This window comes from Lepidochelys olivacea, assembly GCF_965140295.1.
Source record: "Lepidochelys olivacea isolate rLepOli2 genome assembly, chromosome: 5".
Taxonomy (NCBI): Eukaryota; Metazoa; Chordata; order Testudines; family Cheloniidae; genus Lepidochelys; species Lepidochelys olivacea.
Window position 1 is genome coordinate 98,706,817 of NC_140415.1, and position 144,179 is coordinate 98,850,995.

At 41.7% G+C, this 144,179-nt stretch overlaps 1 protein-coding gene across 1 annotated transcript; it reads right to left on the minus strand.

Annotated features, from left to right (window-relative positions):
- Positions 1–6,017: 6,017 nt before the first annotated feature.
- Positions 6,018–102,933, minus strand: TMC1 (transmembrane channel like 1; the record flags this gene model as incomplete). Its single annotated transcript, XM_084628140.1, has 20 exons — positions 6,018–6,292; positions 7,399–7,522; positions 7,630–7,708; positions 15,326–15,451; positions 17,197–17,436; positions 21,419–21,486; positions 26,042–26,170; positions 27,726–27,878; positions 28,607–28,786; positions 34,231–34,425; positions 36,570–36,714; positions 40,287–40,429; positions 45,306–45,404; positions 47,183–47,289; positions 54,811–54,892; positions 55,845–55,935; positions 68,091–68,231; positions 81,214–81,595; positions 83,220–83,285; positions 102,789–102,933. 20 exons carry the CDS (start codon positions 102,931–102,933, stop codon positions 6,018–6,020), a joined length of 2,970 nt encoding a protein of 989 aa, XP_084484266.1.
- Between the last annotated feature and the right edge of the window lie 41,246 nt (positions 102,934–144,179).

Sequence of the window (144,179 nt, forward strand, 5' to 3'; positions counted from 1 at the left end):
AGAGACTAACCAATTTATTTGAGCATAAGCTTTCGTGATGAAGTGAGCTGTAGCTCACGAAAGCTTATGCTCAAATAAATTGGTTAGTCTCTAAGGTGCCACAAGTCCTCCTTTTCTTTTATTTAGAGAGTTATTTAAACTGGCCCAAATCCTCTCTCCTGCACAAAGTCCATGTAAACAAACTTGGCACAGAGTTCTATGGGGATCCAGGAGGACGAAGTCCTTCTCCCAAGCTGTGGAGTGCAGGCAGAGCTGCTCTGCAACTGCTAGATGAGGACATAGGTTGTAATAATCCCATCTGCTACAGTCAGCTCCCCTCCCCTAGTCCATCTTGCACAGAATCGCATCTATGGGCTTACTACAGAGAGTGTAGTGCTAGCAACAGGGAATATAATAACCCTTTATGTAAACTCCCTGCATAAGAATTGCCTCAGTTCTGCTGGCTGTGGTTAACATCAGGCTTAGATGGGTTCTTGGGGTAACCTTTGACTATTCAGGACTATATTGTGCCTGGCTTTGTACTGGTGTGCAGTTGCGCATTCAGAGGCTGAGCACAGACTCACTGGGGCATGGAGGAATGGCTCACGGCTTGGACTACCAGGGATACTAACCTCCCCAAGGGGATCAGGGAGAGGGAGGGTGACTCTATCTCTCTGCTCTGGTCTGCAGAGCAGGGTTGGCTCAGTTGAGAGCACAAGCTGCATCTTTTCAAAGGAAGGTGGAGCTACTCCTCCAACATGGGCAGTTCTGGATTCCGAGTGAAGTTCTGAGGCAGCCAGAATTCCTTCCGGTGTCCCTCTCATGGTGCAGCCCCTTCACAGACCCCAAAACGCAGCAAGTGGCTTAAACCCCACAGGCTGGGCCTTAAGCTGCAGAATGGTCCTGAGTTATACACAACAGAATATTGTAGGGAACATCTGATATTTAGTATATAGTGTAGCAATGAATCCTAATATTCATGTTTCTCATAAGCTAATGCGGTGGAAGTATGACACTGAATCAGTGTTCTTCTCTTACAAACCTGAGGACTCAGTCATGGCTTAGACATCAGCCCTGAGCAAGAGGCAGTCTCAGAAGCAGCCCAAGAAGCAATGACTCTGAGAGTTACCATCTGCTCTGCAATTTCCCCCTGCTGCACTGGGCAAAGTACCCCTGTTCTTCAGTGCCGGTGTACTATGGGCGGCATGCCTGCACCTCATCCCACCCTATCCACTCCTGCAACTCACATGGGATGCAGAATGTATGCTCTCCTCGAGGCTGCTCTCATCCCCTACATGTTATGGCTTGTTCCTGCTACCTGGATTATGGGTACTGGGGCATAGAATCATAGAATATCAGGGTTGGAAGGGACCTCAGGTCCAACCCCCTGCTCAAAGCAAGACCAATCCCCGATTTTTGCCCCAGATCCCAAATGGCCTCCTCAAGGATTGAACTCACAACCCTGGGTTTAGCAGGCCAATGCTCAAACCACTGAGCTATCCCTCCCCATCCCTAGCTGTGCAAGCCAGCTCACAATCTGACCCTATGGCCAGATCTACACTATAAACTTACATTGGTATAACTACCTCGCTCAGACATGTGAAAAATCCACATCCCTGAGCGATGCAGTTATACTGACCTAACTGCCAGTGTTGACACCACTATGTTAACTGGAAGGCTTCTCTGGCAGACATAGTTACCACCTCTCACAGAGGTGAATTAACTACGCTGATGGGAGAAGCTCTCCCATAGGCTTAATAGAGTCTTCACTGAAGCACTGTAGCAGCATTGTAAAGTATATGTTTCTTAATATAGTTACAGATATTATTGGCAAATGCATGATTTTTTTTCCTACTCAGTGGACATTAACTAGACTAAGGAATGCACCTATAAACACTGGTGAGGGGTCCACAGAAATAGCTGGAGAAAATAAAATATTCATAGAAATGTTAAAATGTGTTTGCTCAGGGATCTTTTTACAGCCTTCAGTCCAGTTAGCAGAGATCAGGCTTACAGCCCAGGAAATAATATTAACCCACTACTACTGCCAGATGGACTAGGTACCTCTACACCCCATTCTTGTCCATCACCAGCAAACTGAAGTAGCAGATAAAAACAATAATGCCTTGCATTCTTATAGAACGTTACATCCCAAATTGTTCTTTAGACTCAGGATCATCTTTCTTACTGTATCCTAAGGAAATACTATCTATCATGGGTACTCTTGTGGGCGTCATTACCTTAGTATCCAAACATCTGTCTTTCATGTACCTATTGACCCAATATCCCTGTTAAGTGGGGCTACTACTGTTACTCTGGCATTTGCTGTATGATTATGTGTGGTTAATTGAAACAGTGGTTAGACTTCAGGTATTCTGGACAATAAATTCAGGTGGCCCCCATGCACTGATACTTAACTGACAATGCAGGTGTGATCCACTTTCGAAGTTTAACTCTGACCGTGCTGAGTTCAACACCTGGTCTTGGCACAAGTGAGGGGAAAATCCAGGTGGGAGACTAGAACAAAGAACTTGGCATTGGAGGCAGAATGCAAATAACTTCAGCCTCTGAAGCACGCGGAAGAGAGAAGCAGAGACTATTTGAAAGCAAACTGATTCCCAATTTCCCGGAGGTGGGGTGCCTACGTTAATCTAAGCCAATTTAAACTTCAGGTAAAACAGATATCCATGTAGTCTATGTTCTTTCTTGTTCTTCTTTGTTTGTGTTGTAGTGATTAAACAATATCTTGCTTTGAAAAGGCTGTGTTGCTGTTGTAGCTGTTGGTCATGCTCCAGAAGGGGTATCTTGCAAGGCAGCCAGCTCCAGTGGTACTGAAGGCTTGCAAAAGTGTGTGTGGGTGATGGCAGGAGAAGCAACCAAAATGGGCAAAATTTAGTGAGGCCACTCATCCGGTCTTTTTGGCTGGCTTGTCCCCCATCCAGTACTGGGACAAAACTGGACATGCATTTGGCCGGTATTAAATGAGAGAATGCCATTTTGAAGAGCATGCTGCCTCATCCCCGCAATCTTTCATGCAGGGGTCATGCTGATGGTGGCGGAGCAGGGCAGTCTTGAAAACTGAGTCGCCCGTGTGGTGTGACCTCACATACACAGTAAGTGCTGTTCCCAGAAGTGCCAGAATGTCTGGAATTTCACAAACATGTGAGTGACCACCATAGACAAATCTCAGTGGTGTTTCAACCCTGTGCACCAGCTCACCACACCACTCACTTCCATCAGGGAAGGGCTCCACCTTAAGCTACCGTTAAGCCAGTCAGGATCCAAGGGGGTGGGAGAGGAGGACTAGGCCCCCTGCCCCTCCCCCTTTGTTGTGTCCCTGCTGAGTTCAAGTTCTAAAAAGTGCTGAGCATGCCCCCCACTAAAAAAAAAAAGCATGGGGGGAGGCAAAGGCCTTTGGTGTCCCTCCCCTTCACCAGCACCCATAGCTGGATCCAGCCAGGCCTGCTTAATAATCATGCTTAGGACATGGTGCTGTTGCCCAGGGATCTGGTCAGAGAGAAGGAGAATTGCAGGGTCCACACTAGGACAGTAAAGGCAAGAAGCCTGTCAGTTGGACGGGTGCTCTCTGGGAGACTTGAGAGGGGTCAGCGGTGCAGCTAGCCCTGGACTGTGACTGTTGTGACTAGTTTATGGGAAAACTGAAGAACAGAAAATAAAGGACTTGTCCAAGGTCATCCAGAATGTCTGTGGGGAAAGAGGGAATTGCAAATGGATCTTCCTAGGCCAGGTTAGCTCCTGGACCACCCTTTCTGGGAATTGGTCCTGCTTTGAGCAGGGGGTTGGACTAGATGACCTTCTGGGGTCCCTTCCAACCCTGATATTCTATGATTCTATGATTCTTCCACAACAATAATCACTCCCGTAGGAAAACCCATCAAAGGAGATTTACTCAGATGAATTTGGAAATCTGAGTGTCAGCCATAATTGAACTTCATTACATTTTTCCTTAAACTATTCACAAAATGCTAATCCAGAACTGCATGAGTACAGCAATATAAATGCACAGATACAGTGTCCATTCCAACACCTCAGTCTTCATGAGGGGGGAAAGGAGCCAGTTTGTAGGCAGGTGAGAGAATGAGGGAAACCCAAAGTAGGAAGACCAAAGGGTTTGGCTGGCTAAAGGGGTTGATAATTATGATAGACTTTCACCTCTAAGGTCACTATTCGCCAATGGTATGAGGGCCATCCAATGGCTGTTGAAGTCAATGGAGTTATGCTGAATTACACCAGCTGAGGATCTGGCCCTTGGTTTCAATATTGCAGAACAAATTCAGCCCTGGGTCAAGGGGGCACGGCTCACAGATTTTGAGGCCAGAAGGTACCATTATGATCATCTAGTCTGACTTCCTGATTTAGTTACACCATAATTAAGGGTAGCCTAAATTGTTTCATGATGTCACAGATTTGCCCCAGGCTTTGCCTTATGAAACCTGGTTAACATTCCTTCTACACTACAAAACAGAGCTGCATTGACTAACCTTTTTTTACATTTTTGTTTTATAGATATCGTGGGTCAAATTCTGGCCAATGTGGCAAAGCTGTGTAACTACTGCCAAACAGGTGTATGTAAATACTTGGGCAGTGACTACCTGTTTGTTCTGTGTTTGGATAGCACCTATCAAAATGGGGTCCTGGTCCATGTCTGGGGCTCCCAGATACTACCACAAGACAAATAAATAATAATAATTAAGTAGTAATAGCAAGTGCCCATTACTTGTCCCTAAGACCCCCCATGTAAAGCACCCCAACCTTGGAAAGCATTTTGGAGGCGGATACTGAAGGACAGGGCTATGTGGTTTCTTTTTGCATATGAAATGCTTTTTAAAAAAATGATGTAACTGGGCAGCTTGCCAATGGGCTGAAATGTTTAGGGCTAAGCCATCCCTGCTTACAGAGTCAGCTGAATCTGGGCTGAATAAGGTGGTTCCCAGGATTAAAAAAAAGAGCAAGGAGTTGCTCTAAGAGAGTGGGGGATGGGGAAATTGTAACTCCAGGGAGCCAGCAGATGTTTGTAGGTCCCTGATTTAGCAGTGGAAAAAACAGCTGTAGAAGCAGGAGTAAGTGGGAGAAAGGCCTTCAGGGTGGAAGGCCTGTGAGGGACTCCATCCAAGCAAAGGAGATCCTGTAAAGGCCAGCTGGGATGAAGACTCTGTGAGTTTGTGTTTTGTGTTATTTCAGACTAATCAGGAGAGAGATACTGAACTGCTTGGGGCCTAGAGGGCCAGTATGTGTCAGAGAACTAAATAATCGGGAGTCCTTGTGGAGTTGTTTTGAACCACCTTTGAACTGTGAGTTTTTAAAGGGTCCGAAAGAGATTAAAACAGGAAAGGTGCTTGGGGAGGTGGCTGTATGATATTGCATATGGTAAGAATTATTACTGTACTGACAGGAAAAATAGGGATTTTAATAAAATTAAAAGCTCAGCTGCATAATGCCTCTGAACTGGGAAGCACATACTTCAAACACTAGGCTGCACAGTATCTCTGGGTATTTAAAGGTCATGCTTTGGCTATTGAAAGGTAGCCATATATTTCCAGTCTAAACTAATCAGGTGAATCTCACTTCTCTGTAAATGGCCAGCACAAGCTGTATGCACTGCTTAAGTAAAACTAACTCAGATATAATTTCCAAACAATTATATTGACAATTGCCTGTGGTTTTAAAAATAAATGAAGTAACAATGAGATGCTACAGAAACACACTGAGAAACTTATGCAAGAATAAACTAACATTTTCATTCTTATCATAAATATTTATATACTTAGAAACACTTTGACACTCATGACAACATATATCCTTCCAAGACATTCAAATGAACAATAAGACTAATGCAGTGGTTTCTGTTAGATATTGGTACTGAAGCCCCCAATCCTGAAAATACTTAGGCACACTGAGCAACTTCATGCACAGGAGGAGTCGCATTGAAATCAATGGGACACCTCGTTTGTTGGCTGGATCAGGGCCATTGTTTTTGCCAGGATTGTACCATTTAATCCTGTAGCTCACTTTTACTATTATCTATAGTTAGGAGTGCCCCTCGGCATTCTTGGGTGTCCTCCAGGAAAACCTTCAAAGCGTGGATTTCTGGGGGAGTAGCCGGGCATGCCATATCCTCTTGGCACTGGTGGTCGAGTCACAGCTATGTGTGAGGGCGGAGCAAGGCTTCCTCCTCTGCCATGCAAGGAATAATGAGCATTTGGGCCAGGTCCGTGCTGCTGGGAGGGGCTTGCTTCCTGTTGATGGCTGGTCTTTTTCTTAGACTCTTTGTCACCTCGTCCTTTCTGGGCACCTAAAATGTATTTAGAAAACCAAACTGAGTCATAGAACAGAGATTACCTGTTAGAGCAGTGCTGCGGCATGTCAGCCGCAGACTGTAGGAGCACCAGCAGGCTCTGCCAACCCCATCTCTTAGAGGGAGGTTATGGGGAGTGGTCCAGCAGCTCTCCCCTGAAGTTTTCCAGTCAGCCCTTCCCATCCTCCAAGACCTGAGGTAAGGAATGTAGAAGCCCCCACCTCTACAGAAGGCAGCACCAAGTAAGTGGAGGCAGTTTCTAGGGCTACTGGAGGAGTGAGGGCAGTGTGAGAGAGATGGTAAAACTCAGCAATTTCATTATAAAACCGGCCAATTTCGGCAGGATGCGCTTGGAATTCCCCACATAGCTCTGCTGAAATGCCTCATTCCTGACCTACAACCTCCCTAACATTCCAGCCCTGACTTCTCCTGCTGCCAATCATGCCAAATGGTGTGCTTGTTTTGCGGCATGGACAATGAGGACAGTAGTGCCTGAGTGCAGAGGGGAGAGCACACCACTCCCTCTTTAAGGCAGGTAGGGCTGCCACATACGCAGCCCGGGACCATGCCTAGGCTGACTGAGCCAGAATTCTTCCTGAAGATTCCTACTACATCATGGCCTTGCTGCGCCCCCCAGCCCCCACCCCCCTTGCAGGAGCCTGGACTTAAAAGCCACAACCTGGCCCTCAATATTCCAATATAAAAATTACTATAGTATTCTGCAGTAAAACTTCAGTCTAGCAAAACACTTATGCACATGCTTAGTTTTTAAGTGTGCAAATAGTCCCACTAACATTAAGAACCTGCTTAAGAGCTTTGCTGGATTGGGGCCTAACAGTCCAAAGTAATACAGCTTGCAGTTTGTTACTACTGTAGGGTTCTGGATTGTTACTGAATGAGACTAATATTTCTTATAAGGGAAGGAGAAAGACCAATGCCATAAAGATTAACCTGGTGACTGCAAGCTTCTGTACTGTGGTTAATTTGCACTGTTTAATTTTCATGACTGTCCCTCTCAGGGTGTCAATGTACAGTAAGTAAAGAAGTTGAGACAGTGTAGAGGGATGGTAGCAAATATACAGACATCTTCAGAGCAGTCGCACCTTGATCTGCTGCAGAGTCTTGTTTGCTTCCTTGCTGCTTGGGTTTAGCCTCAAGGGAGTTTTCTTCCATCTCCCGTGATTGCTGTGCTTTTTGTTTGTTTCTCTTTTTGTTTTCCTCAGCTTGCTGGTCAAAGGGGAGAGAGGGAAACATACCTTAATTACTTAAACCATTTCTCTACTGTTTCACAACAATAAAAAGTAACAGTTCTACCCTCTTTATGGCATCCTTACACTTTGTAGCTTCTTTTTGAGATCCAAGTTAGCTTCCTTGTAGGATTTGGATGTAGCATTGAGATAATAGATACTCAATCTAAATTTTAAAGGAAAAAGAATATATTTTGTTAGGTAACAATTATAAAATCTAACACAATTCTTAATAAAGCCACATAACAATAAATAGGTTGTCCTTATCCTCTATAGTGTGTTAACATGAAGAGTGGCTTTTATTCCACTATCCTGTCTTATTAACACTAACGTTTTGACAGTTCAGTTATGTGCTTCTTCACAGGAGAAAGAAAATACATCTCTACCTGAGATCCCAGAACAACCCAACTGAAAAATTCACTTTCCCTATCTAAGGGTATGTCTACACTACGAAATTAGGTCGAATTTATAGAAGTCGTTTTTTTAGAAATCGGTTTTATATATTCGAGTGTGTGTGTCCCCACAGAAAATGCTCTAAGTGCATTAAGTGCATTAACTCGGCGGAGCGCTTCCACAGTACCGAGGCAAGCGTCGACTTCCGGAGCGTTGCACTGTGGGTAGCTATCCCACAGTTCCCGCAGTCTCCGCTGCCCATTGGAATTCTGGGTTGAGATCCCAATGCCTGATGGGGCTAAAACATTGTCACAGGTGGTTCTGGGTACATATCGTCAGGCCCCCGTTCCCTCCCTCCCCCCGTGAAAGCAAGGGCAGACAATCATTTCGCGCCTTTTTTCCTGAGTTACCTGTGCAGACGCCATACCACGGCAAGCATGGAGCCCGCTCAGGTAACCGTCACCCTATGTCTCCTGGGTGCTGGTAGACGCGGTACGGCATTGCTACACAGTAGCAGCAACCCCTTGCCTTGTGGCAGCAGACGGTACAGTACGACTGGTAGCCGTCATTGTCATGTCTGAGGTGCTCCTGGTCGCCTCTGTGAGGTCGATCAGGAGCGCCTGGGCAGACATGGGCGCAGGGACTAAATTTGGAGTGACTTGACCAGGTCATTCTCTTTAGTCCTGCAGTCAGTCCTATTGAACCGTCTTATGGTGAGCGGGCAGGCGATACGGACTGCTAGCAGTCGTACTGTACCATCTTCTGCCGAGCAGCCATGAGATGTGGATGGCATGCAGTCCTTCTGCACCATCTGCTGCCAGCCAAAGATGTAAAAGATAGATGGAGTGGATCAAAACAAGAAATAGACCAGATTTGTTTTGTACTCATTTGCTTCCCCCCCTCCCCTGTCTAGGGGACTCATTCTTCTAGATCACACTGCAGTCACTTACAGAGAAGGTGCAGCGAGGTAAATCTAGCCATGTATCAATCAGAGGCCAGGCTAACCTTCTTGTTCCAATAAGGACAATAACTTAGGTGCACCATTTCTTATTGGAACCCTCCGTGAAGTCCTGCCTGAAATACTCCTTGATGTAAAGCCACCCCCTTTGTTGATTTTAGCTCCCTGAAGCCAACCCTGTAAGCGCCCCTCCCAGCGTCAGAGCAATGGCAAACAATCGGGCATCTGAGAGTGCTGTCCAGAGCACTCACAATGGTGCACTCTGATGGGGCTAAAACATTGTCGCGGGTGGTTCTGGGTACGTGTCGTCAGGCCCCCGTTCCCTCCCTCCCTCCGTGAAAGCAAGGGCAGACAATCGTTTCGCGCCTTTTTTCATGAGTTACCTGTGCAGACACCATACCACGGCAAGCATGGAGCCAGCTCAGGTAACCGTCACCCTATGTCTCCTGGGTGCTGGCAGACGCGGTACGGCTTTGCTGCACAGTAGCAGCAACCCATTGCCTTCTGGCAGCAGACGGTGCAATACGACTGGTAGTCATCCTCGTCATGTCCGAGGTGCTCCTGGCCACGTCGGCTGGGAGCGCCTGGGCAGACATGGGCGCAGGGACTAAATTTGGAGTGACTTGACCAGGTCATTCTCTTTAGTCCTGCAGTCCTATTGAACCGTCTTATGGTGAGCGGGCAGGCGATACGGACTGCTAGCAGTCGTACTGTACCATCTTCTGCCAGGCAGGCAAGAGATGAGGATTGCTAGCAGTCGTATTGTACCATCTTATGCCAGGCAGGCAAGAGATGAAGATGGCTAGCAGTCGTACTGTACCATCTTCTGCCAAGCAGCCATGAGATGTGGATGGCATGCAGTCCTTCCGCACGTCTGCTGCCAGCCAAAGATGTAAAAGATAGATGGAGCGGGTCAGAACAAGAAATAGACCAGATTTGTTTTATACTCATTTGCCTCCTCCCCTGTCTAGATCACACTGCAGTCACTCACAGAGAAGGTGCAGCGAGGTAAATCTAGCCATGTATCAATCAGAGGCCAGGCTAACCTCCTTGTTCCAATAACAACGATAACTTAGGTGCACCATTTCTTATTGGAACCCTCCGTGCAGTCCTGCCTGAAATACTCCTTGATGTACAGGCACACCCTTTGTTGATTTTAGCTCCCTGAAGCCAACCCTGTAAGCCGTGTCGTCAGTCGCCACTCACTCCGTCAGAGCAACGGCAGACAATCGTTCCGCGCCTTTTTTCTGTGCGGACGCCATACCAAGGCAAGCATGGAGGCCGCTGAGCTCATTTTGGCAATTAGGAGCACATTAACCACCACACGCATTATCCAGCAGTATATGCAGCACCAGAACATGGCAACGCGATACCGGGCGAGGAGGCGACGTCAGCGCGGTCCCGTGAGTGATCAGGACATGGACACAGATTTCTCTGAAAGCATGGGCCCTGACAATGCATGCATCATGGTGCTAATGGGGCAGGTTCATGCTGTGGAACGCCGATTCTGGGCTCGGGAAACAAGCACAGACTGGTGGGACCGCATAGTGTTGCAGGTCTGGGACGATTCCCAGTGGCTGCGAAACTTTCGCATGCGTAAGGGCACTTTCATGGAACTTTGTGACTTGCTTTCCCCTGCCCTGAAGCGCATGAATACCAGGATGAGAGCAGCCCTCACAGTTGAGAAGCGAGTGGCGATAGCCCTGTGGAAGCTTGCAACGCCAGACAGCTACCGGTCAGTTGGGAATCAATTTGGAGTGGGCAAATCTACTGTGGGGGCTGCTGTTATGCAAGTAGCTCACGCAATCAAAGATCTGCTGATATCAAGGGTAGTGACCCTGGGAAATGTGCAGGTCATAGTGGATGGCTTTGCTGCAATGGGATTCCCTAACTGTGGTGGGGCTATAGACGGAACCCATATCCCTATCTTGGCACCGGAGCACCAAGCCGCCGAGTACATAAACCGCAAGGGGTACTTTTCGATAGTGCTGCAAGCTCTGGTGGATCACAAGGGACGTTTCACCAACATCAACGTGGGATGGCCGGGAAAGGTGCATGATGCTCGCATCTTCAGGAACTCTGGTCTGTTTCAAAAGCTGCAGGAAGGGACTTTATTCCCAGACCAGAAAATAACTGTTGGGGATGTTGAAATGCCTATATGTATCCTTGGGGACCCAGCCTACCCCTTAATGCCATGGCTCATGAAGCCGTACACAGGCAGCCTGGACAGTAGTCAGGAGCTATTCAACTACAGGCTGAGCAAGTGCAGAATGGTGGTAGAATGTGCATTTGGACGTTTAAAGGCGCGCTGGCGCAGTTTACTGACTCGCTTAGACCTCAGCGAAACCAATATTCCCACTGTTATTACTGCTTGCTGTGTGCTCCACAATATCTGTGAGAGTAAGGGGGAGACGTTTATGGCGGGGTGGGAGGCTGAGGCAAATCGCCTAGCTGCTGGTTACGCGCAGCCAGACACCAGGGCGGTTAGAAGAGCACAGGAGGGCGCGGTACGCATCAGAGAAGCTTTGAAAACCAGTTTCATGACTGGCCAGGCTACGGTGTGAAAGTTCTGTTTGTTTCTCCTTGATGAAACCCCCCGTCCCTTGGTTCACTCTACTTCCCTGTAAGCTAACCACCCTCCCCTCCTCCCTTTAATCACCGCTTGCAGAGGCAATAAAGTCATTGCTGCTTCACAGTCATGCATTCGTTATTCATTCATCACACAAATAGGGAGATGACTACCAAGGTAGCCCAGGAGGGGTGGTGGAGGAGGGAAGGAAAATGCCACACAGCACTTTAAGCACAGCACTTTAAAAGTTTACAACTTTAAAATTTATTGAATGACAGCCTTCTTTTTTTTGGGCAATCCTCTGTGGTGGAGTGGCTGGTTGGCTGGAGGCCCCCCCACCGCGTTCTTGGGCGTCTGGGTGTGGAGGCTATGGAACTTGGGGAGGAGGGCGGTTGGTTACAGAGGGGCAGCAGTGGCAGTCTGTGCTCCAGCTGCCTTTGCTGCAGCTCAATCATACACTGGAGCATACTGGTTTGGTCCTGCAGCAGCCTCAGCATTGAATCCTGCCTCCTCTCATAACGCTGCCGCCACATTTGAGCTTCAGCCCTGTCTTCAGCCCGCCACTTACTCTCTTCAGCCCGCCACTTACTCTCTTCAGCCCTCCACCTCTCCTCCCGGTCATTTTGTGCTTTCCTGCACTCTGACATTATTTGCCTCCACGCATTCGTCTGTGCTCTGTCAGTGTGGGAGGACAGCATGAGCTCGGAGAACATTTCATCGCGAGTGCTTTTTTTTTTTCTTTCTAAGCTTCACTAGCCTCTGGGAAGGAGAAGATCCTGTGATCATTGAAACACATGCAGCTGGTGGAGAAAAAAAAAGGGACAGCGGTATTTAAAAAGACACATTTTATAGAACAATGGGTACACTCTTTCAGGGTAAACCTTGCTGTTAACATTACATACATAGCACATGTGCTTTCGTTACAAGGTCGCATTTTGCCTCCTCCCACCGCGTGACTACCCCCTCAACCTTCCCCCCTCCCTGTGGCTAACAGCGGGGAACATTTCTGTTTAGCCACAAGCAAACAGCCCAGCAGGAATGGGCTCCTCTGAGTGTCCCCTGAAGAAAAGCACTCTATTTCAACCAGGTGACCATGAATTATATCTCACTCTCCTGAGGATAACACAGAGAGATAAAGAACGGATTTTGGTTGAATGCCAGCAAACATACACTGCAATGCTTTGTTCTACAGTGATTCCCGAGTATGTGTTACTGGCCTGGAGTGGTAAAGTGTCCTACCATGAAGGACGAAATAAGGCTGCCCTCCCCAGAAACCTTTTGCAAAGGCTTTAGGACTACATCTAGGAGAACCGCAAATGCCAGGGCAAAGTAATCCTTTCACATGCTTGCTTTTAAACCATGTATAGCATTTTAAAAGGTACACTCACCAGAGGTCCCTTCTCCACCTGCTGGGTCCAGGAGGCAGCCTTGGGTGGGTTCGGGGGTACTGGCTCCAGGTCTACGGTGAGAAACAGTTCCTGGCTGTCGGGAAAACCGGTTTCTCTGCTTGCTTGCTGTGAGCTATCTAAAACCTCCTCATCATCATCATCTTCTTCATCCCCAAAACCTGCTTCCGTATTGCCTCCATCTCCATTGAAGGAGTCAAACAACACGGCTGGGGTAGTGGTGGCTGAACCCCCTAAAATGGCATGCAGCTCATCATAGAAGCGGCATGTTTGGGGCTCTGACCCAGAGCGGCTGTTCGCCTCTCTGGTTTTCTGGTAGGCTTGCCTCAGCTCCTTCAGTTTCACGCGGCACTGCTTCGGGTCCCTGTTATGGCCTCTGTCCTTCATGCCCTGGGAGATTTTCACAAAGGTTTTGGCATTTCGAAAACTGGAACGGAGTTCTGATAGCACGGATTCCTCTCCCCAAACAGCGATCAGATCCCGTACCTCCCGTTCGGTCCATGCTGGAGCTCTTTTGCGATTCTGGGACTCCATCATGGTCACCTGTGCTGATGAGCTCTGCATGGTCACCTGCAGCTTGCCACGCTGGCCAAACAGGAAATGAGATTCAAAAGTTTGCGGTTCTTTTCCTGTCTACCTGGCCAGTGCATCTGAGTTGAGAGTGCTGTCCAGAGCGGTCAGAATGGAGCACTCTGGGATAGCTCCCGGAGGCCAATACCATCGAATTGTGTCCACAGTACCCCAAATTCGAGCCAGGAACGTCGATTTAAGCGCTAATCCACTTGTCAGGGGTGGAGTAAGGAAATCGATTTTAAGAGCCCTTTAAGTCGAAATAAAGGGCTTCGCTGTGTGGACGGGTGCAGGTTTAAATCGATTTAACGCTGCTAAATTCGACCTAAAGTCCTAGTGTAGACCAGGGCTAAGAAGCCTCCTTTCAGTGACGGTAGTTAAGGAGGCAGTTCCATCCAGCTGTTCTTCCATAACATGGGTGTTCTGCAAAATTGACTTGTAAAAGATGTATAATATGTTTTTCAAATGACCAAAAGTTGTTTATAAAATCCTTTAAACTTGCACAACAATAGGCAAATTCAAGTGCTGTGGTGACAGCAAAGACAAAAAGCAAAAACATGGAAAACTGGTTGATTTTTTGTTCTAAATCATAATCTTCCAGATCACAAAATCACAAATACATGGCATAATTTTCTTTGTTAAATAACTGCAAGAAATTAGCACACTTTCACCCCCTACTCTCACCTAATGAAACTCTAACTGGATATCCAGCCATGTGATGTTTTTATAATGACATTAACAGTGTGTCATGCTCCTGGTTGAAATAAGTGATTAATCTTCTCCCTATTTTGTTGTCTCTGGTTTGCCTTGTGTTGTCTTTTGCCTTTGTTTTGGGCCACAGTCACCTAATGCAAAATATGAGTTGCTCTCCTTGAAATCAACGGGAGCTACCCATATTCTTCATTGAGAGTCTTTCTGTATGTAGTATGATTGTCACCAAGTCTTTGCCACATTTCATCTCAAAATTGCATTCTGCCTGTGTAAGTTCCTTCTGCAGTTTCTATTACACTTACTGTTTTTCACTTACTGTTCTAAAATATTTGGCAGTATAACTGTGCTCTGTTAAATCATGACTGAATTTCACCCAAGAGGTAGCTGCATTTTTGTGTGTACTAAGTGATCCTATAAAGTGATCCTTTGTAAAGTCCCTTGGGATTAAAGATATCAGGATTATTATTCTTTTTCAGGACTGATTTATGGACAAATGTCCATTCGTAGTCCAAAGCCTCAGAAAAGTTGACTTTGGACAGGGAACTTCTAGTACAAGGAGGTAGCAATCATGGCTTGCTGCACACCTCTTACACGGGGGTTTTAGCCAAAGAATCTAGATTGGAAGCCCTCTATGTGGCTTCTCTGCTACATGCCCCCAACTCTTACCTCACACCTAGTTTAGCAAAATGATGGTAGTTCTGCTGCTTTTCAAGCCTCTTTATTATTATACTAAAACCCAAGATGCCCAGAAACAGGCTTAAAGAAAGCTCTTTATCAGGGGAATAGCACTTCTGAGAGTTCTCTACTAAACATGCTAGGTTTTATGATGTGCAGTTCTGCCCAAAAGACTGATTAAATTTGCTGTGGTTTGGACCCCATATAGTTTTTTTGCTTCTTAATTATTTTTGTTGTTTTGGTAACAAAACAAAACAAAAATTAAGCCATTGAACAAGAGAGAGAGATTGGGAAGCCTGCCCTTTGTGCAACTACACATTAATTATGATCAAGAAAAAGGGTCATGAATACTTCAAGGCCCTAAACACAAGGCAATCAGTGTTGTACTTGACTGTGTTTCCAGTGGACTATGGTGGTGGAGGCTTGACATGAAAGGAATTGGGTAGAGATTCACATAGGAAAGCTTTATCTACAGTATCAGAGTTAAGATACTGTACTTACACCATAAGCAATATGAAGGGCAGGATCAGTCCAGGGTTAGAAGCATAATTAAATACTTTTCCAAACCAGGAAGGGAAGTCATTCTCCAAGGTTTCTGAAATGACCTCAAACATTCTGGTTTTCCCACTGTTAAAAACAAAAATTAACCCTGTATCATAAACCCTGCCAATGCCAGTGTAGCATTGTGTATCAACATACAACATATTATCAGACCAGAGATGGGCCCAACAATAAGTTATTGTCATTCACATTATTTAAATGCTCTTTACTGAACCGATTTTAAGAAAAACATTACTTTTTATACATGTTAACATATTAAAGCAGCACAGAAAAAGTTAACAGTGGTAGCTTGTTCATGCAACTTCATTCCTTGGGGAGTGGGGCAGAGGAAATCTTACTGAAGCTGTTCTAGTTTATCTAATCCTGAATTACACAAGGTCCAGGATTGCAGTTACAGAGACCAGTCCCCAGATGTCACCCTTTATGTCTTCTATGATCTGATTTACTAAATGAAAATTGTCAATCAGTATCACCTGCTTTGTATCAGTTCTGTGAAATCCAGCCAGTTTCGTGTCTCAGCAGATTTGCTATTATTTCATACATTTCTCCCATATAATGATGGTGATGTGACACACTACTGGAAAACATCTCCTGAATGATTTGCCTATACCCAAAGGAACTTTTAGAGCTAAGGCATCAAGACTTCTGTGCCTTTAGAAGATGCACTGGGATCACTTTACTAATGAATTTTTCAAGCCCTTCACTGGAAACCAGATCTCCATTTTACTGCTCTTCTCCTTTTACTCCATTAACACATTTTTGCAAGCAGATATCAAAGACTCAAACATTTTAAAATCTAAATGTCGTGTCTAACTATTGCTTGCTTACTAGTGTAATATGTCACACTAAATAGCAAACAGAGATGTTGAAGATTTCTCCCCTGGTATTTCACTTCTGCAATGCACAGGGTGAAGAATAGGGTGTGGGATCAGTTGGTTCTTGGATGAGCAGATGTCTTCTTAGCTATATCCCCCTCTGCCGCTACCTACCTGCAGGGGAATGTAGGCCATCTTTTTCAAAACCAACTAGTGATTCTGGATGCCTAACCTGAGACACCTTAAAGACTGGTGAAGAGTTGGTGTTCAGCACCTTCTGAAAATTCCCTTTCAGGTGTTTCAAGCTGGCTACCCGAAAACTGAGGTGCTCACAATCACTAGTCCCTTTTGAAAATGTAGGCCACGTTATCTGGGATACTGTTTATTCTTATTTCAATATGCATGGATTTACACACATAATTGCTGTCAACCCTTTCTTTCCATCATTCCTGAGAATGTCAGAGGATGACTCACAGCACCAGAAATATATTATAACAGTGCTACTGAATCTAACTCCCTGAAGTACTGCAGAGAGTCTCAGAAATTTGAGATGGAAAAGCCCTATTCAGTCATCTAGTCTTCCCCTCTGCTATTGCTAGATCCCTTTCTGCAGTACTATTCTAAATGTTCTGTCTCCCAAGCAATGAGTCTATTCTACACTCTAACAGATCATCTCAAGCAGGTAGAGAATGTATCTCTAACAGAATGGTTCTCTATTCCTTACATATAATTTCAGACTTGATCACACTAGTAAGAAACTTTTTTAAAAAAAGAATTACTGTCTTACCAGTTAGTGAATACCTTTTAAATAGTTAATCATTTCTCTCACATTTAATTCATCTTCAGAGATTATGGTCCTATGCACAAGTAAAATTAGCATAGTTTATAAAGTGCCACCACTTAGTAAGGAAGTTCGTGTTAGTTATGTCATTCACTGTACTTTAGTCATACCATGAGATAACCTATTTGTTAAGATGGATATAAAATGAGAAGGACCTGAATGGGCCGCAGTCAAAGGATGGTGGGATAGAGACAATAGTGTACACAGCAGGCAGAGTAGAGAGGAAGAGAATAAAGAGCAGCATGGCCATGTAGAAGTTATTGGATCTAGAGGCTTTGAAGACCCTCTCGTGAGGGACATTGCAGCACATCACAGCCCAGCATTGCAGATACATCGAGGTGTGGAGACGGAACACATTGATAGCTGGCAAGCATGGAGCGTAAAAAGAACCCATCCTAGAAACAAAGAAGAAAGTGCTCTGTAAAACTCTGCAGCCTTAGATACACCATAACTCTTCACCCACCCTGGACTTTCCTATCCTCTTGTTTTGCAGCCACACACAATGCACTCCGTTTTGTAGCTTATGAAACCTTGTTTAACTCTTTTTATTGGTCTTGGCTCTGTTTCTTCCATTGACTTCATGGCATATGGCTAAAATACTCTAAATCAACTCTTTCCAAGTCTCAAGACTTCCCCCACCTCCCACCCCTGCTTTTCTTTCTCCAAATGAATTTTAAGCACCCAGTCAGAAAACTGTTATTGATTTCCCCCTTTCACTTTCTTCTTCTTTAAATGGTTCTTTCGTTTTCAAATACACTCAGATAGATTTCAGAGTAACAGCCGTGTTAGTCTGTATTCGCAAAAAGAAAAGGAGTACTTGTGGCACCTTAGAGACTAACCAGAGGTGAGCTGTAGCTCACGAAAGCTTATGCTCAAATAAATTGGTTAGTCTCTAAGGTGCCACAAGTATTCCTTTTCTTTTTTCAGATAGATTGTCACTCATTTATAGAACAGATAATCCCGAACATTATACGCCATAATCTCTTGCAGGCTTGATGAGTATCTTGTTTTATCATAATCCAGCATGGTCTTAATTTAATTTGCTATTGTCTTATTAATATTTTTGCTGTCTCCTGAGCTGACATTTATTTCACTTATTCTGTTATGATGGTGTGACCGAGAGCACTCCTGTATTCACAGATTATTGTAATAATCTTTGTGGAAAATATGCCTTGTGGGGTATCATTTAAAAACTAATAACATACCGATCATTAATATTCTTGTGTAATGTACCTATGGAATGTGTAGTAAGAGGTATGAACATAAACTGAAATTATTATTACAAAGTGTTTACCAGTTTCACAAAGACAAAGGACAAACTGACGCATCTAGCCTGGTATCATCAAAGTTGATTAGCAATCACTGGTCAAGTGGCCATTCTTTGGCAACAAAGGAGACAGCAACAGATTGATCTGTATTTTAGCAAACAATAACAAGGAACCTCTTTCACTCCATGTCTCTTTCCTCACAGCTGGAATGAACTTCATCTAGGGGTGACCCTCAGGAAAATGCATTTCAAAGGGTGATTGGACTATAAACGTGGGGGGGCAAAAACACCACAGGTTCTCTCTCTTTTTTTGCCTAACGCAAAGGAACCATCCCTTTGACTTTAGGGGAGAGATTCTGACCTGAGAATTTGGTCAGCCCAGTAGCTGGGAACATGTATTAAGGATTTTACCTTGAACCAAATAAAGCTTGTAAAGTTTTGGCTACTAGGAAGCATTTTATCTTTATTATTCTGGTAACTATTTCTGACTTTAATATCTTATACTTGTACTCATTTAAAACCTCTCTCTCTTTGTAGTTGCACCCAAATGTGACACACAGTTATTTAGTGCCTGATTCTAATTAAGTACCTATTGATTCTGATAAATGTTGTTAGTTGTTTATAGTTACATGTTTATGACTTTAAAACACTGGGCACTCGTGTTCTTTGGCCTGAGCTCACTCTTCCTGCCCCTCTGATTTGAGGATCTAATCCTATTTACCAGTGTGGCTAAGTGGATGGGACCCAGAAGATTTGATTCTATTTCCAGCTCTGCCATTGGTCCACCAGAGGACCTTGACCTCTTCTCTATGCCTCAGTTTCCCCATGTTTAAAATTGGGATAATGGTCTTTCCCTTTATGGAGTGCACTTGGAGATCTGTGGATGAAAAATGCTATATAAGAGCTAGGTATTACTATTATATTGTAATTTTACCCCCTTCTTCTTTTCATCTGTTCTTAATGGAAAGAGACCATACAGACTCTGCTAGTCCTTGGCTGAAGGCACATACTACACCTTGTGCCCCTGATCATACTCTCACTGAAATCAGTTGCAAAACTTTCACTGACTCCAGTCAGTTGAGGATCAAGCTAATTTGTGCCCATTATCATCATTTTTAGGTACAACATTTGAAGCAATGCAGAGTAAATTTTGCAGATGGCTCACTGATATGCAAATTCACATGAGAAGGTTTACATTCCATTCACTTTACAGAACAGGAAGCCTTTCTATAAAGAGAGAAATGAATCTCCCTGCATACACATGCAAATTTACACACACGCAGGCCTTTCAAATCCTCTCCAGATACAGGCTAGACACAGCCACACCAAAAGCTCTCCTGTCACTACAGTTCAAGTGAGTACATGTGTGTGCAGCTCGAAATAATTCTAGAAATATACAATAACTAATTATATATTTTATTAAAAATTTTACTAAAATAGTTATTCATTATTTTATTGCTGTAATTTTTACTGTCTCTCTTAATTTCACTTGAGATGATCATATGTTTATTATAAATGATAAATCACTAAAAAACATAACCGCTCAAGTTCACTGCTTGATATAGGCAACATTAGCTAACATGTTATGGTCTCGCTCCTACAGTATGTAGCAGGCAGGTGGACTGCTAGGTCCATGTGGATCCCACATTGGGGACCATGCTATATTAGAAAGTGTATATTGTGACAGAGTATAGAAGTGTATAGTATCTGTATGTGAATCAGGTATTAAACATGAAATGTTCTGAAAGTAATCAAAAAGAAACCCAGTCTGATTCCGAAACCAACCTCCTAACTTCTCCTAACCAAAGGCTGACTTTCAATCCCTTCCCATCTTCCCTGCCCCCCAAAAAGTGCTAATTATGGTGGTGGAAAGAGAGTGCCATTCATGCTGCATAAACTTGGGAGTGCATTTTATACTCCAGCTGTATCCTCTTGATGAACAGTGGAGTGAGTGCAGCAGAAATGTTACGTATGAGCAACTGGGGTGTCAGTTGCTGCTGTCTTTATGATCACACAACAATATACTGTTTTACAAGCTAATTTGTTTGCTTAACCTTGAGTGCCAGGTAGACACTGGCCCTGTGGATTTTCAATGTACCTAGGGCCAGATTAACTAACAGGCCCATATTTCTGTTTCTCTGTGATATATGTGATGAACAGACTGGCTGCAGCATGAGGCTGCTGCTCCAGGCCTAGATTAGATGCACAGGAGGCTGGATACACATGAGTTCCGCTGTGAGTACCAGGGGCTGCTCCAGTTCTCTTGGTGGCCAGGAAAGGGGGACATCCCCAGCTGTTGTCTGGGTACCCAGAGGAAGACTAACTCCCCCTAATGCACTAGAGACTTGGGCCCTATGAGCCTAATGCTGCTCTCACTTGCACCCATATAGAGACTGAAGTCCAATTAAGTTATATCAGAGTAAAAGCACTGTAGAGCATAGTCGGTCCCTGTCTTTACAAGTGAGGGTTGAGAGGCATGCCCAGCAGTATATGTCAGTATAGGTCCCAATAATGGAGCGAGGGATCATTCCTGAGTGATGTAAATCACTCCACAAAAGGACTTAGCGTGCTGCCCCACAGTGGTCCCAGCACTTACTAGCTCAGTTCATGAAGACCAGCAATGGGTCTCAAACTCAGGTCTGTCATAGCACAGCTGAGCACTACCACTAAGTGATCCATTAGTTCACACTGGCAGATTTATTTAGGTATTTATTTATCTCTGCTCCGACAATGCACAGCAGCTATAAACCTAACTTTACAGCTGCTGTGTGTCATCAGAGCAGTGCAAAAGATAGCAGGGAATATTGCTGAATCTAGTCCCATAACCTTAGCCTGGGACTGACACACCACTGTTACCCTAATTCTTTGCTGATTTAACTCCACTGATTTCAAGGTATCCAGTTTGATACCTATTGAGCTACAGTGGCATAAAGCTGGAGTAATACAGTGGTGAATCAAGCCCAGCATTTCAGAAGTGGCAAATATGTGAATTTCTGTGTTTCATGCTTGATTTCACAGGCAACGTGAAAAAATCCACCCAGCCCTGCTGGCTAAGCTGACCTAGTATACAACAGTCTGTTAATACCATACATGTTCTCTGCCACACCTACCAGATCATGCCTTGGTTAAAGATCAGTCCCAGCACATTTCCACTTATATCAAACTCTGAATAGGAAGGCTGAAAGAAAAGGCACAAATGCTTCCATTAGGCTTGCAGATAATGTTTTAAACTGACACAGAGGAGTAGATTAAAACTGTCATCTACAACAGCAACAACATATTGGCAATGTCTTCTCAAGACTCTTCTGTTGCATATTAACAATGATTCATGAAACAAATGAATATGACTCAAGACTAATGTGTTGCCTTCAGTACAGCCTGCAATATTTCATTATAAATCTTATTGAGCTCTTTGAAGAGGTGAAGGTAGTACTGGAAAGTACAAAGAGTTCCATTCTTATTGGATATGCTTTGAACTTTTAAAACAATGATTCATAGGTTCTAGAAGGAACAACTGAGATCATCTAGTCTGACCTCTTGCATAACATAGGCCGTAGGATTTCCCTGAATTAATTCCTATTTAAATTAGAGGATATCTCTTTAGAAAATATATTCTATCCTGTCCAGCAATGGAGAATCCACCACAACCCTGGGTAAATTGTTCCAATTAACACTTGCTAATTACCCTCACTGTTAAAAATGTGTACCTTATTTCTGGCCTGAATTTGTCTAGCTTCAATTGATCTTCTTATCTGTTTGACTGTTAGGCTGAAGAGCCCTCTATAATCAGCTTTTCCCACCATGTAAGCAATTAGACTGTGATCAAGTCACCATTAATTTTCTCTTTGATAAACTAAATAGATTGCACTCCTTAAGCCTATTGCTAGAGGGTGTGTTTTCCAATCCTTTCATCATTCTCATGGCTCTTCTCTGAACTCTTTCCAATTTATTAACAATCTTCTTGAATTGTGTACTCCAGAACTGGACATAGTATTCCAGGAATGGTCACCTTTGGGCACTTATCTATGTATAAGTAAATGTGTGTGTGTGTGTGTGTGTGTGTGTGTGTGTGTTAGAGCTAGTCAGAATATATTGGGGGGAGGGGGGGAAACCAGGGGAAGGTTTCTCTGGAAAAGGTTGCACAGGCAACCTTAGGAAATACTATAACTTGTGTACTTGACTTTGCAACCTTTATGTTCTCTTAACGTAGCTTTTTTGTATGAAATATACATGTCTATATAGTACTGTGATATGTATGCTGTTTATATAGCTTTTGCGCTAAAGTAAAAGAATACTGCCAGCCAATACAAATTCTCACTATTTTATGGATAAATAAAGTGGATTTTAGTTTACTTCATACAATTTCAACAAAACTCTCAGTTTACTACTAGTGATCATGGAAGAGGCAGAATGAACACAGCTTGATTTTTTTTCCCCCAAATTAAATCGTGTCAACAGGGTTGATAGTGGGAGAATCTGAGGCAGATTCACTAGTAAATTCTGACTGCTTTGTGTGCTCCAACAGCATCTATAAACCTGTCTTAATTGGCTTGGATTTTGGCTGCTTTACATTACTAGGGCAGCACAAGGTATCTAGATTGCACCGGTGAATCTGGACCCTTCACTTTTGACTTGTAAACTGAGCAAATCTCTTAAATGTGATCTTGTATTATCTACAAGCTAGTTCATTTAGCTTCATCAACCAGTAAATGTATTAGTGGCACTTGAATAATAGTAACAAAAATAAGGAATCCGCTTACTCCCAAGTAAACATTCCATTCAGCTTTCATTAACATTTTATCTGAGCCTCCCATTTGCTGACTAGGATCACTGACAATGCATATTCCCAGGCACGCAATCAAGAGTGTGTGACTATCCTGTCAAAGTGTAGCTGTGCATGGCAGGCCTGCTCAAGTGTAAAAGGTATGAGACAAGGTATTGCTCTTTTAGTCCACACTTAATTAGAGCTCTTGAGCATCCAGCTTATGCTTTATTGATGTATTTGTTATTCTTTTAACATACAAGAAGGTAGTAGCTAAAAGCAATGGGGAAGCAAAAATTAGGCAGTGGTATGAAATACTAACTGGAGAAACTGAAAAGCTAAATGGCTGAATAGATCTCCTGCTTCAAATGTAAAAACTAGAAACTAAGACCAGCCTATTTAATACTTTAAATCTAAGTGAGTAAAGCAGTGTCTATACTATTCTGAGGGCTAAATGACATCTTTTATGAGTCAGGGAAAGAGGGAGGAGGAGCATGCCCAAAGTAGCTGGGTCAAGAGGCATGATCTCTTAGTCGGGTGCAATGGCTCCGGGGCACTAGGTGGAGCACAATGAGCAACAGGACTTGTTTCAAGTTGAGGGCCCATTCAGCAATGTACTGAAGCACACACCATTTTTAAGTGTGAGTAGCCCGTTGACTTTAGTAAGATTATTCCCATGCTAAAAGTCATAGTTTGGCCTAAGCCTCTATCACCTCATTGACACTTGTTCTTAAACAGTACCTGTAACATCTTTCCCAGGAATCCGGGACAGTATTATATTTTGGGGTAATGATGATGATCTAACAAGTGACATTTCTTACTGTTTGCATTTGGCCAGGCTTTAGAAACCACCAGGAAGCAAATTGGCATTTTTTTTTTCATCTTTTTTCTAAAGCCAACAACATTCCCTGCAGAGAATAATAAAGGAGTTTCTGCCACTCTGGTTCAGGGACTGTGATTATCATCGATGCAGTAAGATTTATAGTACATGTGCTCCCATGGCCTTTGGTACAAGCAATATGCAGATGATACTCAGTTCTATATCTCCTTCATGTCAAACTCTGGCACCTCCACCTTTCCCAGGGCTTCAGCGAGATAAGCACCTACGTGAAGAGCAGCTGGCTGCTCTTAACACTGGGCAAATCAGAGGAGTAGTTTGTAGGAAGAGGGAAACAGGCCAAATCTATAACATCACTCTGAATGGATGGCATCTGCTCTCCAATTATTAGAGTGGCATGAAGGCTTGGAGTCATTCTGGACTTTTCAGTGCTCCTGAATCCCCTAATAGTCATAGTACCCCAAAACACCTGTTGCTACCTTTGGCCAGTGAGGAGGCTGTGCCCCTTTCTGTCCGATGTAAGATTGGCCACAATGATTCATGCGTTCCTCACCTCTGGGCTCAATGGCTGTGGTAAAGCCATTTACCACAATGGCTGTGGTAAATCTGAAGACTAACGAAGCTCCAGCTGGTCCAACATGCAGCAGCCCATCTACTAAGTAGCACAGAGCAATGAGAGTACATCATTCCAGAGCTTCACATGGCACACTGACTCCCTGTCCAACACTGAGTTTCATTTATGTGCCTGGCTTTGACATTACAGAGACTGTACCTGGTTATCTCAGGAACTGCCTTTCTCTTGAGACCAACCACAATAGCTCCATTTGTCAGGGGGGGTGTTGGTGTTAACAGAGCTAAGGCTGAAACTTGCCACAACAGAGTACTTTCTCAGTGGCTGGCTCATAGCTATGGAACTCTTCCACCAGAAACCAGAATGGCAAGCATCCTAATCACCTTGCACTAGCTGTCCCTGAGTAATAACCCGACTGAATGGCTCAGTGTCATTTTTTCCCCTGAAGATACCTTCTAATATAAGTAATAATACATCCATGCATACTTTCATGGCATAATACGAGGAGAGAGGGATGGATGAGAAACAAAAAGAGATTACAGTTTTACACACTGCATTCTATTTACTGTGTTGGTGTTAAATATTACCAGGATGGGTGCACTAGAAATACCAAGAAATTAACTGTGTAAGGGAACTCTGTTTACACTTAAAACTTTTCTACACTATGAGTCCTTTACCGGTATAGCTATCCCTGTATACTCTAACCGCAAAAGCACTCCTAGTGTTGGCACAGCTTATATCAGCAAAACTATGCTTTACCAGTATACCCCTTCCCTGAATAAAGCAAGCTATGTTGGTAAAAGCACCATTTTGTTGGTATAACTGTTTCTACACTAGGGGCTTTTGCAGGCATATCTAGTCAGACAGGGTTCACAGCCCCGACAAACATAGCTGTGCCAGAAGAAGTCTTTAGTGTAGACATAGACTTAAGTTTACATCAAGTTCAATTCTGAATGCTTTCTATTGTTGGATAGTGAAACCAGGAAAGAACTGGTCTTAGAAAACATTATACAGACTAAGGATGAAATCATTGCTTCATGGAAGTCCATGGGATTTTACAAAAGACTTAAATGAAGCCACAGGCTTTCATTCTAGATATTCCGAATACACCTGTCACCAAACAAATTGAGTCACTGATTAAATCAGGTGAATGTTCTATGATCATGATTAATCTTAGTTAAAACAGTGTTCCAACTAAAACAATTTCTAGAATATCTAAAACCAGTTCTTTGATGCTTTTCTCCCATCCCACTGGCTGGCTTAGTCATAAAAGAAACCATTTAAAGCCTGATCTACAGCTCACAGAAGCCTTTCCAGTGACTTCAGTAGGATATAGATTAGATCCTTTAAAATGGAAATGTGTATAAACAAAGCAAAGTAGCAAGAGAGAGAAAAGGAGAGGAGAAAAGATCATATTTAATGTTGTTCAGGGATTTTGAAGATGATGGGTCTTGTCTTCCCTAAACTTGGGATGCTCAAGATTAAAATACAAATTACTACCAACATGTCAAGTGATAATCTGACAATGAAATTGAGAGAGAGAGAGAGAGAGAGATACTTACAAATCCATACTCCAAGTCCCAGCACCAGCAGTAATTGAAAAACCTGACAAAGACAGCTCTCAGGAAATCCCCAATTATAATTGTGATGTATGTTGTCATAGTGTCAGAGATTGTCAGTCGCACAAATTCCTGTTGATGCAATGTTTTCTTTTAAGAGAAAGTTTAGTAATAAATAAACAATACTGGGAGACATCCCCAGATGTGTTCAGCACATTTTAGAAGAGAGGGGAACTTTCTGCCCCTTTACTATCCCTACTGATCCCTGGGGATTGCCAGGGGCCAAATTGGCCCCCAGCATGTTAAAGCTGTACTGCTGTAACATGCTGGGACTGCTGTAACATGGTGAATAACAGCCTGCTAAGTGACCACTACCAACTGGGACTGCCAGAGTGTAATCCAGTCCCGTAGATGATATCCTAAGTCCCCTTTTTACCCCTGACACTAAGCATTCAAACATGTAGGGTGGAACATCCTCTCTTTCCTCCCGCCAATTCCCACAGGAGTTGGAGAGGGAGGAAGATGGAAAATCTCAACATAAAAGTTGCTCAATGCCCACATCCCTCTGGGACGCCCCAGTAGATGCTTCACCACTTATCAGGCCTCACCCCAGACCTACTCTTCCCTCAATTTTTGGTCCTATTATTGTGGTTTCCAGAAAGTCAGTCACTGTCACTGATTGGTCTCAAGCGCTGCTGAACTAAAACCTTTGTTCCTCTGAGGCACACAACAGATTGAGTTCCACAGCTTGTAATTCTGCACCAGTGCGTCCGGCAGAGAGTCTGTTAAACTGTTAGTGTCTTCCGGGCTAGCTGCCCCCAACCGGTGACATCTCCACTGGGCTTTCTGAAAGGACTGTAAGATTTCCCAGTGAAGATCCTGATTGCCAGATGGGGAAATTGGCAGTGTGACTCGAGCATCAAAAGCTAGGATTCAATGGAGGATTTGGTCTCAGAGAGAGGAAAAAGGTGGAAGTTAAGAGAGAGAGGATAAGACTTGGTCAAAAGGAGGAAAACAGGCTGCGGGGAGATCACAGAAGCCACATAGAACATGGATACTGAAGATGAATATGTATGTTCAACAGAATCAAACAGAACTGCTAGGTACATCCATCACTAAACTGTGCTGCCTGAAACTGCCCACAGTCTTAAATTGCAGCAATTGCACCTGTTCCATAAAATATGGAGAAATAACTTCTTAAATGCAGTGATGGCTATTCACAATTTTGTAAGACTTGTCTTGTTGAATTACACATGATGTATCTTTCGGCACACTAATTTTGCTGTCACAAATTGGTTTTGGGTGATCAGAATTCCAATCAAAATGGTGCCAGTCATCTTCCACATGGTAAATTCATCCCCTTTCATGAGTGCTAAATATGCTGTATAAGACAGAGAGAAGGCCAAGAGGATAGAAAAACAGAGGAGAAAAGAAATGTTTCCAGTCACCATTACAAGCTATAGTCAATGTGTGAGGGCAACAGGAACAGTGAGGGACTCAGAGGATTCAAAAAAGGAATAAGCATTTCTCTGCCCATTAGCTAAGGAGTGACACGGGACCCTGTCTTCCCCCGATCCCCAGGTCTTTTCCTACTTTAGGGAAATGCCAGGTGACAACAGAAACAAAGAGTGGTGCTGATGTAAAATCCTCTGAGAGATTCACTATTATCCTAAATGAATTGCATTACCTGCCCTACCATTGTTTCCCAACATGGCCCTCTAGGGATGTCTGCAGGATCCACCTGTATTGGAGGAGCAGTGGCATTTTCTGATATCGTACCATTGTAGAGGCTGGCTTCCCATATTGTCATGTTATACTTCACTATCTTCTCTTCTTCCAGCTGGAAAAAGAAATCCCAAATGTGTTTTTACTAAACAACAGATCAGCTGTATGAACTTAACTCAGTGGTTCTCAATCTTTCCCATTCCTAGACCTTCCCAACACCCTAGAAGTTCCGTCCCTTTAACTGGAAGGGAACAACATGGGCATGGTGGAGTGGTCGCTGCTAGAGCTGGTGGTGGGGAGGTGCGGAAAAGTTACCTATCCTGTGAATTTCTTTGAGATTTTGAAAAAAAAAAATCCTGAATCACAATGAAAAGTAAAGATCTTGGGGAAACAATTGCAAAATAAAAATGAAAAATAATTAGGTTTGCATCAATCAAAATGTTTTGTTTTGATTTTGACCATTTCTTTAAATTTTTGACTATAACTAGCTTAATGTTCTTAACATGAAGTCAGTTCAAATGAGAGATTTGTGTTCTGAAAATGTCAAAATGAAATATTTTGACAATTTCAGAATTTTTTTTTCAATTTTTTTTTTTGAGTTGAGGAAATTGTTTAAACCAACTCTTTTTTTCCAATAAGTTTCAGGTTCAACAAATCAGCATTTTTCTGATAAAAAACTTTTTTTTATTGAAAAATTCCTGCCCAGCTCTAGTCACAACCTCTTAACACCTTAACGGTCTCCCTGTAGGTCACAGTCCCATCTTGTGAATCCTTGACTTCAGCCATTAGAAGTTTTTAAAAAAACACATTCAATGGTGATGGAAGACTTCCTGGTTAGCTTGCCTTGAGATTGATCTCATCCATCAGGGCAATGATGAATGTGTATAGATTGCCCAAGAAGAGAGCAAAGATGCGCCCCAATTGCCATCTCAGAGCTATTCGAGGGTGGTAATTTTCCAGAGAACTGATTACATCAAATAAAGTCGGACAGAACATTCCCAAGAGAGACATGACCATGTTCACCTGCAAAGAATCACACAAGAAAAAGTTAGAGATGAGTCCTGGGATTTTGCTCTTCCCCTGCCATTTTAGCTGGCATTTCACCCAGTGCATAAACAAAACTTATTGTGGGAGTTCACATATGATGTTTATATGGGGGATGGAGGTGGGGAAAAATCAGCTGTAATCTACTGTAAATGGATAATTGAGGAACTTTTCTTAATATCTGTTTTTAAAGTTCTTTTTAACCACTAGCAGTGAAAGGGATAATAAAACATTAGTTACTTTATTCTAAATGGCACCTATTTTCAGGCCTAATTCTGTATCAGATCTGAGGGATTTTCCCATTTCCAATAATTTTTCATGTTACATCCACCCCTCTTGTGTGTTAAGGTGAATAGATTGCCAAAGGGATCTAGGTTTAAACAAAATGAGGTATTTTTAGAACAATGCACCACTAACTCAGTATCTGGGCCTTTATATAGTCCTTAAATTATCTGTAATTGATTGTCCACATTGCAGGTGCAAATCCAGTCTGTCCTCTCCTTTCTACCTTTTGTGATTAGCATTCTGTAACTGTATTAACTTATCTATATAACTGTATGGAAGTGTATTGTGTTGAATGGTCCTAGAGCATAAAGCTATCTGTTAATAATTTTGAAACTCGGTATGGATTATATATTCCACAAACTGAATCTAATTCCATTTGGACTCATAAGGAGTTGGTTGCTGGAGTGTAGGTGAAGTAGATTTTTGTTCTTTTGTTTGGTTTTTCCCACATATCTTGGGAATTCCCTGAAATGTAACCTCTTCTGTACCTACCTTTCCAAAACTTAAACAAAATATAATAAATTTACAACATCCTAATAACAAAGGGTAGAAAGCTGAGGTTACACTTCTGTTTTCACACGTCATGTGACACGAGAAAGGGACTATGCAGGCAAGAAAAATTACCCTCTGGCATTTGCAACTACAGAGCATTAGTGTCTCGTAGAGTTTCATCAATGAGAAATAAGAATTAAATGGCATTTCTATTTGCTGCTTTTCTGTTTTTTTATTTTAATGAGTGCTAATTACTGGATTTTCATATTTATAGACAACCAGTAGCATATTCTGTATGGAGCTTGTACACAATGTAAACTCTATGAATAGCTGGAGCTTTTATGATGATAGAATTTCAAAACTGTTTAATTAAAGGTGTTTAATTATCGCTATTTAAATAACTAATTCTAGCATAAAGAAATCACATTTACTTGTTAAAACTGAACAAACAATAAGTATGTAGCTGCCATCCCTTGCAGTTTCTGGCTTTATAATTGAAGAAGGCGAAATCTATTTACCACTGTATGCTATTTATTTAACAGATGATGGTTCTTAGGTGCTTACCTATTGGTATAGCTAAATTTGATAGAAATCCTGAACATTGGTTCTTATCATTTTACATTATTGTTAGGTGTCCTTACTGTTTATTGGTGATGTTGCTATTGAACAAAACAGGCATGTTGATAATAATAGACTATCTAAGAGAATCTCAGAAGTGCTTAAGAAACTTTACGCTCCTCTGAGCCAGTACAGAATCAATGAACTAATCTCTATAGATAGAGAAACACATGCAAACACAGGTGATAGGTAGATTGGAATTACCATATTGGATCAGACTTGTGGCCAGTCTTGTCCAGCATCCTGTCTCTGACAGTGTTCTGCACCTGATGCTCCAAAGGGGGGTGTAAGCAACTCCCCAATAGGCAGTTACAGGATAATCTGGCACCAATGGAATCTCATTGTAACCACTAATAATCTGAGGTTGGTTTAAACCCTAAAGTATGAGGATTTATATCCCTTCCAAAATTCTTCCCTCTTTTTAATGTTTATTATCATAACTGTGTACTCTTCTTAATCACATAGATGTCCAGTCCCTCTTTTTAAATCATGCTAAATCTGACCTCAATATCATTCTGTGGCAATAAATTCCAAAGTCCAATTATGTGTTTTATGTGAAAAAGTATTTCCTTCTGTCAGTTTTAATTTACCACCTTTCAATTCCATTGACTGTTCCTTTGTTTCTCTATTATGAGACAGGGTAAACAAACAGAAGTTTCTGAACTTCCTTCTCTCTACCATTCATTATTTTAAATACTTTTATCATGTCCCCATTTATTAACCTCTTTTCTAAGGTAAAATATCCCATTCTTTTCAATCTCTTTGCATGTCCGTGTTTTTCCATGCCCCTAGTCATTCTTGTTTCCTGTCTCTGAACCCCGTCTTGTTCTGCAATATCCTTCTAGCTAATTACAACCATCAATGAAAAACAGCCATTTGTGGGATGGAAGGTGTAAGTCATAAAACAATACACAGCAACACTATGACTATTTAAGTCAGAAAGTGAAGAATATGGTGTGCAATTAAAAATGCAAAAAGAGATTTAGGTAGGCAGAATGTAATTGTTCACCAAAAATTTTTCTTTAAAAAAGCCCTCTCTAGATGTCTGGAAAATGCCAACCTTTTCAAGTAAATGTCTTTGAATTTTTTTTCACTTTTTTAATTGAAATTCATAATTTCATTGAAAACTTTCTTCAAAAACTCAAATTCAGTTACATCTAATATACTTGTCTGGAGAGAGCAATGCTTCACCCTGCACATTTGCTCTGCTTCAGGGTCAGACACTGGGGCAGATTCTCCCATATTGTTCACACCAATATTACATTGGGGTAACTGCAGTAGTTTAAGTGGAATTACACTGGCATAACAAGAATGTAATGTAATGGGAAATCAGGTGCTCCATTCCTAGAGGTGCATGTGCACTAGTGAATTAACCCTGATACCCACCCTATCCAATATTCAGCTTCTCCATAACTGCTGGATTTTTGCCAATCACTAAAAATCTGCAAGGAGCAGGAAGTGACCTAGAAAAGTAATGTCCACCTATAGAGCTGGGAGTAAAGGTACATATGGAACAATAATCACCAGGTACCCACTAACTAATGTGCAAACTGTACCTCCAAACACATCCTTTCCCCTCGCTGAGAAGTCAACCATTCTGGAGAGCAACCCTTTCCAGGGCACTCTGAGGGCTAGAAAATAACAGCTGCACAAGCAGCTCTGATTTTCCCGCTGCTAAGTGAGGTTATGAATCTTGTAAGTAGTGCTGTGACTGCGGTGAAGTCTAAACACAAGCCCCCAGCATCGTAAATCATGCCAGCAATGAATATTGAATGCTGATCGCTTGCTGTTTAAATTATAAGTTTAAGAATAAACTGTTTAGTAAATATAAATCACTCTTTCCATTCTTGCTGAATGCAATAGTAATAGCCTTGTCTAATATTCCCTACTACTGAAGGCAGTAATAAAGGTCTATTTTCCACGTAAATATTGTATCAATTTTTTAAAAATTAATTAGGAGGAAGATTTATATTTTATAGTAGCAAAACCTTGAGATGTCTAGAATGAAGACTGAAAGTTGACTTAATGATACCTTAAATATAAATGCAGTGATCTACTCTATCCGCACTGCTGGTAGCTCTTAAATAAGTTGGAAGGTATTTTTTTTTGCAAAAATCCATTGTGTTTGAGCTTGCAAGATCTTAAATGTAAAATCTGTTTTTTGCTGCTGGAAAGACTTTTAATATAACAAGACCTCCTTCTCTTTCAAATGTTATTACTGACTGTTTTGGCTGAATCAGTCTGTCTTTCCACATGTTCTTTATGCTTTTATTATATGCCTTTTGTTAAGTAGCTTTATTGCTTAGGTAGTATGGACACTCTGCAAGTACTTAAGATAAAGACAAACCAATAGAAAGAGAGAATTTATGGATGTGAATTTTCTTCCCATTACATATTTTCTACCAAATTATATATTATTATTTTATGTAGGGCTTTGCATCAGTAGATAGCCAAGCATTTAACAACGGAGGTAAGGATTATTATCCCCATTTTACCAATGGGGAAACTGAGGCACAAAGCAGTAAAATAACTTACCCACATCACCCAGCAAGCCATTGACAGGAGTAGATCACAAGTCAACTGAATTTCAGTCCAGTGCACTATCCACTAGGCAACATTGTCTCCCACCACAAATCAATGTCTACTTTTTTTCTTTTCCAAAGAATGGGCTAGATTCTCAGTTGTGTGTAATCCAATTGCTACAGCCCATAAAAGGAGTCAATTGTGATCTCACTACTTCTGAGGACAGTTCTGCACTGGGCCTGGCTTGTGCCAGTGGAGAATAGCAGAAGCACAGTAATACTCGGCCATGCCCTACCCCCACTTTGCTGGGGGCTGCCAGGATGGATGGCATAGTTACTGGTTCTGCCCAGCTGGGGACCCATTGTACCAGGGAAGCTTTGTACCCTTTGGCCTCTCTGTACCACCAGACTGGTGTTAAAAGGTTGGATTGCAAGACAGAATCTGTCTCACCCTTTTTTTACAAGGAAAGTGATGAGTATTGTATATCATTTGTACCTAATACAGCGTCTTGTTCATCACTCCTTAATCACCCCTTGCTCTGAAAATTCTCCCAATGGAGTCAGTGAGAGGTTTACTGTAATGAGGTACTGAATCTTCTTAATAAATCATAGTTTACAATTCCTTGCTAGGTCAGGTGCTGTTGTGTGAATGTGACCTGTGAGTTAAGCCAGGCAACATTATATAGAGTAAATGCTATAGAGCACCAATTGATGCTCTTCCCTTTTTGTGGCAGAACAAAATTTTTGCCTCAGCTACCTATAACAAAATATGTTATTTTAATCTCACATACACCAGTGTAAATCAGGAGTAACAGTAAAGTCAGTGGAGTTACACCAATATAGAATCAGTGTAAGCAAGAGGGCAATCAGGCCCAAATTTTATTTGGTCTGTACTGTGGGGAAGTGCGCTCCATTTGTTAGACCCAGACTTGTGTGTGTGTGTTTGTGAATGTTACAAATCATGTTTAACCAAAGACTTAATGGAACTCTCCTATGTCCTTGAATTTACTTTCATTTTGCTTGAAACTGTGATTTCTGACTTCTCTTTTTGCTTGTATTTAGCTGCAGAAACCAATAACAAAGGCTTAAAACAGAAATGTTAGTGTTAATATTCAACCCCATCCATCTTTCTGGCTAACCCGCACAATGCCATTAACAGGCTGTATTAATAAAGTAGGTGAGGCCCTGTCACTAGTTGCTTTGAATGTGTACAAGAAATTAGCCAGGTTTAGGCATGGAGGAATTTATAGTCAGGGTTGGAACTGAAGTGGGGGAGCTCGGTGTGAAAAGCCATTTTGAAAAGCAAAACAAAACATGACTGTCTTAATGAATATGGGAAACAGAGAAATAAAAGGGAAATCCCTTGTTACACATTTACCATCCAAGCCCTAATTAGAAGACTACCAGAAAAAAAAGCACCATGGAGAGCAGAGAGAGAGAGAGACAGAGAGAGAGAGACCTGTGGCTTCAAACCACATCTATTTCATAAAATGTGCTGGGACTAACTTCATTTCTCTCCCACCAGCCATAGTTATCCAGGCCCTCCAGGGCAAACTTCTGGGATCTCCTCACAACAAAATAGATGAGGTAACCACTCCCGGCCAGTGTGCACAGGGCCAGGAAGTTAGCAAGAACTCTCAGGAATCGGGTTAGGTGAATGTTTTCTTCTTTTCGGTTCTCCTGCTCCTCCACAATAGCTTCCTGCACTTATTGGAAACAAAAGTGTAGCTGTAAGTGAGCAGCAAGAAAAGCATCAGGCTCTATATTGTCTGTGCAGCTGCTAAATAACAGTCTTTTTCAATGAGTTGTGATGAATGGACTTTACTCCTGGGCATCAGGTTTCTTAAGAAGGTGACATTGTATCAAAATCTCCATTGGAGCTGTGGGGCATTGCTGGATTTGGCTTGCATGGGTATCATCAGGCTCATTTTCTATGGTTTTGTCCCCATTGAGTTTCATTTTGAGATTCTCTTACACCTGAATTCACGTGCCAAAGCTGTAATTCAAAACAAAACCAGCACTGACTATGAATTCATAAGGTGCTGCGAGTTTGGAGACCCAGAAGGATAAGTGTATGACCAGTTGTCAGAAATCTTTTTGTTAAGGAACTGGGAAACTTGAAAAATGTGTCTCTCCAGAGACAGCAAGGTTTCATTTTGAGGGTCTGAAATTCAGGGGGACTGAAAAGGGTCTCTGTAAAGGAACCCAAGACTAGACAAAGGCTGGATGATTTCAGATTTTGAAATGAAACATTTGCACAACATTACTCTGTGTAGAGTGCAGATGAATTTCAGGGCTCTTGAGTAACTAACCCTACCCCCATCCCTTCCTAGCTTCATCAGCAGAAAGAGCTCACACTGTCACCAAGATGTTCTTGTGGAGGGAGAGTTTAGTTACAGCTTCTTACTTTACTGTACATAAATGTATCAATCGCCCAGGAGGGCAGCTGGATTATTGCCTTCTAATAACTCTATGTGGCTCTGCTTTCTTTACTCCACTTTTTTCTATTACATAAGGAAAATGAGAGAGCAGAAATTCTTGGGGGAGTTCTGACCCCTTTGAAGTCAATGGCAAAAGTCCTATTGAGCTCAGTGAGGCCAGGAATTCACCCTTTGACTGTTCAGTTCCCAGCCTGTTTATAGAAATGAAGGTAGGATGGTTGCATCATGTGATATCCATCAAGAACTTTACTCTCTCTCTCTCTCTCAAGTGATTTTCACTCTTTTCATGCCGGTTCCTGGCTGCCCCCGTGTAGGTGTAGGAGAATGTGAGGCGAGGACACAGGCAGACCTTTACAGCCCTCTAGCCCCCGTGGGAATCTGCACAAAGAGCCACTGTTGCTTGAGCTCCTTGGGCCTTATTCTCCACCCACAGGACCTGAGTAACTTCCAGTGAAATTACTTGCATGGGGGAGAGATGCCCTTTATGCATAAAGTGGAGGGGATTATTAGCACCCTGGACAGTACTCCAGAAAGCACAGAGGGTGTGGCTGGCTGAGTAGTGTGGAATTAGTGGCGCTCTTGTCTCTCCAATTCCTTAACACAGCCCCAGCCTCCTGCACTCTCCACACCAGCAATGGAGAAGAGAGCATGCTGCATCTCCAAAATGAAGTGCATGGTAGAAGCGGTTCCTGAATTCACTCCCCCTAGTGTCCTAAGGTGCCTGCCTAAGCACTCCCCAGGCAGAGTGCCTCCAGCCAATGCGGCTGTTGCACTACCCCTCCCACACCCACGAGCACACCAGAGATTACTGAAGTCCACCAGACAGCCCTCAGTCTAGAGTCCAGTCAGTGAATGTGCTGTACTGCACAGGGAACTGGGCTGTGTTTCCCTGTTCACTTGAAAATAAAACATTTGTTGTGAGAAAACACAAAGTGACCTTGTTTTTCTTCCTGAGATGAAGGTGTGGTGTCAAACTTCTGAATCAATTTTTTTTTTGACATGCCAAATGGGCCCTTGTGGCAATGACATTGCTGTCTAATGGTATCTCTTCAGAGCAGCAAGAGAATATGATGATGTCAGTGCTGCAAAATGTCACCAGCATTTTTCAAACAAAACATTTTTTTTTAAATAAAAGCACCATAGAAACTGGAAGCTAGGAATAGTGAGGAGGAGAAGAAGGGAAACATGTTTTGCACAGGAATCATTTTGCAAGTACATGTACAGCAATCCCACAGCACACAGCCGTTGCTATCAGGACTGCTTCCCTGCAGTCCGAGAAGGAAAGAGCCTGGATACCACAGTTCCACTCTCATGCTGGTTTAACAGTGATATATTTTCACTGACCGACTGACTTTGGTGTGAAGGGAGAATCAGGTTCCCACTCTCTAGTGAGCTATATCTTACCTTAAAGCTCGTTGTGATTGAGGCAAACTTATTATCTGCTGTTTCAGGATTGCCGATCAGGTAATCCCAGCTAGTGAACATTTTCCAGCTGAAATTAAAACTTGTATCATCCCCACCACCTTCCTCATTTGCATTCCTTGCCATTCTGTAAAGGCCAAAAAGATGCACAAAGAACCCGGGGTTAGAAGGAAGCAGCTGGCTCTGTTAAGTGATTTAGATTTTCAAATGTTCCTACTAATGTCATAGAATATCATGCCGTGTCATCCCGAATCCAAGAAATGCACTCCAATCCCATGATGATGAAGAAATGATGGATAGATCATATCCAGTGGAGTCAATTCATTTTCTCACCATAGAATTTCTTATTTGTTTCTTCAATAGCACATCGGAGAAATTCAGTTGGATGAGAAACTCAGCAGGAAACAAAATATCAAGAGGGAGGGATTAAGTTATTTTAAACTGAACCCTATAGAACACACTACAATGCTGCTGATCAGATCCTAGGTGTGACAAAGAGAAAAATAAATTCTAATAACTAGCCAGGAAAAAAATCTGGTTGCACCGAATAAACAAATCATAAATGCTGCTTTCTTTTATACTGCTAGTCTGTGATGTGCATATAACTGGATTTATAATAGCATCCACCAATATCAAATTGTTTCTTAAGTGGCTTGACTTCACCTTGGACTGCTAACTTCCCTATTTCAAGGTATTATCAGCCTTTTAATGTTGATGGTCAGGTTGCTGTATATTTTATTACTTAATTCAGATCATTAAGCACAAGGAAGGGATACATTACTAGGGAATGATAAATTTAGCCTTGGATACTTTCATTAATTTCATGCTCAGGGAAAACAATTTCTATTTTAAGGTTATGCTGTGGAGCAGAATCATATTATTAATAATAAACAATGTGAACCACAAAACTCCTAAGATGCACAAGAAAGCATATATGCATTAACCCAGGCTAATTGTGTCTGCTATACAGCATTCCTGCTTTCTCATCCGTGGGGACGGAGTTGTCTCTGGCAGCTGAGCTGTTCTGGAGTTGATACCGTGGGTGGGAGTGGTAGAAGATACTAATAGCACAAAGGGCTTCTGAATGGGCCTTGTGAAGCTTCTGCCCTGCTGCTTCTCTGAGACGTTGTGGGAGGATTCATTCTCCCCAGTTCCCAAAAAGAAAGTTGGTGAACAACTCAGTGTATGGGGTGTATGTAGGATGGAAGGATTTGGTCCAACATGCAGTTGGCCAATGTACCATGGGAATTTGGATATTAAAATGCATATTTTGTGTGTGCAATTACTGTTTTGTATCTGTATGCATTATATTACATGTGAGTCCAGGCAGCCAATTTTGAGTCTGTTACCATATATGTATCTGAGGCACAGATTTCTCAGTGTACTGTCTCTGCTAGTCATTTGAAGTTGCATGAAAATAACCTGCTGTGAATACCTCTTCTGACACCTCTTGTCCTCATCATCCCCTTCTCCTTTGGAAATCATCTGGGAAAATACTCTCCAGTATTATGTTCCACAAGCATTTAAAGAATATAAAAACACTGCATGGTCATTATTAAAGCAAGCAGCAACTAGATAGTGGATATATATACCCACTGTTTACCATTACAGAGAAGAAAAAGAGGAATGAGGGAAGGCACAAGAGTCTCCACAAATCCAACAGCTTCCTTGTGTCAATTTCTTGAATCTATCACACCTACCTTTCTGTAATTTGATTCCTGACCATCCAATCCAGATGGAGCCATTCTTGTATGGAGACAGGGGGCCCAGAGAGTAACATAGAGCTTCTGGGCCTGGGTGAATGCCCAGACTCCACTAGGATGCCCCAAGAACTGCAAAGAATGCCTATGGATTTCAGAATAGTTGTAGGTATGGGCAGCCATATCTCCTACCCACTCCTTGGACAGGCAAATCTGGCCCCAACTGCATGATGCACTGGAAACTCCTTAAGAGTTTGAAACTAAAATTATCTTAAATATGTGAATTCTGCAACCTTAAGGCTGTGGATTTTTCCACTTAGTGTTGGGCTGGTGAGTGAAGGAGTTGCTGTTTTGTGCCCTAACTCAAAATGGTTTCTATAAACTTAATAGTCAACTCCTCTTTCTCTCTTGTCTGCCCTCAACCACCAGCAAAAACAACAACCCTAATGACACTAGGTTTTAATTTCTGTGCTTATTGTATTGCAATGAAAAAATGGCCTTAAACAAAAGATTATATAGGGTTACCTAAATGTGGATCAGCACTAGTATCTGTGTCCAGATGGAAATTTAGCACATATGGTATATGCTTCTCCAAGGATATTCCCTTTGTTTTGTCCTCAGAGATTCTGTGTTACAGGGATTCTTTTTTCTGGTTGACAGCCACTCAAATATAATTCCCTGAGAGGATTCAGTGAGAAGAATCTTCTAATCTTCAGGAATATACCATCAAAGAAACATTTTTAAAGGCTGTTCTAGGTCAAAAACTATGCCTGCTGCATCAAAGTGTTTTGTTCTTTCTCCACACACACACATTATTTTAAACAAAAAGAATGAGGCCATTTTTTTTTGTTTGGGAATGCTGCTTACCTTATCTAAGAAACCATGTATTGTTTGAGTTAATCCAGTGTTTGTGAAAGTGAAAAACAAACAGCCTGATACAGCACATGAAGGATGTGTGTGAGTTTCTACTACCCAGCTGTACTAGGGCGCCGGATAATCCTGACTTGCGATGGTCTGACTTTTCCAATCCTGAGCTTGTTCTAAAGAAACACTTCAGTATGCTTGTTCAGTTATTGATCTTTCTTATGTTAAGGGGTTTTTCTAGTGTGATCAAATAGGTACTATGGACCAAATCGCCACTGGCATACCACCAATGGAGTAGCCCCAGTTTATACCAGTAATGAATTTGGCCCTAAAATAAGACAACCAAACTCATTTTCACTCTGGATCTAAGCCAGGATTTAAACCCAGAATTCCAGAAGTGGAAGTGTACTAGTGTTTAGTGCACTAACCTATCTAGCCTCCCTTTCCTTTTGTCCACTTACCCATATTCTTCCTACTCTTTTTAGTATTGTGCTCTAAATATAATTTAATGGAGAAAGCACAACTGGAGACTACTTTGTCTGCCATAGGACACTAATACTTTACCATGACCAATGGTATTAATTCTGCTACACCACTGTGCAAATGTGAACTAACCACTATAGTCATGCTGAGAATCATTTACTGCTCACTGTGACTTATACAGCTGAATTTTTGGTCAGGTGTTTTCCTCTTCTTCCTTTTTTCTTTTAATTTACTTCACACCAGGTATGATTAAAAGAGGAACAACTGCATGGCCTGGATGTTATCTGACATTGTGCTAGATGCAGACTATTATCAAAGGAGGGGTCGACAGCTTTGTTCCTTGCATTATACATTCATTTTACACCTTTAAGGTGCAGAGGGAAAGTGTTATGTTACTTCAGTAAAGATTTTTTTCCCCACCTCTGCCAGACTGAGACATGCTTTCTGGTACAAATAAATAAATACTGGCCTCAGAAATTATAAAATGGCTTTAATATAGTCCAGCATTTCCTTGCAGCTTTGTCCCACCAAAACTGCATCAATCCTGCTATTAAAACTGCTACATTATCATTTCTGATAGTGCATCCTTTGTGAAGAGAATTGCATTTATTTTAATTCATTCTTTACTTCCCTAAAGACAGAAGGAACTTACGTTCGGATGACAACCATGTAGCTATAGGCAATGGTCCCAACTCCCACAAGGAAATAGGAAAGAGGCATCCTGAACTTCAGCCATCCAATTGTTCTCTGGTTGTTGTAATAGCCGTAAAAGAGCACAGAATACTGTGCAAGGCCCTGAAAAGTACATGGCAGGTAACAGCTTAACTAGCCTGTTATATACATACATACACACACCACGTCATGAAACTTCACCAAAAGCAGTGAATACCAAAGAGACATTCATTTTTATGTCTTCATGACATCCTCAGACATCATTATGGTAAACCTGGCAGCTAGGGCCTGACTATTCTGTGAGAATTCAGAACAGCTCTATTTTGGAGCCTTTAAAGAAATCTTTTTCAGATCCTCATGTTGATTGCCAGGTCCATAACCTGTCAGGTATTTTATAGGTTGAACGCTTCATCTACAACATAGCAGCTGAAAGCTTTTTCATCCAAGTGGTTTTTTGGTTGGTTCTATGTGTGTTTTAACAGAAAGTGGCTTTTCAACAAAACAGAAAGTTTGGTTACTTATATTCCATGTTCTTAAAATTTCCTCCAGTCCAGTTTGGTATAAAATTCTTCACTTCTGTCCTAAAGTACTGGGTAGTGTTGCTGTGTGCTGGTTAACAGTTGATAAATTTCATTCAGCAGATAGCTGGGTTTCATTGGATACTGAAATGATTCTTGTATCTACAGTTTATAAAACAAATTATTAGGTTGGTATTGAGAAATTTGCATTTCTTTAAAAAAATCACATGAATGAAGTTTCTATTGGCTTGAATTGTTGTTTTTTCAAAACAATTTAATAGCCAATTGCTGGAGTCTGAAAGTAATCAAGGTAGTCGGCTTAGCCTGATCAAAGACCATTTTGGTTCGAATAAGAACTTACCCCTGTAGGAGAGCAGTGTATTTAAACCACTTTGATGAACAGCATAGCACATGCAGAGCAGCAGCGAAGCTCCAAATGGGCCCAATTAACTCAAATCAAACACTAGAGTTCAGCATGCCAAAGTGTAATTTATCAATATACTGCTGATGAATCTGAGATGTGCTGATTATGAACTGACAGTGCTAATGAGAAGTTCTTTCGTCCTCCTAAATTAAAAGGTCCATTTACTTTCCTTCTGTTTAGCTGCTGGTATTTCCTAAAATTAATCCATTCATAGATTATAATGTCTATAGATGAACATCCTTCTGTTTTGTGTAATCACAAACTATGCATTTGATTTATTGGAGCTTTTAAAATGTCTGAAATGAGTCACACACAGTCTTCAGAACCTCATTTGCAATTCTTGTGAACGTGAAAATGAAATATTAATATATGGTAACTAAAGGTAATATTCACAGATTTCTTGGTTTTGTAATCGACCTATCCCCTTATTTGTATTGGTATCAGAACAGCTGTAGAGATATGCATGCAGGAGAGACAATATTAGGCATCTGATTCTAGGCTAAAGGGAATATTATTATTTATTTGTAGAGCACCAAAAGTGAGAAGAAAAGGAGTACTTGTGGCACCTTAGAGACTAACAAATTTATTTGAGCATAAGCTTTCGTGAGCTACAGCTCAGAAAGCTTATGCTCAAATAAATTTGTTAGTGTCTAAGGTGCCACTAGTACTCCTTTTCTTTTTGCGAATACAGACTAACATGGCTGCTACTCTGAAAAGTGAGAAGGTTTGTCTTTAGTTACTATACTTCTAATAAGAAATGGTGTAATTTCATGTAAGAATTTATGCTGGGCTTGGGTTGTCTAATCTGTAGTTGTACACAGCCTCATACATTTCTGGATGGCTGTTTAGATCACACTACATATTAAAATAGCTTTAAAGTCACCATGCTCTGCTAAGTCAGTGTTGTCGTAGGTGTTTTAAAGCTTTTAGCTGAGCCCTACACTGTGAATAATTGAGAATGTTGTTTCCTGGGCTTTGCCCACTGTATTTAACTGTGAAGCCTGATATATTTTTAGCTGTGAAGCAATAGCCATAAATATAGGGTCTCCCTCTACACCCTTCCCACAGCCTAACACAAGACAGATAAGCATATTCTCTTTAGTTGCATGCATGATTATAATGAGCCTTGAGATTCTGATTGCTGTGGAGTAGGGTCTGATCTGTAGATTATATACAAATATAAAACATTCAATTCAAGATTAAAATACAAAAGGCAACAGCAATTTAGCAATTTCTGCAGGATGAAAATAGCCACATTCCCATGGGTGAGCGGGACAGGCACAATTTCCTTCTAGACATGTTTTGCTAGACATTTTAGAGCCCTTTTTATTATTTTTGAAAAATATTATTGGGAAATTACTCAGAATACAAAAAAAAATGTTTGCTTAAATGTACATATTAGTTTATCATTTTATTTTGGATCTGAAAAAATTATTTTTGCCTCTAAAATTATCTCAGCTATATAGTCCCCACTCCCATCCTTGTCTGGATAAAGGTTTCATTGTCCCTTGGGAATGTTCTTTGGCCTGATATTTAATTTGTCAAAGTTCTGTCTTCCCCACTACTTCTTGGGGTCCAGGTCTTTCACTATCTCTTTCTTTGCTTTTATAGCCAACTGTTTTTCTCTACCTCCCATTTGCTTCTTGTGCTACCTGGTACTCTGCAGTTATCAAGCCTTCATTCTATTTGCTAATCTTTCTCTTTCAGAGAGGCCAGATTCCGTTTCTTTCTCAATTACTAGGAGCTTCCCTTCTCCTGCTGCCATCTCTTTTCTCTCAAGTGTTCTCTCTTTCACCTTCTCCATACAATTGTATAAACATCTCTTCCCCTTCTTCTAGGATCTACTATTCTTACAAGGGCTTCCACGTTGCTATAAGGCACACTTTTCTCCTCCAAGGTCCCTCTCTTCTGCAATACTTCTTTCTTTAAATAGGCCTCACCACTTGACTTCACTGCTGTGTCTCCTGCTACTACCGTTCAACTATTGTCTCTCCTGATCATCCAAATACAATGGAGTTCAACTCTGTTAGTTACTGACATACATCAGTGATTGCAGAATGTTATTCAGTTGCTTCTTGTCATGGGCCAGGAGCTCACCCAAAAAAGAATATTGACCTCCTTTCATGGATCTAGAGAAGGGTCATCACTTTGGGACTAAAGGAAATCAGCTCATCTGGCCAGTTACCGCTTTACATCAGGCAATGTGGAGAGAGCTAAATGTATTACTTTGAACACTTTATTAAACTAAAATTTTAAAAATTCACTGGGTTTCAGTGAGTCAGCCTGGAAGTATTGCATTAAAAGTCAGGAAGTCAGCATACAGATCAATGCATCCAGTCTGGTATTCTGTCTGTTTGCTGAGAGTTTAAAAACCCAACACTTCCTCCACAGGTGGCTTGCTACCAGGCTGAAACTGTCCAAAGAAGTAAACGAAAGGCCCAGAGTTCATTCCAGGCCAGTGGTGCAGCCCATCAGGATAATCTGATTGCGGGCCGCAAGACATTTTGCTGACATTGACCGTCCACAGGCACAGCCCCCCGCAGCTCCCATTGGCCAGGATGGTGAACCGTGGCCACGGGGAGGTGTGGGGGGTTGTGCCTGCAGATGGCCAATGTCGGCAAAATGTCTCATGGCCTGCAATCTGATTACCCTGATGGACTGCATGCAGCCAGCAGGCCACAGGTTGCCCACCACTGTTCCAGGCACTGTACCAGAGGAATAAGCCATGAGCCAGAGGTAAGGCTGGGATTGAAGTGGCACAAGGCAGGGGCCCTCTCTAGGCAGCCAGCACATGCTTGAAAGTGGGCAATGCTTGATGGGAGGAATGGCCAAGGGCTGAGCTAATTCAGTGAATCCCTACCACAGCCTCTGTCTGCATGGCTCCTAGGATGCTCCAGAATTTACAGCTGCCCCCAGCTGGCAGAACTCCCTAGGGTGAGGGATGGAACACTGCCCACAGCCCTCATCACCCTTCCTGGCATCAGCAGTCCAAACCAAGGAGACTTTAACTCCTTCTTCCTCTGAGTAATTTTTAAAACTTTTCCTAGTGCTTATGAGTATGAAGAGAATGAACTGTTCTACTGAGTTTGCCATGTCTGGCTGTAAATTGTCCAAAGAAACAGAGTCCCAGTTTCACTTCCCACATAATCTATCATACCTACCTTTGCTGAAATCCATAACAAGTGTTTAAAGTTAAGCATGTTCATAAAGATTTTAAGGATTGAGGCCTAAATGTAGAAGGGAGATTGTACAGAAGCTTCAGTCAAAGTCACCATTATCTGAATGCTGTTCCCATTAATCTGTAGAACGCCTATAACTGGATTATTCCACCTTTTTTGTTTGTACAAAATCCCTTACAATGACCTCTGCAGCTGCCTGACAGACAATGCGGAGACTTTCATTGCCTTACAACCATTTCTGGACTCGTAATATGGAATTTATCCTCCATACAGTCATCTTAAATTTATTTCATGTTTACAAAAGTTTCCCCTGTGTGAAAGGTGGTGAAAATATTGTTTCAATAAATAAAAGTATTGTACGGTATTTAGAAGTCTACCTTCAGACTTTCAGTTGAGGAGGTTCATCTCTTAAGGATATGATGAGCTTCAAAGAAACAATAAGGGATTCAGCCATCCATCCCAGTATAGCTAAAATATTTGCATATTTAAAAACCAGAATTTTGGGAATGTCCCTAATCTAAATGCATATAATCACAGAGGGTCAAATTCATCCAGAGTCCAACTCTACTGAAGGAAATGGAATTACCAGAGACTAAATCAGTCTAGACTCTTATTCCCAAATTCCTCTCCTTTTTTATTCCTAAAGACACAGTAATGGACATGGAATATTCATACGTTCTGTTTTTAGATCAAGAAACATCTATACTCAGGATTAATGAAAAGAGGATTTGAATTGATTTCTATCCATTTGAATGATCTCCTGACAGTTCATATTAAACTACTGAAATTGAACAGTGAAGCACTGAGCACTGAAATCAAAGCCTTTTAGAGCCAAAAGAGTCATGATAATATGCAGTATTGCAATAATGCACACTTACACTAAAGTCCCACAAAGTTGCAAAATTCATAGCAGTTCTTTCTTCACCTCTCGGGACAGTTTTTCTAGGTAACGTGCCATATGGTTTCCCCATCAGTACCTGTAGCCAAAATATGATGAATGTAGATAACAGCTCGAAACACAACACCAACAACCAGAAGTATAAAATACAGATGCAACCAACTTCACTGGAGATTTTACTTTGCGTTCTCCTTAACTGCCTACTGATAGCAATCCACCTCTCCAAATCCTCTGCCTTCACGCCTTTTATCATGATTGACGCTATTACTGAAGTATTCCATGCCAATTTTTTATTAAATGGTAGTCTACTAAAAACCAATGGAATGTTAAGCTGTACCTCTAATATTCAGCAGCGATAAAGAGGTTAAAAATATTCATCAGATCAGTGAGTTCTTTCAGTGATGCAAATTCATTTTCTTGTGCTATTGCTTTTGTTGCTTTTGTTAATAGAAAATATATTGGGTCATTACATGCATATAGTTTTCAGATGATGACAGCTAGGATTCTGAAAGTATCGGAGCCTCTGGTGAGATGTTTGCACAACCACTGAAAGTACTAGGCCAGATTCTGCTCTCACTTGGGTCTTGATATTGCTGCACTGCAGTCACTGGCAGTTTTTCTCTTGACTTCAATGGGAACAGCACCAGGCTCTTAAGGTGGTGTAGATCCAAAGTAACTCAATTGGCTTCAATTACTCTACCCTAATGAAAGCAGAATTTGGTCCATCCATTAGAAAACATTTGGAAAATGTCATCTCCTAAATAAATTTTGTGGGCTTGATGTTATCTGCTGCACTCACTTACATGTACACACTGGAAGTAAGTATAATCAAGAGGATATTCTCTATGGCAGAAATTTAGGGGCCAGCCCAAGACCTATGTACCACTTAAATTCCATTTAAGTCCTATTTTGAGCCCTGCTTAAGTCGTATACTCGTCCTTTGCATGGGATAATTTCAATTTGGGTTGAATTCCACCTTACGGATGAGATTCTGTGCTGCATGTCTAAGGATATGTCTATACTTGGAGCTAGAGGTACAATTTCCAGCTTGAGGAGACATGTGCCACAGGCTAGCTCTAAGCAAGCTAGCACTCTAAAAAAAGAGTCTAGCCATGGCAGCCTGAGTAGGGGGAGAGCCTAGCTGCCCTGAGTACAATCCCATTCAAGATCCTAGGTACATATGTGGGCTGGCTAGCTGTGCCTGCTCCTTGCGCTGCTGTGGCTCCGTCTTATTTTTAGCTCTTCATCACAGCTGGCATGGGGTATGTCTCTTCATAATAATACCTCCAGCTCAAAGTGCAGACATACTATTAGAAGTGCAGCACCGAACTCACAGTCCAGGGGATGGGGGCTAAGGTAGCTTTAAACCACCTTTGTGCTCCCCACCCTTCTCCACTGCCAATCCTGTGCTGCTCCAGGTATAGAGTGGCGATGCCCCGATGTAATTTAGACAGACTTCTTGGACTGCCCTAAGAGTCGCAGCACTGCCTGGAATATCCCCAGCACGGGGAGATGCAGCCCTGCTCCACACACTTGTCTCATGCTCAGCCCTTCTCTGCCATGTCCCCCTCCCCTCCATGCCAGGGAGTGTTAAGTTCTTGGGAGGCAGCCTTATAGCTGTCTTCTGCAATGCCTGTGTCAGGAATTTGCCCCTGGGCAGAACCGGGCATTTAGGTCTGTTTTACACCATTCTGTCTCTTTTCATGGCCTAAAGGAGCTGGAGCATTGGTAGGGATCTTGCCCTAAGTGTTCTAGTAACAAAGGTAAAAGTTTTAAGCAACATTTCTCAGTGACATTTTATTCTCCTATAGAAATAAGAAATGCAATTTAAAAAAATCCCAAATCACCCATTCTTACCTCAGGCACCATTACAAGGCCAAATGTCAATCCAAAGAGAATCATATTTATTCCATACATCCAGCGCAAGAATATAAAATAAGAAGCTACTGAAGAGCCGAAATGACCTATGAAAACATTTGCAGTGATGAAAAGACAGATCAGTCAATCTTCTTGTCTTCTTACTTTGAGACAAGATTACTTGAGCAGTTTCACGAGTGGTTAAGACACAAAAATATCAGATTTTTCTTTATTCTATATTAATACCTATTTTATCATTTCCGTAATTTTTCAAGATTACAGACTAGCATTCACTTCATTGACATGATTTAAAAAACAGAAGCCAAGACACCATTTACCAAAGATTATACATTTATATTGAAGGAATATAAATAACATGACACCAACACAATGGAATAGAACTTCAGGATGATCTCCTAGGGCCAGATTTTCAAAGGTATTTGGTTGCCTAAGGATGCAGATAGGTGCCTAGTGGGATTTTCAAAAGTGCCTAAACAGATGAGACACCTAACTCCACTAAAAATATCTTTGAAATCCTGGTCTCTAGAGCTTATCAGTGCCTTTCTACATATGCTTTGTTTCTGGCCTACTAGCCAGGGAAAAAATAAAATATTGCTGGAAAGACAACTTCCTGAATTTAAAAACACACACACACACACACTATTCTACAGCAGTGGTCCAAAACACTAGAATTTGCAATGGTGATACTACTGTTCCTGTTATTGTATAGAATACAGTGGTATTTTTATGACGGGTGTCAGTCACAACACCAGATGCAGAATACCTTGAGAACCAGGAGGATACAGTTACTCAATACAAAAGATTCTTCACAACAGGCTGATTAGTCTATGCATCACGAATATAAAAGTTTTAGCAATGACAACAAGAGACGGTTTAAGATTCAGGTTTAGGGAAACAAGTATATACGGTGTGAAGATTATTATTGTAAATAGGAAAGATTTAGGTAGGAAAGAACAGGGGAGGTAGCTTGATCATGGGGTCAGAGTATTTAATTGAGAGCTATGAGCTGTTCAGTTCTGCCACTGACCAGCTGTGTGACTTTGTTCATATATTTTGCCTCTTTCCCCGCACACCCTTTGTCTGCCTTGTCCATTTTGACTGTAAGCATTTTGGGACAAGAATTGTCTCTCTCTCTGTTTGCACCACGCCTAGCACAATTGGGCCCTGGTTTCAGTTGAGGCCTCTAGGTACTACTATTATATTAATAATAATTAATAAAATAATAGCAGTTTAGGCCCTGATTCTGCAATACTTATGTGAAGAAACCTTCCACTGAAATCAAGAATCAAACGCTTTATGATTAAACGAAGACTTTTATCCCCACGTGGCTCTGGAGCTGGAGCTGCCGTAACCGAAAACATTGGTCACATGATCTTTTTATTTACTGCTAAAGTGGCTCCTGTTGGTCTGGGACATGTGAGCATTTATTGTAATTGATGATTTCATAAACTGTTTTTTACTATGTCACCTATTTTCTCTGGTAATGACCCTCTTGATGCTAAATCAGTTAAGATTAGCATTGTACCCCAGTTAATTCTATCATTTATTGATCTGTAGTTATTCATTAAAACTGTCACTAGATCGGATTGAACTGGGGAGGGGAGAATCATCCCAGGCCCTTGTTGCAGAAGAACTGAAATACCTAGTCCTGTTTATGTTGACTTTGAGCTTTTATGTTAGTATTTGCAATTGGCACCCGCTTGTCCAGCGCATTGAACTTTTCAGCTCCTATGAAAGGCAGCCTTTATACGCTCTAATGTTAGTTTCCCATACAGTGCCCCTAGTAGCCCCATTTAAGTAGAAAATTGTAACAAGACAAAGGCATAGGTTTTGCCTCTGACCTGTTCTTTACCCTTTGTGCCACAAAACAGCCAGAAATCTACCTTAACTGGCCTCCCTCAATATAGGAGAATCCTCAGCTTGTAGGCCATCCTGTCCTATATCCCAGCACACAGGTGCCTAGCTAGGGTGACGAGAGAAAGTGTGAAAACTCCGGATGGGGTGGGGGGTAATAGGCACCTATAAAAGACAAAGCCCCAAATATCGGGACTGTCCCTATAAAATTGGGACATCTGGTCACCCTGTGCATAGCTGCAGAAAAGAGAATCAGTGCTAGGAACCACTAGGTGTGGTTGATTCCTGGCCAATATAAAGGACCTTAAGTTGCACATCATCTGATTCCCAGATGTTGTAATGGACCTAAATGCGCACTGGGACTGGACAAGCACCCAGTGGCCCCAGGATGGGTAGATGTGGATAAAGGTGTCTTAAAAGTAACTTCATGTCCACCCATCCCCTGAGCTATGCTAGATGGGGGGCAGCAAGGTCTGAAGTTCTAACTCAGGCATTTCATCACTGCATTATATGGTTTGCTTTGCTGATTTTCTAGGTTTAAAATATAGATGTCTTTGTTTGGTAAGGGTTAGGTAGTCACACATGCTGTCCATGCAAACCTGTACAGTAAAAACACATTAATTTGCAGTATAATGACCATTCTAGTTAATGTTGCAAAATAGTTTTCTTTTGGGCTGATACATGTCATGCTTGGTCTCTATCCAAACTTGATTTTTATTTTTATTACTTTTTACAAAGATAAAGTTCACAATCCTACTTATTGAGGGTCATTATAAAGGTAACATTTATACTGTGATATTCTGAGTGTCCAGGCATCTTTCAGCTAAGGAAAAGAAAAAGGAGCTTATTTCATTACAGGAGAGAAAAAAACTGTACATAGACACAGTATCAGTTAATTATCCTGGTCTATTTTTACATACTTGTCCTACTAATGTAACTTGAAACAGACGTGGGTTTTAATGGCAAAACAATTCAGTCCAGGTCCATTTATTTACCAAAAATAACTGAAGGATCACTCACATGGGTTCTCAGAATGAATTCTATTCTGTTACCAGCCCACCAAAAGAACCACCTGTCTCCTGCTGCTCAGTTTGATTTAACTACATTTATTAAACTGCTTCTTCTGCGTGCTAAATTAAACCTCAGTGATTGCATAGCCTGCTTTGTTCTCTGCTGATTGTGATGCCATGTGTTTCAAGTTATTATGAGGTGAATTACTCTTTCTTTTTGGCCTAGTGCCGCCTTGTCTAGGATTGCTTTGCAACACAAAATACAAATCAGCTAAAACTCACAGTTGACAATTTTCCTGGTCATGGCCACCTTGACACTGTCTATTGCATGCTCCAAAGCTACCTTCGGTAAAGCTATCTTGTGCTATAATTAGGGCTGAACAGTGGCTAGGCTCTCACTCAAGTCCTTGTGATGTTAAGCCAAGTTTGCTTCATAGGGGATTTGTTGGTAACTTAGCTCATTACTGGAAGGCCTTTCTCCCTGTGAAATATAAAGCTTACTTTATGATAAGACCATTCTCAAATTTTGCCACAACTCTCATCACAAGTATTTTGCACTTTTATATATGCACAGTGATATTCATGATCATATTCTCTTTTCATCTTTATTTTACATGTTGTGATTTGAGAACACTTAAATAGCATATTATAGACAAACAACAAATCTAGCCTATAAGCTGTATCCCAAGAGCACTTTTCCCAAGTTAATTTCAATACTGGGTAATGAAAAAGGTTTAAACTTATCCGTGGCATCTATACTGGGCGTTATCATCTGTACGGTAACTAAGACTTTAAAGGATATTTCTGATGAATAGCTATTAATGCCTTATCAAGCTAAATAAATTTTCACAAAAGAAGACTGTATACAATGTAGGCATTTTACAATGATTTTTAAAGTATTTTTAGATATACCTGTCTGTGTTTCAGAATCTCGGTTTAGTGAATGGGGCTAGTGACCCAGCACATGGTTCTCAGAAGAATCCCATGCCCGGAGTAGGTCACAATGAATAAAAATGCAACTCCCATTTGAAAGTAATGGACATTTCACAGTTGATGTAAAATTAAAGTACAAATAAAACTGTAACATAATTTTAGTATTATCTTTGAAAAGTCATGGAAGATGGGTGAGATTCCAGAGGACTGGAAAAGGGCAAATACAGTGCCAATCAATAAAAAGGGGAATAAGGACAACCTGGAGAATTACAGACCAATCATCTTAACTTCGGTAGGGGGAAAGATAATGGAGCAAATAATCAAGCAATCAATTGGCAAACACCTAGGAGATAATAAGGTGATAAGTAACAGTCAGCATGGATTTGTCAAGAACAAATCATGTCAAACCAACCTAATAGCTTTCTTTGACAGGGTAAACAAGCCTTGTGGGTAGGGGGAGAAGGTATATCTTGACTTTAGTAAAGCTTTTGACACTGTCTCACATGACCTTCTCATAAGCAAAGTAGGGAAATACAACCTAGATGGAAATTATATCAGGTGGGTGTATAACTGGTTGGAAAACCATTCCAGAGAGTAGTTATCAGTGGTTCACAGTCAAGCTTACCAAGTGGGGTCCCGCAGGGATCAGTTCTGGGTCCAATTCTGTTCAATAATTTCATCAATGATTTAGAGAATGGCATAGAGAGAACATTTATAAAGTTTGAGGATAATACCAAGCTTGGAGGGGTTTCAAGTGCTTTGCAGGAGAGGATTAAAATTCAAAATGATCTGGACAAACTGGAGAAATGGTCTGAAGTAAACAGGATGAAATTCAATAAAGGACAAATGCAAAGCACTCCACTTAGGAAGGAACAATCTGTTGCACACATACAAAATGGGAAATGACTGCCTAGGAAGGAGTACTACAGAAAAGGATTTGGGGATCACAAGCTAAATATGAGTCAAAAGTGTAACACTTTAGCAAAAAAGGGCAAACATCGTTCTGGGATGTATTAGCAGGAGTGGTGTAAGCAAGACACCAGAAGTAATTCTTCTACTCTACTCCGTGCTGATTGGGCCTCAACTGGAGTATTGTGTCCAGTTCTGGGTGCCACATTTCAGGAAAGATGTGGACAAATTGGCGAAAGTTCAGAGAAGAGCAACAAAAATGATTAAAGGTCTAGAAAACATTACCAGTTTAGGCTGGAGAAGAGAAGACTGAGAGGGGACATAACAGTTTTCAAGTACATAAAAGGTTGTCACAAGGGGGATGGAGAAAAATTGTTCTTGGTAACCTCTGAGGATAGGACAAAAAGCAATGGACTTAAATTGCAGCAAGGACGGTTTAGGTTGGACATCAGGAAAAACTTCCTAACTGTCAGGTTGGTTAAGCACTGGAATAAATTGCCTAGGGATGTTGCGGAGATTCCATCATGGGAGATTGTTAACAGCAGGTTAGACTAACACCTGTCAGGGATGGTCTAAATAATACTTTAGTCCTGCCTTGATTGTGGCATGACCAAGTGTCTGGTTTTAAACCAGAACACCCAGTAGAAGAGGGATCCTGGCGGCTCCAGTCAGCACTGCTGACTGGGCTGTTGACCATCCAGTTGGCAGCACTGTGCAGTGGGGCTGGCAGGTTGCCTGCTAGCCTCTGTGCTACGTGGCTCACAGGAAGCAGCCGACATGTCCCCCCTCCAGCTCCTATGTCTACGGGCAGGCAGGGGGCTCTGCACACTGCCCCCACCCCAAGTGCTGCCCCCACAGCTCCCATTGGCCAGGAACCGTGGCCAATGGGAGCTGCAGAGGCAGCACCTGCAGCTGGGGCAGCGCGCAGAGCAGCTGGATGTGTCTCAGTGAAGTAGCCAGATGGGGGACATGCTGCTGCTTCCAGGAGCTGCTTAACGTAAGTGCCACCCGGAACCTGCACCCCGACCCCCTCCTGAGCCCCAACCCCTGTACCAGCCCCAGCCCTGATCCCCCTCCCACCCTCCAAACCCCTCAGTCCAAGCCTGGAGCATCCTCCTACACCCCGACCCCCTTATCCCCAGCCCCACCCCAGAGTCTGCACCCTCAGCCAAAGCCCTCACACCACCCTGCACCCCAACCCTCTGCCCCAGCCCAGAGCCCCCCCTGCACCCTGAACCCCTCATTTCTCACCCCAGCCCAGAACCTGCACCCCAGCCCAGAGCCCGTACCTCCTCTCATATCCCAACCCCTGCCTCAGCTCAGAGCCCCCTCCCATACTCTGAACCCCTCGGCTCCACCCCCCAGCCTGGAGCCCCCTCCTGTATTCTAGACCCCTCATCCCTGGCCCCACCCCAAAGCCCCCACCTTCACCCTCACCTCCTTTTCCATCCCAGCCCACTGCCTCAGCCTGGAGCCCCCTCCTGCACACTGAACTTCTCATTTCTGGCCCCACCCCGGAGCCCGCACCCCCCCAGCCGGTGTCCTCACCCCCTCCTGTACCCCAGCCCCCTGAGCCAGTCCAGTGAAGATAAGTGAGTGAATGAGGGTGAGGAGAGTGAGTGACAGACAGAGGAGGGGATGGAGTGAGCAGGGGCGGGTCTTCGGAGAAGGGGCAGGGGGCAGGGCAAGGGTGTTCAGTTTTGTGCGAGTAGAAAGTCGTCAACCCTACTTGAGTGCAGGGGACTAGACTAGAAGATCTCTTAAGGTCCCTTCCAGACCTATAATTCTGTTAGTTAGATAAGCAGCTCTTTCTCTTACCATATCGAAAGAACTTCTTAACAAATTTGAAACCTTCTCTTTTCCAGTGGGATTTGAATTCTCTATCTGATTCTGCACTACCAAATCATCAACATGACAATTTTATATATGATCTCTGCAACTAGATGTAGTGGTGACAATACTGTTTATGGTACATTGGAGTTGTCCTTGAAAATAAGAGAAGGGCTATGCAGTCAAAATGACAGAAGTGATAGTCTGGGTATTGGCTACCTGAAAAATAACCTGTTTCCACAAACACCAGCACAGCAGTTTAGATCAGCTGATGTTCTTGAGGGAACAAGTTATGTGAATTTAGTGGTACTAAAAAGTGCCAGATTGAGAGCCATGAACACAGAATTCTGTTTTTCACCCAGACAACAGATGGGACAAACATACCAAAGGGCCTTACCCCTGACTGCAGAGACCCTTTTTTAAGGATCAGAGGAGTGTTTAGTCTTCAGGTCCAATCAGTACATTGCCTTTTGGCTTGCTCGGTGTGCTCCTTAGTCCCATTTCAAAGAGGACTAGATCAAAGCATGTTAACAAACTGTTAATACACATCAGCAGGGTTCATGTGGATTGTGCCCACAGGGGCCGGGAGAGGGAGAGATACCAGCGGAAGGAGGACACTCAGGCCTAAGAATAGTAAACTATGCTTTATTGAAGGAAGGAAGGAAAAACTTACGCTCCAATCTGCGAGAGGAGCCCCTAGGACGCTTTGGATGTTAGTCTGGGGCAGGCTAGTGTGAGATAGATTCACGCTCCAGCTTGCTGCAAGCTACATGTTTGTGTAGACAAGCTTTGACTATGAAGATTGTTTCATGAAGCATAATCTCTTGTTCAGACTGTGGCTGTGCCCTCTGCCATTACAGCTAGGAGGGGTGTCAGTGCTCTAGAATAATGATGAAGAGGCCATTTTGGGTTCACTGGAAATTAAGAAGGCGGGTCCATCTTCTCTTCTGAGGAATAAAACATTTGGAAAGCTATTTTTAAAAGCAGTGAGAATGTTCTTGTAATCAGGGGAGCCTCTGGGAGTACACCTGCTGCTAAATGCTAATTTTATTGTTTCTCCATAATACTTACTTTCAATTTCTTTGATTTTCATTTCCCATGGTATGCAGGCTGTTTTAAAATTCTCAAAATCTCGTTGAAATTTCATCCATTTCTGTAAAGGTTCACAAAGAAAAAGAGGCCACATTCTCAGTGTTCTCATATACATTCTCAGTCACTCCTCGGAGATCCAGCATGGAACTGAATGAATCATTTGGTATCAAAGACTTAATTTGCTGTATTTTGCCTTTTTCTTTTTCTTCCTGTTTGTGGAATGTCTGAACAGATTGTGATTTTTCTTGACTATTATTTGACTTGAGAACTGTTTCTGATCATTTAATGTATTTTATTCCAAATCTGAAATTCAAACTGTATTGCTTAGTTGTGGTTAGTCTAAATAGTGGTGGTGTCTCTGTCCCTCAATTGGATAAGAGCAACTATGCTAATCTGGCTTTCCAGGCATATTTCAGAATATGAAAGTTGAAAATTTGTGGGGTATTTTTGCAAACATTAATGCTAGTAAAATGTGGTTCCACAAATGTCTATAGAAAATGAAGCCAAATTAGAACTGAACATGGTTGAAGCAAAACTTGTTTAAAAATTTGAATGAATATTTGCAGAGATTGTTTCAGTATTCTCTCAGCTCTGAGGCAAAGGGACAATCTATCCAAGCACTGTATAAGGGAAAAAGGAACTGCAATCTAATATATAAAGTGCAGGTTTGCCGTATGCCAGTTTTTCTGCTACAATGTGGAGAGTGGAACACTTGAATCTTCTCAAGGAGTATGATTGTCATTGGCTTTCTTTATACTGGGCCTAACCCAAAACCAAATTTTAATCTCCAGAGGATGGAACTCTTGGTGGAACAAATTAGAAGGCTCTTGAAGATAGACCCCAATCAGCAGGTATGGGTTTGGTTAATGACCTCTGCTTTGGGATCATTTGGGGCAAAAGTGGTTAAAAATGCAAGTGTAGAATGGGATGGTATTTATGAGGATGTGGTGAATGATAGTCTACAACAGTCTATTGTTTTGCATTGTATGAAATTGATGAAATAAAATCCTTACCTTTGTCATCATCACTTTGTATGCATAAAACTTTTTCCCTTTTCCTTTTCCAAGTGCACCTTCAAATTTTTCCACAAAAAGCTGGGCTTCCCTGAGAAATAAGAACAAAGAGACATGCATGTGATGATATAGTAACACAGGAATTCCTGCCACTTCAGGCTGGAAAAACATGTCCTATTACTCCACATTGGATGTTCATATATCCCTGTTCTCTTATTGATGCTCTTATCGTTTGTATTTCCCAGAAATTTTATCATCGTTAGTGCAACCAGAAGAAAACAACTTGAGTCATCTAGTCTGAGCCATCTGCATTTTCCAGAAGTGATGTCTACTTAATTCCTGCTAACGTTATCTAGCCTGTTCTTGAATACCTGAAGTCATGGTGTCTTGTTTTGTAATCTAGCCTATTCCCCAGTAGTACTTCCTCTTAAGAATTATTTCCTTTTGTTCAAGCCATTGGTCGTAATCCATTCATCCACTGGAACGAAATGAATTATTCTTCTCCTTCATTTTAACTGTTACCTTGAAGATATTTATAGACTGTAATCATGGTTCCCTTGTGTCTGCTCTCTTCTGGGCTATATATATTTCACTCCCCTCAGTGCCTCCACATAGGTCTTGTCCATTGTACAGTCTGTGAATCATTTTCTCATAATTGTGGCTTCAATTGGCTCCAGAAGATTAGAGTTTTGATTGACAAAATTATTAAAGTATTCCCTTGAGACAGATAGGACATAAGAGTGAAAGGAAAAAAAAAGTGAGAGTTCCTTTAAAATGTTTTTAAGATTTTGTGTAACATCAGCCCTTTTAAATGATGATCAGATGAGACCAGTCATTTACTAGAGTCCTCTTCACCCCCTTGTATTCTCTTTTGTGAGCACAAATTTTAAGACACCAGTGTATGTAGTTTTTTTGAGGAGAGGTGGCTGCTTTAGCTGCTGAATGACCATATCTAAAGTACTATATCAAAGAAACAAGACTTCTTGAAATCCAGTGTTTGCACAGTGATATCAAAAACATATTGGTTGTCACCAGATGGCACTAATCCAGAGCACCTTACACATTTTGATTAATTGCCTGTTTAGGCATTTGGAGACTCTTGGGCAGTTGGAGAATTGCTAACTATTAGTTGTGATGCAGTTCTTTTCTGGAAGATGTGCAAATAGATTAATTGTCTGAGTCCGTCTGACTGGAGTTATTTCTTATGCATAGATCTGCTGCCCACAGCTTATATCCACACAAGCAAACAAAAATATTACAATGTGTCAAAACATTTTTAAAAACTTCAGGTGATGCTTATGTAAGAAGAATACTATTAACCAGCTCAGAATTGCCACATGAACCAAAGCTAATCTTTCTTATTCTTATGAAAAATATTGTGGGACTTTAATGACTGCAAGCATTCAAAAGTAGCCCTGATCCTTCTAACACCCTTTGTTCAATTCAGAAGGAAGACTGTCACCTAGTGAATCACCATCAACACCACTTACTGTGGCACTAGTTGATTTATGAAGACTTTACATCCAAGCACAGGGTCTAGATTGTGAAAGGGCTGAAGAAATCACAATATGCAGTGGCATGGCTAAAATCAATTTTCAGCCATTCATCTGCTTTATTTTACTGTTCCAGTCTTCAAAATTAAAAAATACACTTCTCAAAGTGAAACAAAGAGTTTAGAAAGTCAGCAAGATAATATTCAAACAAAAGCCTGACACAATGTCACTAATGTGAAAACATTTCCTCCTTATTATACACATCATACATCCATAGCTGGGCACAGATAGTCTCCCGAAACTTCTCTTTTCTATTATAAAATTATCATGAGTTTGGCTAAGCCAAAACAAAGAAATTATTTTCCACAGGCAGAGTTTATAAAAACATGTCTTTTAGATCATGAATTCAACCCCTCAATTGAATCCAAGGATTTAAACTGGGCATGCTTGTTTGCAATGTAATGAATGTCACATCAAATGCCTTTTATGTGTTTTCCTCTGCATTAGAATATAGTTTTTTTATTCCTCTCTGCGTCCTGGATTCTCTGGCAAGGATGGGTTTTCTGTTTCTATCTGCAAGCTGGTTGCAGATTTCTAGTGCAAACTGAATTCTTGCCCTTTGGATATACTGATCTAGGTTTCCTGGACTACTGCTGGTATGTTCCCATGACTTCCCTCAGTGAAGTTCCCCTTCCCCTCCCTCTTTCATTTGGTCCCCTCTCCCCATTCCTATTGACTGTTAGGCTTCTCTTCCTCTCCATATCTTTTCAGGTTTCTGACTAGGTCCCTGGTGGTTCCCCGTGTATGTTACAAAAATCCCTTATCTGCATGACAGTATTTAGTCTGTCTATATTTGTTAAGGGCTTTAACTTTCACATTGGGCCAAATTAATCATCTAGTCTAGTTACTATCCACGTATGCAGATGTTCTGTTTTAAATAGAAGGGGACCCTTCACTTTAACAGGGCTCAACTGTATATTTAATACTGAACTATCTGCTGTAGCTCACGAAAGCTTATGCTCAAATAAATTGGTTAGTCTCTAAGGTGCCACTAGTACTCCTTTTCTATCTGCCTGTCATAATCTAAGTACCTTTGCAAAGTATGAGGCACTTGAATACAGTACTGATAGCACTCACCATTCCTGTTAAAGAACCACTCAGAAGCCTCTCACACATTCCACAGCAAATGAAAGGAAATACATACCACATGGTATTATTGGGTAGATAGAAGAAGCTTGCCACTATTCAGCATCTTGTGTCAGAATGAAAGCACTTTATGTGTCAAAGTTACACTTGATGTTCTACATAGGTACCTTCTCCTTGAGTAGGCAGTGCAGGTTTGGTTATAGCTGACTTTTAAAGAGCATTTTTGTACACTCGTTATAGACACAGTGAATAACATCCTCGTGGGGGGGAGGGCTTTAAGAAGACACAGTGAATAACATCCTCATGGGGGGATCCTGCCACATGAAAACCTGTAGAGAAGCCATTCTGTGCTCTGCAGCAGCCCAGCTATGTATGCATCCAGGAATAGGCATACTTGCATGACTAATTTCAAGTCCCTATTTAATTGGTAGTTGAGTGCAAGTCTCAATAACAATTTAATTCCATGAAAAATTCCCACCGCAGTATTTAACAAAAGATATGACAAGCACATCTAGTGGTGGAACAGAGCGTGAAAGAGGGCCTGTGGGTGATGAGGCAGAGAATATGTGTGCAATTGCGTTCAAGGAAACTAATAAGGAAACCATAAGCCCCATGTGATGTTGCAGCTATCAAACAGTTACTGTAAAGTACTCTTTTCCTTGCTCCTGCTCATCCCTCCTCCACCAGAGACTCAATGGCTTTTTGCTGGGATACACCACTGAATTAAAATTAGTTACTTCTGATTTTCTTGCTGTGAGATCAAAGTCAAGCCCTCGATGGTCAGGGGAAACTAAGGAAATTTCCCCCACTCCCTCCTAAACTTCCGATGTCCTGGCTGGCTCTAACCGTAGAATCATAGGACTGGAAGGGACTTTGAGAGGTCATCTAGTCCAGTACCCTGTTCTCAAGGCAGGACTAAGTATTATCTACACCATCCCTGAAAGGTGTTTGTCTAACATGCTCTTAAAAGTCTCCAACGATGGAAACCTCCCTAGGCAATTTATTCCAGTGCTTACGCACCCTGACAGTTAGGAAGTTTTTCCTGATGTCCAACCTAAACCTCCTTTGCTGCAATTTAAGCCCATTGCTTCTTGTCCTATCCTCAGAGGTTACGAAGAACAATTCTTCTCCCTCCTCCTTGTGACAACCTTTTATGTACTTGACAATGGTTATCATCTCTCCTCTCAGTCTTCTCTTTTCCAGACTAAACAAACCCAATTTTTTCAATCTTCCCTCCTAGGTCATGTTGTCTAGACCTTTAATCATTTTTGTTGCTCTTCTCTGGACTTTCGCCAATTTGTCCACATCTTTCTTGAAATGTGGCACCCAGAACTGGACACAATACTTCAGTTGAGGCCTAATCAGCACGGAGTAGAGCGAAAGAATTACTTCTTGTGTCTTGCTTACAATACTCCTGCTAATACATCCCAGAATGATGTTTCCTTTTTTTTCTTTTTAAGAGTTACACTGTTGACTTGTTTGTAGCTTGTGATCCACTATGTCCCCCAGATCCCTTTCTGCAGTACTCCTTCCTAGGCAGTCATTTTCCATTTTATATGTGTGCAACTGAGTGTTCCTTCGTAAATGGAGTACTTTGCATTTGTCCTTTATTGAATTTCATCCTATTTACTTCAGACCATTTCTCCAGTTTGTTCAAATCATTTTGAATTTTAATCCTCTCCTGCAAAGCACTTGCAACCCCTCCCAGTATGGTCTGCAAACTTTATAAGTGTACTCTCTATGCCATTATCTAAATCAACATGCAACTATCAGGGAATACACAGATAATAAATGTATTTCCCTGTCCTCTACATGTTTGTATGTTATGCACATTATCATTTCCTAAGCATATTTTGAAATGCTCTTTACCTCAGTTCTCAGCTTTGAGAATAAGAACTTTATTTGCACATCCCTGGAGAATCATAACACGCCTCTGCACTTTGTGCTAAGAAAAGTGAGAAGCAGAGGAAGAGCAGTCCTATTATTACAACAGTTTATTAAATCCCATCTGCACATTTTTGAGAGCATCTTTAAAAATATCACACACTACATGCAAAGTTTCAGAGTAACAGCCATGTTAGTCTGTATTCGCAAAAAGAAAAGGAGGACTTGTGGCACCTTAGAGACTAACCAATTTATCTGAGCATAAGCTGTGATAGAACCTCACAAATATGAGAAAGTATCAAAAACAAAAGTGAAAGACAAAAGTGAGCTTTGTAATCACTGGTATCATGTTATAGATAAATTATCTATAGCACAAGATAGGCCAAAGTGTACCCCTTTAGCTAACTGTGAGAGCTTTTTTGGTTGAGAAAAAACATCTTAATCTAATTACCAACATAAGGAGCTACTAAATATTTCATGGAGTCAGGTAGTATCGCCCTTAAGTAGCCCAGGTTAATTATTAATCCTAGATATGAGGTTGCAGCTTCCAAAGTGCTAGGTAAATTGCATGTAGGGCAGTTCAGCATGTACAAAGTAGAGGATGTATTACAGCACTTAGAGGTTACTGCTGGTGAACAGGATTCAAGTGGATAGCTCACGTTTTTTCAGCAACAGTTCAGGAAGGTTTCGGTCACCAACATGTAAAAAAGTCATTAAAAAGAAATGTCCTATTAATATTGATCACTTTGGACGTCTCCAAGTAAGTCTTAAAAAGACTGGCTAAAAGTTGACAGCAACACAACTGTTGCCAGGTGGCAGCTAGCTTGGAAAGTAGCTCAACAGTAATAATGGACAAACTACAGTGGTGTTTAATTTGGTTGTGGTAGATGCCAATAAGTTCATAACAAGAGATCTGTGGCGGTATGAAGATAACAGTGGAAGAAGAAAATCTTTTTCTTCCTCTCACAGAGTAGCGTGTGATTGTTTTTTGTCGTGCTGCATTTATAGAATACTGTCTTCTGTTACAGTAAATCTATTTTTATGGCTCGTCTGGACTGGAAAGTAAAACTAGAGAAAAAAGACAAAGCCTAAACACCCGCCTTCCACCCACCTTCCCTCCTACCCCTATTCTTTAGAAATAATCCATTGAAAAAAATGTTCCCAGGTTGGTACTGCACTGCGGCCGCTGGGGTCGGTGAGAGTGTTGCCATTGATTTCAATGGAACCAAGCTTAGTGCCGGTAGCACACCAACTGGGGTCTACTTCCCCCATTGCAGGATTCCAGTGAGGCACAGTTGGCACATGCCTAGGGGCATCAGCATTCTAGGGGCACCTGACCTCTCTAAAACTGTGTGCAACACATAGGTCAGCCTTAGGCAGTAGGGGCGCTGACGATGCTGTGCCTAGGGGTGCATGAGGTGTAAATCCAGCCCTGGTAACAGACTGAAGATTCTGTCCCTCCTCCTTTTAATTTTATATGAACCAGTTATGTTTTAGGGGCCCTCTCAAATATCCTTTGTTCACGGTCACTGTTCCTACAGCGACTCCCAAATTGTCTTATGATTCTTCTTGCATTCCATATTTATTTGAAGCTACTTTGTGAATGATACAAGCTTGATCTATGTCTGCCATCTCCTTCATATTTTGTTGTCATTCATTTAATTGTAGTTCATACATTGGTATTAACTTTATTGGGTAGCTTTTACATTTAGTAAAAACTTTAAACAAGGGAGAATTATAGTTGCATGGCATGCTATTGTATAATTGCAGGATTATGTGGTAATTTAATAAGAGCATGCTAGTAGATCTGACTATATATAGAAGTTAATTGTCTCTGTAGATTATACAATGCATACTTTGTGTGTGTGTGTGTAAAATCTAACTGACCCATGTCAACAATGAGAATTAGAACTGTGCTCCAGAACCAAATACAGAATCCCACTTTTCAAATGTGGTCCTATCACTCCAGAACCAAGAACCATTAGCTTGGAAAACAAGGTAGCTGGCTAGATATGGATACACCCGTATGTCTCAGATCCTCAGGTGGTGTAAATCTGTGTAAATTTCAATAGAGTTACACCAACTTGCACCATCTGAAGATCTGGCCCATAATATTTTATCTCTATCTCTATAAGCATCAATTGTAGGTCCAACTTTCTCCAAATCCAGTTCAGTAAATAGGAACTGAAGGTCATTATCATTGGAGTTGCCTTTGTGAAACATGTTGGTGTCTCAGACCAGTTCCCAGAGGATAAGTGTCTATATCACAGAAAATACCACCCCCAAAAAAGAGGAGAGGACAGGAGACAGCCTGCCCTACCTTCTAATCCTCAGCTGCTCTCCCTCCAGTTCAGAATTAATGCACACTGGCTTGGTAACATGGAGAAGTTTATACAGACACTGCCCATGCTACAACTTTCCTAGAATAAACAAAGTGCTTTATTCTCCAAAGTGTCCCATCTGACCTCGTTCATAGGCATTACACTCAGCAAAAGGAATAGTGCACATCCTGGAATAATGGTTTGTCCCACTCCAGTTGAAACCAGAAAAAGCCCATGTAGTTAAATGAGAAGAGGAAGGAAGGAAATGCAAAATGTCTAACCTCAGTAAAGCCAGGAAATTCAGAGAAAGGCTGAATCACCATCCTTCCCTACTTCAGTTATGCTGAGGTAGTACAGAGAATATGGCCCTCTTCCAGGTAACTGAGAACTGTGCTCTTACATGCCATATAGGTCAGATTCCTTTCCCCCCCCCCCCACCCCCGCAAGAAGAAAAACTTGTGGAAGTGGGGATTAATAGAGGAGGGGGTGGCAAGGGACAGATCATTCCATCAAAGGGCAAGTTTTGCCCTCAAATAGATTAAGCAGAAGCTTCAGTCACCCACTATGGATCCCTTGAGATTCCCAAGATGCAAAGCCTTTACATGGGCTCTTATTGAACCTTACCCACATCCCAGCATGAATATTCCTTATGAGGCTGTTTGAAGGATGATGCATCTAGTTAATCTGTTTCTCAATATCTCTCTCTGACACACACACACTCTCCCCATCCATTCCCATCCTTGGCCTGCCCCCTCCTGCTTTGCAAATCATCAAACCTATGAAAAGTTGTCTGTGAGATAAGAAGATTGAGGAGCAGTGCTACAGAAATTTATAACCCCAAATTCATCATAAGCCGGGATAGCTCTGCCTGCTGGTCCCCTCCACACGTGGATCTTGAGAGGAAAAATCAGGGCCACGTGAGGTGCATAATGCTAGGCACAAGGGTGTAAGGCAGGAATGGCAGTTCAGCCTATGATACATCTCCCTTGTAGGTGTAAGCCAGACGTTAAAGTAAGTGTAAGTGTCTTTGTATGTGAATTCTGCACCTGCACATTAAAAATGTATAGTTCATGCATTTTCAGAACAAAACTAAAAAGCAAAAAATAAAACAATACACTTCCTTCTAAAACAGAATGAAATTCTTTACAATGTGATCACTTTTTCTGGTCAGTGTGATGCTCACTTATTATTCTAACTTTGTCATGATAGTTTAACTAAAGCTTCTTCATTAATGATTTTTCCCCTAGGAAAAATGGAAGCAAAGAAAAATGATAAGATGGTGAGACAACTGCCAATGAAATCTCACTTTATAGAGATTGGAGAAAGCAGAATGGAAGGGTTACCTCCCTCTAGCTATAGAGCATTGGCGTACACAGTTGTAACAATTATTTGATATGAATTGCACCAATCCGCTCCCAGCTCAGGTAGTCAGATGGTACAGGTGCTCAGAAAAGAGCCAGGGGAAGGATGGAGCAAATAGTTTAATAAAAATTAAAATCTAAAACCAACATTCTCAAACTTGGGTTATTAAAATTAGGTGCCTAGAGATAACATTTTCAAAAAGTTACTAAATAGGCTAAGACCCATTTTCAAAAATGATTTTGGCCAGTCTACATAATGTTTCTTTCCCCTTCCCTCCGCCCCCCGCCCCATAGTAAGCTCTGGTGATATAAGCATCTTCACATCAATATAAATGTGTCCAAACATATTTTGATTTCTAAAATGACATAGTTAAAGCAGTACAAAAACTGTGAGTAAACAAGGTCTAAGGCTTGTATTAAAAGTTAATAGGACTTGGACTCCAAAGTGCCTAAATCACTTTTGAAAATGGGATTTAGACACTTTGGAAAATTTTACAGTAGATCCATATTTTGATACCTAAATAACTGGCTTCATTTTCAGAGGTGCTGTGCACTCACTACTCCATTGATTTCAGTGAAATCAAGACACATGTACGGGGCCAAATATAGATTTAGATGTCTAACTTTAGGCACCTTTGTTTGAAAATGTGGCCTGGTTATTAGCTTTTAGGTTCTAATTTTTGTTTGTTTCTTCTCTGCTGAGCTGAGATATGACTCTCCATACATAATAGTGACAATCTAAAGTAGGATTGCCTCGTATAAATTGTAACTATTTTTGGAATGTATTTGATGTAGCTAGATGGTAACAAATGTGATTCACTGGTTTACAAAAATAGATTTCAGTATAAAGAACTGATCTAAAGAACTGTCATTTCCACTTAGAACTCTGATATTTTCTGGGGTCAGCTATTAAAATGCTCCTAAGCCTACTTCAAAGAGAGCTGTGTGCTTAGCACAGCACAAAAGAAACCGTTGTTTTGGAAAGACACCAGAAAACACGTTGGTACATATATGTGTATTCACATAAAACTTTCGATATGAGAAAATAAAATTTAATGAACTTGTAGTCTTCTAGTCTGGATAGCAAAAATATAATAATCTAATTTTAAAATTAAGTAACTAAACTAATTTATAAATAATTAAAATTGTTAAATGAACAAGAATATCTTGGTTAAAAAAATTGACATTATAACATCAAAATACATCAGAAGACTATCCAGGCTGGGATTTTAAAAGAGCTCAGTGTTTGTCTAACTGAAAATCCCACAGCCAGAGTACCAAAAAAAGGGGTAAAAAGAAAAGGAGGACTTGTGGCACCTTAGAGACTAACCAATTTATTAGAGCATAAGCCACAGAGAAACAATGAGAAAACTTTAACAGATAATGGAGAGCATATTCACCTATCCTACAATAGCAGTAGAGTTAGGGGACCTGGTTACAACACAGTTCATAGATCCATAGGTCTTAAGGCCAGAAGAAACCATTATGATCATCTAGTCTGACCTTTTGCATAATACAGGCCATAGAAATTCACCTGCGTCAATCCCTTAACTACTGATTGAGCTACAGCGTATATTTCAGAAAGATCCAGCCTTAATTTAAAGACTTCAGATGATGTGATCCACCCTGTCCCTAGGTATATTATTACAATGGTTAATACCCTCACTGTAAAAAATTTGCACTAGTTGTCCCCAGACAGTTATATTTTATTGGGTCATGAAAATAAAATGAGAGACCGTGTCAGTGTTAATGCTGGAAGAGAAAACTGAACTTTAAGGTGAAAATTTTGTTCCTGCTTAATAGATTGTAACTATAAGGTTTATCCTATCTACGTGAGGGTTCTATAGTCTTAGACTAGATAAAGAGTATTCTGTATAACTTTGATTTTTCTGAAATTTATGTCCATTTTCCAAATTCACAAATTCATATATTATAAGGCCAGAAGGGTCTATTGTGATCATTCTAGGCTGACCTCCTGTATATCACAGGCCATAGAACTTCCCTGAACTAATTTCTGTTTGAACTAGAGCAAATCGTTTAGAAAAACATCACAATTTGATTTTAAAATTTCCAGTGATGGAGAATCCACCACAACCCTTGTTAAGTAGCTCCAATGGTTAATTACCATCACTGGTAGAATGTGTGCCTTATTTCTAGTCTGAATTTGTCTAGTTTTAACTTTTAACCATTGGATCTTGTTATATCTTTGTCGGCTAGATTGAAAATTCCTCTGTTATCAAATTCCTGTTCCCCATGTAGTAGGTACTTATAGACCAAAATATTCTTTAGTTAAGATAATTTGGAAGTACTAGATACTTGGGAGTAACTTTGCTGGTAGTTCCCAAAAGAAGAAAAATGAATTGCAAGATTCAGAGGAACCTATAAGGGTACAGAAGTACCTGCCTGGAGCCCTTAGTAAATACATGGAACCAAAAGCCCTTTTCTGGAAGATACTGGCAGAATGCTACCAGCAGTCAGTGAGGGCACAGGGAGAGGGAAGGCTGGCAGGCACAGAGGAAACCAGGTTACAAAAGCACACTGCAGGGCTGCACAGTTTCCTGGGGAAGCAGATTGTTCATTTCATTTCATTCATAATTGCATTGACTTCTGGATTGCAAAATGTCACTTAACTCAACCGGGCCAAGTTGCTTCTGACAGAAAGATTAGTATTTCATGTGTTTTGCCAGTTTAGCCAAGACCTAAACATTCTAGCTTTTTCAGATGAATTTTTCAGATTGTTTCAAGAGAAAATACCTGAGACCCAGGCCCATCTCAATTAAACAGACTCAAGTAGGCATGGAAACAAAACTATAAGCCCTGAGGGCTCCGCGTGGAACTATATAAATTTCTGCTAAGCAAACTAAGCAGCCAAAGCAGGGGCTGCTGCACTGATGGGAGAAGAGAAAATGGGGCCCAGCTGGGGCCACCTCAGCCTCCCCTGAACTTTTAGAACTATCCAGGACAGGCCCCCACTACTCTGAGGGCACTAGAACCCAGGTGGTGCCACCTGTCTCTTCCCCTCACCATGTGGCCTTGGAGAAAAACTGCATAGCGGAACAACCAGCCGGAGACTCTAGAAGCAGCCAAAGCAGGGATGTCTGGACATTCTGAGAACTTTGTATAGTTTGGACTGGACTTTCTCTGGCCTGCACCAATTGGCTGTTTGCTCCAATCCTGCCCCTCCCTCACAGTCTCTTCACCTGCCCCCTTCCCACCTTCTTCTCTATCCTGTCTACTCTCACCCCTTCCCTTCAATGTCCCCTCTCCACTTTTCTTTCCATTTAGCTGATCCGCTCCTAACTAACTGTTCCCCCCACCCCCCGCAAAAGTAAATAAATAGTGGAACGAACATGACATTTGCTGGCATCACATTGTTCACTTTGCTTGTGTGTTACACCCCTTCCCACACTCTGTTTCTGTTTCATCTATTTCGATTATAAGCATCTGTTTCCACTGGAGACTTATTTGCTAGTGAAAACAACCTTTTTGCTTTGGTGAAAATGGAAGTGTGGCATTCACTAAGGCCAAAGGCAGTTTGTGCCTACAAAGTACAAGAAAATGCATAAAATGTTCCCAATGTTTTGTTTTTCCCAAATTCAATTAAATTTTCATTCATTTCCCTCGCAGTTTAAGAGACAGAGAATTTTCCACAAATCTTTAAATATATGCTAAAATTACAGCACACAGGCCATCTGCTGGCATTCAAGACAGCTCCAAAGATAGTGACCTTTCTAATTGATGGGAAACTATCATGATCAGAAAGGTCTGATCAGGGTGGGTAATGGAATCCTACAAAACAGATCTGACTCCTTCATATTTTCACCCCAGATCTAAGAAGGTGAAGGAGCATTGACACACAATGTCACTTAAGTCCCAAGGATGGGCTTTCAGAGAAAAAAAATAAAAAAGAGCCTAATCTCTGGGGCTGCTTGAAGTTCAACAGATATAGAAATAAAGAGAAAATTGAGAAAAACAGCAAGAAGAGAGTATACAGTACAAACACCACAGTGACAGCGTTATTCATTATGAATCAGACCATACTTCAGGACGTCTAGTTTCTTTTTCATCTGCCATGGTTTGTTTCGTAAAGTGGCAATTAGTTTCTTTTTCTCTTCTACCTCTTCCTTCAGCTTGGCCAATTCCTCCTCCGTAATTGGCTCCTCTTCAGAGTCGGAGTCAGAGCTTCAAACAAAAGTGGAGGGATAAATACAGTAAGTTTAAAAACGTGAGGGTAATAGAAGGTTTCACTGAAGCAGATGTTCGGTGCTAACTCCTTAACTTGATCCTCTAGGTCTGTCTTGCAGCTGTAACTCTGAACTTGAATTTCTGTAACCCTGACCTGAAATGAAGTATTTGGAGCTTGAAGTACTGAAACTGAGCTGGACTATGACAGAGACAGAGATGTAGGACCTGATCCAAAGACCATTGAAGTGGGTGGGAATTTTTCCATTGACTTCAATGGGCTGTGGATCAGGCCTTTAGAGAGCAAGAGATCTGCTCCTCAAGGGTAATCCAATCTGTTAGATGCAAAGGTTCATGTAAGGAAACCCAACTCGGAACATTGTATAGGTTCTTTTTAGAAGAGTGTTTCAACCGATGGGAGGGAGGTGTTTTTGCAAACCACAGTTTTTGAGAGAGCCATTCCCCACCTGTGAAGGCTCATCTCTGTTGGCTAGTTTGGAGTAGGAAGAGCCATACCCTCACTCTCTCTTTCCCGACACTTCAACAGGGCTAATCATAATCTGATCTTTAAATTGCAATAATGACCATCATCCGTCTTTTTATTAATACAGAAAGGCAGAGCCTATGGCTTTATAAATTATGCATGTTTTATACAGAGAGAGGCCAAAACCAGAATCTTGGATCTGAACCACTTCAAATTTGTGGGGAGGGAGTGCTGTGTTCTAATCTCTGAATTTCAGCTCCACCCTACAGCTTTGGTTGCAAAGGGACTTATTTTCTGGGTCCAATTTATATGTGGCCGAAATCTTGTGACACCATCAGTTCACATAAGAGTATGGAAATTTTGCATGAGAAATTGATTTTGCAAATTTACATATCTCAGAACTCTCACAAGATCAGCTAATTTCACGTGACTTCTGCTATTTAGGGTCAAAATGTCATGAAATTTTAGCACTGTCAAACCCCTAACCTGGCTCTGAATCAAACTTAAATTTAAACCCTAGCCTAAACCCAATGAAAATACAAACATCATTGCAATTATCTCCAGTTATATATAAATCCAGATACACTACCACAGTAAAGCTAAGCCGATACCATGCTGTTAGTGGGTAGCTCAGAATGTTCTGGATATGGGACTGTGTTGAGTAATATTCCCTCCACTACCTGAGTGGATAACATGGCTAAAGATAGTTGTGACAGATATGGCAATTTCATGAAGTATCATTGAAAGACCTTTTGGTATTAAGCTTATGTATTATTATGGGCCAGGATTGTATGTATCTTTTCTATGGGGGAGATATGACAAATATTGTACCCCATCTTTGGGGTCCATTGTTTTAACTGCATAGTTGATAGTATGATTATGCTCCACTCCATGAGGAAGGGCTACCACAAATCCACCAGGAACAAAAAACATTGGGTGGTGATTAAGGCAAATCAGCCAGGCTGTAACTCCCCCTGCAGGGAGATACCACCTCCTGGGATGGCTTGCATATACTAGTTCAAACTAGATTCTCCAGAGACCAACAGACAAAGATGGGACTTTTGGATAAATAGCCTGAGCTTAAACATACTCTTTCTGATCCAACGGACTTAACCTTCTATCCAAGGATGGCCCAATCCTTCTAGAAGAGTCGGAAGGGGTGCCTCCTATCAGAGTTCTTGTTGCAGTGTGTGTGGGGGGGTGATCTCTGGGGGGTAAGCTATTGGCACGTGTAATTTTTTTAATTGTTTTTAATATTTTTTCTCTGTAATGTTTTCACCTTAAGAGTAAATATGTGTGCTTATAAAAACCTATATATTAACATATAACTGCAGGCAGTTACAGGTGCCCAGAGCCTTTGAAGAGAAAGTAAAGTACAGGTGCTGGCCTGTTTAGGCAGTCTGGCTTGCTGCGGATATCACAGTGAAGGCGGGAAACTGTGCAGCCTGGAAAAACCCTGGTCAAGAGGGGGAGAGAGACATTGGTTTCTGCCCCATAGAGGTGACTGCTGAGGAGCTGGGGACCTAGAGTGGTGCCCTTGAAGGATCATAAGAGGGAAATACAGGTGCAATTGCCCTGAACTGTGACAATAACTACCTACTGCTCTCCCAGATATGACTACAAACAGATAACCATCAGTATGACAGAAACCATTTTTTGCAGCAGCGGCATGGGGGAAAATGCTTAAAAATCATTGAACTCAATTCAAATCAGTGCTGAGGATGGCAACTAAAGGAATTTACAAAGAAATTATCCAGTGGATTTAGCTCTTTTTCCTGTTCTGAATGTTCTGTGAATGGACTGATGCCTTTAGGAAATTGATTGTTATTTGAATTAGTTTTAGGAATGGTTTGTTCATGCTAAGTTTAGCCTATGGACTGTTTGCAAATTGCTTGCTGCCATTACATCGTTGAATGCTTGATATGCATGATCTGATATTTGAGCTGTGTGATTAAGTCACGTAATGTGGTTTCTGTTCCCTGACTGGATAACCAAGGATTTATAAACTTCTTCGAATTCCTTTCAAAACAAATTCCATTTGCTAATGCAATGAATTGTGTGAATAACCAGACCTCAGTTATTGACCTAAAATGTTCCTTCTATTAATACTTGCACCAAAACATTTCCCAGCATGAATGATCATTAAAAGCTAATAAAAAGTTACACCAGCACAGTCAAAGTGAAATTCTTTTTAGAAAACATCAAAACAGATATTTTTTTCACTCTTCACCAAGCTCTAGCTTTGGTAACAAATGCTATGTGAGAAGGATATAAAAACAGCATTTGAGATGACTGTATGAGACACATTAGACTGAGTCAGAAAAAAAGAAAAACAGGATCCTACAATTACCAAATTCTCAGTTACTAAAGAATCAAATGCTACATACTAAAGAGAGCTGAACGTTAAAGAACTTGAACTCATCATCCATAAAATTTCAGCAAGAATGTATCATAAAAAAATCCCACTGCTGAAAACAAACCTCTACAGAAAGAAAGAGCCTTGCTGAAAGCCAGTCAGATATATTTATTATTTGGTGTTGAGATGAGCACTATAGAAAGACCTAGGCCAATGTACTGAAAATCAAAAGTCAGATGTCTCATGGATATCATCGTGAAGCACTTGAATCCTAATGCAAGGGAGTACTCTTTTAAAAACAAAAATCAGAAGGACTGACAGGGAATTGAATATTATGCTATTTATGATAAAGGGGTTAAATCCTTTGCCCCGTTCCAGCCAAGGCAGCACAAAGCAGCCAGAAACCTTTCTGACCAAGGCAGCTGAGGAGGGTTCCCTTTGACACAGGGGAATCTCTGTGTTTGTTGTAGCTAGTTCTGAGAGGAATGTGTGGGGGAGTATGAAAAATAAATTGTGATACTGTGGAGCCAGTAAGGAAAGGATGCTGTACAAAATGAACGAGACACTGCAAACAAGGCAGAATAAAATATATATTAGAGCTTTTATTTGTCCCACTGTTCCTTATATGATTTAATGTCAGACCTAGCGCTGGTAATATATATATATATTTCTTCAAAAGCAAAAATTTATTTTTTAAACAAAATTCAAAATAAAGCCAACCAAATTTTTTCATCTCTTCTATTTAGAATGTTTTCATCAATAAAATCAAAAATTTTATTGAAATCAAACTTTTGTGAAACAGTTTGATTTCAATTAAATTGCATTTAAAAAAATAATAATTTGGGTAAAAAATTCTGACAGTTTTCCTTTAGCTCAAGTGTAAGGTCTCTGCTTTTTGAACCAAGAGAACTGAATTCTTCTATCTTTATTTACAACCAGTGTAAATGCTGCTTATGTGAAATCAGTGGGACTACTCATAAAGTGCTATTCAGTATAGGAGTATCACAATCTGGCCCTATAATAATGAACAAGCTCAGATGAAAGGCTTTCAGAGCTTTCAAAAAGACCTTGACAAGGTCCTTCACAGGAGGCTGCTAAGGAATCTAAGTAATCTTAAGGTGAGAGGTAGAGTTCTCTCATGGACAGAATATGGACAGGAAAAACAAATAATTGCACAACATGGCAAAAAGTTAGCAGTGAATGCTCCAAGGTTCCTCATTATGCTTTTCTTTTCCTTGTTTATTTTTTTCATCTTATTTTCTTTCAGCATGCTTATCTGCTCTGCCTGAAAAGCCAGAAGCAGTGCATCACTTTTAAATCAGTAGGTCAGTGGTCCCCAAACTTTTTTGGTCAAACACACACCTTACCTGGTCTGCGCCCCCTCCGGGAGCCACAGTCTGGAACCAAGGCCAGGAGCAGGGCTGCAGCTGGGGCTGCGGCAAGGAGCAGAGCCATGGCCGGGAGCAGGGCCAGGAGCTGATGGCCGAAGCCGGGGCCAGAGCTGCTACCAGGGGCAGGGCTGAAGCAGAGCTGGGCTGGGGGCAGAGCAGGATTGGGTGCCGTTCCCTCCCCTCCCACCATGGGAGCTGGCCCAGGTCCCACCATGCCTCCCCCCAGATGTTCTTCCGCTTGCCCCTGGGGGGGGGCATGCCCCACAGTTTGGGGACCACTGCCATAGATAGCTTTTGTTGTGATGAATCCACATGGACATACTAAAGAGCTCATACTTTCCACCCTCTCCTCCTCCCCCAAGGTGTGCAAATGCTCTATCTGAATTAAATCAGCCAAACTGATCATCAGCACATCATTCTTTGTTCATACATTATTTGTGCTCGCCTGTCAAAATAAATACCCTTTAAACACCCTTTGTTGTTGTTGTAAGGAATTATCGGAACAATATGCGATTTAAAAAACTTTCTTCAACTCATTTCAACTTTCTTACAATTACTTTTTAAAAATCTTTAAGATGCCATTTTGTGACATACCTCATAAGCTTCTGCTATCAGAAGCGACAGTCCCTCTACTCTTGGTGTCCCAGAGCTCATACCTTATTTACAATAGCTTGTTGGAAAAGTGATCTTGTTAGTTGTCCCACTTACTGTCTAAGGAGACAATGTTCTTGATGTCCTTCCAGGAATAGATAACTATCTTTAGTTATTCCTCAAATGTTATCCTTGCTATCCCCATGAGCAATGTCCTAGCCTGTATAATGTTTCTAATTAATTAGCCTAAATGAATATATCCTCCTCTACTGAAATTTATCATCCAGTCCAAAAAGTTCTGTTTTCATTCAATTTTACATTTTTCTATGGGTCTTTTTTTTACTACATAACTATTTAATGTTCACAACAGAAGACAACAACAACAACAAGTGAAAGAATATCAATTGGCACAGTCAGGAATATCATTTTAGTAAAATATACTTGAGTGCAGGAAACCACATAAAGGAAGGATAATGCTATAATGGATTTCATAGTGAAGAGCTGGAACAAAGACAAGTTCTAGGAATGCTAAAAGGTGGGGGAAATGGAGTAGAATTGTATTGAAATGTGTTTGGGGAGAAATTAATATGAGAGTCGGGACAACACGTCTCACATTATGGGTTCCTTTCCTTTGATGATTCCTGCTGTGTTCTTCTGAGGTGTCTCTGGGGGCACCGACACCCATAGTGAATGTAAAAATGAGGGAAGTGGAATATCTCTCCCAGCTATGTAAATGTATCTATCTCCATGTGCTTCATGATGCTCTCTTCCCAGCAGGTGGTTCCTTTCAAAGAATGTGATTCAAAAGCACAAAGCATGAGGTGGTGGAAAGAGAAGGTGGAAGAATGAGAGCATCAAGGCTGCTAGCAGAAAAACACAAAGGTTGGAATTTTCGGAAGGCCTCAGCACCCACACTGGGTGCTCAATTTTCAAAAGACTTCAGATTCCATTTAGGCACCTTGTCATAAATATAAAGGGAAGGGTAAACCCCTTTGAAATCCCTCCTGGCCAGGGGAAAGCTCCTCTCACCTGTAAAGGGTTAAGAAGCTAAAGGTAACCTCGCTGGCACCTGACCAAAATGACCAATGAGGAGACAAGATACTTTCAAAAGCTGGGAGGAGGGAGAGAAACAAAGGGTTTGTGTGTCTGTCTGTAGTCGTCTTGGCCGGGGACAGAACAGGAATGGAGTCTTAGAACTTTTAGTAAGTAATCTAGCTAGGTATGTGTTAGATTATGATTTCTTTAAATGGCTGAGAAAAGAATTGTGCTGAATAGAATAACTATTTCTGTCTGTGTATCTTTTTTGTAACTTAAGGTTTTGCCTAGAGGGGTTCTCTATGTTTTTGAATCTAATTACCCTGTAAGATATCTACCATCCTGATTTTACAGGGGGGATTTCTTTATTTCTATTTACTTCTATTTTTTATTAAAAGTCTTCTTGTAAAACACTGAATGCTTTTCATTGTTCTTAAGATCCAAGGGTCTGGGTCTGTAGTCACCTAGGCAAATTGGTGAGGCTTTTTACCAAACCTTGTCCAGGAAGTGGGGTGCAAGGTTTTGGGAAGTATTTTGGGGGGAAGGACGCGTCCAAACAGCTCTTCCCCAGTAACCAGTATTAGTTTGGTGGTGGTAGCGGCCATTCCAAGGATAACGGGGGTAATATTTGTTACCTTGGGGAAGTTTTGACCTAAGCTGGTAAAGATAAGCTTAGGAGGTTTTTCATGCAGGTCCCCACATCTGTACCCTAGAGTTCAGAGTGGGGGAGGAACCTTGACATGGTGGCACAGTGGTGGGATTAACCTGAAATCATTTTGAGATCCAGTTGAGATTTTTTGAACTAGAAATACAGATTTTAAAAAGGAATTTTTAGGAAGTCCAGAAAGCAGCTTTGAAACTGAAAGCAGCTTGGTTTCTCTCTGCTTTGTGGCCAAGCAGAGACAAAAGGGGATTATCTTGTGAATTGCAGGTTTTTTTTGCCTGGAGGCAGGGTACTTAACTTCTGCAGGGAAATTCACAGTCTTCCAACCCAGAGGTTTTTTTTTTCTTTTCTTCCTAAAAGTAAATAGGGGGTGTGTGCTCTACCCATTTGCCTGGAGACAAAAGTGGCAGGGTTTTTTTTTAGGATTTTGATTTTTTTTTGTTTTACAAGGAGCACAGGTTTGAAAAGAAATTTTTTTTTTCTTTGGGCTGGGTAAGCGGGTTTCCATATAGTTGGAGGTTTTTTGCTTTAATTTGGGCCCAGAGCAGAGACAAGGGAATTGTCTTTTTCTGTAGGCTGACAATCACTATCAGAGAATAGGTACTCTATTCCAGCACAGCAAAAGTTTACAGCCAAGTTTTGTTTGTTTATTTCTAAACCTCGGGTGTAAAGTTAGTTAAAAACAGAGAGGTTAGAATGGCCAAATCCTCAGCTCGACTACAGCTGGAATTAGCCAAATTTCAGGCTGAGGAAAAACAAAGGGAACATGAAAGACAGATAGAACTCATGCGGCTGGAGAAGGAGGTACAGGAGGCTGCCCACAAGAGGGAAATGGAGGCAAGGAAGCATGTGGAGGAGATGGAGAGGATAAAGGCCCAGCAGAATATACCAACAAACCCTAGCAATCCTTCTCCAGGTACCACTTCCCATCCCAGAAAGTTCCCCACCTACAAGGCAGGTGATGATACTGAGGCCTTCTTAGAAAACTTCGAAAGGGCCTGCCTTGGGTACAACATCTCTACTGACCAATACATGGTAGAGCTGAGGCCGCAGCTCAGTGGACCCTTAGCTGAGGTGGCAGCTGAAATGCCTAAAGAACACATGAACAAGTATGAACTGTTTAAATCCAAGGCGAGAGTCAGAATGGGGATAACACCCGAGCAGTCTCGTCGGAGGTTCAGAGCCCTAAGGTGGAAACCAGACATGTCATTTACCCGACATGCCTACCACATTGTAAAACATTGGGATGCCTGGATATCAGGAGCAAGTGTTGAATCTCCAGTAAATTTGCCCTTCCTAATGCAAATGGAACAATTCTTAGAGGGTGTTCCTGAGGAAATAGAAAGATACATCCTAGATGGGAAACCCAAAACTGTAATTGAGGCAGGAGAGATTGGAGCCAGATGGGTGGAGGTGGCAGAGAAGAAGAAAACTGGTCGCAGTTGGAGCGGAGACCAGAAGGGACCACCCCAGATCACACCCTATTACCGGGGGCCGCCCAAAGCCCCACCTACCTCCCAAAGAACCCTCCAGACCCCTTATCGTCCCACCACCCCGTTCTCCAGCAACCCTCCTCGCCCCAGTGACCCGTCAGCTGGACGATGTTTTAAATGTAACGAGCTGGGGCATGTAAAGGCCAACTGCCCCAAGAACCCCAACAGGTTACAGTTCATTGCACCGGAATCACACCAGAGGTCCACAGGCCCAGATACCTCCCAGATACCCTTGGAGCGGAGGGAAACTGTGAGTGTGGGTGGGAAGAAGGTCACCGCGTGGAGGGACACCGGAGCACAAGTGTCAGCTATCCATGCTTCCTTAGTGGACCCCAATTTAATCAACCCAGAGATCCAAGTGACGATTCAACCCTTCAAGTCCAACTCTTTCAATTTGCCTACAGCCAAGTTGCCTGTCCAGTACAAGGGCTGGTCAGGAATGTGGACTTTTGCAGTCTATGATGATTATCCCATCCCCATGCTGTTGGGGGAAGACTTGGCCAATCATGTGAAGCAGGCCAAGAGGGTGGGAATGGTCACCCGCAACCAGGCTAAACAAGCCGTGAGGCCTAGCTCTGTTCCGGAAACTTCTATCAGGACCCAGTCAGAGGTGATGGACCTGGACCCCAGGCCAATGTCTGCAACAGCAGTAGTGGATCCAGTCCCAGAGACCCAGACGGAACCAGTCCCAGAACCGGAACCAGCCAAACAACCAACACCAGACCCCGTGTCAGCACTGAATCCAGTACTTGCAACCTCAACACCAGAGGGCCCCACCGAACCTGAACTGGCAGCAGCCGATAACCCTACACAAGAGGCTCAGCCGGAGCCTGAATCCCAACATAGTGCACCAGCGGAGAGCGGTTCACAGTCAACAGAAACAGCTCCATCCCCTATATCGCTTCCAGAGGGACCAAGCCTAGGTCCACAATCCCATGAGGAACTGATGTCTCCAGCATCAAGAGAACAGTTCCAGACTGAACAGGAAGCAGATGAAAGCCTCCAGAGAGCTTGGACGGCGGCACAGAGCAACCCACCGCCTCTCAGCTCTTCTAATCGATCCAGGTTTGTTGTAGAAAGAGGACTTTTATACAAGGAAACTCTTTCTGGGGGACACCAGGAAGACTGGCATCCTCAGAGACAGTTGGTAGTTCCAACTAAATACCGGGCCAAGCTCTTGAGCTTAGCCCATGATCACCCTAGTGGCCATGCTGGGGTGAACAGGACCAAAGACCGTTTGGGGGGGTCATTCCACTGGGAGGGAATGGGCAAGGATGTTTCTACCTATGTCCAGTCTTGTGAGGTGTGCCAAAGAGTGGGAAAACCCCAAGACCAGGTCAAAGCTCCTCTCCAGCCACTCCCCATCATTGAAGTTCCATTTCAGCGAGTAGCTGTGGATATTCTGGGTCCTTTTCCGAAAAAGACACCCAGAGGAAAGCAGTACATACTGACTTTCATGGATTTTGCCACCCGATGGCCGGAAGCAGTAGCTCTAAGCAACACCAGGGCTAAAAGTGTGTGCCAGGCACTAGCAGACGTTTTTGCCAGGGTAGGTTGGCCCTCCGACATCCTCACAGATGCAGGGACTAATTTCCTGGCAGGAACTATGAAAAACCTTTGGGAAGCTCATGGGGTAAATCACTTGGTTGCCACTCCTTACCATCATCAAACAAATGGCATGGTGGAGAAGTTTAATGGAACTTTGGGGGCCATGATACGTAAATTCGTAAATGAGCACTCCAATGATTGGGACCTAGTATTGCAGCAGTTGCTCTTTGCCTACAGAGCTGTACCACATCCCAGTTTAGGGTTTTCCCCATTTGAACTTGTATATGGCCGTGAGGTTAAGGGGCCATTGCAGTTGGTGAAGCAGCAATGGGAGGGATTTACACCTTCTCCAGGAACTAACATTCTGGACTTTGTAACCAACCTACAAAACACCCTCCGAACCTCTTTAGCCCTTGCTAGAGAAAACTTACAGGATGCTCAAAAAGAGCAAAAAGCCTGGTACGATAAACATGCCAGAGAGCGTTCCTTCAAAGTAGGAGACCAGGTCATGGTCTTAAAGGCGCTCCAGGCCCATAAAATGGAAGCATCGTGGGAAGGGCCATTCGTGGTCCAGGAGCGCCTGGGAGCTGTTAATTATCTCATAGCATTCCCCACCTCCAACCGAAAGCCTAAGGTGTATCATATTAATTCTCTAAAGCCCTTTTATTCCAGAGAATTAAAGGTTTGTCAGTTTACAGCCCAGGGAGGAGACGACGCTGAGTGGCCTGAAGGTGTCTATTACGAAGGGAAATGTGCTGGTGGTGTGGAAGAGGTGAACCTCTCCATGACCCTTGGGCGTATGCAGCGACAGCAGATCCAGGAGCTGTGCACTAGCTACGCGCCAACGTTCTCAGCCACCCCAGGACTGACTGGACGGGCATACCACTCCATTGACACAGGTAATGCTCACCCAATTAGGGTCCAACCTTACCGGGTGTCTCCTCAAGCTAAAACTGCTATAGAACGGGAGATCCAGGATATGTTACAGATGGGTGTAATCCGCCCCTCTGAAAGTGCATGGGCATCTCCAGTGGTTCTAGTTCCCAAACCAGATGGGGAAATACGTTTTTGCGTGGACTACCGTAAGCTAAATGCTGTAACTCGCCCAGACAACTATCCCATGCCACGCACAGATGAACTATTAGAGAAACTGGGAAGGGCCCAGTTCATCTCTACCTTGGACTTAACCAAGGGGTACTGGCAGGTACCGCTAGATGAATCTGCCAAGGAAAGGTCAGCCTTCATCACACATCTCGGGCTGTATGAATTTAATGTACTCCCTTTCGGGCTGCGAAATGCACCCGCCACTTTCCAAAGACTTGTAGATGGTCTCCTAGCGGGATTAGGAGAATATGCAGTCGCCTACCTTGACGATGTGGCCATATTTTCGGATTCCTGGGCAGACCACCTGGAACATCTACAAAAAGTCCTTGAGCGCATAAGGGAGGCAGGACTAACTGTTAAGGCTAAGAAGTGTCAAATAGGCCTAAACAGAGTGACTTACCTTGGACACCAGGTGGGTCAAGGAACTATCAGCCCCCTACAGGCCAAAGTGGATGCTATCCAAAAGTGGCCTGTCCCAAAGTCAAAGAAACAGGTTCAATCCTTCTTAGGCTTGGCCGGTTATTACAGACGATTTGTACCGCACTACAGCCAAATCGCTGCCCCACTGACAGACCTAACCAAAAAGAAACAGCCAAATGCTGTTCAGTGGACCGGAAAGTGTCAGAAGGCCTTTAACAAGCTTAAAGCGACACTCATGTCTGACCCTATACTAAGGGCCCCAGACTTTGACAAACCGTTCCTAGTAACCACAGATGCATCCGAGCGTGGTGTGGGAGCAGTTTTAATGCAGAAAGGACCTGATCAAGAATTCCACCCTGTAGTGTTTCTCAGCAAAAAACTGTCTGAGAGGGAAAGCAACTGGTCAGTCACTGAAAAAGAATGTTATGCCATTGTCTACGCTCTGGAAAAGCTACGCCTATATGTTTGGGGACGGCGTTTCCACCTGCAAACCGACCATGCTGCACTAAAGTGGCTTCACACCGTCAAAGAAACTAACAGAAAACTTCTTCGGTGGAGTTTAGCTCTCCAAGATTTTGATTTCGACATCCAACACATCTCAGGAGCTTCTAACAAAGTGGCTGATGCACTCTCCCGTGAAAGTTTCCCAGAATCAACTGGTTAAAATCGTCCTTGAGATGTGGAAAATATTGTTAGTCTTTATGTACTTGGTAGTATATTTAGAGATGCATGTGTCTTATTAACTCTGTTTTCCTAGAGCTCCAGGAAGAAATCCCAGCCAGTGTTTCACCCTAGCTGAGATTTGGGGGGCGTGTCATAAATATAAAGGGAAGGGTAAACCCCTTTGAAATCCCTCCTGGCCAGGGGAAAGCTCCTCTCACCTGTAAAGGGTTAAGAAGCTAAAGGTAACCTCGCTGGCACCTGACCAAAATGACCAATGAGGAGACAAGATACTTTCAAAAGCTGGGAGGAGGGAGAGAAACAAAGGGTTTGTGTGTCTGTCTGTAGTCGTCTTGGCCGGGGACAGAACAGGAATGGAGTCTTAGAACTTTTAGTAAGTAATCTAGCTAGGTATGTGTTAGATTATGATTTCTTTAAATGGCTGAGAAAAGAATTGTGCTGAATAGAATAACTATTTCTGTCTGTGTATCTTTTTTGTAACTTAAGGTTTTGCCTAGAGGGGTTCTCTATGTTTTTGAATCTAATTACCCTGTAAGATATCTACCATCCTGATTTTACAGGGGGGATTTCTTTATTTCTATTTACTTCTATTTTTTATTAAAAGTCTTCTTGTAAAACACTGAATGCTTTTCATTGTTCTTAAGATCCAAGGGTCTGGGTCTGTAGTCACCTAGGCAAATTGGTGAGGCTTTTTACCAAACCTTGTCCAGGAAGTGGGGTGCAAGGTTTTGGGAAGTATTTTGGGGGGAAGGACGCGTCCAAACAGCTCTTCCCCAGTAACCAGTATTAGTTTGGTGGTGGTAGCGGCCATTCCAAGGATAACGGGGGTAATATTTGTTACCTTGGGGAAGTTTTGACCTAAGCTGGTAAAGATAAGCTTAGGAGGTTTTTCATGCAGGTCCCCACATCTGTACCCTAGAGTTCAGAGTGGGGGAGGAACCTTGACACACCTAAATAAGTAGACAGGTTTGCAAAATATCTCAGCATACCTGGCATGGGCTCTTGGAAATCTGGCCATAAGTGTCACAATGGGAGCTGTGGGAACTGAGCTCTTTTGAAAATCTGGCCTCAATTGTGGGTCCTGAGTCCCTGAAACTCTGGCCTTGATCTTTTCTGAAAAACTGGCTCTTATAGCTAAGGGAGTTGTGCTGGCTGTGGGTACTTCCTAACTATAGCCATAAGTTCAGATAGGTTTCAGATTACATAAATAATTACCTTGAGGAACCGTTCTTCTTTTTATCCTTTTTCTTGTTGTCCTTCTCCTTTTTCCCTTTCTCATCAGGTTTTTTTCCCTGTTTGGTCTCATTTTTGCCTCTTCCTTTTCTGCCCCCTTTATTGTCTTCTTCTCCATCCTCATTGGGCTCCTGCTGTTTGGATATCTGATTTTCCCTGTTCTTCTTGTTTTTGCAGGATTCCCCATCAGAATCACTGTCCTCATTCCCAGCCTGTTTCCTCTGTGCTCTCCTGTTTCTCTGTCTGTGTTGCCCAGCTGTCCTTGTCTCCTCTTCCTCCTCCGAATCCTTTCTGGCTCTCCCTCTGGCATTTCCTCTTCTGGTTTTGGCAGTTACTTTCTTCTCTTTTTCAGATTCTTCTTCATCTTCACAATCATGATGGGGGATGGTGGGGGGACACGCAAAAACAAAAAGTTAATATTATGTATCAACACCAACAATTCTCTCTCTCGCACACACATGTACAGAATTTATGTTATCAATATGATATACTATAGCTGCACATGACCTAACAAAATGATAAACAGTTTAGAAACCTGACCTATGATGAAACTTTAAAAAAACTGGGCATATTTAGTCTTAAGAAAACTATGGGGGAGGGGGTGGATGTGTTGGGATGTACAAACCTACACTGGTGAAGTAAGGATTAAGGAGTAGCTCTGGGGCCATAAAGCCCTGCCCAGCTGCCCCTGCTGGGCATGCTCACAGCAGGGGCTAAGCTCAGAAGGGAACAGTTTAGTTCAGTCTGAGTGGACAGTTGCAGGCTCCTGCCAAGAAGCCACTGAGGCCCTAGGTGGCCAGGCCCAGTCCTCAACGCCAAGCCACCACAGACCTATCAATTGCGGAGATTGGCAACAACAAGTCACGGCTGAGAGAAGAAGACCCTTTGGAGCATGGACAGTGAGAGCTTCAGAAGGGACCCCCAGGCAACCAGTGACACCAACAGAGGAACAGAAGCTAGGGTAGGAAGATATAGGGGCCCCTGCCCCTTAGGTCACACATTTTTTAATTACTGCTTCATTGGACCCTGGGTTGGAACCCGGTGGAGCAGGGAGGTCCCAGGTTTCCCTAACTCCAGCCATTGACTCTCGCCACTGGGTGACATGGCCATTGACTCTCACTGCAGGGCAAAGTGGCCACTGACTCTCACTTTGTGAGACATATCCCAGAGTACTACCAGCAGACGATGCTGCTGGGAGCAGACCTGAACTCCCTGTTCCCCAGCACAGGATCTGATAAATCTTTAGATATGTTAAGGGCTGTTATAAAGGGGACATTGATCAATTTTCTCCATGTCCACTGAAGAAGTAATCTGCAACAAGGAAGATTTAAGTTAGATATTAGGAAAAACTTTCTAACTATAAGGACAATTAAGCTATGACAGTGATTCCGAAATTTCCCTGGAAGGCTATTCCAGAATAGTCTTCCAGGGAAATTTTGGAATCACTGTTACTGAGATTTTTAAGAAAAGGTTAGACAAACACTTGTCAAGGAAGTCCTAGGTATACTTGGTCCTGCTTTGGTGCCAGGGATGGACTGGATAACCTCTCAAAGTCCTTCCAGCCCTACATTTCTATGATTCTATCATTAGAGCTCATAACACTCCTATACCCCTGACAGATTAAGATACCAATGATATTATATTATCACCCTAGCTGATAGACTTCCCTGCTGCTTTCCAACCACTGGAGTTATTTTCCAAAGATATTAGTTTAAACATGAAATTCAGAGTGCACTACAGTCAAAACATGATTACAGTAATTCATGAACTATGGGATCAGGATGTCTCAAAAGAATAGTAATAAGCTATAGAGCTCTTCACTTCAGATGACTAGTTTAAATCCAGCCCGAGTCTCTTCGCTAAAAACAGTCATTTTGTTAAGTGGAGACCGGCCGAACAGGAACTGGATTAAGCCTCCACATTTCATGTCATGCACTCCAACAAGAAACTGTCTGAATGGAGAATTGAAATTGTCCATCACTGATTACCTATTTTGCTGTCATCATCTTCGCTCTCAGCTGCACTGCCTTCTTCATTGTCAACTTCAATGCCCACTATGAAAGAAAATCATATTGTGCTGTACATTGAAAGATGAATAGTCATTAAAGACATTTTTAAAAAATATGCTTTGAAATGACTCGATTGTGTCATATTTGGGCTCTTAGTTACAAAAACCCAACATACTGGAACACTGAAGTTTTAGAATATATATTTTTGTGAGTACAATGAGGGAAGTATGAACAACACAGTGGCATGTGACACCCCTTGTCCCCCTTTCTTCAGCCAGAGCACTGGAGCTGAGAATGGTGGTAATAAAAAGTGAGATTTACTTTTTCAAATAGGAAGAAGTTGGAGGATGTGAGAGGTAGAAGTCTCATGGAGAGATGAGGTAACTAGCAGCTACCTCCTGATTAGCAGAAAGACAATGAAAAAACTGCTGCCTCCCCAGGCAATTCTCAAACTTTCTTTTAAAATGTGCAAGACTAGCAGTGACTAGTACTCGGGAATCTTCTAAGATCACCGCAAGCTTTAACAAAGAGCCATTTCCTGGTAAAACTGAGTGGAGGAGGAATGAGATTTAGGAGTAGCAGCACAACTGATGGGTAGAGGGTTCCAGAAGAGGGGAGAGGAGTTTCTCTTGAAGCTTCAGATTTAGAATTCAAAACTCTAAGCAAAGTGGCAAGAAATGATTTTGTTCTTTCTTGGACAGGGATTTGCCCTACCTCATAGCCCCCAAGAGACAAGATAGGGAGTGGAGACTTCAGGGAGAGGACCCCATATACTAGCCACCTTCCACTCCCAGGACAACAATACTTAGGTTAGAGTGGGGTCCCTGGTCCTAAGTGGAGGGACATGGCTGTGGTGTTACTGTCTGAGTGAGTCCAGTAATGCAGTGACGGAGGAAGCTGATGGTTGGCTTAATGAGAGAAGGGCACTTATGGACACTGGCTGTAATGAATAGAGGAGGTTGGTTGAGTTGCTCTGTTTACTGATATGTGGTTGGAGGGTGTGGATCTATGGTTCTGCAAATGTTATCAAGCCTGTTACCTAAATGTTTATGGAACTGGGTTTATTATTCCTGGAGAGATCTAGAACACACAAACCTACCCTCATTTTATGGGAGTTGAAATTCCAGTCAAATTATTCACACCGCTCGAATAGTGATTACTAATGAGTAGAGCGGGAGATATCCTGTACCTGCTAGCCACAAGTAACCAGGAGTATATCCCAAATAATCTCCCTGGGGCACTTTGAACCAGTGGTGGTGATGGTAGGGAACCCTATGTATTTAATTCCAAAAAAGTTCAACTGTAGAAAAGAGCTATTTGGTGACCTGGGGTGTCAACCTGGTGTTGGTCAACTGGTGTGGAGACCAGTGATGTTCCCTCAGAAAGATTTCTACTGTTGTATGAGGAGAAGGTTGCAGCCAGCTCCCTGAAAAGTTCTCAAGGTGTCTCTGTATGAGCCTGGAGGTCCAGAAGCATGAGGGAGAGGGCTTGAGGTATGCCAATGGAATGTATAAAGTTGATATGTAGTGGGAAAGAATTAAGGAGGAAATTAAGAAATATTGTCCATTAATATAACTATGCAGCTGTTATTCCATTACTTTTTACCATATATTTTCAGACATGTGCTACCTAACTTTCTCCCTGTTATGTCAGGACAGTAAGCCTATAGTAAGTTGTACAACTCAAATTTTCTAAAATAACCTTTCAGTCAACAGGAAACTAAAATTATCACTATTATTCACTTCCTTGTGTGCCTTTTCACTTTTCCTCACTCTTGTAGTGGCTCCCCTCCGCCACAGTTTCTGACATGGACTCATATTAAGCAGCTTGTGACCTCTTAAACCATGATGTAGAAGTTAATTTATCCAGTGAAAACTGTAACCAAACAATCAGGCATTGCTGCTTAGCTTTACCGAGATAGGAGATTATAAATCAAAAAATGGTAAAATATGTAAAGCCGTAAACAAGAAACAATAAAGAGTCTTGTTTCTGTCTGTGAATTAACATGGAAAGGATTATTATCCTGTATTTGACAGACACATTAAAACAGGGACGTATGCACAAAATTTAAATTCCCTCCATAAAGCATCTCTTTGTAATAGTATTTTCTGTTATTTGAACAACATCTGCATAATAATTTTTAAGGCTATGCACAAATGTAATCATGCAATATCATCAGTGGGATGTGAAAATAAGTGCTCTTTTGTTCGGCCTGGACATATGCCTACTGTTGCTGGCAGTAACTGGATCTACATTTGACAAAGATCATTACATTGCTATTGAGAGCTTGCAATGACGAAGACAGACATCTCTAAAAAGATAGGTTGCATGCAACAGAAGCTCATGGTCTTTTATTTGCAACTAATTCCTTTGCTGAGCTCCTCCAGCCAAAGAGAAATTCCCAAGGAAGCACTATAATGATATAGGATTGGCCTTACTTCAGATTTTGATGAGTGCAGACAATAAGCAAACAGCTGGGGGGTTAGAATATATTCTGAATCATTTTCTGGACCTAAAAGTATATCATGCAGAAATTAACATTATATCTGGAACAAATAAAAACAATGCCTATGCAGCGTAGCAACTTAAATGCAATAGAAAGTAATTGATTGAATTTAATTAAATATAGTGGCATAAGATAATAAATGTGCTAAACTGAATCCAGCATATCGGACAAGATAATATGTTGCACTAAATAATAGGATCACTCATCATTCTGACTAATAAATAATAGAAAGTCAACATGTTTACATGCTTGATTATCTATGTGACCAACAGTAGAAGTGCTAAATAGCAGAGATTTTAAACAACAAACAAAGAAAAAAACATAGGGCCAAATAGAAGTGGATATTACTGTGAAAAGGATGTGACAAAAAGCACTGTATTAGCCTGGAAGTGCAAAGAGAGGATTAGAGGGGATCACGCAACTGCAAGAGTAGTGAGTTCATAGTGCAGACCTTGCACAATCTTGTTTTTTTTGCGAAAGCTGACAATTTACAGCATTAGATTGAAAGGTAGTTCCTGCCTCCATGACCTCATTCTTCTGCAAAAATAGACCATGCAAACCTGCTAAATCCATTTGTCCTAAAGAGACCCTCTAAAAAAAAACAAATTTACTGTGCAACAGAAACCATTGTGGCAACATTTAAGTGACAAATTATTACAGGTTCCTTTTATATCTGCTGGAATTACACATTATTGTGCTTCATTCCACAGACACTCTGGCCTTCTCTGCAGTAGATAAGAACTTAAGAATGGCCACATTGAGTCAGACCAATGGTCCATCGAACCCAGTATCCTGTCCTCTGACAGTGATCAGTGCCTGATGCTTCTGAGGGAATGAACAGAACAGGACAATCATTGAATGATCCATCCCTAGTCATCCAGTCCCAGCTTCTGGAACTCAGAGGATTAGGGACACCCGGAGCATGGGGTTGCGTCCCTGACCATCTGCCCTCCACAACATCCCCTGGCAATGAGTTCCATAGGTGTACTTGGACTTTCAGAAAGCCTTTGACAAGGTCCCTCACCAAACGCTCGTAAGCAAAATAAGTAGTCTTGGGATAAGAGAGAAGAATTTCCACATAGTGAAATATTCTGGGAGTTAAAGGATATCAGAGTTGTTTGTTAATACCCCAGAATTCCCAAATACAGTCAGTATCACCATCAACATGAGCACCAACATAGACCCGACCCTGGAGCTAATCAGTGGAAGCTGTGTTAAGAACTGTCACTTCATTAGTTGCATTGCTGCTGAAGATTGGAAAGTGTTACAGGCAGAATTCAGGAACAGATAAGAGCTCCTGAGTTTTCAGTTAATGGGCACAGTGTTTATAACTCCCTTTAGCACAATGTCCCAGGATCAGCTGTAGAATAATTTACTGGTGCAGCAGGCAGGCACTGAAGACCAACCTTGCCTTCTTGCAGTCCATGAATGTTTCCTGAGTGGAGCACCATTCTAGATGAGACCTGTATTTTATGTTGGGATGATAGCTGGATGGGGTGATGGTAAGTGTCAATAAATTTCCAAATGAAGATGGATGCCTATTACTAGCTCTTTGAAGAAACATCTCAGTACTACATTGAGGGTATTGGTATTGTTAGTTCCGGGATTCTTCTTCCCTCAAGCACAAACAAATAAAAACGGCAATAAGGCACAATGACATCAAATAGAACACACAGTGTGTCTATTATTAATCATAATTATTATAGTAGCACCTAGAGGCCTCAGACAGGCTAGGTACCCATTGTCTCAGGCACTATATATACATAGAGGAAGTGACCGTATCTGTCCCAAAAAGCTTACAGTCTGAAGATAAAAAGAAAAGGAGTACTTGTGGCATCTTAGAGACTAACCAGTTTATTTGAGCATAAGCTTTCGTGAGCTACAGCTCACTTCATCGGAAGCATACTGTGGAAAGTGTAGAAGATCTTTTTATACACACAAAGCATGAAAAAATACCTCCCCCCACCCCACTCTCCTGCTGGTAATAGCTTATCTAAAGTGATCACTCTCCTTACAATGTGTATGATAATCAAGGTGGGCCATTTCCAGCACAAATCCAGGGTTTAACAAGAATGTCTGGGGGGAGAATAGGGGGATAGGAAAAAACAAGGGGAAATAGGTTACTTTGCATAATGACTTAGCCACTCCCAGTCTCTATTCAAGCCTAAGTTAATTGTATCCAATTTGCAAATGAATTCCAATTCAACAGTTTCTCGCTGGAGTCTGGATTTGAAGGTTTTTTTGTTGTAATATCGCAACTTTCATGTCTGTAATCGCATGACCAGAGAGATTGAAGTGTTCTCCGACTGGTTTATGAATGACATCTGATTTGTGTCCATTTATTCTTTTACGTAGATACTGTCCAGTTTGACCAATGTACATGGCAGAGGGGCATTGCTGGCACATGATGGCATATATCACATTGGTGGATGTGCAGGTGAACGAGCCTCTGATAGTGTGGCTGATGTTATTAGGCCCTTTGATGGTGTCTCCTTTTCTTTTTGCGAATATAGACTAACACGGCTGTTACTCTGAAACCAGTCTGAAGACAGTTAGTTATGTCAGTGTCCTCTCATCTTGTGATAGTTCATCTTTATTTCAGTCATCCCTCTCTGTCAGCTGTCCCTTGGACTCCAGGACACTCCGCTCCTGATTCTTGGCAATTTTCATCAGCCTCACCTTCAACCCCCCCCTGCAAGCACCAACAACCTGGAATGATTGCCTGGATGGAGACAAGCACTGCATAGAAGGGCCCAAGATGGAGGTGCCAGTGACTCAAGCAGCCCTGACAATGCTCTTTTATGATATTGGTCCCACAGCCTCTTGATGTTGTCCCAGCACTGGTTAGCACTACACCCAATTCACCAAACTTTGTGACACCTTGCTGGAGACCGTCCGCTTGTGGACAATGTTGGAACACCTCATCATTCCATATCCCAAGCAGGGCTCTCATAATGGTCTCCGGCCAGTTTTCAGCTCTGTCCGAAGTTTTCCCAGAGCAAGCATGTTAGGAAGCAAAAACAAGGCTCTCACAGAAATAGATGCTAGAAAAAGCAAAAAAAAACCCTCATCCCCAGCTTTCCATCCAGCTGATATAACTGATGCTTGCAAAATGCTTGGGCAGCAGTTGTATGTGTGTTGTGCAGTTGTTACCAGCTTAAGCCATTTTACTGCAATGCCTTTACACCATGTAAATGAGACCTAAACTGTCTGCTTGATGTATGTGCAGCTGATGAAACCTGTTAAGACTTGTTTTGGGAAACCATTTTTTTAACTAAACTGTTTTTTACAGAAATGTTACACAGAAAGTAACAAACGTGCTCAAGACAGGAATAAGCAGCAGGGAAAATGAACTTCACATGGATAAAAACCCTGGTCCATGCAAATATCACTAGTAATTTGAAAAAAGGGGGGCAGGGCAATACAGAATATATTGCTTCAAAAGTTCTAGAGTGGTCTGGACATGTTACATTTCTTATCTTTATTTCTTACCTACAGAGCTCACAGTGTGGTCTGGTACAAAGCGTTATTTATTAGGGTGGTGCTATTGGATTGTAACTCAGTATTGTATGTTGCTGAGCAGAGATTGTATGTTGCTGAGCTACAGTTCAATGATAATTGAAAGTATCAGGAGAGGAGCTGCAGCCAAAGAGCACCAGACTTTGGAACATGTGCCTTTCATGGTAATCAGTGTCAGCAACATTGCTACTGGAGCCAATTTTTAAAATGCTTATGAGACTTCTGACCTGACATGGTAGACAATGCATATTAAGCAAAGCAGAAAAAAATGGGTATGCTGTATGAGTAATATGAGGTCTAGGGAGTAGGCCTGGCAAGTGGCACTTGTTAGGTGAGTATCAAAACTTTCTCTGCTCCAGGGGAGCATGCACACATTACAGGATCTGTTCAAGTTCACTTGAAAGGTCAGTGAGATTTTTGACACACCTGACCTAAGTTTGGACTTTATAAAAAAAGCTAGAAACCTAAAGTGTTTCTAGTGGCTTCCTCGCAAACATTTCACATAGCTCTGCTCTTTATTGACATTAGAAAAGCTGTGTCATGAAACTGATCATGAAACTAGCGAATATTATACATATTAAAGAAACAGATCCCTTCTCAGCTGCTGGAGTGAGAAGACCACATGCGTAGAAATACAAATAATTTTAAGATCTTTGTGTATTAATAATTGACTTTTTGGTTTTGTTTGTTCGTTTTGTCACATATCTAAAAGACCAACATTATTGGTAGTTTGGACATTTGGCTGATAGGAGCAATAGAAATGTACTTAGCCTTTTTACTAGAAAGCTACTTCAGATCATTAACTCGGTAATAGTTTTCTAAGAGGAAAAGAAGGGGCTAAGCAGCCCACAATTCAATGCTATCATTATTCATGGCAAGCCCTGTCTTACTGAATTATTACGGGAGCATTTCATCCATATACAAATTACACTTCATGGTGACACTAAATCTAAATGCTGTTTAGCACTAAACTTCAATGCATTTCTATATGACACAGCCTACAGAAATAGCAGAGAAGTATTCCTCAGACACTTTACTATTACCCTGCATCAAAACTGAAGGTTTCATGATACACTGGTTTGCTGAAGTTGTTATTTATAATCTTTGGTGCAAGACCATAAACATCAGTATGTGGGATGCTTTTAGCTGTATAACTGTCACTTGTTTCCAGCTTTTCCAAATTGGCCTACACGTGATCAGACTTGTGAACAGCTCCAAGAAGCAGGGCAGAGCTATGCAGCAACATCTAGAATGACTCAGTGTTAATGAGAAGGTTTGAAGAGGGTCTCAAATATCTTGAGGTATGTGTTCACTGCAGTTATCTTGGGTGACCAGCACCAGTATCTGAGCACCCAGGTTAGCCTAGCCTAGTGCGCCCAGCCACACTGCAAAACTCTGCCTGAGTTACTGGTGCTGCACCTGGATGTGTCACTAGGACTTCAGGATATGCCTCCAGTGGTTCTTTGTGCGGTGGTAAGCTGAGTCACTCTGATTCGTTCCCAGTGAATTGTGGGAGAACTTCTCTGTCCTTCTGAGTTCATGGAGGGAGTCATGGGAAGGCACTAAAGGACTTTCTCCACTCAAGTGTTTTAGCCTTCATCCTCAATGCAAAGTGGTCAGATTACCAACCAAAGACTCAGTCAAGGTTTAGCCTATAGCCCCAGTCAAGCGAGCTAGCTTGGGCTGAAAGCTCCGCCAAACTCGAGTGAGAGGGATTTGTGTGTAGATGGGATGCAGGGTTGGGGCAACACCCAAGTAAGAGGCTGAGTTAATGCTGCAGTGAAGCCTGGCTCATAGATGCCAATAGACTGCTCAGAGGAAAAGCTGGAAACTTCTCCCTTTGATGGCCACAAGTGGAGCACTCCATGAGATATAGAGACAGATTGTGTGTGGGGTGGCCATTCAGTGGCCTTGTTCACCCAAGTCACTCTGCCCTCATAAACCTGAGATTTAGAACTGTAGGTACTGATAAATTCCTACCTCATCCATCCTGCCATTGACTTTTGCACTTGATGATATGTTGTGCAGCTGAAATAGGAGGAATGGAGGGAAGCATTCATATTTCATTTTTGTTTTCTAGCTCATTCTATTTTTTCTCACTGACAAACTTTCCCCGTGGTCTTGTTCTGATAGCACGATGCAGCATGCAAATGTTCCTCAGAACTAACCCATAAAATATGGTCCAGTTGTGTAACACTGTTTGCAGACTGTTCAACAGTTGTCTGCATTCACCCTGGAGGAGGCTGCATTTCAGTAATAGGCAAAAAAATGCCTATTTGTATGTAGTTGGGAAAATACTGTAAGATTCTTCAGGATAAAGGGTGACATAAAAAATGAATACTGTGACTTTATTATTTAATCATTAAGACAATATACCGGAGCACAGACAGACTTACAAGCAATTACCTGGAGTCAAATGCCCAGCCTACCTGTGACAGGCTCTGCTGAAGGGAATGAGCCAACCCTGCTCCACCTGGGTGTAGTTAATTGCCTATGTAGCTGGAAGGCAGTTAATTAAGTAAGGAGCCAAATAAAATGCTTAGGAGATCTCAGCTGATAAAAGCTTCTGAGGAGAAAGGAAGCTCCAAAGGAGGGGAACACCTATGGACCTTGAACTAAGCAACAGCTATCCAGACAGGGAAAACCTGAGAGAGACCTTGAACAAGCTGGGGAATCCTGAGGCCTTACAACACAAGAAGCTGCTTCTAGAACTTAGAGAATTTTGCTTTAGGACTTAAGTTTTATCTGGCCTCTGAGGTAAGAACCCTGGTGTAAGTGTTCCTTTCAGAAGGTTTTATTAAAGGGAGATGTACTGTACTTTATTAAAGGGAGATGTACTGCGGTAGAGTTTTTGGCTTCTCCTTTGCCAGGCTGTTTTAGTGACTTTATTGTTACCCCTTTAAGGGGTGGAAACTGAGGCAAGCCACAGCAGAGCCTCACTCCTCAATGAGGGAGCAGTCAGGAGATGACAATACCCCTTCTACATCTAGACCTGGTCAGTAGATCTGATGATGTAGGTGGGTCTCTTTCACACTAGAAACTAGTGAAATTCTCTCTCCAATGCCAAAAAGATACAGTCCTCTATACCTCGAAGATCTACATCCAGTTCCTTAAACAAAAATCTGAAATTCCCTTCACATTCTTCTCTGACCCTTGAATAATAGACTAATGTCCAAAATAAGTAGTCCCAGAGATCCTAAATACCTCACCACACCTCCATCCACTCACAAGCCTCCCTGCAACCCAACCCTGGGGAAACCACTAGACCTTGAAGATGACCTGAAGGGGCCAAGTTATGCTGAGCTCAATTATCCTTCCCCTAGGATGCTCTGCTAGCATCCCTATCTCATTTAACCAGGGAACTGTCGGTGGCAGCATCCCATCTGCTATAGTGTAGCACATGGGGAGAGACTAAGTCCTTCAAGTAGCCAAGATCCAATCTACAAAAATCAAGAGATTTCTTGCTGTTTTAAGCAAACATCTCACCTCTACTTAATTATAGATCTATACTGCAAATTTAATGCACATTGAGACGTTCCAGTTTTCTTTACCATTTTAGTATATTGTCAGATTTTGCTTGTCAGCTGTTTGATGTGACCTTATATGTGAAACTGATCAGATTACTGCAAAACTCTAGAAGGCTGATACAGGAACTCTGCAACCCCCACTTGCCTTCACTGTCCTTTTCTTTTTCCAGGCTACATTTCAAATATGCTAAGGGGATCTGGTTAAATAGACTGTTTATACATGTCCAAAATGTCATCACTACATAAATTTAATGAGGTTCAGTTTTTAATGACCAGGCTCAGATAACTAAAGGAAGATTTTCTTTCTTCCCTCCCCCAATAACTACTTTCCCAACTGCCTAGTTGTCAGTCATGTGCCTTATTATTATCCATTCCCTACATCAGGCTTTCACTGAAGAGGACTTTTTTGCCTGACAACGTGCAACCTCCTCAACATCTGAAAGTTATAAACAGGGACATGTAGGAAGTAAATGAGGGAGGGACACATTCCTTCAACTCTATTCAGCTCTGCAGGGTGGCAACTGGTTTCTGTTGGTAGAATGAAGAAGTGGTAAATGTTTTGCCAAAACAATAGGAACTGTTCTGGCTAAATTGGGAGGGTTGGCATCTTGTCATGCACTTGTATGGTATCCTACAATCTGGTTGGCTGCTTCCAGTTTCCTACTATTCTGTATTTGTACATCAAAGGTTTCATTTGTTGCCCTTTTAAGTTTAGGGCAAGACTTAAAACTCCTATTTCAGGTAAAGCTCCCTTTCAGCTCAAGGGTTGATAAGCCTATTGCAGGGCTGCAGAATCAAGCCCTTATTATTCTCCCTTGCCATTAAAACCCACAGAAGCAGGCTGAGGAGGGGAGGAAACTTCAGTAAAAAATCCTTCAGAGTTCCTCCCTCCCCCATCTTGTTCCATCATGGGAAGCACAGGGTTTGTCCTTCCCCAAGCCCTGTGGACCCATCAGAATCCTCAGGGCTCCTGGGCCTGCTTTACAATGAAACATTCTGCACAGCATCACCACTATCAAGGTTGTGCTCAGCCCTATCATTACACAGGCCATACTGACTGTTTTGAATGCATGCAGGGGGGCTAGGAGATTAAAACCTGTTTATATATGTGAAGTATAAGTCAGTGCCCTACCAACAAGGGTTTCGGTTCAGAGCACTCCTGCTGAATTTGGGACAAGTTCAGATCCGCATGCGAGTTTTGCCTGTCCAGCCCATGTCTCCTGAGCAGATGGGTAGGCAGAAGGATGGTGTGACAGCCTTGCTTGCATCATGTTCATAAATACCCAGAACAGAAAACCACTCATTGCTTAGAGTTTTTTTTTTTTAATTAGGCCCCTACCTGAGAATCTAGGGTTTTGCTGCAAAACACCTGGTGCCATGTGGAGAGCAGGGTGCAAGCTTATACATTTTTTCTAGATCAGGTCAGAAAGAAAGAGTTAAAAAAAAAAAAAGAGGAACCAGCCAATGTTGTTCAGAATAGCTCCATTGAAGCCCTTGACTTCAGTGGAGCTATGCTGACTTATACCAGCAGAGGAGCTTACCTATAGTGCTTTACAATAGGTAGAATTTGGGGTCTGTGAAGCCTGCAGAACCCCTTAAACTACGTACGTAAGACCAGAACTAGAACAGGTTACATCTGTATTCCTTCCTATTTCTGTTAACACTTTGTCATGAGAATGGGAAATGGCCCTACATCAATCTGCTCAATTGACAATCTTTGTCCTAAGACTGTAGGATCAAAATATTAATGCCCAGTATTGTCTATGAAAACTGGGAATGTAGTAAATTGTATGTCTCTGACCTTTACAGTTTCCAAAGTGTGACTTGCTCATCTTATTCCCATTCTCCCATTTACAGCATTGGTAATGAGACAAACAGGTGGTACTGCTAGCTACTGAAAAGAAAGATTCTGTAGAAGTTACAAGTCTAGTGTACATAAAACAGACCTGGTCCCAATCCTACCACCCAGTGCCTCACTATTATCAGGGTCATCTCCATCCACTTCCAGGCCCTGAAGAGAGAACTCTGGATCAATTAGATGAATGGGCTGGCCAGGACTGAGGGGAGGGGCTGCATTGATCCTCTAGAGATCAGGAAAGATAGGTTGTGTGACCCTGGGTTGCATTACCTTTCTTCTGGGGCTCCTCCATTATGGAGATGCACTCATGTTGAGTATTACTTAAAGTAATCCCACTGGGTGACACTTCCCAGGAGTACCCAGGGCTGTGAGGCAACCCAGTACCACCTGCCCTTAGTGTGAGAGCCTTCACTCTGCCTGCCATGAGTCAGCCTGCCTCACTCCATGGCCAACACAAAGTCTAGGTCTACACAAGCCGTGCTCTCTCCCTACAGGTTACTGATAGGCACACTCCAACTCTGAGCCCTCAGAGCATCTCCCTGAAGCATCCAGCTCCTGCTCCACTGGAGGCCTGCAGAATTCACTGTTGCTGTCCTGCCAAAGAAGCAGTACACCCTGGCTTACCAGTTATACCTCACATCACTGCTCTGCTTGGCACACAGCACTTAGATGTTTATAGTGAAAACAAAGAAAAGCTTAAGAAAAGCGTAGTAATTCAAGTGATAGCAAATAGAAGTATTGGAAACAAATGGCTACATATAAGACCATAACATGCATTCTAGAACTTAGACTTAATTAGATCCTTTCATATCTTATAGAGCAATGCTCACCAAGTCCTGCCAGTGTTTTACAATCAGGCTTTGCTGTGACCTCCATTGATAAGATACAGGCTACTGTTAACTTGCTTCCTCAGTGAAGGATCCAGGGTGTACCTCTGCAACCCCACTTATACCCCCAACAACGTGTTGTCTATATTCATAACCAGGATCCCCTTCTGTTTATTTTTTCCTTTAAACTTCCTCCCTTGGAAAAAAAAACTTCAATCTCTTGATTAACATTTGGCTCAGTATGCACAGATGACCAGACAGAGAGAAGCATCTGTTACCTCCTGGTTGAAAGGAACTTGGCTGAGACATGTCTCCTCCTGGTGACATGCCTGAACTTAAGAATATAATTTCCAGTATTGATACATAATCATACATCACTGCAAAATGGATGGATGGAGGACAGATTACTGGCTCTCAGCAGCGTCCTCACATGCCCCCCTCGAGTGAATTATTAAGCATGTATCTGACCCAGGGAATCCCTGTTAAACTCTGTGCACCCTCCTGTCTCCTCTGCCAGTTAGCACTAAGATGTTCCTGGGCCACAACTAGTAAGCATGGAAGAATTGAGCCCTGTGTGGCTTGGTGAGGGCCATACACCAAATCACTCACAAAGCTGGGAATGGAAGATGTGAGTCCTGACACCCATGCCCCTGCTTGGTCCACCAAACAATGTTCAGGAGTCCACCTATTTTCGCACCTCTTACTGATCACTTCACATCATGCAACATGACAGTAAATGACTGTGTTGCACCATCCTGAACATGCCCCAGAAACAATGCATCTGCCAAACATTTGAGAAAATGCTGCACTTTTCTAAATTGCATGGATGTGATATCACTGATTACAGACATATCTGAAGCATTGCTGCTCATGGAAAGAGGTGGGTCAGGTATCTTATACCTAGCTTTGAAAGGGTTAGACTTTTATCAGTAGGGTGCTGGTAAATTTCTATTTCACCAAAAACATACAAACCAATGAAAAAATATTTGTTGAAGATGATAGAAATTTACAGATAGGCAAAATAAGAAAAACGCTGCTTGGGAACTTCTTAGAGTCGAAATCCAGTGATCTAGACTAGTGAATTAGGCTTATGGGCTAGGGAATGAATAGTTAAAAACAGGCATGATTTGTTGAGTTAAGGATATTTACTTTTCATATTTAGACTTGTGATGTTGACAATTTGTGGTTTAAAGCTTTAACTTCTTGAATCTCAACATCTGCTGTCACTAAATATTTGTCTGACACCCCGCCATAATTTCTTGCAACTGTGAACATTTAAATAGATAAAAATTTAAACAACTTTAAAATAATGAACATATCCATCAACATTATAAAAATATTGAATTTAGCTAAACCTACTTATACCAAATTGTTTCTGACAGAAATTCATTCAGACTGATAAAGTACCATGACTGATACTATGAAACAGATTGTTACCAAAATCATTTGGTCCAGCAATAATAGAATATAATTTACTTTTATAGCAATAAAATTAGAGATGAGCCTGAACCCAAACACCAGAATCAAACATCCTGAGCCCTTGAGAGAGTATGAAATCCAACCATGGAGCATTTCTCAGAGGCTTCCTATATATTTATAATAAGCTGAACTGAACCTCCGGAACTAAACACAACCTAACTTTGGGTATTTGAAATCCAGATCCAGACCTAAATTTAGCAGCATGAACCCATCTCTAAATAGAATAAAGATAATTTCACTATGCCAAATGGATTTTCATATAAATGGTGAAGTGAACATTATATGTTACTAATTAAATCTGATGTAAAATCTACCTAAAGTTTAATTATGATCCTATTATCCAGTGCAGAAAAGATATAACACCATTCTTGTTCATCTCAGAAATACTAATTCTGGTAAGAATCACTTTTTTTGACAGATGCTAACATAACTGAATTAGTCAGATATCTAGACCCAAAGGGCAAATGCTGGCAGCTGACTAGCTAGCTGGATTAAAATTTAGCACAGTACCCATTTCCTACAAATATGGGTGAATGCTGTAGTCCATTTTTGTCCAAGTAAGACATTATTAAAGATGAACAAACACCCACAGAAGTCACTAAGAATTCTAGCTAAGTAAAGCCTGAGTGAGGACATCAGAATTTGTCCCATACTAAAACTAGATTCCACTGATACATAACAATTTAGAGTCCCCACAAGCACTCTGAAAATTATATAAATCAATAAGAGAGAGACTGAAAAAATGTATGTGAAGGTATTTGGAGAGGAGGAGAGTGTATTTCAGAATATAACTCCAAATTACTTCTTTTAGAGCCCTATCCTGCAAAGTGCTGAGCAGTTCTTGGAGCTGCTGGTTATAAAAGTAGAATTTACTGCATTATTTCTGGACAACATGAGTTTGCTAAAAATTTGCTTTGTGGTATCAGCCATGATCCTTAATGAGACTTTATGAATTCCTGTTAAAAGCAATTTGATATAAGACCCCTGACACACCTCCTTCCAGGAGAAAAATCAAATATTTCATGCCCAATACATTTAGAAAACTGCAGCATTGCCCATGAGAGAAAAGTATGTGTCACACCTTCAGAAGCTGCTCAATACTTTGCAGGATCTAGTTCTTAGATAATTACAGTCCTAGAAAAACCATTTCTAATATCCAACACATAATGATGCAGCAACAACATGGAAATACTACTAAAGGCTTTCATGATTAATAATGTGCATTACATTTCATATTAAATACTGAAGCAACTGGGATTTTAGCCTGAGTATGAACTGCAAGAGGCACCGAAAATTCTTTGTTTTCTTCAGCTGTCCCATCTGTTGATAGAATTGTGGGTCAAGCAATGGCGGTTGTTGCATTGTTTTGATTTATGAGCTAGTGAAAAAACTAGTTGACCTCTTATAAGAAGCAAACTAAAAGTAAAGGTGCTTTCAAGTAAAGTACATTGCTAAACAGATAGTGAATTACACCTTGAAGGTAAAGTTCTACCAGGAAGAATACGGGGGAAATAGTTTCAAGCAATCTTGCAGAATGTTGAGCTGCATACAGTAAGTGAATACATATATAAGATGTATAATTATATTTGTAATTACCAGCACTCTCAATGATGGTTGGCTTTTCGTGTCTAGGCATCGTGACTGTATTTCACAGGGCTGCTCTGGCTGCTGCCTGTACAGGAGATTGCTTGAAGGATAAGTCGTTCAAGATAAAGTGTCTAGCATATCAACCGAGTTTTGCCTGTCAGTGAAAAGGAGGCGCTTTCATGGGCTGAAACATAAGAAGGTACTAATTTCCCAAGTGATTAACTTTTCATGAATGTTTAGTTTACCATTTAGGGTTGGAGTACCAGGGTCAAAAGGAAGGGAGAGCTTGTTTACACAGTGTTTTTGTTTGTTTTTTGTTTTTAAATTTGAAAAGGAACAGCAATTCTTTTGGAATATACACTCCTACAGAAGCTAGCACAGTTGTTTAAATGATTAAGCGCTTTGCTAAATCAGGACCTCATGCTCTGTCTAAACAGGAAAGTTTTGCCAATATAGTTACAACCCACCCCCCATGGATGTTCTTATTCTGGTATAGAGTGACTTTTTTGGTCCATGTTAAACCTCTTCCTAAGCAACACAACCAAAACAAAAAAAAGGATTCTTATACCAGAATAAGAGTGTCTACGTTGGGGGAGGGGAGAGCTTATACTGGTATATTGGTTTAAATTCATAGCTTAGGTTTATATTGAAAAAGCTTTCCCATGTAGAAATGGAATATAACTAAGTAGCCTGATTTTCAGTAGTGCTGGAACTAACAGTGCTGGGGGTGCTGCCATACCCCTTGGCTTGAAGTAGTAATAACAAATGCCAAATATATGGTTTCCATGGTTTCTATCATCAGCACCCCCACTATAAAAATTGTTCCAGCATCCCTGTTGATTTCTCAAAGATGTTGAGCGTCCAGGAGCTCCTAAGTACATCTGAAAATTAGGTCACGGATTTAGATCCCTGAATATGGGTTTTAGGATCCTCTTTGAAAATCTTGGCCTCTACGATTAATAGGTAAGTACTTTTTAAAATTCTCATTACACCTCCAAACATTGATTGACAAAGCATTAGAAGAAAAGAAGCAAAAAGAATCTCTCCCAATATAAGTGTCCAAAGGCTAGGATAACAGCAACAGAGTTCACCTTTGAAATATATTTGCTGCTGCTTTTAATACAATCTTTTACTGCCTGGAAATAAATAGTTAAGGGAACTATACATTTACCACTGCCCTAGTATTGTTTAACATTTAGAGTGCATTAGCACCTAAAGTCTTCAGCCAGGTTGGATCCCATTGTACAGTGACTAACAAAGATATAAGAAATTACAATTTCTGCCCCAAAGCGTTTAAAATCTAAATCATTCTTCATTTCATACTCACCCTTCCTTCATTTTGTCCCTAACATTTGCAAAAATATATACACAGCTCAAAATAAGAAATTGCTGGAAACTGATTCCTTGAACAGGAAATAGGATTTTATAAAATCCTAGCAAGCTGTTTTGACTTCTGCATATAGTTTTGCAAATTGTAGGGGCAAAGTTACATTTGGGTGGGTGGTGTAAACCAGGTCACGTGAATGATGGAGGGTGATATGGCAATGGAAACTGGCTGGATCCCTTGCTTGTCCATTATCTTGAGGTTGCATGTTGATTTGGGGTTTTCATTTTATTTGGTTTCTGGAAGTCGTGGAATATTTCAAAAGAGACTAACATTTGATGTGTGTTATTTGGACTCCACTGCAACATAAGTTAATAACAAAATATGTAAAGATGTTCCGTTTTAATTCCAACCAAGCCATTAATCCTCAGCAATATAAATGCCCCCAGTCAAAAAGATTAATTCTGCATTTATAACCATAAGAATTGTCTCTTTGACAGTCTTACACCACTCCTGAACATTTATCTAAAATTAGCTTCTTGAACTATTTTCACTTATTGCAATTTAAAATTCGTTATAGGGAAAACATAGCTTCTCATGATTTATGTGATTAGGAAAAGATTTACAGTGAAATTTCCCATTTATCTACATTTCATATCATGGAAAATTAAATTTCATATGAGATAAGCCAGGGAAACATTTGTAGTTCAGAAAGAAATATAGGGATAGATTCTAATCCCAGATACCCAGTGTAAATCCAGAATAATTCCATGTCCAACCACCCTCATTTTTTAAAAAATTGTAAAGGGAATAACAGTACAAAAAGTCTTGTAAATTACCCTGTGGATTTAATTTCATATTTTCTTACTTTAAAGGAATCCTGAACATGACAGTCAAATTCATGACACTGCAGGCATTTAAGAGAAGCTGTAGGCATTTAAGCAAAGCATTATAGTCGTGCATGTTTTAATTACAATGCAAATGAAAAACATCAATCTGTTATCCAGGAAAAAACCTTATATTTCATCCTGAAGAATTTCAGTTCAGTAATATCTTATTTCTGTTTGTCAATCACACTGAAAATATTTAATGAAATAAACCACTTATCTGTATGGGAAAGGGGAAGGAAAGGACTATAAATGCAGACCTGCTTGTCTGACTTCTTTTTTGTATGGAATTAACAATAATACTTAGACTGGAAAGTCAAGCACTAAAAGTAAGGAAATGCCAGAATTAAGACTGTCCATGCCTGGTACGTACTCATTATGATAGTCTTTAATTTCATGGTCACCTACTTTTTATAGAACCCCTGCCTCATTCAGAGCACAGCATGGACAGTGCTCATTTGAATGAGCAGTTATTCAATATTTTGTTGTAGCCTTACTGCTCAACATGTGACCTTATGCCTTATTTACTGAACACTATTAAGACCCTGCTCTGAAGACAGAATTACTAACTTCCACATGGGCTCTTCTAAAGCACTCATCAGTACAGTATCCAAGTGCTTCACAAACATTAGTTTATCTTCACTGTAGTATATTGAGAACTGTACTGTAATCAGGGGAGGAGAAGTTTCCTGGCCCTGATTGCAGGCTAGGGGGCTTTCTAGCAAAGTATGTGATCAGAGTCCATCAGGAAAGAGCTCTCTTAAAGTAAGGTGAGGTGTGTTTGTGCTTTGCTGTCTTTGGGTGCAGTCTGTTTTCTCTCCATTTTGGGGTTCTTGTGTATTCTACGTTCTAGGAAATAAAGTTACATGCGCATAGTAGGTTGCAGGACTGCTACTAGCAGGTCAGGCTTCTGTATCAGATATGGACTGACTACAGAGCTTCCAAAGAGGTCTTCCCCTAAGATCCTTTAATGTATTGCCAGGTATGGCTGATGATAGCTTTATTAAGGTATGCTACACACTATCCTGTTCTCTTTGAAATTCAGTATGTAGCAGCCTGCAAGTGTCTTGGAATTGTACTGGTTTTCTAATTACCCAACCCAAATGTGTAACAACTTGGTCATCTGGCTGTCCATTAGTTGCAATGACTGGCTGGGGTTGGCTTCTTGTTCTGCATCACCATCTGTAGATTTTGCTCTGTTTGCTCTTTCTGAGGAACAAACTCAAGATGTTAATGGCTTGTGTTGAACTCTCCACTGTAGTCTTGATCACATATATGATCTGGGCAATGAGTTCTTTTCCTTTACAGGAGCTGGAGTTGGCCGTCTTCCCCCCCCCCCCCCCCCGCCCCCCCGCCTATCAAGTTTGACATGCACAAAGGTTCGACAGTCAGCAGGTCTTTAATTATCTGTTGTAAAAATATTTAAGCTCTTTTTGCCTTTTTATCTTTTTTTTTTTTTGGCTGTTATCTTCATGTCTTACCACTTTGGAGTTAGGTTCTGCTCCAAAGTTGGAGCAGTAGTTCTGAGTTGTCATCCACCAGTGAGTTTTGAGCCTTGTTCTTGAATACTGAAGTGAGCAAAAGCGCACTACAGTTTCTCAATACTATGGTATGTCATGACTTTCAAGTACATGTATTTCTATATACCTGGAAAAATAGTCCACTGCGACCAGGTAGATGTCCTCCAGATTCACAGAAATCTGCAATTAGTCTCTTCCTAGTTCTGTCTGGTAGAGGTGTTAAAAGTTCTTTGTGTGGTGTTGGTCTGTTAGCTCTGCAATGTTCACAGGTGATTATTATTTTACATCCTTGCTGATGCCTGGCCACCACAATGACTGGTTGGCCAGTTCATAGCATTTCGTTAATCTTAGACGTCCTTCCTAAATAAGGTTAAGGATTTCTCCTCTCATTTAATTTGAAATTACAGTACAATGACCTTTAATCATGAGTCCATTTTACTCAAAAGTAGTCTCTGGTCACTTCCTTTGTGTCCATTAGATACTAGGGCCAGTTGACACCAATGTTACTAAGAACCTCTTGAAGTTGCACGTGTGTCAAGGTTGTCATCTTTGTGAGCGTCTTCCATAAGATCCTTTAATGCATTTCCATGTGTGGCTGAGCTTAGCTTAAATGAGGTTGTGACACTCTGTACCTCAAAGCAGCACCCTAAAAGCTCCATTTTCGCCACTGTTATACAATTATGATATGTTTTGTACAAAAGTATGCCTTATGAGGTATCACTTTAAAAGTCCTGATCTGTTGAACATTAATATCCTCTTGGATTGTATGTGTTATCATTATGTGAGGTTTATAAAGTATTGCTATATATGTTACTGAAATGTGGTGAGGTGGGGAACACCCACAACCAGCCTTTCAGGTACAACAATGGAGTAGCTAGACAGCGTTAATGTCTCATCAAGAAAAGAATCCACTATCCTTGAGATTTCTTGGAGGAGGCATGTAGGCCATGGAGGCAGACTAATCCACCTCACAGCAAAGATCTTTACAGCAAGCTGGAAGAAAGTATAAAAGAGGGGAAGTGACATCATCACGTGGCCTCACTCCATCCACAACTCAACACCTCAAAACATGTCTGGCAGACAAAGACTTTGAACTGGGGGAGGGTGATCCCTGGCCAGGAAGGAGTCCCAGCTTAGTTTTTTTGTTTGTTTGTTTTGGGGTTTTTTATTGGGTCAAATCCACACCAAGGGCTTTAATTTGGCTCATTTGGTATCCATTTGCCAAACAGATTAATCCACAGAAGAGTTAATAAGGAGTAAACAAATGAATGATGACTGTGTTTAGAGAGAATATTTAGTTCCTTAATAAATTTAAAAACTCAATTTTGTCAGTAAGCAGCATTTTTAACTTAAACATGCTATAACTCTCCCTCTACAAAATAAGTCTTTTTTTCTGTCACTTATGCACATCCTCTCTCAGATCATGGAATGCTTTTGATTTATTTTTCAATGTATAAGATGCACTTAGTTGGCAGGCTATAAATACAATACAAATAAATGGCTTCTTAATGTTTTCACAACAAAGTTCTAATAAAAGTCACTACATTGTTCCTACTGTTATAGACTATCAACATAATGTTATGAGCTGGGTGGGACCTTGTTATGGATTTAATTAAAACTCATTGAGATTGACAGGTGTGAATTTACCCTTCAATTAACATTACTGTTTGCATAAATCTCCACCTGAGACAAAAGCAGGGTGCATGTGAACCTACCCAGGAGTTTGACTGAGCACTGTTTGGAGGGAAGAGATCACAAAAACTGAGAACAAACAAGGAGAGAGAGAGAGAGGAAGAGGCAAGAAAGCCAAGCAGGAGCCTCTAACCCTAGTGGAAAAAGCTACAGAAAAAATTTTGGATCTGTTGGCTAAAGAGGCTTGAGGGCTATAAACCAAGAAATTGCTCCTTTTGTCATCTTCTGCATTCAGGAATCTGCACATTCCTTGTAAATAAGGAAGACAGCACCAAAGAAAATACCAGATTCCATCAATTTCTACCTCCAACTGGAACATCCACAAAGCCCCAAACTTTGACTACACTAACATTTTGCTTTTAAAAGTGCAGGAAGGGGTTAGACTGTAAAGTTACAATCTGCCCTAAGGAGGGGGTGCCATGTATCTGCACAATCACAGGAGCAGCCTAGAGAACAAACTGAACCTCAGAGACAATTCCTCTGCTTCTCCCCACTTGCAAGGGTGGATGGGCATAATGATTTCTCTCTCATCCGTGCTTTCTGTGGAACTGCTTAATATTCCCTACATCTAGACAGCTACTCTGGTCAGTGAGTTATGGATAGTGAAACCAGGGTTCTAAGACTCCAAGTCTCCACCTGTCTGCCTGCCCATATCCTCACTGAAGAAATTTTCTGTCCCGCTGGCCAGAGCTGCAGTATGAGCGGGGCTAAGCCTCATCCCCAGCCCCACAAACCTCCACTTTCTTACTTCTCTGCATGGCCAAGTAGGTGCTGTGGCAATCTAGTCCTAGATAAAGAGTACAAACACATATTGTCCACTCCCATGAGTTTTGCACTTTTTTTTGTCTTAAAGCCCTAGCTTCTGTAGGTTTCATTTTTTAAGTATGTTTCTAGCCCCATGGTTATGGAAAAAAGCCCAAGTCACCTAAATCTCAAAAATCAGAAATAAGCAAAAAATAAAGACCTGATACTAGTTTTTTAAAAAAAAAAACACACACCTTATTTCTTACTTAATATCATGATTTTGAGGCCTGACAAATGACTTCTCAATGTTGAGAGGTTGCAATAGTGAATGAATGATAATTTGCAAAATGAATATATACATAAATGGTTCCCAAAAATTTGGGGCAGCTCAAAACACAAGACAGACAAACAATTGCTTAGGCCCCTACAATCTTGTGGATCTGGAGCAGCAGGTATAGTACTTGGTTAAATCCACATAACTTCAGCAATTTGCAGGCTGAAGCCAGCTTACCCCAGTTTTTGACAAGAAACCTGGAGGATTAAAGCAACTCCTGGCATAATTCTTTGCAAATATCCACAAAAATCCAAACTGAGGTTTTGCTTTCATATTAGTCAAGCAGGATCCACAGCTTCATCTCTGGCATATGACTATAGATTCTAAATAGCCAGCTTGAATTCTTGCTTGAAGTTTTGCAGACTTGAAGGCTTCAGCCCTGTAAGTTATCAAACCATTCACTTCAGCTTGGCTTTAAGACCCACCAGATGCATGATAAATGCTTAAATGTAACAAAGATTCTACCCAACTGTAATGGGTGTGTCAAGGTTCCTCCCCCACTCTGAATGTGGGGACCTGCATGAAAACCTCCTAAACTTACTTTTACCAGCTTAGGTTAAAGCTTCCCCAAGGTACAGATTAATTTTATTCTTTGTCCTTGGAATATCCACTGCCACCACCAAACTCTAACTGGGTTTACTGGGAAATGTAGTTTGGACATGTCTTTCCCCCAAAAAATCCTCCCAACCCTTGCACCCCACTTCCTGGGAAAGGTCTGGTAAAAATCCTCACCAATTTGCATAAGTGACCACAGACCCAAACCCTCGGATCGGAGAACAATGAAAAAGCATTCAGTTTTCTTACAAGAAGACTTTTAATGTAAATAGGAGTAAAGGAATCGCCCCTGTAAAATCAGGATGGTAGGTACCTTACAGGGTAATTAGATTCAAAACATAGAGAATCCCTCTAGGCAAAACCTTAAGTTACAAAAAAAGACACACAGACAGAAATAGTCATTCTATTCAGCACAATTCTTTTCTCAGCCATTAAAGAAATCATAATTAACACATACCTAGCTAGATTACTTACTAAAAGTTCTAAGACTCCATTCCTGTTCTATCCCCAGCAAAAGCAGCATACCAATAGACACACACACCCTTTGTTTCTCTCCCTCCTCCCAGCTTTTGAAAGTATCTTGTCTCCTCATTGGTCATTTTGGTCAGGTGCCAGCGAGGTTACCTTTAGCTTCTTAACTCTTTACGGGTGAGAGGATTTTTCCTCTGGCCAGGAGGGATTTTAAAGGGGTTTAACCTTCCCTTTATATTTATGACAGGGTGTATAAACTCCACACTGGTTAACCATGAGCTAACAGTAGCCTGAGCCCAATTAGGTCACTAGGTGGCACCTGGGGTTGGGTCAGGTCTGAGTGGTGAGCAAGCCCAGCTCAGGAGGAGCTGGATCTTCAGAAAGGAAGGAGCAGAGGGCAGTGAGGGAAGAGAGAGATCCAGGTGAGAGGTAGCTGGAAGTTTCTTCTCTTGGACTAAAGGTAGAGAGAAACCTGTGAGGCCAGAACCAGAGAGCTTTGGTATAAGGATTGGGACTTTTAGTTGTTGGACTTCCTTTTACTCTGGAAAGGATGGAACTAAAACATGCCCAGGCTGGAGAGCCAAGCTGCAAAAAGAGGCAGACTACCATAAGACAGGAGTGACCACCAGAAGAGGACAGTAGAGGAGGAAAGCCTGCTTATGCCATGCCCAGTCATGTGAGGGTGTGCCAATGGTGAGTCAACCCTTTTACATCAAATTACACCCTATGCAACCTCAGTTATATGGGATGTAACTTGTCTCTTTGTAAATATTCAATGTAGATGTGTCAGACAAAAAGAAGTGTTGCTGTCCAGTTAAATTCTATGAGCACTGTCCCAAAGTCTTCACACAGAGAGAGCCCACAATGAAGTCTGGAGGCTTGTCTACACAAGGACACTGAGGAAAATTAATCCAAATTAACTAGAAGTGTGAATTTACAGTGGATTAGTTAAACTGCATTAAAACCCTGTGTGGATGATCTTATTCCAACTCACTTTAGAAATGAATTTAAGCTAAACCAAGTTAACGCTTTAATTCTGAGTAAAAATATACATGGATTTAATGTAGTTTAATCCACTGTAATAATTAATTCGGATAGCTTTCCTGAGTATCCCTGTGTAGAGGAGCCCTAAATTTGGAGTTAGGTATGTAACTTAACAATTCAGTGATGACTGAATTTTTTTATTTTTTTTATTTTATTTTATTTTTTGTGAATACATGCTCTTTTTCCTGCTGGTGAATCATTTGCAAACAATCCTGACTTCTGCACATGTGGTGTGTGGGTTGGTTTTTGTTTCTTTTTTTAATTGATCAATATTTGACACATATTCTCATACTATAAAAAGAAAAGGAGTACTTGTGGCACCTTAGAGACTAACAAATTTATTTGAGCATAAGCTTTCGTGAGCTACAGGTCACTTCATCAGATGCATTCATTCTATAGGTTTTCATGAATTGTGCAGTATTTGTGGTGAAGAATTGGTCAACCGATCCCACGGTATCATTTCTGCCCCATTATTGAATGGATGGCTAGATTGATTTGAATTAGATTGGAAGACTGAAACTTTTCAAATGGGGAAAATCATTAGTGCTGACGTGGAACTGACAAGTAATAGAGACTATTACGTACAAATAAGCTTGTTCAAGTGGCTTGTTCATTTTGGCTGCTTGTACAAAAAGTAGCTACACAATCTTATGTGCAATAAAACCCCATTTGTGTAAACATTTCTGGATAGTGTGTGGGGAAAAAAGGGAATTAATATGGCTGAACCAAACAATTCTTTGGAATTCAAACAAATATATGCAGGCCTTGTTTCCTGAGCCATTTGAATAGCCCTTGCTAGAACCAAAACTCTCAGAAATGTTACTTCTGCAGTATCCTAGTCATTGTTTGCCTCCCTCTGGACTGTTTGGTTCTGATTAGGCCCTGAACTCCAAGTACTTAAATACCATGAAAAAGAATACTGCAGTACTTCTGACTCAAGCGGAAAGTATCAGAAATCTCATAAGGGAGCCAGTTTTAGCAGTTTTTCAGCTACATTATGCAGATTTTAAAAGGTTTGGATGAGCATATGTAATTTGGCAAAATTATTCAAACTGGCCTTGATCTCTGAGTCTTTAAAGTTTCTCCATCATTATTAGGAATGCTCTTTTAGAAGCTTGAAAACAGAGATGGTCATAAAGATTTCATTGAAACATTTGATAGAAAAACACAACAGTATTGTGTGGTGATTTTTCACATAACTGTCTTCAGATTTTAGTCCAGCTGGTCTGAAAACAGTAGTCAAAAAATGTTTGGGGGACGATGCTGTATTTGAAAATTGTGTGTGTGTGTGTAAGTAGTGGAGATTATATACACACACACACACGTTCTTTTCTATATGCAAACATAACTTTTCTTGTCTTTATTAGAGCTAAAGTTAATATAGCTGCTTTTTTTAATATCCTTTTATTTCACTCACTGTCACCACAGTTGGCTGTAGTCAGCATCTGTAGCCTTGACTGATGATGGCACTGTTCTGGTAACAGTATTGTGCTGCTTAGCTGTTGCTATAGAGTCAAGAGAGGAAGCCTAGATCGTTATTTCTCTGGGATCGTTCATTGCCTGTTTCTTCCAAGCAGAGTGGTAGATTTTAAAACTACTAAGAGCTAAATGTGCCTGGAAGCACTTGCTAGCAGGGGTTGTACAGCTGTAGTAGCAGAATGTGAATGGAGGCCCTTTTGCCTGCATAGGGGAATACAGCCAGGATGCTCAGGGAGCATGGCAAATAATGTGATCCTCCCATGCAAGTGTGAGGTCATGCTGTGCAGAGGATGCCATTTTGGGAGCAAAATGACATCTTCCAAATGGCAAAGTGCCAAAATGATGTTCTGGCTCCATTACACCTGTGACTAAAACTGGGCCAATACTGGATTTTGTTTGGTTTGTTGGCAATTTCAAAAACTAAAAAAAAAAATCACTTTGGCTAAAATGGCTTTTTCAACCTAAAACCAAAACACACCATTTTGTTTCAATTCCCCCTCCACTGGCCCCACCCACAGGGGCCCAGGGCTTGGGCTCCAGCTTTCAAATCTAGAAAATTTTTCATATCCGAAATGACTAACTCATCTTTTAATATCTACAGCTACTGTATGTGCAATGAGATGGCCACCTTCTCCTGAGTGGACTCAGTGCTGGTATGAAGAGATCATGATTTGAAGTGAGAGGTTTTTAATCTTCATTTCCATTCACTCTTGATTTTCACTACTGAGATGCCAAATGGGTGCCAATTAGTGTCAAGTATAATACTAATTTTTGGGATGTAGGCATCTCTCCATTAGGACAGACGCTGAAACAGTTAACTCATTTCACATAGATCTCTAAACAGCTGTTTGACCGTAATGACTTCTGGTGTTCAGTGATGAGTGGCAGACTCCTGCTACAGATTAAGGCTTACCAGTTAACTAAAGGCTCCCTGTACTATTACTACTGATCTCTTGAGACATGACTTCCAACATTCAATTTATTAGAGAAATAAATGAGTTTGGGGTTGGGGTTTTTTGTTTTTTTTAATCTGGAGAGGCCATCTGCATTTCCTTAGCAGAGACAGAAAAGGCTCAATGAAAGATAAAGTATTTTTGAAAATCAAGCAACCAATCCAGCAATGTCTGCAGAATACTACAAACTTGTGGAGGCCCGGAACTGCTGGGAAAATGACTGTTTTGCTCCAGCCCCAAATCTAGTCACACAGATCTAGACGATATACTTAAAACCAAAGCTGTAAAGTTTACTGCCCCACAAAAAATGATTCACACTATCAAAGATCTTTTGAAAAATTGATAAATGTAGGATTGACTACATTAAAGCCATATCTTAAAATGACGATTTGGGCAAAACTCAGCCTGTCTTGTAAATTTCTATAGTTTATCTGTAAATGAATCTCCTTACATAATCTACAATATCCGTCTGGTCTCTTCTTGAGATACCTAATGTATCTCTGACGGTGAGCAGCAGCAAGTAAACATAATCTAAAGAAGTGAAGTTCTGTATAAGATACAGCCTTGTAGGCAAAATGAAGATGAGACAATAAGATCCTCTCTGTACTAAAACTACAGACATGTCAGGGGATGCATCCAAAGCTTTTATCTGGCTAATGTCCCATATACTACAAACTGGATCATCATGGTGGTGATTTACAGCTTGGGGGTGGGAGGGATAGAATGGGGAGCTGGGAGTGCTATCTTACCTGGCTCCTTGTGCTTTCCTCCTCTTGACTCACACGCCTGTGCTAGGTACAAACTGGCTCAACCTTAGATTAGAGTCACCCTCAAAGTTAGGGTGTGTAGTTAAGATTTTCAAAGTAACTAATTCAACTACACTGCACATACATCATAGTTATGATTACTAGTGGGGCTGTTGTTCACATAAGTGGCAGTCACTGAAGCAGAAACAGCAATAAGGACCATCATATGTGATTCTGACACCTTCCAGGAAAGGAAAGAGAAGAGGGAGCAGCTGGGACCCACTACTAATGTTAGGTCACCAAATACTCCTGTCTCACTCAATGCAAAACTGAACTCTTCAACTCTTCAGTCCCATGGTAGTTCTCCATACACCGAAACACAACCCCCACCACAATGCACCACTCAAACCTACCCGCTGGGAAAGAATGAGAGATTGTGATAGACAAAGAATTACTAAAATATAACAATGATGGGTGCCTGACAGGATCTAGATAAATCAATATATAGAAAATAAACATCTGTAAGCACATCCAGTATATTCAATGTGGTAAGCAATATGCAACCTTTGCATTTTCTAAATTTGTTTTTGTTTATATAAATGGGGGGGGCATTTAATTATACTTTATTCTGACAAACTCTAGTGCATGAAATGCTTTGTTTGAGGAATTGCAGTTTTAGCTGCTACCAGCAGATGGAGTTGTAAGTAGTTCCATCTCAGATGGATGTAATGCTTCAATTCAGAACAAAATTGCAGGCAATGAAATATAAATGTCTCATCAGTTAATCAAGAAAGGAGAGAGCTGATTTTTCTTTCGAGTAGCAAGTGACAGCATGAAGCTTCATCATGTTAATCTCACACTGGCCCTTCTGTGGATACTTTCCATGATTTACCATATTTCATTTGATCTTCCATCTCTGCAGATGACCGAGATGAAATGTGATTTTTGGCAGTTTCCCAATGACATGGGGAACGTAATTCATCTTCACTGATTGGTGGGTCATCTCCCCCTCTCCCCCCCCCCCCGCATTAAAGACAAGAATTTTCACAGCATCTGAACCTAGCCTGTGCAATTGACTCCCACAAGAACGAAGAATGAGCTTAGGCCATGCCACTTTCAGAACTAACTGCAGCACTCGTTTCTCTGTTTCAGGGTATGTCTACACTATGAAATTAGGTCGAATTTATAGAAGTCGTTTTTTTAGAAATCTGTTTTATATATTCGAGTGTGTGTGTCCCCACAGAAAATGCTCTAAGTGCATTAAGTCGGTGGAGTGCTTCCACAGTACCGAGGCTAGAGTCGACTTCCGGAGTGTTGCACTGTGGGTAGCTATCCCACAGTTCCCGCAGTCTCCGCTGCCCATTGGAATTCCTGGTTGAGATCCTAATGCCTGATGGGGCTAAAACATTGTCGCGGGTGGTTCTGGGTACATATCGTCAGGCCCCCCCTTCCCTCCCTCCCTCCATGAAAGAAAGGGCAGACAATCGTTTTGCACCTTTTTTCCTGGGTTACCCGTACAGACGCCATACCACGGCAAGCATGGAGCCCGCTCAGCTCACCATCACCATATGCCTCCTGGGTGCTGGCAGACGTGGTACTGCATTGCTACACAGCAGCAGCAACTCATTGCCTTCTGGCAGCAGACGGTACGGTAGGACTGGTAGCCGTCATCGTCATGTCCGAGGTGCTCCTGGTCGCCTCTGTGGCAGGCGATATGGATTGCTAGCAGTCCTCTTGTACCATCTTCTGCCGAGCAGCCATGAGATGTGGATGGTATGTAGTCCTTCTGCATCGTCTGCTGCTAGCCAAAGATGTAAAAGATGGAGTGTATCAAAACAAGTAATAGACCAACTTGTTTTGTACTCATTTGCAACCCCACCCCGCCCCCTCTCTAGGGGACTCATTCCTCTAGGTCACACTGCAGTCACTCACAGAGAAGGTGCAGCGAGGTAAATCTAGCCATGTATCAATCAGAGGCCAGACCAACCTGCCTGTTCCAATAAGAACTCCTGCCTGAAATACTCCTTGATGTAAAGCCACCCCTTTTGTTGATTTTAACTCCCTGTAAGCCAACCCTGTAAGCCATGTCGTCAGTCACCCCTCCCTGCGTCAGAGCAATGGCAGACAATCATGCATCTGAGTTGAGAGTGCTGTCCAGAGCAGTCACAATGGAGCACTCTGGGATAGCTCCTGGAGGCCAATACCATTGAATTGTGTCCACAGTACCCCAAATTTGACCTGGTAAGGCCTATTTAAGTACTAATCCACTTGTCAGGGGTGGAGTAAGGAAATCGATTTTAAGAGCCCTTTAAGTCGAAATAAAGGGCTTCATCGTGTGAACAGGTGCAGGTTTACATCAATTTAACGCTGCTAAATTCGACCTAAAGTCCTAGTGTAGACCAGGGCTCAGTTTCTCATCAGCAAGTTCTATATACCATACATTACATACATACAGAGACGAACCTAGACAGACAAGCAAACGATCCACCTATAAATTAATCAAGCTATTTTGCCTGCAATTTGAAAGGAGGATGGGGAGAGTGGGATTTTTATTTCTCTAAGTACTTGGGAGACCTGTGGATACTATGGTGATGTGAGCCATTTAAGTACCTAGACTGACCCACAGATAAACCATTTCAAATAAAACTGACATGAACAGTCACACTTTCCACCTTTTTAAAATAACCCTCGTTTTTCCTCTCTCTGGATCCACAAATCTGAAGGAGCGCTCCATTGCCATGACTCCTGCTTCCAGTGTTCACGATCACCTTTGAAGACTGTTGTTTGAGTGGGGCCCAGCCTTTTGGGCCCTACTCAAAGTCAGAGCCCCATTCTGCTCGACTTTGTGCATAGTAAGGTATAGGTCCTAGAGCTGGGTGAAATGTTTCAGGCAAAACATTTCTCAGCCAAAAATGTAGATTTGGCAACACCAAACTGTCTTGCAAATACACATCAGTTGGTCCAAATTGTTTCAATCAAAAACAAAATTCAAACGAACTTTTTGTATCAATATTTTCAATGTTTGGGGTTTTGGTTCAAATTGCTGTTTTGAAATTCCCTTCAGTTTTATTACAAAACAAATCAAAACCTTTAAAAATGCTCAAAATTGAAACAAAACATTTTATTTGTATGAAATGTAGTTCAACCCAAAATCACTTTTCAATTCACTGAATTTCAAACTATTCCTTTTTTGTTTAACCAATATAATTTTTTAATTATTTTTTGGAATTGCCAATGAACTTAAACATCCACTGTGTCAGTGGTTCCCAAACTTGTTCTGCCGTTTGTGCAGGGAAAGCCCCTAGTGGGCCGGGCCGGTTTGTTTACCTGCTGCGTCTGCAGGTTCGGCCGAGCATGGCTCCCACTGGCCGCGGTTCGCTGCTCCAGGCCAACGGGAGCTACTGGAAGTGACGCGGGCCGCGGGACGTACCGGCCATGGGACGTACTGGCCTCCACTTCCAGCAGCTCCCGTTGGCCTAGAGCAGCGAACCGCAGCCACAGGGAGCCGCGCTCAGCCGAACCCGCAGACGCGGCAGGTAAACAAACCGGCCCGGCCCACTAGGGGCTTTCCCCACACAAGCAGCCGAACAAGTTTGGGAACCACTGTACTATGTGCATAACTCTAGTAGCTTTTGCCCCAATGAGGTTACAATCTAAGTATACCTCACAAAGGATGAGAGAAGGGAGGGATTATTATCCACATTTTATAGCTGAAGAACTCATGTGAGTAGTTTGCCTGAGCTCACATATGAAATCTGGGACAGAGCTGCACGTTGGAACCCAGATTTCTGAAGTCCTAGTCTAGTGCCTTACCAACAAGATCTTCTTTTTCTCTAGCCCAGCAGTTCTCAAACTGTGGCTCGGGACCACAAAGTAGGTCATAACCCCATTTTAATGAGGTTGCCAGGGCTGGTGTTGGGCTGGGGCTGTAGGCAAAGCACAAGGACTTCAACCCTGGGCAGTGTGGCTCAAGTCTTTGGACTTTGCCCTGCCCTGGGTGGTGGGGCTCAAGCTTCAGTCCCCCATCCTGGAGTCATGTAGTAATTTTTGTTGTAAGGAGTTTGCAATGCAATGAAGTTTGAGAATCGCTGCATCCACCCTACTCTTCCCCTGCTGTTATGCTTTTTTTTTTTTTTTTTTTTTGGTGGCATTGTGTGTGCAACTGATGTAGCTGTCCCAAGACTCCATAAGGTGTAAGAGTTCTGTAATCCTTGCCCACTCTGGGCCTTTCCCATAGCAGTCCTTAAAGTGCTGGTACATAATATAGTAGGGAAGCAATGGGGGGCCAGACAGAGAAATTGTCCATACCCAGCTTGTTTGGCCACCCTGTCTAAAGATGAGGTGATGTGGGGGAGAGGGAGAGAGTTGGTGGGGGGGGGGGATGAAATATCTGGGAAGTTCAGAAGAGCCTGCTGGGGTGCAGTGAAGAAGAAAGAGATTACCTCATGGGCTTAGGAACCAAGGAGGGATGGAGGGGTTATAGGGATGCAGACTTGGAAACTTCCAGGCGTCTTGAGTTGTGAGGAAAGGGTGCGGAAAGTGCTCTATGAAGCAGACATGCAGTGAATACATACAAAACTAATAAATAAAGTGCCAGTAGATGGCGCTCAAGAATATTCAGCATTGTTCCTGGGTTTTGAAGGACTAATAAACATGATGGTGTTCTAGACTCCTTACATGCAGGTCTTAACAGAAGGGAGGAATCCTAATCCTGACTCTCTCTCTCTTTTAATACTTTTTGTAAATGAGGAAACAAGTAGTGGCTGTAGGAAGGGGTACATGCAGATAGGCATCCCGAAGTCTTACGTTAGCCGAGCCAAACCTCCGGATCTTGCAGTTTTTGTGAATCTGACTGCCTCTGCCTCTGCTCAGCTGTTTCCTTGCCAGTGCTGCGGATACAGGTCCAACTGGAAAGTCTATTTACAGCCATGCAAATTAGAGCAGTGGCGTAGAGCCTGACCTGGCAGTGGAGAGACAGTACAGGTATGCCAAAGGGCTCAATTGTGCCTAAAAGGCGAAGCCCTGTGTTCCAGTAGGAATAAAGCTAACTCGTGTTAAACATTTTACCAGAACAGCCCATGGCAAGATGCATTCAGGGTTGCCTGCAGATGTGCTTGTTTTCCTGTTCCTGCAGCACCCCGCAGACGCTTCTTGTGGAAATGGCTAAACAAGCGGCGTGGCCAATGAATGATTCATGAGCAAGGAAGCCGGGAAACAGGAGAAGCGCAGATTCTCAGAACTCTGCAGCTCCCAGGGCTGCGTCCGCAGAACCCGGGAGACAGTCAGACGGGTTACTGCTTTGGAACAGCCTTAGGCTTCATTAAAACCTGCCACCAAATTCTTTTACCCTTGCCAAAAAAAAAAAAAAAACAACCCCGACTCTACAATGCTGCTGAAATCAAGAGGTTTCCTTCATGTAGGGCTGCATGAAATAGCTAAATCGAAGTGGTGGAGGAGTTCTGTTTTTCTATCAAGTACCTGGTTTCCGCCATCGGTTAGTTTTAAGTATCTTTGGCACCTTGTCTCTCCAATTATTTTTAATCACATTTGCAAAACTGCTGAGCTACGGAACATTTCAAATTTGTGGTGGTTTCTTTTAAATATCGGGGGCGGGGGGTTCCCATCTTTTTCTAATTAGAAAGAACCTTGTTGTTCCCGTGTAAATACAATGAATGAATTCAAAGTGGAGACTGCAAAAAGAAAAGGAGTACTTGTGGCACCTTAGAGACTAACCAATTTATTTGAGCATAAGATGCATCCGATGAAGTGAGCTGTAGCTCACGAAAGCTTATGCTCAAATAAATTGGTTAGTCTCTAAGGTGCCACAAGTCCTTCTTTTCTTTTTGCAAATACAGACTAACAAGGCTTTTACTCTGAAAAGTGGAGATTCTAATCAGTGGTCTCAAAGGCTCTTGTGTGTGTGTCTGTAATGCTTCAAGTTGTTCTTTTCTATGACACAACATGTATTTGTCCACACAAAGCACAGATAGTGTAGAAGAACCACAAAGTTTAGAGCAGGATCTGAACTCTCTTATATCTAGGGTATTTATAATCCATTATAAGGATGAAGGACAGACATGAAGTTCAAATGTGGATCTGAATATTCCCAGAGATTGATGTTCAAATGTAGGATTTTTATTTAAGCGCACCCCAAGTATTTCAAAACTAGATGAATTAGACTTGTGAACTTTGGAGCTATATAGAGAAAGATATTTACAGATGACATAAATGACAGTGGATCTTGAATTTTCACCAGGGGGGAAATAAGTGCTTTTTGAGGGACAAGGCTGTTTGAGGAGGAGGGATGTTCTTAACTTATTTTGCTCACTTGCCATTCGCCTTGCCATTGTTTGGATATTTGCAAAGTGAATATTGATCACATTCCACAGATCCGTTTGGTGGAGCTATCGAATGAGAACAAATACCTTTTCTCCCTTATGTACTCACAGCCCAACAGCAAGGTTCTCTTTGAATTGTAACTACTCAAACCTCTGCGGATTGCCATAAAATGAACACATAACTGGAGTAGTAGGTAGCCTGTGTTGTATATTGCCTAGGTGTAAAAATGCCAGCAATAAGTAAGGACAGTGCTGGTAAGGTCCATCACAAGTTAGGATCTTAGGTATCCTTGGGTATTGATACATTTTAGGCAAAAGTCTCTATAGAGTGATAGGTTCTGTAGCCCACATAGAAAACAACAACAAACACCACTCCTTCCCCGTTGCCAAATGGACCTACCATCTTTCTCACAGAGGGACCACATCTAGTCCCCTTCCACCACATCTTTTTGAGAAGTCTTGAATACCCAAGATGCCAAATACAGCTGGTCAGAGCGTTTTTGACAGTTTTTTCGCCTTTAAATACTCTGTTTCACTGAAGCCAAACTGTTTTGCAAAGATATATCAGTTTTTGATGGCTATTTTGACAGGAATTTTCCTGAGTTCCAGGGTGAACTCTCCAATGTGGTCATTTAAAGTGAGAGTGAGCCAAATTGGAAACCTGACCGTTTTGATTCAAAAACAGACAGGGTTTTACAATTCTGTTTGGGGATGCTTGAACTAGGGATGCTGAGGGTGCAGCAGCACCCCTGGCTTGAAGTGGTTTCCATCATATACAGGATTTACAGTTCAATGGCTTTCAGCGCACCCACTATAAAAATTGTTCCAATGCCACTGATTCTGTTTTGTGACAGTGTGAGCAAGGTTTTGGTTTTGTTCCAATACAGAACAAAAACAAACTTCGAAAGTTTTCACAAAATGAAATTGTTTTCCACCGGCTCTAATGCCAGCCTTCCACATCAACTTTCCCTCTCTGCCAATGATCCCATCCTTCACCTGCCCCGAGAAGCTGGCCATATGTACAGTTTTACTGTGTTGAGGAACCATGCTTAAACTGAGAAGTAAAGGTGGGGACTTTCAAAAGAACTCAGCACTGGCCTAACTCTGCTCCCATTGAAGTCTAGGGTAAACTTTCATGGGAGCAGCAGTGGGTCGATGTTGAGTGCTTTTGAAAAACTGAACCCAACGTATATATAAAGATTTCATTTTAAATTGACACAAGTGAGCAGGACCAAGGGCAAGGGTACATTTACCGTGGGGTTTGTTTTTTGTTTTGTTTTTTAAGATAGCAAATCTTGAGCAGAAACTCAGGCACTAGCTACCATTATTATCCTCATTCTAATAAATGTCCATGTTAGGTATTAGAAGAAAGTGACTCTTTCCATGATTCCTTACCACTGGCATAGACACTGAGACTGCCTAAAAACAATCTATTGTCTACATTTAAAAGTTCATGCAAGCCTCCCCAGTAGGTGATACCTTTCTGGGGAGTTACAACCTTGCCTTAATCGCCACCCACTGTCTTTAGTTCCTAATGGAGCTGTGGTAGCCCTCCTCTATGGAATAGAACACAATCATACATCAACCATTCAGTTAAAAAATCGACCCCCAAAGCCTGGGGTTGTAATATTTATTCCATCTCTCCCAGAAAGAAGCTACATACAATCCCATCCCACAATAATACACAAGCTTAATGCCATAAAGCCTTTCAAAGATATTGTGGGAAATTGACATATGTCACACTAATAACATGCATCCATCTCTTTCCTGTCCTTAACCCACTAAATAAGAGTCATAAATGTATAATATAATTCTTCAGAAACATATCAAGGGAGATCACAATACAAAGAGTAGGCTTAATGGCTTCCAGTGATAGTCTCTGTTTTGGCGGGCACAACTTTGCCCACACACTTTTTTATATCTGCAGTTCACTGTGGAGGCGGATATTAATAGTAGGGCCAACATTTTCAGACATGGCCACTGAACTTTGTGTGTGTCTGTCTGTTTGGATTCCAATTGACTTAACTGAGAGAGAGTTAGGTTCCCAACCTGCTTAGGCACCTTTGTGTATCTTTAGGCACTGTAATACCTTTGTAACTTTGTCCCCTGGTGCACAGCTGGCCAAGACTTAAAACCAGCTGCACACACAGCCCTCTCCTCCCGCAAAATGTGTGGTTTGTTCTTCCACTGTAGCCAACTATTAGAAAACCTGCAGCCTCTGCCCACCAAAAATTGCTTCAGCTCATGTCCTGTGAGGGGCCAAGACAGTCCGGTGCACGGTCTACTTAACCCAATCAGTATCCCAGATATACTTGGCATGGTCTGGAACAATGGCACATCTCTCACATAGCAAATGTGCTTGCTTAAAAACAGGAAAAGTGAATTCCATTTTAAATCAGTGGGGGCAGCTGTTACAGTATAGACAAGTGCCCAGTGTGCACTATTATAAATTGTTAAAAACATCCGCAAATTAATGTAACTGAGCTCGTGTCACAGGCTGGCTATTGGTCTGAGGCATGTTTTTAAAGTGCTTGTGCTTTTTATATGGGCTCACGATCCACTGGCCCAAAAAATGGGAGTCACTATTTTGTATTCTTATTCCTTGCTCCCTTGAATTGACATCCACGAGTGAGATTGTCGGTCTGAATTTTGGCCTTGAATCATGGGGAATATGAGGCAATCATTGCAGAAGAATGACTAAACAAATGGAGGATTTCATTCATATCGTAGATTTCCTCTTTCCAGAATAGGAGGGGTGTCATTCTTTCAGCAAGCCTATAAAAGGCAGAGAAGTGCTGGGTGTGGGGAACTGGATGGGCTGGGGGATCAATGACTAGGTACAGACCTTTGCACCCATAGATAGCTTGTACCCCCGAGTATGGGGACGTGACTGCCCCATGTGTCTCCCCTGCCCTGCACTCAGCCTGAGGCTGCAGTGCTCTCCCTGCCCCCATGTTACCTGTGGGGTGGGGGCTCTCTGTCCTTCACTCCCTGTGCTTCTCCCCAGGAAAGTTCGGCTGCTCTCCCTGGCAGCACAGCAGGGAGTGGGATGGAGCTGCTTCTGCCTGAGAGAGCCTGGCTGAGCCTCCCATTAGTATAGGTAGCGTGTGGACTCTCCTTTACAAAGGTCAGTTTCATTAACCCTATTTTACTGAGTGGGAACTGAGTCACAGAGCGGGGAAGTAATTTGTCCAAGGTCATCCAGCAGGCCAGTGGCAGAGCCACAAAGAGAATCTCAAAGAGAGTCTCATACCCCAGTCCACCTCTGTAGCCACTAGGTAGCACTGCCTCCCTAATGGCCATGTGCATCTAGGGTTCTATATAAACAAACAACACATGTTTGCTCGGACACCATAAAACATAACTCACCTTCAGCAGAATCCACATCTTTGCCTATGTCTACCTCCAAAATGAACCTTTTGGAAGGCTCTGAATTATTTGGGTTAACTTTTCTCTATTATTTTTCAGCTTAGCTTCACTCTGTACTTCCTGGTTCTGTCTCTCACAGGAGGCAAAAGTATCATTTAGGTAGTGCCCACAAGTATCTCTCAGAACAAATACAATGACCTGTCCAAAATTAGATGATAAATGACAGGGAGGGTTGATAGGGTAAAGAAAGAAGATGATGATTTCTGTGCTATTACACTTGCATAGCCCTCTTCATCACAGTATCCAAGCACCTTCCAAAAATATATTATGTGCTATGACTGGCATCTTTAACATGAAGATCTTTCTTTCCCTCTTCCTCTCCACTAGGATAGAATTGTTAATTTTTTTTTAAAAAAAGTAAGTATAGTATTAAATGTACATTGTAGGTCATATTAGCAAAGACAAGGTCAAAGAACTACACATTGCATTTGGAAAGGAAGCTGGAGAGATTTGTGCTGGTTGGCAGTTTGTGAAGGAGTTCATTCAGCCCTTGAGAAAAACCTGCCTCCTGCACAAACAAGCTTCATGCTTAATTCTAAGATCCTGAAGTTATTCAGTTTTTGCATAAGGCTCTATTCAGAGTCGTTTCTAGTGTTATGGAAATCTTGTGAGTTTGATATCAGTTTTGGAAATGCAGTCTGACAATGCAACTCAGGGTCTTGATAAACATCTAGGCTTTTGGGTGCTTCATCAAACTGAATCTTAATATTATTAAATCCTCTAAAGCACAGATTGATTGCAATCTCTGATTAATTATGTCTTTTCAGAGACTGTTCAGTATCATCCATCCCTGTGAAGTATCAGGCATAGTTAGCAGGATTAAGGAACATCTCATTAATGTTTGCAGTATTGCCAACCCCAAGCATTCAAAAATCAAAAGTCAGGTTCCCAAAAACCATGAAATTGGTTTAATAATCACAAGATCTTAAAAGAAGTTCAAATCTATTTTTATTTTACTTCTGGTTTTTGAAACTTTAAGAGTGCATTGGTAAGCTTATCTCTAAGGTCTGAAAACTTTTTTTAATAGAATATGAGATTATGGTATATTCATATGCCTTGGCCTAAAGCAGTGATACTCAGATGGAGGCTTGCTAGTTGCAAGCAGCTCCTTAATGTGTCTCCTGCGGCTCTTCACAGCACATGAAATTAAAACAGTGTGATTTTAATTATTAACCAGTCTAAGTTAGTAAAAGCATCCTGATTGGTTAATATGTTATTAATCAATTGCAGTTGATACTATTATAATACTTGGTCAGTCATTTTGTTGTGAGAATAAAATATATACATATACTAAATATTTCCCCTGTCAGACTGTTAAAATATGAATATGTACTAAAGTAAATGAAACCATGAATTATTCACACTACAGTGGCTCTTTTGGGTAATGTTGATGGTTAAGTTGGCTTCTGAACCACTGAGGTCTCCGTATCTGTGGTCTAGGACTTTAAGAAAAACACCAAGTGTTGTGAGACTTGCAAGAGTTGGTGCCGCTGTTGTTGGCTACTAATTAGAAAACATGATGAAAACTGGAATGGATAAAATAAGAAATGAACCTTTGCCCCAAAGAGCCTTGAAATTGTCTTACTGCCATTAGAATGAATTTGCATACCCTTCTTCAGTTCCTGGTTCTGGCTGGGACATGAAGTAGAAGTGCTGAAATTCTACAAGAAAGACTGAACTATTTCTGTCCTGGCAGAAAGAACTGGAAATCTCATGAGAAAATCTGTTCCAGTGAGATTTCCAGATAATTTTTGCTGACACAGAAGTTTGGATAGTTCAGAGAAACAAGTGAACTGTCCAGTGCCTTCTCAAAATCTTTTAAAGTTTGTCCGTTATTATTTATGTTGGATTTGACTCATTAAATAAAAATATACATACTGTGTATGAACTCTTTTTAGACACAGCATATGAATAGACAGTTCAGATGTGTGATATCCCAGAGATATAAGAATGTGCCCCCTTTCAGATAGTAGAGTCCATACACGTGTAGCATGTTGAAAATATGTACGGCATATGATCTCTGAATGAGAAATGCACATATTACTTCCATTTGTAAATCTTGGCTCAAATCTTAGAATGTGACATGCCCTCAGGTTTATGGGTAATGGGGACACTTAGGCCGCATCTCATTGACAATTACAATCTGTCAACAGAACCTCTTTAACATATACTTTAAACATCTTTGAGCTGTGGACTGGGCATGACTGTTTTCATTTAAAACCTGTTCTGAAGTAGGTCCTTGCTGACTAGGCCAACCATGTTTACATTGTAGTGGCAGGAATGCTGTCTAAGGTGCGGTGCTTCAGAGGTTTTCTTTAATGTGGTTTAATTCTCAGTGTGACTGGGATTGTAATTCAGTTCAGTTTAGTTTGGATTTATCTCCTACAGAAAACAAGTTCAAATTCTTTCAAAATCTCTTTTCTAAATTTTCTTTATTTATGATCTGGTAGAAATTGGAGGGTCCAATCCTGAGAAGTGCCAAAACCCCACAATTAAAAGCCCATTTGTAATTTGAGAATATTCCTAAAGTTTAATTAATAAGTGCTTTTAAAGAATACTTAGCAAGCACATACCTAATGAAGGAGACTAGTGATAGATCTTTCAGAGGTTCTGAAGTTGATAGGTTGACTTCTGTCTTGTAGCTACCAGCTGACGATCCCATCCATATGAAAGAGTTTGTGACTGTATATAGAATGGGCTAAATTCTGCTTTACCCTGTTGACACTGAGTTACTTTGAATTAAATTGTGTGACTTTTTAGATTTCAGTGGTATAACTGGAATTTGGATGGAGATATATATTCTTTGTCTAGAGGATTTGTTGTGCAAGTTTCACAGGTGATACAATTAGAATTCCACTCATAATTGTTTGAAATATCACTCCCTAAAACTGGCAGACCTTGAGGGCCCTGCAGCTCAAACAGAATGCCATTTTTTTCAGATGACTCACAATTCATTCACTCCAAAATAGAAAGAGGGGAGACAATATGGGACTGGGAATCAGGAGATTTGGGATCTGTTCCTGGCTGGACCGCTGATTTGCTCTGTTACCTGGGGTAAGTCACTTCCCACCTCTGTTTCTTCTTCCACATGGTAAGAGGAAATGGTAAGCTCTTTGGTGGGGCAGAAACTACCTCCCACTATGTGTTTATACAGTGCCTAGCATGATGAGGCCCTGATCTCAGTTGGGGTCCTATGGTAATACAATTAATAAAGAATATTAAACCGGGAGAAAGAACCCACTTAAATCAAAGACAAATTATGTAGTGGGGAAACCCTGAGTCCAATTAGTAATCTTTATAAGCCCTACATCAGCCTGAAAGACTAATCATAGTACCTTGATGCCACTATAGGGCAAATTTGGAACTCATTCCCCAGCCAGTTGAGATCATCTGCTCTCCCACTGGCATCAACAGAAGTGTCATGTTGCCTGGACAATAAAATACTGAGTCAAGACCTTCCAGGAGCAAGACCGAGACAGGAGCAAAATTTGCCAGGCAGTCTCCTATTCCCTTTTGAATGTTAGAGATCTGAAATGCTCGTTCTCTCATTTGGTCATTTAATCTACATATGTAGCTGGAAACAATTAGAATAACAGCAGTAAAAGTGAAAGCTTTTTAAAGACAGTGATGCCTTTGTAAGGGCATAAAACTTCAATGGCTCCAGGGGAACAGAGTTGGAGGGGTCAATGGAATTATTTGAAATCAATAGAAGCATTTCACACCCAGGGCTTCAGGGAGCCAGATGCCACTGATATAACAATAGCTTTTAAAAAAGTAGCTATTCTTTATAATACAGGCAACATTTTTATACATTGAGATCCTGATTCTATAGACCCTAAAGTAAGTTATCTCAATGAAATCAATAGTGTTTGCTGGACGGTAGCTATTTGAAGCATTGGGCCCTTTCTAGCTCAGCTGTATAAAGAAATAAGTACCATTTCAAATAGCAAAGGGCATTAGTCCACATTCAATATTAAACGCCTGTCTTTTTGTTCTGTTTTGTTGTTTTTTAAGGCACAGCTAGTCTTCCCCACTCCCACCCCCTGGCAGTTTGCTTAAAGGAGGAGAAAAAATGCATTAACTGAAGCTATTAACAATGATCTGTTCTTCTATAAAGGGTGAGGGGGAGTTTGGCCTTTTACATGCCAAAAAAATGACTAAATCAATCCATTTCAAACTGAGGCATGCATATGCTGGCCAAATGATTAAAAAAACACACACACACACACACAAAAACCCTCATTTTGAAAGTCCCGACAATAGGGATTTGTAATGAAAATGCTGCGTCTTTCATGGGCCCTTTATTTTTAGGCCCACATGCTCTTACCCTCTGGCCTTCCATCCAGACCCCAGGTGCTCTTTCTGGCTATAATTCACACCCTATTTAAGCCTATTTAATTTGAATTATGTGCTTAAGTCTCCTTGCTCTTAATGAGACTTAGGCACATGTCTGAAATCCAGCTTCACTAAGGATGGGCTTAAGCACATGCTCAAGAGTTTCCTCCTTTATTCTCTCTCTCTCCATAACCCATGTGCACTCTCCCCTCTCCAGGTGTCCTGCCTCAATCCACCAAATCTTATTTCCTCGTTTGACTTTCTCTCTCTTCTAGTCCCTTCTTCTACCTTACAACAGATTCCCTCAGTTAGTCGAGCTAACCTGGCCTCCCATTCCCCTTATGCCATAGACAATACCCTCCCACTTCATTTGCTTTCTCGCTTACCGTATGCTCATTTGAGCTGTATTCCTGTAACAGCAAAAATAATGAGGAGTCCATGTGGCACCTTAGAGACTAACAAATTTATTTGGGCATAAGCTTTCGTGGGCTAGAATCCACTTCATTGGATGCATGGAGTGAAAATACAGGAGCAGGTATAAATACATGAAAGAATGGGGGATTGCTTTGCCAAGTGTGAGGTCAGTGTAACGAGATAAATCAATTAACAGCAGAATACCAAGGGAGGAAAAATAACTTTTGAAGTGGTAAGAGAGTGGCCCAATTCAGACGGTTGACAAGAAGGTGTGAGTAACAGTAGGGAGAAATTAGCACTGGGGAAATTAAGTCTAGGTTTTGTAATGACCCAACCACTCCCAGTCTCTATTCAAGCCTAATCTGATGGTGTCCAGTTTGCAAATTAATCCCTCATCTGAGTTTAGCAGAAATACTGATTAACAACCCATTTCTCTGAAGAATCAGCCAGTGTATGTGACCATGCAATGCCCCACACTCTCAGGTGTGCACTTGGCCTCTGGAGACCATAGGTCTGGCCTAAGTAGCCCTGCCTTTTAAGGCACAGAGAAGTAGGAGGCCAGTAAATTCATAGCAGGACAAACCACTTTATTTTTCACTCCCTCAAATACCTGCCTTTCTTTTAATCTCCCTTCCCAGGCTGTTGGAAGTGCTCTGCAAAGCGCTTAAATAAGGAAGCTGTCGGCTGGGAGCATACGTTTCTCTCTGATTGTCCAGCCTGCAAAGGTTGCATGAAATGGTCATGGAATCACAGCACAAAAGCAGAATTGTTATTGGGAGGACTTGAGCAGGAACAGTCAGCTGCTGGCTTTCTGTTTTGCAAATCTAGCTTTACAACCCCACTTGCTTAAACTTCCAGTGTGGGAACTTCCAGTGTGATTCATACTTAAAAAAACAAAAACAAAAACAGTGTGCTGCTTTGGCTTTTGGCTCATTGGTGGGTGGTTGCTTCTTTCTCCTCTCTCTGCTCATATGCTTCTTCCTGCTGCTGCTTTTTTGCCTCCCTCTCCTTGGCTTTAATCTCATCTTGCCTTTTTGGTGTTCACACTCTTTGTCTTTCTGTTCTTTCTCCAGCCTGGCCAGCTCTGGCTTTACAGTTGCTTCACTAGTGCTCATATTTATGCTTTATTTTTATTTCCCCTACCTGAAATAACCAAACAGAAAACAACAAACTAACCTTTCTTTGACTGTTCCCAGCCACCACTCTGCAGACTCATTAAGCAATGGTGTAACAGTTTCAAAAGTGTAAATCTCAGTTACAATTGCAAGCTGTGTATAAATCCTGCCGACTATACCACTTATGATGTTCTGGGGTGAAATCCAGGTCAGTGAGGGGTTGTCACCTCTGCCCTGCAACCTGGGGTGCTTCCACTCTGAAACCTTCCAATTTAGGCCATTCACAATCAGCCTGCCAGCATGCAGGTCACACCATGAGTGTCTGTGTAGAGCCACAGACCTGGTCCAGCAACTCTGACCCCAGCAGCATGTCAGCCACACTCTGGCTTCCAACAGCCTTGGTTACTGCCTGCAGGGTGACCCCAATACACTCCTAGTCCTCACTTTTCCCCAAAAATATGTGTTCTGCACTATCCAGCCCTCTCTTGGACTGTTCAGATGTTTTAGGTCTGTTGCTCCTGTAAGGGAACAATATACAACAGTTTGCCACTTTAAATGGAGTGACCCAAACAATTCGCAACACTATTAGTTTTGATCAAAGAAAAATACAAGTTTATTTAACGACAAAGAGAGAGACTTCAACTGAGTTCAAGTATAAGGCATTAAAGTCAGAAATGGTTACAAAAGAAATAAAGATAAAACACTTCCTAGTACTAAAACATAACAAACTAGACTTGGTTCAAGGTGAAATCCCTTACCACATGTTCCCGGTAACACTGCTGACCAAATTCTCAAGTCAGAGTCTGTTCCCAAAGGTTGTTTCTTTTGTTGTCTTAAGTAAAAGAGAGATGGATAGGGAGAGATGCTTTGGGGTGTGTTTCCCCTCACTTTTATAGTCCAATCCCCTTTGAGATACACTTTCTTGATGGTTATTCTGGCTGTAAGGACAAAGACAAGGGGTCTGGTGGTGAAAGAGATTCCATGCTGTTGCTTGCTAAGAGGCAGATCTGTTTGTTCCTCCCCACTTCCTTGCCAAAGAATGGCCACTTGACAGATGATCGCCCATCAACTTTGATACCTAGCTAGAGGCATCAGCTTGTCTTTTGTCTCTGAGAAACTGGTTGTATGGTAAACACCTTTCAGACCTGACTTCAGCTTATATGTATAACTTTACATATAATGTGTATAGCAACATTTAATCATGTGAGTTTAGTTTTCAAATGATACCTGACAAGGCATAGTTTATACAAAGATTATTACAATCGTGTGTAAGGTGCGAATACAGGCATTCATTCCATCACAAAAACCTTAACATGACCTATATCTCTCATCACATCATTCTTTTCACTCGTAAAATTGCAGGGGGGGAAACCCCACTGTAGCTGGGGAAAATATTAAGCACCTGATTTCCAGAATGCTGAGAACTGCATGCACATATTGTTCCATGCCTACTTTGTGAATGCACTTGCTGCTGTTGCACAGCAAAATGTGTATTTACAGATGCAAAGCAGAGCAAAATACCTGTTTGCACACATTAGATTAGCATCTGTCATTGCAGTAGCTCTATGTGCAAAATGCACACAGACCTCAGGGCTCAAGTTTCTGAACATCAGGCCTTAGTAAATCTCTAAAATGTTTTATAGTGTGTTACCAAACACTCATTAAACCATGTATAGCTCCCATCACTGAGTCTATTTCAATCCTTAGAAGTACACATACACATTTCCTGTTAAGTTAATATGGTTGCACTTGTGTAACTGTTGAGTCAAGTTTTAAACCATTCTACGTTATTCTGGAGTTGCATTTGGATTTAAAATAGGGAAAACCCCAGGTGGTGACATACCATAGAAAGTTGTGACCAAGAATTCAAATGTGATTCAGGATTTCAGAACAAGCAGTGTTTAGCATGGCAGTGATTAATTTAGAGAAAAGAGCTGGGCTTCCTGATATTACTACTACTTTCAGTCACACAGCCGGATGGAGCAAAAGAAACCAGAGAGGGAAGAGACACAAACAGTTTTTGAGTGACTTTCTTTTTTAAATCAATGATAAGCACATCATACTTCTGAGTCACCCTAAGTCATCTTAGACACACCTTGCCTATTACACCAGTCAGTAATGTACAGTGTGTTTGAAACAACTACTTCCTCTTTCTGATATAGATTGCCCTAGACAACAAGAAACCAAACGGATATTTACCACATTGGGATTAAAAGTCAAACATTAATTTTCTGTTGAAAAATCAGCTCTAGTAAAGAGTGTTAGGAGAGTCAGCACTCGCAGCTGGTTTGCCTTAGTTTCTGCACCTCTTTCCCAAAGAATGAATTGAGTAAGGATACCAAGGAGGCAAGCATGGCAGTCAGGTAGACCAGTTCTCCTCCTGATCCATTTTTAAATAATAGAAATGACCTGCCTCAGAGTAGTGATCAGAGGATGAACCCAATTAGTTTGGCTGTTGGGTCAACATGAGGGTAATGCAGAAAATCTGCGGGACACAGCATATCTGCTTGCTGTACTGGTTTCACCAGCTACTGGTTGCACCTGTTTTCAACAGTCTTCCTCTGCAATTAATATTGGCCCAAATCATCCCCTTCCATGTAAAGACCCACAGGATGGGGTTAAAGGATCCCCACACAGCTATTACCGCACATCACTAGAGCGGGCATGGGGGGAGCTCAGGGCTCCTCCTCTCCTCTGTATGCAAAAGGCTGGGCGGGGGAGGGGTTGCTTCCAAACTTAGTGGATCTCCTGGGATCCATGGGAGGCCAAGATTACCTGTGTGGATGGTCTGTTCTTCCATGTCCTCCCTCTGTTGGTCCCCTACATGCATACCAGTTAGCTCCTGGTGATCAGCATAGATCTGCCAGGTTTGGGAGTGGATGCAGCAAGGCGTTTCTGGCTAATTTGCATGGGATTGAAGGGTAGCAATGTGCATCCTCCATGCATCTCCTCTTAGTCCACTCAGTCTTCATCCCCTCACCTAGCACAGATCCCAGACCAGGGGAGAGAGATTCAGGGAACCATCAGGATGCATGGCCACAGGTAGGCCCCAGGGGACCAGACAAGGCCAGCAGCCAGCTTTAAGGTAGACCAACCAGAAAGTGTTCCCATCTATACGTGTATAAAACCACAGTTCAGTAAGTCACAAAGAAAGATCCACAAGAGAGAGAAAACACATTCCTCGTTCAAGAAGGTTGCAAATTGCCATAGTATGCTATTCAAAATATTTCCTTCGGTTCATGAAGTGCTGGAGCAGTTATTTGCAAGTTAACATCGTATAAGGAATGCCAACGTTCTTAATAAATAGGGCCTGATTTTTCTCTCCACAACACCAGTTTCATGGTCAAACACAGGCGGGAGAAGCATCCCCACAGTCTTGTAGGAACAGGGCTATTTTAAAATAATTATAAATATGTTGAGCACCCACAGAAAGGCTTCTCAGGCCACCTTTTCTGCTGTGTTATTGGGATATCTGGTGTCATACAGGATGTGCTAGTAAAAGAACATCGCCTGCAATCTAGCATGGGACTCAGCTGAGTACGGATAACAGCCTAAGGGAAAGAGGTGATAGTATTCTTGTTCAGTACAGTAGTTATCAGCCCTCCTCCTCTCGCTACACAATGCCACACAAGCTGCAGACGGAGCAGACAGCCATGGGCAGTGCTACAGGATAGGATCGGGCAGTAATAACAGAGATGATTTAGTATTGCTCCCACTTTGTAATTATCAGGGCCTGTGCAGACAGGAAATCTCAATGGTGAGTGCTAAATACCGTTAAGAATGTAAAACCTTTCTGAGGGGCAGCTTAAGCAGGGGAGAGGCCAAAGTACTGCACTGCACTGAACTGTACAGTTGATGGACTCTGGAAATGACCCCCTCCCTGCTCCATAACAGCCACATCCCAAGCCATGTTTGATCACCTCCTCAGCTGATAGAAATCAGCCTAGCTTTACTGAGTTACATGGATGTACACCAGTTGAAATTCCCCCCTTACGAGGTCAATGGAGACATGTTGATTTACACCTGCTGAGGATCTGGCCCATAAAATGTAATAGAACATCTAATTAAGTTAAGCCCTGATTCAATGGGAGATTTTGTGTGAGAAATGACTCCAGGGCTGGGCCGTAATCAGCTGGGTTGCAGATAATTCCTTATTTTAAGTGTTCATACTGATTATGTTTTCTATATGATTCAGATCTTTTATAATGCATTTATGTGGACATTTTAAGTGAAGAGCGATATGTGTGAATTTGGAGGTTTGGGAGCTGATGCTGTTTCATATATTGTATGAAGAACCTGCTTTCCCTTCTTTTTAATCAGTAAGTTTTCAAAAACATACCTTAGGTATTTTTAATGCTAAAACCCCATCAGGTCTTGGGTAAAGCATCCCAGTGTTAAGGGGAACTATCCAAATTGTTTTGGTGCAAAAATTCCATCTGAAAGCCTGTTCCAGTGGGCATTTCTTGCAAGATATCTACAACACATTCTGTTCTCATTAGGATTCCTAATAGAGGCAAATCTTCATCCCTGGGCTGCATGCTGGATATACAGGCTGCATGCTGGAATTCTTCCTCAGTGGAATCCTCCCATCCACATCCAGGTTGAGAAAAGGCAGTCGGCATTCCCGCAGCTTGAAGGTGCTAGGATGCTACGTTGAGCAGGACATAATATAAATAATAATAATAACGGATGTGGGAGGAAACAGTAGCCATTGTGTGGGGAGAAAAGGGGGGCAGGGAGAATATCCAATAGTTTATCATGTAGTTGCAAATCCACCAGCATCATTCACCCTAACTCCATCCTCAGCTGTATGGAATAGGAAAGGGTTTGCACAGCTTCTTTGCAGGCTCCTGGCTTCCATGATCCCAAGGAAAGGGGTGGACAGGGTTATTTACCTCATGATGTTTTGTTTCTCCTTCAGTCAAAACTAGGAAGGGGCACAAAGATGGATTTTTGTTTGTTTGTTTGTTTTTCTTTTAAGTTAACCAAACTTTTTCAAATCTCATTAAATAAATAAATAAATAGGTTCAGTTAATATCTTGGGTGACAGGTCAGGTCAATGTTTATTTCAGTCCATCCAAATCTGTTTGCCCAGCTCTAAATTTTTCTGCCTTCACCAGCCCTATGTGATGTCCTTCAATAGAATCTTTTTAAATATACAAAACTGCTCCACCCATTGTCCTGGACACCACAGGTCACAGCTGTGTGTTTGTGCGTGCTTGTTATCACTGGCTGTCTTAATCCCTCAGGCCTGATTTACACACAGGAAGTCATCCCAGAAATTCAAGCCAGTTTTAAAACTGGAAATGTCCTCCACTTTAGTTTAACCTCCAGGAAGCAGGTTTCACTAAGCCAGTTATAAAAACGGTTCCAGCTGCCAAAGCTTTGTCTTGACTTTGGTTTGCCCTAGGAGTGCTTTAGTGGTACAGCTAATGCCAGTATACTATACCAGCAAAGCACTCCTATTATAGACTCAGCATACACTGGCAACGCTGTGCTGTTGCTGGTTTAGCCTCACCATCACCTCCCCGAGTAAAACATGCTATATCAGTAAAAGCTGCACAGTCTTGCCAGTATAACTGTGTCTATACGAGGGAATTTTGAGTGCAGCTATCAGTCAGAGATGGTACTTCCTCATACCTCTGACCAAAAGCCTGTAGTGTGGATGTGGCCTCTGGCACCAACCAGTTTTAAAATTGGTTTCCCAGTCTAGACAAAGCATCAGAGTTATTCATGAGGCCAAATAATGAGCGATTTGATCTGTTCCTAGTATTTCACTTTCTAGATGGTGAACATAACTTTAGAAGACCAGATCTTGTGTTATACTGGACCCATAATGGTTCTCTGCAAGAAAGATGGCCCTCGCAATACTGACCCGTTGCTTTCCAGTAGTACCCATATGCACAGCCACAGCACAAATACAAAATATACAAGAACAGGATGATAGCACCTGAACTCTGTGCTACTTGTTTTATATGGGAGTATCCTAGCTAATGGTATCCCACTATTGCTCAAGTACAGAAAGGAAGTAAAATCAAATGGCCCCCAAAGCCATGTGTTTCATTAATTGCCCATAAAAGATTAGATTAAAATATCAGCATTCTGGCAAGGTCACTAATACAAAATAAAGAGGGTTTAGACTACAATAATTATTTATCAAAGAGCAGCGCTCTACATAGTTTTACACAATTTACTACTATTAATATGGGCCACCAGCAGAGAGAGGCTAGAATCAAAATGACCTCTTTTATGAGTTAGAAGCCACAGCAAAAATTCCCAGCCTTCTACAGCATGAGCAATCTGAAATACCACCTTGCAACTATAATCTCCAAAAGTAACACCTCCAGAAAGGATTACTTTCAAGAATGGGGTCAAAGGAAAAAATCAGTCAATGTTCAACTAACGTCTAGGCTTTAGATGTTGCTACAGAATTCCTCGTGTAAAAATCTGTTCAGTTCCCTGAATTCAAAGCTACGTTGTGAATTGGTCTGTTCATACCCCTTTGGTATTTGCTGTTTGCAAACATTCATACAACAACTTTTCAAAATATCAACATTTTGGGCTTAATCAAAAAAGAAATGTGTTTAGGAAATGAAACAAAATGCATTTGAGGCAAAGGGGGGAGTCGTTCATGATAAGTCATCCAATCAGGGCACAGAAACAATGCCCTGTGGCTAAAGTGATCTGTTGCAAAACTTATATAGCAAAGTCTGAATATCACATAAATGACTAGATATTCACTACAAAAGCTGTTACTCATCTCAGCCGCAAATTACTACCTCTCCTTCCTTGCACAGGCTTAGTTCTGCTAACCTGCATAGTGGGTGCAGAGCCAAGGTTCCATCCATTCCCCACATACCGGTTTGGGGCGCAACAGTGGGTGCCCAGTTTCTATTTGCCCATGCACTCCTGGACCCAAGGTCTGGGTAGTCAGGGAATGGATGTAAGGAAGGGTTCTTGCTCACCTTACACCTCTATGTGGATATGCAGTCCAGGTTACAGTCTACCCCTTATATGGCACCACAGTGCATGCAGGTCTGTACTATACTGTACTTGTGCCAAACAGATAGCAGTTCCATGCTCTAACCTGTTTACACACTGAGGGAAGAAGTGAGTATAATGCACTACCATGCCTGCTCAGAAGGGAGGAGTGCCATGAACAGCAGGGGCAGAGCACCAACATGGCCCTCCTTCATTGCACCATGCCCTACACCCCCCTCTCTAGACTTCCCTACAGAAATCCAGGAGAGAACTGATATTGCACAGTGCTGCATTAATTCCCTCTGCGTCTGCTGCTGAGCAACTGCAAGGCCCAGCTGATGACTGCATTGCTCCTTTAGGAACCATGATGCCAGGGGGAGAACATGGGAAGATGAGGATCATTACATATGGATGGCTCTTTTCTCTGCAGATCTAGGGATTCCTTCCCTGTGGATCCCTCGGATGTTCAGTGTTGGGAGACTTTACCATCTGCAAATACTGTATGGCCCCAAATGCTCCCTTGAGGGGATGCTTTGATGGCAATTTGAGGAAGTTCACCTCAGCGTTGTCCTACCCCCTCTAACAAATTTCTCTGGGACAATGGGTGATCTGGGCCTGCAAATGATTTATGGCCATAATGGCTGGAGTATCATAAGGCATTCCTATTAATACAGCCAGTCATTAAAAACATTGAGAGAACTGTTGTCTCTCTTCCATGAAGCAAATGAGTGCAGAATTAGCTCAAATGAGTGATAAATTATCTGCAAAAGCTGTAGACTATGTCTGTGGTGTGTAGTGATCATACAATCAAATCTGAATAAACCACTGTAGGTGAAATGCTAAATGATATCATAGGTCAGCCAGAATATAATCATGAAATGGAAGAATTCCTGGCAGAGTTTCAATGCTGCTTCAAAGGTTATTAAGGAATAATGAAAAAAAATCAGACAACAAAGGCACTATTCAGATATTTTTATCATTTATATTTTGTAATCTACATTGCTGAGCAAATTGTCAGAGAGGAGCTAGTCAAATGAATGTGTTAAAGGACCTCTGATAGACTGACTTCTATTTATAGTTTGCAGTGCATGTGTTTCATGCAATGCTTCTGAAGTAATTCTCCAAACAGTTACAACAAAGGCAAAAGTGAATTATGGGGAAGTATGTGGGGATGCTAATGTCTACCTGGAATCCTAGTTGTTGGTTTTTAATAATCAACCTAGAATTATTACGAATGATTTGTGCTTCTGGAATATCTTCCACCCAAGGATTTCAAAGCACTTGGCAAACATTAATGAATTAACATAATGTCCATGGGCTCTAACATGCCAGTTAGGCACAGTCTGTGCTGGTGTGGAGTAAATCCCTGAAGGGGCTGTTGGAGGAATTCTGCCTCAGAGTGGCAGAATTCCTGCTAAGCTCCTTCGGGAGCTATATCCCTTCTGCTAGCCAGTGTGTGGGGAGGAGAGAAGAGAGCAGGGGCAGTAAGTGAGCAGGGGAACCACCTCCTCCCCACTTCTTCCATTCTTAGGGGTGCCCAGGGAGAACAGTCCTGGCACTCCCCCATGCAGAGGGACTGCATTCAGGCTTCAGAGAACACAAGGGATAAGATGGGAAGAAGGTTCCTTGTGCACTGCTCACCCAGCATACTCTGTAGGGGCCTGTCACAGTCTAGTTCCCTGTGAAGTAGGTATTTTTATTGTCCCCATTTCACAGGTGATCAAAGAGAGTCACAAAAAAGGTAAGTGACTTTGACTGTGGGCAATCACAAATCTGAGGTTTAAATCCTGATTATTATGATTAGTGTTGTTTATTTTGATGCAGTAACGCCTAAAGACCCCAGTCAGAATCAAGGCCCCATTGTCCTAGGCACTGTACTAACATTAAAAAAATGGTCCCTTCCCCAAAGAGCTTACCTCTCCTTCCAATCAATACTGTGCCTTAACCACACTTCATACAACAATGTCGTACAATTTAAGATAATTGGCTCCTTAATTGGATCAGTTACAGACTGACAGTTACTTTCGCACCATATGTGTGGGAGTTGCACAGCAAGGCTGTGGGCACCATGACTTCACTCACACTTATCACAGAAAGACAAGATTGCCCACAGAGGGAAAATAATGTGTTCCATGTTATTTTTCAGACCACTCTGTAATCAAGTTACTGCTTAGGAATGCATTGCATAATGTAAACTGTTATTGTAATCTGTTGGCTAGGCACTAACCACAACTTGGGGAGTTACCTGACAAATCAGAAAAGGACCTAGGGGTTACAGTGGACGAGAAGCTGGATATGAGTCAACAGTGTGCCCTTGTTGCCAAGAAGGCTAACGGTATTTGGGGCTGTATAAGTAGGAGCATTGCCAGCAGATCAAGGGACAAGATCATTCCCCTCTATTTGACATTGGTGAGGCCTCATCTGGAGTAGTGTCTCCAGTTTTGGGCCTCACACTACAAGAAGGATGTGGAAAAATCGGAATGAGTCCAGCGGAGGGCAACAAAAAATTATTAGGGGGCAGGAGCACATGATTTACGAGGAGAGGCTGAGGGAACTGGGTATATTTAGTCTGCAGAAGAGAAGAATGACGTGGGATTTGGTAGCTGTTTTCAGCTACCTGAAAGGGGGTTCCAAAGAAGATGGATCTTGACTGTTCTCAGTGCTACCAGATGACAGAACAAGGAGTAATGGTCTCAAGTTGCAGGGGGAGGTTTAGGTTGGATATTAGGAAAAACTTTTCCACTAGGAGGATGGTGAAGCACTGGAACATGTTACCTAGGGAGGTGGTGGAATCTCCTTCTTAGAGGTTTTTAAGGTCAGGCTTGACAAAGCCCTGGCTGGGAAGATTTAGTTGGGGATTGGTCCTGCTTTGAGCAGGGGTTGGACTAGATGACCTCTTGAGGTCTCTTCCAACCCTGATATTCTATAATTCTAAGACGAGCAGAGTTGATGTTGTTTGTTGTTTGCATGGGAAAATCTAGGGTGCTGCACAAAGTGACCCTGATGGGTCACTGACTGATGGGTTCAGTGGATGACACACTTCAGAGTCAGTACCTTACCAATGCCTCACCAGAATGCTGGGGTGCTCTGCCACTGCAGGTGCCATCCTTATGATGAGACATAACACGAAGGCTCTGACCTTCTTCTGACCTGATCTCTTCCTACCATGGTCCTCAACCTGGTTCTTTGTTCTGCATAGTGAACAAATAATACATGGTCTCTAGGTTACAATTTCCCCATCCTTTCCCATGTATCCATTTTTATTTGACAAGCTTAAATTGCACCTGACTTTGCAATTTTTTCAACTTTCACACAAATGTCCTAATTCTTGGACTGCTCCATTTTTGCATTAAATTCTGTTAAATTGTTCAACATTGCCACAAAAATACGAATTTATAAAACAAGCTGACATATTTTCAGAGTTGTTAATTTTGTGTAATCAGATTACATTTCAAGGATTATTATTCCTGTGCGTTTATTTATATAGCACTTGGTGTAAGCCTCAAAGCATTTCATAGAATTACATACTATGAATCAAATTATGTGGCCCATACTCTAGCAACAGCAAATCCTTGCAGAGTTTCTCCTAGAAATGAAATTCAGTCACTTGAACATGACTGCAATTATAACGGTGCCAACCACACTTCACACCAATCTGGCACAGGAAGTGAAAAGAGATCTCATCCAATTAAATGAACAGGGCAATATAGGTAGAGAGATTGATTATCTTGTTTGGACTTTGTCCAAGACACCAGGGTTAAGCACCATCTACTAAATGATTGAATAATTTCATCATTATCCTCCCCTTTACATGTGCCTTCTACACCAGCTGCTGATTCTGTTTATGACTTATAGTCCTATTTTTATCAGGCAGTACTACTGTATATGACACTGGCAAGAGAAGTGACGGTAATGGGAAGAACCTGGGGTCAGGCTCAAAATGACTTGTGTGGGTGCGTATTTAGATCAGTGCAACTGCAACTCATTGACTTCAGCAGAATTCAACATGGATGAAGCTCATTTTAGGATCAGGGCCTTAGGCATTCACTGGTCTTTTGATGAATGTCTGATAACAACGCATTTCAGGTCTAGATTAGAATATTTTATCTGGGTTCATGTGGTTTCAAATCTCTATATCACTCCTATCATTATTCTGAGGGCTTCAAGGGTAGAGGTGACTGGGCTTCTATATCTGATTTATGCATTGGCAACCAAATTTGTCATGACTTGCTCAAAAGTTTTACCTCAGGCGTTATTCTCAGCTTAGCTGAATATGGCAAATGTGATTAAATATGAAATGGCTGCCATGAAAAATGGAGGAACTATGAATGTGGGAGAAATTTGAGAAACTTTTACAACACAACTTTAATTAAAATTCAGAAATGATTATTCAAGAACTGGTTGGGTTAATAATCTAATAGATATTAACAAAGCAGTTGCTCATCAAATTAACTAGGTCATATTTTATAAGTGTTAAAGGTATATTTAGTTAAGCCTAGCAGTCTCGTTAGTGTTATTAATTCAGTACCCCATATGTTGTTATTATTACTTTTTATTTTATAAAAGCCACTATCCTTTGTGTACCAATGCCTCTCCTGTTGAAGTCAGTGACAATTTTTGGTGAGCAGGATTAGACTCCGAGCCCTTGCTCACTGAACAATATTAATAAGAATAAAACGTAACATTCTGACCAGTGTCAACTATGAAAAACTCTTTCACTATTACACAACATACAACCCTCTCAGGGAAAAGCCAGAGAATGGAAATGGCAAATACATTTGGGTTTGGTTTAGCTAAGAGGAGGGTCGGAGCTTCCACTGAGAATGCCAAGCCTGGATAATCAAACCCAGGGACTGTCAGCCAAAGTGCCCTGCCTGGTATCAGTTGCCACAGTGGCACATGCAGTGTTGTTGCAGCCATTGGTCCCAGAATGTTGAAAAGACAAGGTGGGTGAGGTAATATCTTTTACTGGACCAACTTCTGTTGGTGAGAAAGACAAACTTTCAAGCTTACACAGACCTGAGGAAGAGCTCTGTGTAGTTCAAAAGCTTGTCTCTCTCACCAACAGAACCTGGTCCAGTAAAAGGTATTACCGCACCCACCTTGTCTCTCTAATGGTGGCACATGAACATGGAGCCAGTCTCTCAGCTAATGAGAGATCCAGTGGTACGCCTCCTGAGTGACTCACAAGCCTCTTAGGGTTTTATGGATCAGCCAATACATTGAATTAAACAGGAAACTAGTACAATTTAGAGACTTGGGCCTAGGTACTGTGGTATGCTTCCTGAGAGACTCCTAGTTTTAAGTCGAGCTAATCAGAACATTTTCAGCTCAATTAAATGTTACTGAAATATCCTGATATGTCAAGATGGATCAGTTTATATTAAGTATTTGTCTGGAATTGTATCCAGGGCTCTCTGGTCACTTGTGATGAGACATAGAAACCTAAATCTAAAGCCTGGGCTTTTTGATCCAAAAACAGCTGTTTCAACAAAAAATCTGTTGTACTAAAACATTCAAAAAGTTTTGTCTTCATTCCAATGCAGAGCTAAAAGAAATTTTGAAACTTCGAAAGCTGTCACAAAACAGAATTGTCATCCTCTGGACAACTACAATTTTAATCTACCTTTGCACATCCTGGATTCTGCCTGTTCCAAGAGATCATGCACCCTTTGGCATAAGTTAGAACAGCCTTATTACACCTGCCTATGCGCTGCTCTTCCCCTCCTGCATTTGGCACTCTCCTCCAAACCCCAACTTACCCCTACACCAGGGGCTGTAGAGGGGTAGACAACATAGTGCCGCATTCACCAGCCCTAGCATATATGCCCTGCCACACAAAAGGGTTGGATCAATAGTGAATTCCCTTCAGCTCATACTGCCAAGCATTCTGCACTAGCTCTGTCTTCTGAATGGTCTTCAATGCTAACCCAATGGTTTTGTGTGTTTCAGTCTGGATTATGTGACATGGTACATGTGTTTTGTATTACCCATTGCTGCTGTTTCTTTGTCCTGTGTCTGAATTCCATTATTTGAATAAGGAGGAAGGTAATGTTTTGCTTGTGATATTATGCCTCTGAATCTTTGCTTTGCCACCATTTAAATTTTTCTTTCATTCTTGATCTCTGACACTGTAATTGGAATCCTCTAAAGACTGTTATCTGCTTTTGAATAATTCAGCTATGCAGCTGAATGCTGTAGGCTAAGGCCACATTACCTTCTGCAGTGGGAGATGCTGTTAATGTATGTCTGAACTTTGGTCTAAAACCTTATAGTTGCCAGTGTGTGACTAATGGCTGTTCAGTAGCTTATGTGCAATGAATAAGAGGTCTCAGTCCAGCTTGTGGACAGGCATCAGTATCCCCAAACCACCCATTCTGGTTGTAGTTGGCACCCATATTGTCAGTCTCATCAGAAAAATCCAAAGAGTAAATGGGCCCTGGAAACTGTGTATCCCTCTTATCCCTTAGAAGTATCTTTCAAGTGAGGAGTGGGGCACATTGATGGGGCAGTTTGAGGTAAGTTGTCCTCCTTCTATATCCGCTGTTCAATGGAAAAATCAGAAGGTTGCAGTCTTTAGAGCTGTGAATCCAGCATCTTTCCTTTGCAGTGGATCCACTAAAAAGGATGCCCCCATAATGAGTCATCACTGTAGACCTGAAGAAGAGTTCTGTATGTCTCAAAAGCTTCTCGCTCACCGACAGAAGTTGGTCCAGTAAAAGTTATTACCTCACCCACCTTGTCTCTCTAATCACCATAGTCGTAAATTTCTGTCAGAACTGTCTATTTAACAACCAGCAGTCTCTGGAGAAAAATCTCTTTACTAAAAATGCAATAAAATGATTATTTTTATACATTTCTGTGGTGCCATAAGTGTACATGCTACTTTATCACAGTTTCTTTTGACAAGCACAACACAAATGACAAATCCCTGGCCTGAGGATCTGGCAGTCTAAACTCCTTTCTTCTTGCAGACTGTTGTGATACTCTGTACGCAGCATACAAAGTTGTGTATCCCACTAACCATAACAAATAAAAGTCTGATTTTAACAATCCTTTCTGGTCGGGGAGGTTGTACACTTGGCTATTAGAATATATGACTTAGTGATAGAATGTGGAGTCTGGTAATAGTACAAAACATTTTCAGTCAAGTGCAAGACATTTATTAAGATTTTTAATAGTGAATGATACCTTTTTTATATATATACTCTCTCTAAAAACTTGATTTTTCCTTGGTGAATTATTAAGTTTTTATTTCTGAACCTTCTAGTGGTAGCTAGGATAAAAATTTAAAAGACATTGGTAAGTCACAAATGCAAACATTTATTAAAGATCTCTTTTTCTGCAATACTTGTAGAATAAGTGGAATTATTCCACTACACTGAGATGTAATGAAGTCAGTTCTATAATTTTCAGTGGGTGCGCCTCTTCTCCTCTCTCACATAGGGCTGAGTTGCTGGCCCCTCCTACTCTCCCTTTAAATCTGGCTGGGTGATCTCATCCACTCACATCGTTTCTACTACTATTTCTATGCCAATATCTCAGAGATCTGCCTTCCCACACTTAATTGGCTTCCTGAATCCAATCCCATATCTTAACCTATCTCTTTGACATCTCCTCCTGAATGCCTCACCATCATGTTAAATTTAACACAGTCAGATCTGAACTCCCCCAATATTTTGTCACTATGGAAAATATGACCATTCTCTCAGGTTATGGGCCTGAGGGCAGGGAGTCATCTTCAGCTTTACCCTCTCTTTTGCACCACCCATCCAGGCTGGGGTCAAATGCAGCTGCTTCCTCCATCGGATTTCTAAGATTCATAATCTTCTTGCTGTTCAGACAGCAAAAATTCATTTGCATCCACCCATCATCTCCCACCTTGAATACCGTATCCTCCTCCCTTCCAGCCTCCCTAATTCCTCCCTTGCCTTCATGGCTGCCAAGATCAACTCCTTTTCTCCTTTACACCCCTCTTTGAATCCTTCTACTGGCCTCCCTTGTTTCTTCAGATCATGTTCAAGCTTCATGCCCTGCCCTTCAATTCCCTTCACAACTCTTCCTCTCCCTGCTACTTCAGTCTAGTCTCTTCTTGCATCACCCCTCTTCCCTGGTGCCAGCTTCACTGGCTCATTTGTCAGTTTTTCACACAAACACCTTCGGGCCTCCTTCCACATGAAACACCCTCCCTGAACTGCCTCAGATGGCCACTACCTTCTACTCTTATTTCTATCTCTCCTCAGGACCCACCGTCACCGTGGTGCCTACAAGAAATCAACCAGTGAATATAGGTTAAGGGCCAGAAAGGTTACTTGGCATGTACTCCATCTAATTATTCTTCCTTTTAAAATGGCAATATGCGATCCTAATGGTTTAAACATTTAAAACATCACAGCTGGTATAATACTGCCCTAACTCTCTGAAGCTGCTCAGGGAATGTGAGCAAAGGTGGCATGGTAAATTGGTCACATGAAGTTCCACAAGCTGAAATAAATCATGGAAATTCTTTGTTTCTTCAGTCCATTTTACTAAATGAGAGGAGGGAAAGGCCTATACCTCTCCTGTCCACACAATAAGGAGATAAAGTTTGGTGTGCCTCCCGCCACCTATGCCCCAATCCACAATCTATGCCACTTAAACAGTTTAATGGCTGATGAGGCTTCATTATAGACTTCCTGCTGTGCTGCTGGAGATGGATTCTCTCAAAGCTGTTGTTTCTGCCTTTTCCACCCTTTCAAATTGTAAATGATAGCAGTGTTGAAAAACAAATTCCTTGGTGTCATGGAGTTCACTGCTAATTAAACTCAACCAGACTTCAGTATGTGTGCTGAGTAATTGGTCTCTGTCCTTTTTGTTTATGCATTCCTCCAAGATCTTCTTAAACAATCATATAAAAAGACAGCAGATGCTGAGCTGTAGTGCTTTCCTTGTTGGCTTTTGTTTGTTTGCACTTGCATTACTGCAGCAATCCAAGCTTATGCATTACTTAGTATAAAGGGAGAGTTAACAGTGGCCCAGGTAAAACATGTCAAGGTCACAGCCATAAGGAGTTTCAAGTATTACATTTATCACAGGGCTCAACAGAGACCTATAAAAAAAGCTATGGGCCAGATACTGCAGCTACTACTCACACCAAATAGTAACTTACTTCATGAGGGGATCCTATTGAAATCAATGGGGCTACTCATGAAGTAAGGTATCGTGAGTATGGGTGGTAGAATTGTACCCAAAATAAAGGAATACATTTATAGTCTGGGGAGACACAGGTAAATCATGCAGCCCCACTGGCCGGTGATAGAGTATGGCCAGGGTAGTTGGGGGCTGAACTGATTCATCCTCCATCATTTAGTACTTTGTATACAAGAGAAAATAGTTCAACTAAGGCCTTGTATACACAGGAAAATTGCAGCATTTAAACTACTAGAGGGTCATATATTTCATAGCTTGTGTGTGGCAACACTCAGCATCACCACGCCTATGTTCCTTTGTGACTCTAGCTCTAAAATTTGTGGTTCCTTTGTAGCTCTAAAATTTCCCACTGGTCTCGCTCCACCTCTGGTAGCAGTAGTAGCAGAGACTGGCTTCTGGCATTTTCACCCCTTAGTCATCTTGCCCTGCTCCAAGCAGGTCTAGATAATATGACATTTAAAACTGGTAGCTGCTGGCACCTTGTCCACTTTATCACTCCCACTGCTGCCACCACAAGTGGGATTGCAAGAGTGGGGAATATTACACCAGAAAAGTTAACATAGACAAGGCCTTTCCGTCTCTTTCCATAATCTTTCTAGTGTTGGTGTAAGTCCCCTCCTCTTGAGCTCGTGAAAACTGGGGTAGCCTACGTGTTCCTTCCTTCCCACCTCATTGACTCTCCACATTAAATTTCATTTGAAATCCTGCCTTTTCCCCTGGGTTTCTCCTTTTTCCACGGGCTGAAATTAACTGACTGATTTCAATCTCAAGGCTCTGTATAAACTCTCTTTTCCCCCCTCTCCCCCACCCCATTCACACTTCTTCACTTCCCTGATGTCATCACCCTTGGCTGCCTAACTTTCAGTCTCTCAAACAATCAATTTCATGCCTTCTTCTTTGTGGCCCCTATGCATGATGTGACCTCCCTGAGCGCGTGCACAAGGCTTCTCCTTCTCCACTTTTAACTCTCCCTTACCGACTGATTTTTTTTTCCTGTGCTTCCTGTGGTGAATCTCATTGATTTGAACAGAAAATCTGTTCTGTTGCTCTCCTTCCCTCACTTTTGTCTGTTTGTCTAACCTTAGGGCTGGTCTACACTACCACAGTAAATCGATCTAACTTATGCACTTCAGTTACATCAATAACGTAACTGAAGTCAACACAGTTAGATCCACTTACCGCGGTGGCTACACTGCACTGTGTTGACAGGAAAGCATCTCCTGTCAACTTCCCTTATGCTTCTGCAGGAGCTGGAGTACACAGATCGATGGGAGAGTGCTCTCCCATCAATTTTAGCGTGTCTGCACCAGACCCACTAAATTGACACTCGCTGCATCGATTGCAGCAGTGCTGATCTACCAGTAAGTGTAGACATGCCCTTAGACTGTGATCTCCTATGCTTGGAAGCACCAAGCACATCCTAGGCAGTGTATTATCACCAATCATTTTCTGTGATTCGTACCTAGCTGACTTGCATTGTTTAACCATATAAAGCAATTTAGGAGACAGTGGACACAAAAGACACTATAAATTTGTATTGTACCTTGTCCAACCACTAACATCAAATACAATGTATCTTATCTTCTCCTTGTGCACCCAAAAACAAGGTTTGCTGCCATCACAAGTTTGGGTTTATTTTTGGGAGGCCCAAACATGTAGGCCAGTAATAAACATCATTGTTTTCATAGGGACAGGGTTCGAGATATCAGACTTGGAGAGGGGTGCTGTAAAAAAAACAAAACAAAACAAAAATCCAAGACACAATGACTAGATGATAAATCTCACACATGGGGGTTAGGGTCTAGAGTCTTCGTCCTTCTGCTCCAAAAACACAGTCCTCTAACTATCACTTGAGCCAAAGGAGATCTCCCTTAGGTGTAGTAGCAGCAGCGAGTCCCTTATCCCCTCTGTGGGCCTACTGTTAGATAGCAATGTGAAAGCACGCGCGCACACACTCACCCACCAGTACATTAAAGGAAGGCTCCGTTATGCCACAGATATTTGGGCTTTTTTCTTTTTCTTTTCTCATGAATGGTTACACCATATCACCTGTAGCTGAAAATGTAGCCAGTCAAGGACACCATAA